The 107,379-nt window shown below is 37.7% G+C and overlaps 7 protein-coding genes and 1 long non-coding RNA gene across 25 annotated transcripts; 4 read left to right on the top strand and 4 right to left on the bottom strand.

The window, feature by feature from the left end:
- Window positions 1–899: 899 nt before the first annotated feature.
- Window positions 900–3,740, bottom strand: LOC139767851 (uncharacterized). 2 transcript variants are annotated; one of them, XM_071697535.1, is made up of 5 exons: window positions 3,546–3,740; window positions 2,009–2,136; window positions 1,748–1,885; window positions 1,454–1,612; window positions 900–1,354 (listed from the first exon to the last, which is right to left on the bottom strand). In XM_071697535.1, the coding sequence occupies exons 1-5, from the start codon at window positions 3,738–3,740 to the stop codon at window positions 1,321–1,323; spliced, it is 654 nt and encodes a 217-aa protein (XP_071553636.1). In that variant the 3' UTR covers window positions 900–1,320. The 2 variants fall into 2 exon arrangements, with proteins under 2 accessions (XP_071553636.1, XP_071553637.1); XM_071697536.1 differs by having other exon boundaries at window positions 1,748–1,873.
- Window positions 3,741–3,986: 246 nt separating this feature from the next.
- LOC139767850 (queuosine 5'-phosphate N-glycosylase/hydrolase-like) lies at window positions 3,987–8,218 on the top strand. Its single transcript, XM_071697533.1, has 7 exons — window positions 3,987–4,126; window positions 4,552–4,741; window positions 4,943–5,173; window positions 5,766–5,928; window positions 6,234–6,344; window positions 6,721–6,891; window positions 7,293–8,218. Exons 2-7 carry the CDS (start codon window positions 4,634–4,636, stop codon window positions 7,538–7,540), a joined length of 1,032 nt encoding a protein of 343 aa, XP_071553634.1. The 5' UTR covers window positions 3,987–4,126; window positions 4,552–4,633; the 3' UTR covers window positions 7,541–8,218.
- Window positions 8,219–8,562: 344 nt separating this feature from the next.
- LOC139767847 (choline/ethanolamine transporter flvcr2a) lies at window positions 8,563–62,558 on the top strand. 7 transcript variants are annotated; one of them, XM_071697526.1, is made up of 10 exons: window positions 8,563–8,849; window positions 9,720–9,849; window positions 54,882–55,086; window positions 55,654–55,869; window positions 56,391–56,615; window positions 58,595–58,733; window positions 59,240–59,457; window positions 59,622–59,725; window positions 60,014–60,127; window positions 60,419–62,558. In XM_071697526.1, the coding sequence occupies exons 3-10, from the start codon at window positions 55,045–55,047 to the stop codon at window positions 60,678–60,680; spliced, it is 1,320 nt and encodes a 439-aa protein (XP_071553627.1). In that variant the 5' UTR covers window positions 8,563–8,849; window positions 9,720–9,849; window positions 54,882–55,044; the 3' UTR covers window positions 60,681–62,558. The 7 variants fall into 7 exon arrangements, with proteins under 7 accessions (XP_071553627.1, XP_071553631.1, XP_071553625.1 ...); XM_071697530.1 differs by lacking the exon at window positions 54,882–55,086; XM_071697529.1 differs by lacking the exons at window positions 8,563–8,849; window positions 9,720–9,849 and adding an exon at window positions 50,410–50,798.
- LOC139767843 (uncharacterized) lies at window positions 10,845–48,183 on the bottom strand. Of its 6 annotated transcripts, XM_071697514.1 has the most exons (18): window positions 47,910–48,183; window positions 46,201–46,623; window positions 36,001–36,195; window positions 35,654–35,766; window positions 34,731–34,889; window positions 34,541–34,624; window positions 24,340–24,420; window positions 22,545–22,738; window positions 22,128–22,215; window positions 21,923–22,047; window positions 21,605–21,734; window positions 20,337–21,294; window positions 19,827–19,930; window positions 19,204–19,333; window positions 19,046–19,123; window positions 18,675–18,831; window positions 13,077–14,093; window positions 10,845–12,522 (listed from the first exon to the last, which is right to left on the bottom strand). In XM_071697514.1, exons 2-18 carry the CDS (start codon window positions 46,272–46,274, stop codon window positions 12,217–12,219), a joined length of 3,993 nt encoding a protein of 1,330 aa, XP_071553615.1. In that variant the 5' UTR covers window positions 46,275–46,623; window positions 47,910–48,183; the 3' UTR covers window positions 10,845–12,216. The 6 variants fall into 6 exon arrangements, with proteins under 6 accessions (XP_071553615.1, XP_071553610.1, XP_071553611.1 ...); XM_071697509.1 differs by lacking the exons at window positions 10,845–12,522; window positions 13,077–14,093 and having other exon boundaries at window positions 16,482–18,831; XM_071697510.1 differs by lacking the exons at window positions 10,845–12,522; window positions 13,077–14,093 and having other exon boundaries at window positions 16,482–18,831; window positions 22,548–22,738; window positions 47,910–48,182.
- Window positions 36,968–43,046, bottom strand: LOC139767855 (uncharacterized). The gene is made up of 2 exons (XR_011717231.1): window positions 39,286–43,046; window positions 36,968–39,199 (listed from the first exon to the last, which is right to left on the bottom strand). It is a non-coding gene; the product is annotated as an uncharacterized lncRNA (long non-coding RNA).
- Window positions 62,559–62,717: 159 nt separating the features above from the next.
- Bai (transmembrane emp24 domain-containing protein bai) lies at window positions 62,718–65,368 on the bottom strand. Its single transcript, XM_071697537.1, has 5 exons — window positions 65,051–65,368; window positions 64,697–64,826; window positions 64,516–64,586; window positions 63,356–63,482; window positions 62,718–63,143 (listed from the first exon to the last, which is right to left on the bottom strand). The coding sequence occupies exons 1-5, from the start codon at window positions 65,228–65,230 to the stop codon at window positions 63,022–63,024; spliced, it is 630 nt and encodes a 209-aa protein (XP_071553638.1). The 5' UTR covers window positions 65,231–65,368; the 3' UTR covers window positions 62,718–63,021.
- Window positions 65,369–65,767: 399 nt separating this feature from the next.
- Window positions 65,768–66,996, top strand: Srp14 (signal recognition particle 14). Its single transcript, XM_071697538.1, has 4 exons — window positions 65,768–65,906; window positions 65,977–66,049; window positions 66,273–66,385; window positions 66,460–66,996. Exons 1-4 carry the CDS (start codon window positions 65,883–65,885, stop codon window positions 66,574–66,576), a joined length of 327 nt encoding a protein of 108 aa, XP_071553639.1. The 5' UTR covers window positions 65,768–65,882; the 3' UTR covers window positions 66,577–66,996.
- A 1,842-nt stretch (window positions 66,997–68,838) lies between these two features.
- On the top strand, window positions 68,839–95,721 carry LOC139767846 (uncharacterized). 6 transcript variants are annotated; one of them, XM_071697517.1, is made up of 12 exons: window positions 68,845–69,169; window positions 83,284–83,328; window positions 85,002–85,226; window positions 85,826–85,935; window positions 86,250–86,539; window positions 90,328–90,366; window positions 90,987–91,028; window positions 91,111–91,539; window positions 92,275–92,344; window positions 93,063–93,278; window positions 93,589–93,826; window positions 94,145–95,721. In XM_071697517.1, exons 1-12 carry the CDS (start codon window positions 69,095–69,097, stop codon window positions 94,319–94,321), a joined length of 1,956 nt encoding a protein of 651 aa, XP_071553618.1. In that variant the 5' UTR covers window positions 68,845–69,094; the 3' UTR covers window positions 94,322–95,721. The 6 variants fall into 6 exon arrangements, with proteins under 6 accessions (XP_071553623.1, XP_071553624.1, XP_071553618.1 ...); XM_071697518.1 differs by having other exon boundaries at window positions 68,849–69,169; window positions 85,826–85,914; XM_071697521.1 differs by lacking the exon at window positions 68,845–69,169 and adding an exon at window positions 80,730–83,040.
- Window positions 95,722–107,379: the final 11,658 nt, after the last annotated feature.

Here is a 107,379-nt window from a genome sequence, read left to right as displayed (position 1 = left end):
GATATTAGAAATAAACCAATAAGCAAGTACAATTATGAGAAACAAGAAAATAGACCATTAATTAATAGTATCCATCAACATGTCAGGCATAACAGAGATAGCAATGGTTTTTCTTATCTTTTTTGAAAATTTGATTTTACTAATCCGCAATATTTTGACAATTTATTCGTAAACCTTGAGAAAGCGAGAATATTTAAAAGTTTAGATTATAAGTCAGACGCGCGGTTTTAATTTATATGACGTTATTATTTCTGTAATCTCTATAATTTTAAGAAATGAGATACTTAGTATTGATCATGAACGATGTGCTACATCGAACGAAAACTGAGAAAAATATTATTAATTCTTTCTCGGACGTTCAAAATCGTTCTTTTTAACACAAAGAATATGAAAACGATATATCCGTCAGTACAGTGTATATACATCTGGATATATATGAATATATTCAGCGAAAATTTAAAACTCTCTTTTATTTATTTATGATTCGAGAATATTTTACAAAAAATCTGCCGATTTAACTTTTCACTGTTTTTATTTAAATGTACATACGATATTTTAAAATATAAATTATCTTGTTATATACAATTTCATAATGTCAACTTTTTATTAGAATTTCACGATTGTAGAAAAAGTACGCCGCTAAATGAGATCTTGTTTTGCATAGGTGATGTCTTTCATGGTTCGTAATTAGGAAAATATAAATTTCGGTGAGGTCACATCTCGTTACGTGCGATTGTCATCCGGATTTCACTCCAAACCGGACGACCTCAGAGCGGCGGACTGGCTATTTGTGTTAAATACATTGAATTTTGCACTCTGGACCTGAAAGGATGAGCAGGAATGGAAAGTTTATGGACTAACTGGCTACATGGCATTGTGCGCTGCTATTAAAAGGGCTATTAACGTGAATATATTTATTCAGCTTTACGTGATGTAAATAATAATTACTGCGATACAATAGAAGGCACTTTTATCATTTTAAACTACTTATTTAGAGCATTGTAACTTAAATAAACCGCGAATAATCTAAATTATCCATAGAATATCTATATATCGTGCGTACAAAAACATATATTCTGAACAAAGTCTTCTGTTCACTTTAATATAAAGTACGCAAAATAAATTTGTTTTGGCGCTCGGTTTTTAAGCATCTACTTTTCACTTCCAACAATATGAAACAAAATAAATTATTTTCGCTTATTGCTAGAAAACAGTTTCATACATAACACATATTTCAATGCGCTTAAACTCAATATCTCACAAACGTGAAAACAAATTATTGAATCAGTAAAAATAAAAAAAACTTCGAATGTTCACTAATTATAAGTTCTTCTCTCCGGTGGTTGTAGGTAATCTAAAAAAGGAAAAAACATGTGTATTCAAAACATTGTAATGTTTCTGAAATTGTTAAATTTGAAAAAATTATATTTTTTCGATAAAAACTTCAACTTACTGATGATTTGTTACACATAAGTAATTCTCGTCAAGATTTTCCGTGTTTACTTCATACTTTTTTTTCAGTTGTCGCCATAATTTATCCATACAGTCAAACCTGTTTTCTATCTCGGGAATCTCGTCTCGTAACTCAGTTAGTGTAGTTTTGATTGCCGATCTGTAAAAGGAGATGTCGAAGAAACGTAAGATATATAAATAAAACAAATAAAAATTAAGAATTCAAACGTGTTTTAAATAATAAAAAAGAATAATTTTGGTTATACATCATGTTACATCATTTTATAATGCTAACCTGGCAGTGTTTATCCTGGGAAATTTTTCTTGTTGACATAATTCATCCAAACAGTCAAACTGGTTTTCTATCTCGGAAATCTTGTCTTGTAACTCAGTTAGTAAAGTTCTGATTTTTTTTGCCGATCTGTAAAAGGAGCTATCGAAGAAACGTAAGATATATAAATAAAACAAATAAAAATTAAGAATTTAAACGTGTTTGAAATAATAAAAAAGAAAAATTTTGGTTATACATCATGTTACATCATTTTATAATGCTAACCTGGTAGTGTTTATCCTGGGATCAGTGGTGGAAACCGGTATATAGTATTTCTTTACCGCTCCCTCTTGTATTTTGAATTCCCTCGTTGCGCGCGGTATGGTGCCAACTTGGCGAATTTCTGTTTGGTCCTGCACAAAGTATACATAAAATATTATTTATTATTCTTATAATTATTAATTATTAATAAAGATTAAGCATTCAACTGTCAATATAAACATACTTTAAGAGAATCAATCGATTTTGTTTAGGATTATTGTAATCTTTTTTAATATATTTGATATTGCGTAAAATTGATTAAATGTTAAGCTTTGAAATATTACATTTTACTTCAATCCTTAAGGAGGATTATTAGGCCTGTTTGTTTTTGTTGCATTTCTGAACTAGTGCAATAAGTTTAGAATGAAACAAATATATTTTCTTTTATTCTAACTTATTACACTAGTTCAGAAGTGCATCGAAAACAAACAGGCCTGTTGTAAGGCTATTAAGGACTAGGCTTGGTATAACCTAGTTTTATACTGGTCCTGTATTTTATGTATTTATGTATGTATGTGTATATACATATATATACCGTGATAATCGATCGGGGGAGCCCGAAAAATATGTACCCTACCTATTTTTACCTCATTTTTTAACCTGTTTTTTCCAACATGGCTTTCCGGATTTTCCGACGTTATAAATATATAGTGGCCCTTAAAAGGACCGATTATCTCTGTTCGTATATTGAGAGAAAGTGTCGGTATATTCTCTATTATCCAAATACAGCAGTCAATGTCTTGGAATGTTGTTTACATGAAGCCGAGTAGGAGCGGGAGGAAAGGAAGACGAGGAATGTACTACGCGACGAACAAAATCATAACAAACGGTCACATAGTCGTAAAGCACGCCACGGACCTATGAAAATCCGGAAAGCCATGTTGGAAAAAACAGGTTAAAAAATAAGGTAAAAATAGGTTTAAAAAATAGGTAGAATACATATTTTTCAGGCTCCCCCGATTATCACGATATATATTCGGTATATATACTTATATACACATACATACATAAATACATAAAATACAGGACCAGTATAAACCTAGGTTATACCAAGCCTAGTCCTTAATAGCCTTACAACAGGCCTGTTTGTTTTCGATGCACTTCTGAACTAGTGTAATAAGTTAGAATAAAAGAAAATATATTTGTTTCATTCTAACTTATCGCACTAGTTCAGAAGTACAACGAAAACGAACAGGCCTAATAATCCTCCAAGGATTGAAGTAAAATTTGATGTTTTAAAGCTTATCATTCAATTGATTTTATGCTATATTAAATATATTCAGAAAGATTACAATAATCCTAAATAAAATTCATTGACTCATTTATACAAAAATTATAAAATGTAAGGTCAGGGTGAATCTAGGTTATACGAAGCCCTTGTAATCTTCGAACAATCCTCCCAAGGATTTAGGTAAAATTTGACGTTTCAAAGTTGAATGTTTAATTGATTTTATCGTTTGTTCGACTAGCTGGGACAATTGTTATTGATGTGACAAGGTACCTCTCCGTTCTGCACCACTTCCTCGCCATCCTCGGTGCGCTTGGAACGTTTGGCCTGGTGTTCATCGACCGTCTCCGGCGCTCTTCTTCGTCGAGCCTTCGTGTCAATCGTGTCGCTTTCCACGCTTTCTGTACCTTCTGCGACGTTGATCGACAGCTCATTTGAACGAAGATCGACCGCACGCAATCCCGCCATTTCAAATCCTATCGCCACGACACCGTTGCCGAGAACCGCTGTTCCTGCGAGATTCCACCGATTCGACCTCCTCGTGGACCCGCCGTTGAACAGAGCACCACGTCTGGCCACGTGAAGCGGCAGACTGTGATCTGTGATCAGTGTGATCACGTCGATCACGATTCACGATACGAGGCAAGAATGGCAACTATGCTATGATTGCTATGGCAAGATAACGCTTCCCTCTTGGGACGACTGGACTGGACTGGACACGGCAAGAGGCGACCAATCGCTCTCCGCTAAGCACCGGCACCATCAGCAACGCGACTGGCTGATTGGTCGACCGCGCGTAGCCGGGGAGAACGCAATGCATGACGGTTAGAGGGCCTCTAGATACATAAATAAAGGTACATAATTTTTTTTTTAATGATTTATACTTTTCATTTTCTTTAAATATATTGTATTCTTGCTTTCTAATTTTTATTTCCTCCTTTTCGCCACATGCATATACACTGTGTATATACACGTATACGTATTTGTACTTTTTATTGTTTTATTTCTCGATCTTAGAAATAAATCAATAAGCAAGTATGTACAATTATGAGAAACAAGAAAATAGACCTGTTTCTTTAAAATGTAATTAAGCATTGGCAAAAAAGGAAGGAAAGATACAAATTTCAATATATGCAACTGAAAAAAGTGTATACATAAGAATAAATTGCAAGCACAATTTTTGAAAACAAATTATATGATGTGAGAAATATAACGCCAATAACGGACTTTTTCTGTACGTCCAAGAACGTTATTACGTCGTGTTTATTTTCTGTCACAGTTGTGATCACAGAGAGGTAATTCACGGTCGAAATAATCGTAGTTAACAGTTCAGAAGAATAGGTTTAATATTATGGAACGTTATGGCCGTGTCTTCTTCTGCAATTCAATGTTCGACGGAGGAAATTGTTGCAAAAAGAACGAGAGATGTAATCATTGACGAAAATGGTGTGAAGAATTTAGCGGAGGAGGTTTGTTTCCCCTTATTGTTTTTTTGAAAGTGTCAATTTGCAACTCAAACAGTGTGAGAAAATTAAATAATTTAATCTTTAAAGCATTTTATACTGTCGAATAATATAAGATTTTAAAAAATATAAATAATTTTAAATAAAATTCAGCAATTAATTAAAGTTTGTATTAAGCGAATTTTATTAAACAATATGTTTTAATAGGTGGTAGATTTTATGCTGTCGAACCAGGATAGTACAATATTGGGTACTACTTTTATACGACAATTGCCAGGACTTTATCCTTCCTTCTTCGACATCAGAAGCGGGGATTGGCTATTTTTATTGCATACATTAAATTTTTCGCTTTACATTCCAAAGAGTACCAGACAATGGACAGTTAATAATTATACAGGGTTCTGGGCATTGTGCTCAGCCATCAAGAGGGCTATTGATGTGAGTCTAACATTTATTTATTTTTATTTTCTTCATTTTTAAATAGCATTCCTGAATATAAACACTTTCTGCCAAATTATAGAGGATTCAAAATGCTTCTGACATGAGATACTTTTAATATAATTTAGCACAAACTAAATTTTTTTTTACCAGGTAGCATTAACACTCTTTTTTATTCTATATTCTGTAATCCATTAACATATAGTCATTGCTGATAATATATTAAATGTTTTTGCTTTAATTGATATAAGTTTTGATATTAATTTATGCTTCTTAATTTTTCTTCTCGTTAATAATTTCTGTTTTCCAATTTATTATTCTTTTTTATTGGCATTTGTGTTAATCATGCCCTTTTCCTTTTTATAATTTCTGGATTACATCCTACTTACATCAAATTGCCATTAGAAATGGTAATTTTTACTATATAAAGTTTGAAACGATAAATAATGATCTTGTGGAAATTATTTCTGACAAATCTAACGTTCATAATTTTGTATTACACTGTATTTTTTAAAATTATATTAAAATTATTTAAAAAAATGGATATCTCTTCAGCATCGATTTAATTGTATAACGTGTATTTTTGAAATAGAACAACACATTATTTTGGCACCCCAATTATTACATGACTATTAGTCAAAGTGAAATGGAATATATTTTTCGAGGTGACGATCCTGAAATAACCCTTCCACATTTAAAAGAAAGACGTATTATTTTAAATTACGTCGGAAAAACTTTAAAGAAAAAATATAAGGGTATGTATAATTGCAAGAATATTGTGAAGAAAAATTTCTTCCACATATTTTGCCCAATTTTATAGCAGTTCTATTTATTCGTTATATATGAATAGTTCAAGATCGATTTTCTTTTATTTGTCAAAGGAAAGAGATGTGAGATATAAAATTTACGTTGTAAATTACTCTACTGTGTGACATAAAGAGAATATCTTTCAAATTTTATTTTTTTCATTATTAAACAACTAATTCATAGTGCATATTTTATACATATAAAATATATATAATAGATGAAATAGTCATGTTACGATTTTTTTGTGTTACAGGTCTATTTCTAAATTGCATAAGAGCATCTGGATATAATGGAAAGAAATTGATGAAAATGCTTTTTAACTTTGAGTCCTATCAAGATGAAGTAACGTATTATGGAGAAAAAAGTAATTATTGCTATTATGTAGTAAGTATGTAATATTACAGAACACTTATAAATCACAGAATACTTTTTTACCTTAGATCATATTAGTATGTATACATGATAGGATATTAGGCTTATAAGATATTTAGTTGTGTTTGGATGTGTTTGAATGCAAGCATTGTCAGAAAAATGATCTACTGTGTCTTGTGTCATTTGAATTACCTTACAAAAGGCTGAAGTTTGCAAGACAAAAATTCTAAATTTCTAACGGAACGTATCTTGAATATATTTGTGAATTAATGATTGCTATATTATAATGTGATGAAATTTGTAATAAAATTTAAATAATATTTTACACAATTTGCTAATGTTACTCTTTTTATTGAACGTCTTTTCAGTTCGTCTCTGTACTAAGGCCAAGATATTAATAAGTGATCTACGAGCTTACTTTCCAATTAGTCAAGAACAGCCAATGACGTCTACATTGTTAGTTGATTACTGTGCTCCTCAAGTTCTTCTTCATTTTAAAGCTATTCGCTATACTCAACATCTCAATCTTCTTATAAGAGGTAAAATATTTACCGTTAAATCACTTTTTATAAACGGTAAATGCTTCGTCCTGCACAAAATTCCATTGTATAAATTTCATAAAAAATTTTCTGATATGCAAAACATTTAAATTGTCGTAATGTAGTGCAGCATTAAATTCAAAGAACAAGCAATGTAACATCTTTTTTAACAAATTCAATTAAATCAACCCTATCTATTTTACGATTTAATAGAAAGAAAGATTTATTGAAATTCTATAGTTTGATTTGAATTTACCGACATATTGGTTATGATATTTTGCATGTTGCATACAAATCTTTGTGGGTGGAGGCAACCTTTCTGGTCTCAATCAATTATTTCTATACAGAGGGTTTGCTGTATTGTTAGCGAGTTATAATAAAACACACTGTTTTTCACGCAGATGGTACATTGCTCGTCGGTGATATAGAAGAATTGGAATTACGCTGTTGCTTTATTTATGCAGTCCAAGTGGTGTGCGAGGAAGTGCGGAAGATGTGCGCGGAATATGTGGGACGCAGGACTGCCCTAGATACATTAATATCTCACATTTCGACAGTGGTCGATAATTTTATATTTCATTATCAATTAACATACAGTGAGGGTTTGTCCACAGTACCATTTCACTATGCTAAAACGACAAATTATTAGAACAATATTATATCGTCGTGAGTTCGCGAGTATTCGACGCATGTAAGACGAAAATTGTTCTTTGTATAAGCATATTTTTCTGAAATGATACAGTTTTTATCTCGTCATAACATTCTTCCGTAATAATCCAAGAACAGATACAATCGATTTGTATGTCATCACACGGCAGATTTTTTCCTTTAGTAAAAAGTTCCTTTTTTATTACAATCGAATATTCGAAATTATTATTTGATCAAAAAGTTATTGCAACTTTTCTTTTCTAATCATTTCTATATTTTTATATATATATATTAATATTGTAAAACTATATATATATTTAAAAATGTATATATTAAAAAAAATATGTATATATTTTTATAATGCATTGTATTCTATAAATATCAAGTATAACAGGTGTTTCGTCTCAAACATGACAATCGCAACATATTTCTTGACTGTCAAGTTTGAAGGAAATCTGTTTTTAATGAAAATATAAGAGATACTTTTGTCTCTTGTATTTTTTTATTAAATCATATTTTGAGAACATCCAACATGACAATCGTAACATGTTTCTTGATTGTCAAGTTTGAGGGAAACCTGTTTTTAATGAAAATACAAGAGATGCTTTTATCTCTGGTATTTTCATTAAATCATATTTGGAGACAATCATATTTTGAGAATAAAATATATACCTATGCATTTTTCTTTTACACTATTTTACAGTTGAATATTAAACAAGTGAAACAAAGAGATGCAAACAGACAATTAGAAAGACTACACTAAAACTGCATAATATCTCTAGTAAAAAGAGAAAAACGATTTCTTCTTTTTAGTTCTCTCTTCCATATTTGTATTTTATCTTAATGTTTATTTCTTCTTTTTCCTGTATATCTATTTGGTACAACTATTTGAACCAAGAAAATAAACCTGTCAGTCCGGTTCCGAGTGCAAAAGGTGTAGGCACGACGGCGCGTGCGGGAAACGATAGGCCGGAGGGGCGGAAGTGCAGAGTGCAGATGGCTCGAGTGTGCCGTCACGTCACGGTGGTGTTCGACGGGCGCGAATGATGGATCCGGGCGAATCGCGATAACGTCATGTCGCGCTCGTTGGCGAGGACCGCCGTTCCCAGGGCGGTCGACATTCCCGAACGCGAGGCGAGAGAGACGACGTAGGTATAGGGTATAGGTGACCGTAACGTAGCGCGTCATGACGGAGGGTTCTGCGGGTCCTGCGCCTACGGCGGCGCCGTGGCTGACGGCAAGGAGCATCGCCAAGCGCGCGCGAGACGCTACCCATCGAGGAGGACGGCGTGAAAAGATCGGCGTTAAACGTGAGTTCTCTCTATTCTCATTCCGAAACGCTCCGGGACGATCCGTGACACTTCGACGCTCTCGCGAATCCCGGGGGAGAAACGTTCGGCGTCGTTTAGGTTAGGTGGAGACGCGCGGCGGAATCGAAAGTCGATTCGAATATTCGAACGTCGCGATTTTCCTCTTGAAAGAAAATTAAATGTCGACGCGGTGGACATAAATTTCTCATTATTTCGCACGTCGGGGATAACGTTGAACGAAGAGACGAACGTGAGGAAAAAAGACGAGGCGTTTAATTTAATTCTCATCCTGTATCGAAAATTAATTTCTTTGAAAGTGTTAATTTTTAAGAAATAATTTCGTGAATAATTTTCTGCTGTTTTACATGTTTTATTTTTTCTTGCGTACGATCTATTTCGGCTGCAAATTCGATCCGGATTTGCTGATATTCGGATAATTAATTATTTGATTAGTTATTAATTATTATTCAAATTTAGTTATTAATTATTAATTATTTATTATCTGGAAGTCAAATCTATATCTGAGTCTGTCTTTTTTTCGTGTTAATTCGAATCCAAATTGTCTACTACGAGAAACGAGACAGAAAACTAATTTGCTGGACAACAAGATAACGTTTATCTATTGTTCCTGCTGAATCTGAGTTTTTTTCTCTAACAGAAAACGTCGTTACAAAAGGAACTATTATCTAAGCGCGTAAATCAATTCTTTTCAATCATTTCTTTTACCAAAATATAAAAATGTCTATAATTAAATTTGCTTTCCTCGTTTCTAAGAAACTTCAACGTTTATCGGTTTTTTTTTCTAATTTTTCGTCCAAGTTTCTGTTGCAAAGAAAGTATTAAATGAGACAATTTAATTGCTTTACATAGGTGAAGCGCTATATAATTTGGAGTTACGAGAATGGCACCGCCTACGATATTTCAAACAAGCTCGTGCGATATATGACAGCACTTCTATGGATTCTACGCATTGAGTATTGCTATCAAAAGGGCCATTAATGTGAGTACCTCAATTTTAAATGACATTTATAAATGTCTACGATATCTTTTGTCATCGTATCGGTATCAACCTGGGATGTTACGAACATAATTTAATACACCTATATCGATTGTTTATTGGTTTTGTACGAAATGGCACTGTCTTTTAACATGAAACGACATTAAATATGCCTCTGTCTCCGTTAACATAATTTTCGCACGTGTCATCGTCGATTTATATTTCTTTTTCTGATTCCTCCTGGCCGATCCTTGCATGCTATTTTAATCACATCACTATTTGCGTTTGTAATATGCAGAATATTTTACAACTATCATACACTTTTCCAAGCGTATTAATCAGAGTCGAAAATTCCATTAGGAAAAATTCCCGATAATTTCTGAATTCAAACGATCGAAATTAATCAACGGTATCTCACGTACAATTTACAATATTTAAACCCGCTATGAACGATCTATATTTATAATTCATATTTCATTAATTCATAATTCAGATTTCACGACAGAGCTCTTAATTAATTTTTTTATATGATATTTTTATGCATGTATGTATGTATTCTAATTTTTTTTAATGCTTTTCATATTCTACGCGACGCATAAAATTATGAACGGAATTTTATTCTGAATTCCAACGCGAAACGTAAGATATAGTCTAAAGTGGGCTTTAGGTTCGTAATTTTGCGACACGTGTGTGCCGATCTGTCATTTATTGGCGATTTCTTGAGACTTTTTATCGTTCAAAATTCGTTCGTTGGTTAAATTTGCAAGAAATGCCGAGTGCAAACAGTAACTTCGTGCAATCGTACCTATTTCGCGTTTCTTTCTCTGTCGCAATGTGCGCGTGTGATTAATGTCGGGAATTTGCAAAATGCCACGAAGTCTCATCAATCATTCCACGGGGTTTGGTCAATCATATCACGAGATTTGGTTAATCATGTCACGAAGAGTAATGTAAGTACATATTTCATATGTGATCAATCACGTAATCAATACGAGAAATTGATTATGAACGACTCCTTTTTATTTGACGATAAATTTATTTAGTTATAATCTCTTTTTTGATAATTTATTTAATTAATTATAATAAACATTTTTAATAATTGTAATAATATACAAAACGCTCGCAAAATCTTAAATTACGTTATGAAATAATTATTACTTTCGATTGGCAACGCGCTGGGTTAACTCTTTTCGACTCTTTGTACCACAACTAGTGATTACTAGTTGTAATAACTGCATTCACTCCAATTTACAGATGGCTTCAATTTTGCAAAAAAATTTGCAAATAAAGTTTAATAATATGTACATATTTTTAGAGAATTTATTCTTATTTCTTGAATCGTCTTCTTTAAACTTAAGAATATTTTTTTGGAAATAACGTTTTTTTTTATAAAACAAATCAGGATAGAAAGGGTTAACCTGGTTTCTCGTCTCGAACACGATATTCGCAATGCTTTCTTTGGCTATCAACGTGTCGTGTCGCGATGCCATTTGGCACGAATTTCATTACATCTCTATGTAAACCTATCTTCTTGTTATCACTCGCGAGAAGTTCATTTACTTCATCATGTTAACGTACAACGTTTCAAAATCAATTTACGCTAAGAAACTATTACCCTTTGATGCAGACATTAACGTATCCTTGTCGTTCGCAAGGATAGCAACGCTGGCGATTTTATAAATGTAAATTAACTAACTTTTAATTAAGTAACAATTTACTTCTTTTATAAATGCCGTCCTTAAAGTAATACATTCGACTCGATTTTGCGTGAAGTCATAGCTGTACATTTCCATTCGGTTCGAAAATGCGCAAAATCCTACGTACACAAAATCATTTACAAATATACAAAATTGATTGGCGACGAATCAACGATACATTCCGTCTTCATTTAAAGCGACTTGTCGCCGTAATATCTAATAACTGCCATTTGCCATTGAACCCCACAATAATTATCATATTTACACTTACTTTTACATTAACTTAACTATTTCTTCCAATTAACTTTTTGGACTTGATTTTATCGTATAAACTCGCACTGAGCCGTGGTTTTCTTGGTGATATATTTTCGATAGCGCAATTTCCAATCTCTGTTTTCCGTATATATACGAAATTGATTTCACGGCCGCAACTTCCCACGCTGTCTATCTCGTAAATACCAGAATACCGCAATGTTTATTACACATTCACGGTTTAAACTCGCGCTGAGCCGTGGTTTTCTTAGCGATACATTTTCGACCGCGCAATTTCCAATCTCTGTTTTTCGTATATGTACAAAATTGATTTCACGGCCGCAACTTGCGCCATGCTGTCTATCTCGCGAATACCAGAATACCGCAACGTTTATTACACATTTACAGGAAGATGTACTATTTAATTTCTTTTCTGCATTTGTTCCCAAAATATAATGTTCGATTTGAGCTTGCCGGGGGAAATCACGGCAGTGTCGTTGCCCTCTTGTTTCGATCGCACGACTTCCGTTCGATTCGTCGGTCGCTCTTCTATTAATGACCGGCTGACCGGCGGCGACGTCAGTTTTCCAGGCATTTGACGCAGCCCTTCGCGAAATTCCCTCGAAAGAGATCTGGCTGTCAAACTGTGCATCTGCCTGGGCGTTTCGACTATCTGTACCTCGGGGGTGAACGATCTGTCCTTGGCGTCATCTATTACTTTTGCCACCTGCGAGACAGAAAATCGATTTGACTCAATATGACGAATTATTGACGTATATGATATGTATGATATTTATTTGAAAAATGCTCTGCATTAATTCTAAAGCTTCCGTGGTTAAAAATGCAAAAATGTTGATAAAAAATTTATTTGAAAGTATTTGTATCATGAATATATTATTCAAATTAATATTATTAATCTGTTTAATATGACATTGTATTTTTTGGAACCGTACTACAATTTAATTTAGTAACGCTTGTTAGTTAAGTAACGTGACCGACAAATTTATATGATAAATGAAACATTCAGAACAAGAGTGAAACCAGAGATCGTAGTTTGAAAAATTTTTTTTACTTATATAGACATTTTTCTACTCTTAAAAATTTTCCTATTTCTAAGATAAATCCGTCTATTTAATTAGTTAGCCATTTACATGTCATCTATTTTTACAAATTATGGACGCATATCAATCTTGCTCCGAACAAATGCACCGAGACTCGATATCAATTCGAGATCTATCTGAAATCTAAACGAAGTAAAATGACTATTTCATCGTTAGTTACCGAAGCTCTGATTATTTTCGCGGGCACGGCAGTCTCTATTTCGGAAGTCTGTCGCCTGCCGAACGTTTCCGCGAGTCTTTTCACCGAGGGCATCGCTCGCGACTCGTCGTCCGTCTCCTCAGACTGAGCCTTAGTCCTGATATATATATCCTCGAAAGATCTGTCGACATCGGACGGAATCTCGTCGTAATCGTTCAGCAACGAAATATCGTCCCCGATGATCGCGTCGCGTTTCTCCGTCATCGCGCTTTCCTCCGCGAGATCCAGCAAATTCTTGGCGGTCAGCTCATCCTGAGTGTCGTTCACGTAAACCGGATTCGCGTAATAGCACACGTCGTCAGCAACGTTCGGCATCGATTTGGCGGATGTCAGCCGCGAGTTCATTTCCTCGACCTCGTCCCGTAGCTCGTTGAGTCCCCTCGAGCTCTTCGCGAAATCCCAGCCGAGTGATCTCGGCGTGTCGTTTAGGTGTCCCTTATACGCGCGTCTCGTTAGGTTCGACTTCGCGTTGTTCCGCAACGGCTGATCCAGCTGATTGTTGGAGCGAGCGCGACGCAAGCCGTCCTGGTAGCCGAAGGAACTCAGGTCCAGTCTGTTCACCATTCTCTGCTGCCGGGTAGGCGTCTTCTGATCCGAGAACTCGTTCGCGAAACCGTACGCTTTCAGATCGATCCTGCGAACTTTTCGCTCCTTATCGTCCTTGCGCTCGGTTTCGACGCTCTGCTCCTGATTGTTGAGCTTGGCGTTAATCTCATTTTTGCTGTTCTTCCTTTGGTTCTCCAGGATGTCGTCCGTGCGTTGATCCTTCCACGTCGTCTTATCGGGCGCGTTTGTCTCGCTTCTGACTTTCTGATGGTCGCCGACGTCGACGGGAGCACGCGAATTCACGGCACGATTATTCGTTTCGGGACTAATTACCTCGGCGTTGTTCCTGTGCCACGACGCCGACGTCTTCGTATCTTTATCACTTTGCAGGACCGAAATACCATCGTTGATTTCCTTGGACGCAGATTCTTCCTAGAACACACGAAGAATCGATTGATGTTAATGATCTAATATAGGATTCGTTCGAAAACTGTATTCCAGTTTACGTTGTCTCTTGAATTTTTATTATTCTTTCTTTCATTTATTCTTGCATGCTGCAAAGAGTCACAGAATTCCTATTTTCTGTTGCCTTTCTTATTCTCCCTCGTAGAACTTTCATACGATTAATATTATTGTCTCATGTAGTAACAATGTTCTGTAAAATAAATTTAATTTTCTAACGCAGTAATAATATTGGTGATATTAATAATATTATACAATGCTTGTGTATATTTCATGATATTGGTAAGAATTTTTTAAATATTGTGGTTAGCGTGATCTTTACATGATCTGTAACTGAATCATCGATTTTAGAAGAAGTGAATGACAATATTATTAATCATATGAAAGCTTTTTTGCTTAATACATACCAGTCGCAATTTTATTAATAGATTTTTTTGTTTTTTTTTTGGTCACGTGCAAGTTTCAGCTCTCAATATTAAATGTGTGAATACCTGATTTTGATAAAAAGATTTTTGAACTTTTTGAGTGTCGTTGAGAAAAGAGTATCATAACACAATTTACCGCGCCACGTTTGAGAATACCAAAGTTTTGGGCGTTACTTATTTACATAAATTTAAATTTTGGAAGAGAAGCGCGGACTAATATGTTTTAAGTTCGCCATGCATATCCGTATTAATATCGTCGTGCGATCAAGAAGCTTTCTTGACAGTGTATTTGTGTAACCTATGTTCCAGATATTAATTGTGCAATATTATTTGTTAATGTGATTACACATAAATATTAACAGTACTATTTGCAATTATTACTGTAAAGCATTATTCTTGGTGAGATGAGGGAATTTGTGAATATCTATAAAACATGTCAGATTTAACGAATCTCCCGATATCAGTTCATTACAGTTAGTACAGGTTTAAAAGAATTATTAAATACACAAAATTTTACAAGTAACACAAGTAATATATATATATATATTAATTGGTGTTTAGTTGAGGGAAATTAGCGGGAAATAGTAACAAACGAGAAATATTAAGGTTTACAGACGAGCGCATAAATATAATTATTTGTTAGTCATCGCATACGCATATAAATAGGTGGTACTTACCGATTAAAATATTCTCTTTCGCAGCTCGTAATTGCGGAATTGATTCCGTTGTGTTAACGCGAACCGAGCAGTATCTCACGAGATACATCGAGAACGTGTAGATGCTAATTAGATTGCATTCTTTGTGCAATTTGTACAAGCGTGATGCGTGCATTTCGAGTGGTAAATAACTCGGATTCTATCGTCTATTGAAGATATATTTTGGATTCACACCTTTACTTTAAGAGAAATAGACAAAAGTGAAATTTACATACTAACACACTCGATCTTTTCCTTAATTTCGAAATGTTTTTATATGGGCATGTCTTTAATTGCGTGAAATTTACGCAGAACTATTTTGTATCGTCTCATCTAATAATTCTAAATTTTATCTTATTAATGTTTTAATACATAATTATCATTTACAACTTCTAGGACAATGAGGCTTCTTTTGTAATACAATTCTCAAAAATAATTTATTCGTGCTCATAGTCGTCATTTTCCATTATACTGAAAAAATGAAAATTAATCTAAAAATCTTGCGTTACTCTTTTAAATATATGCGAGATATGAAAAAATCAAGAATAAGCTATTACACTAATAACATAATATAAATAATATGTAGTTTAAGTACTTTTTGATATTTGATGTCAAAGATGAAGTCTAAAATGGACTCGCACATGGGTTGTAAACTCCTGGGCAATAATTTTTAGAAATTGAAATTAATATCAGGTAGCAACCATCACCTGTAAGTTTCATGCAGAAAATATGATCAATTTTTTGATCGGTCAATTAAATTAGTTGAGATCTTCGTATCAATATAAAATATGTACAGGATTATCCGTGTTAGATAAATGTCTTCTTCGACAGACATTTCGAGAATTTCGACAATTTTAAATCTTTATTGAACAATCAAGTATAATTTACATGAAAAAAATCATCTAGAAAATATATATAAATATATTATAAGTTTTTTCATGCAAATTAATTATCTAATTAAATAAATAATTATATATATTTTTAAATACCTTCTGATGAGATCATTTTGCGTACTTTTTATATTATAATAACGGTAATAAATAACAGTAATAATAAATATTAATTCTGATTATGTAAGTCAATTATTAGAAATTTACATGCAAAAATTTATTTATTAGTTTTGCTTTTTGCGTTTTGTTTTGGATTAAGAACGATCTCGCGTAATAAACGTAACGAAATGCAGATAATTAATCAGAAATCTGTTAAGGAGCGGAAGGTCAGCATTATCGTGATACACATTTTAGATTTTTATGCACCCGTATTTATTTGCCACTTGCAAACCACTTAACGTTGTATAAATATGAACTTTCAATCATTAATCCTGTATATATGACACTTAATATTAGCGCATCGCGTCATGGCACTATTATTTCGAAGAATATGGCCACGGAGTTACGATATTGGCACGAATGCATTCGCATTCTCTCAGGTACATTATTGCACCGGAAAAAAAATACATTAACTATATATTTATATAACAATTATTAAATAATTCTTAATGAATCTCTAACCGTTAACTAAATCCACCAATTATCGCTCGCATTCTGAATTTCTAAGATTCGCGTCGTCTCAGAATATGTAGAATGTCGTTTCCTCTTCACTTCATTTGAAACACAATAGTGATACCCATAATGATCAATTCATTTTGAAGCACGTTATCTCTTACTTTCTCTTATCAATCGTGATAAGAATTTTAGAGAAATAAAACAAGAGAATTTGAGATATAATATGACTGTAAACATCTCTAAAATTATTTCTGTTGAAATATTTCATATTTCTTTTACGATATTACTTCATGGCAATCATGTCACAATTATTAGCATCGTGTACATTCTCTTTTTATTCCATTTTTAAGTCAACCTTTCTCCTTATCATCACCATATCGTGACGTCGGTCAAACTTCTCACATACAACTTCTTGCATCGTCCCTTATCATCGCCTTTCCCTTCTTGCCGAGATTCCTCCGAGCTTTCTAGATTCCTTTCAACATTCCTGGTTACCGATTTTCCTAACTTTCCATTGTTAACGTCTTCAAGGACTTCCCGATGCATTCCAGGTCTTGTTCCTCTTCCTCGCGCTGCGACATTGTCATCGTTGAACGCGCACGCTTTCCGTCTTCGCGAGACATCCTTCAGGAACTTGTTCATTATAATTCCGTCGGAGGCACAATCGATCTCATCCTGCCACTCATTGTTCTCGTTCGGCAAAGACCAGACGGAAGGTGAATTTATGTTCTTCTTACGAATTAGATTCCTGCGTTTCGTCATAGAGCTCATTCTGAAAGCACTCGTTCGATTTCTGTTGCGTCCAATTTGAGCGTATCCCGTAGATAACCGATCATTCGTAACGTCGTTTTTCTCGTCCTGCCAGTCGCTTTCCTCAAAAGTTGAGCTCGTCGAGTGTTCGAAGCTAGCGAATCCTTCGAAACTCGTAGAACGATTCAAGTTTGTCGGCTGATCGCAACTTCCTGAATTGACGTTAGAATGTAGTTCGAGGTTTGCCGATTTTTCCGTTTCGACGAAATCGCGGCCGTCTTCAGTGCCGGGAATAACAGACGCAGCTTCTGGTAGAATCGGTCTCAGTCGGATCCTCCTGTAGTTCGGAATCCTTCTGCTGTCGATCTTCCTACTCCTCTTGATTCCGCCGAAGGTCTGAAACTTCAATCTCGCAAACTCCGGGCTGCGATCGTCGAACGGATCGCGATCATCCTCCAGCGAGGCCGATTCGTCCTCGAAATCATCGTCGAGTTCCTCCGTCTTCCTCGGCCGGAATCTGATGCCACCGAACGTATGGTATTTGTATCCGCTGGTGGTCCAGAACTTCCTGCCACCGACCGACGATATCTGGCCGTTATCGCCCGGACGATCGTTATCCGCCACCCGATACAACCGTCGCCAGCGATCGCGTTCGCTGCTCTCCGAATCGCGAGAGCCGATCGAGCACATCCCGGAGTCGTGGTCGCCCGGATCGCGATCGTCCCCATCGCCTGGTGATGCCGCGCGATTGTCGTACCGCGGTACTATCGGCTCTTCGCCCTCGCGATCCGCGTCCCAAGGCTGATTCCAATCTGTCGGTACTGACTTCCGAACGTCCGTGCCGATCTCCAGGTTTTCCGCCAGGACGTAATTGTCCTCCTCTCTCTCAAAAATAGCTCCTACATTCGACTCCACGGAATTCTTAAATCCTCGATCATCTCTCGCGTCTTCTCTCGTGCTTTCCCTTTCCTCGGGGTACATCATTCGTACGTCGTTTCCTACGAGATTCTCGGCTCGCTCGCCGTCACCGTGGCGCGATCGATCGCTCGCGGACTCCAGATGCAGGAGAGGGTTGATCGCGAAGTGCGGACTGGCGCGGGGGTCGCGGCAGCATCGTCTAGGAAGGCTGCCGCGCAGCGAAGCGGCTTCGAATTGCTCGAGCTCGTCATGACTCACCTGTCGTTCGTGTTGCTCGTCGCCGGCGCAGCTCGATCGCTGGGACAGCGAGCTGCTGGGTCTGCTCGACATCGAGGACATCGCCGAGGATTTAGCCTGTTCCTGCCGTTCTCCACTAGCCACCTTGGATTGGTTGATGTAGTAATCCCTGCCGAATCTATACAGAAAAATCGAGTCATTAACGTCACGGAGCTCTACATTGAAAAATTGTCAGCACTTGTGATTCTTTTTTTATTTCTGCCTTTCTTAGTCAGTTAATATTTCAGGTAAACTTTAGCCAAAAACTTTAGAGAGAAAGTTAAGAGAAATAATTTGTTTAATTTTTTAAATGTATTGTCTTATATTATTTCGAAAAAATTAATGAAAGTTACCGTTTAATGTCCGGTCGACTGGCTGTCAGGAGCGTCTCCAGATTCACTTCGTTCAGCTTCGTTAACTCATAATGGGTTCTAAACAGAATGAAAAATCAAGATAAGAGCTTCGCGACTACAATAAGATGTTCGTGAAATTTCTCATGCGATTCTCTTACCCTGGCATGTCCGAATTTCTCGAATATTGTCTCTCCAAGCATCGCTTTCGTATGCTCTCCTCGCTGTAGGGATTGTTTTCGATCGGCGGCGCATTTTCCCACTTTTTGTGCTCGCGTTCCGCTATTGTGCCTGTCCAATACATTTATTCACCGTCATATCCGCGATATGCTTATCATGATATATGAATATTTCATTATATTCATGAATCTTCACGTATTTTATTGCAGGACATTGAAAATTTTTTTGAAGGAGAATTCATTAAGATTTTGTTTTTTATACTTTAAAGAAACAAATGCAATTAATATACCATCCCTCGCCTTATGTGACTTTTTGAAGTTATAAAATTTTTACTCCTCTTACACATGTTCGATTTTTATTATATATTATTATATTATATAATCATTTTTTCGTGTATGTATGTATATGTTTTATTATTCTCTCTGTATAAAATTTATATTTAATATTAGTAAATTATTTTGTACATAATTTTACATCAGCAAGGTAAAATGGAATTTCTTTTGTCCTTTTATAAAACCAAAAAATACGAAGATATATGAGGAATTTCAGCGCGTGATGTATATTGCGTATGTATAAGTTTTTTATCGTCGACAAATAAAGTTACCTGGTCGTGGAGGGGCGCTTAATGGATCATTTTCACTCATCACGTCGGCGTGATTCTCATCGATCGTTGCATAAGACAATTGGACTTCGGTTTCTGAACGTTCGCTGCATAAAGTCGAAAAAGAATTATGAGAGAGGCATACCGTGTTGCGACGAAACTATGAAAAGAATTATGCAGCAGGATACGGAACTCATGCAATACCGAGTTGCGTAGGAAACTGGAACTATCATTATCGCTTATTACGCGTTTATTTCGAAACCTGAGCGGAGTTTCGCTTCATTCATATTTACTATATATCCTTACAAACATACAAAAACAAAGACTAAAAGAATAGAAATCACAGATAAAGATAAATTTAAAGAATATACATATTTTACATGTATATAAATTTAATTTAAAACAAAAGTTTAAAACATAAGCTATAATTCTATTCTTTTACTTTAAAGTCATAAAATCATAGATAATTGAAAAGGAAAAGTATTAGAAGATAAGATATTTCGAGATTCCTACCTTTTTAGTTCTTCGATCGAATTGTTCTCCAATTTTCCGGGCTGTTCGTCCGTCGTTTTTCTCGTTTCATCGATGGTCTCGCTCTCTCCAGAGCAAACCTCGACTTTCGTCAAACTGTCTAAATGTCTCTGGATTGCCGTGTCGTAATGTTCGGTATATTCGCTCTCTCGTTGCTCTTCGTTTTCGTCGGCAACGTTTTCCCCTCGATCGCTCCTCTCACTCGATTTCTCAGATTGCACCTTTACTTCCTTTTGCGCAGAACTTTCCACCGCGGTCGCAATCGTCCTTTCGCCGCGCTCGGCTGTATCCTTATGCTTCTCTTTGGTTTTGTCTCCTTTTGCCACCGTTGTCAACGCAAATAAACTTTCATTTCGATTGCTTTCATCATCTTTACGTTCGTTTATTTTCTTCTCCGAAATTTCCGAAGACTTCGGGAGTCCTTCGTGATTCTTTCCGCCTCGACACTCGGAAATAGTCACGTTATTTTCAGTTATCGCTTGGCAGGTATCAACCTCATCCTTTTCGAATTGTTGCGTCGTGGTTGCTCCCTCCTGATTGCTTTTTGTTTGATTATTTGTCGCGTCGCATTCGGAGATCCTGGGGGTCCTCGGAATCACGTTGTTGATCGCCTCCATCAGTTCCTTTTCGATCTCTTCGTCAGATTTTGTAGAGGAGCATTCGGATAGGTCGGACGTGTCCTCGGCATCCCGGTCGCCGATCAGAGCCTTGTAATACGCGTTAGAGCTCGGGACCAACATAGCGACCGCGTCCGGTTGCGACCGGGAAGTCTTTTTCTTCTGAAACAACCAATTGTCCTCCCAGGACTCGATGGGCGAGACTATATCTATTGTGCGACCAACGGCGTGACGTTTTGTCCTGACCGGTGAATATTCGTTGCGATTTAAATCCGAAGAATCCGACGATGAAGATGGCGATGGCGAAGGTAATTCCCGTGGAGCTATTACAACAAAATTCAGAATGAATAATTACTGCGTGCGATAAAGTTACAGGTTTTTTTTTTGCTGGAAACAGTCACGAGACATATTATTTTTAACATCTTTTTTTAAAGATAAGGATATCAGAAGGATTTAAACAATTTTGCAAGTATTGAAATATTCTTCTTAAATTGAGAACGATCACATGAGTTAAACAATTTTTATCTTGAAGTATTATTGTATTGTACGAGGCAACACTATTTGACACATAGACGATTCCACATACTTTTTAAATATGTAAATGATATTTGAAGTGAAAGTCGAGATACTCACGGTCAACGATATCCATCCCATACTCTGGAAATGGTACGCGCCGGGTGCATCCGAATGCCAAGGCGTCGTTGTCTCGAAGTTCGTCATCGTCCGACGTGATCGTAGTTACTTCCTCTATCCTTTCTTCCATCTGTTAACAGGAAACGGTCTTCCTTAGTGAGCATACGAGATGCGATTATATTTTATTATATTGACTATTATTATGTTAAAGAATTTAAATTTGATATGCAAATTTCACGTTTATCTTTCGTTGCACTTGGTAGCGCTACGTTTCGCATTGCGAGAATATGCAAATGCGATCGTAATCGGCATCCGTACCGTAAAGGACACCGGTTTCCGACGATCTTCATTCCGCCTGATCGCCGCGCTATGATCGCCGTTGCACGTGAGACGATCGGACGCGTAACTCGTTGCATCTTCCTCAAGGCCATGCTCGTTCTCGTCTGAAAAAGGAACATTATCTTCGTAAATATGACTTTTCCACACTTCATGCGCGATAATACGTTAAGTAAATCCTACGCACTTGCGGTATATTTCGCTTTAGGCGAATCTGTGTCGTGCAGAACGTTGCTATTGCCGTCAACCCGTTCCCTTTGGTATCTTTCGATGACCTAAAATGCGCATAATAAATTCGGTCATATTTAATTTAAGTACAGCGTTTTATTGGCGACGATGAATTTTTAATTGGTAATAAATTAATATAAGAAACATATAGTGCGCATCTTAATTTTGTATAGCCGATTCGAACATGATACAGATTATAAATAATATTTAACGTATATGGAAAATATAAACATTTATCTCATTATAATTAGTTTTAGAATATAATATATTTTTTTATTATTTATTCAAAAAATTTTGAAGATATTGTGTGTTATTCATAGTTAATTGAGGTAGTCTATCGCTGTCTTAGATTTAAAATTGTCTGGTGCATACAAACAACCTTATTAAGTATTGCGGTAGCAAGGAGATCCTCGTAATTATTATCCGCGACGGCGCGTCCTTCTGGAGGATGCTCTGGAGGATCCGCGGACGCGCTCAATCCTGGTAATTTCCGGGCTTCCTCGACGGCTCGCTCGACGATCTCTCTGAGCGCCGCGTGCGCCATAGCTGGCGGATCCGTAGATGGTTTGTCTAGAACATTAAGTCGGAAAATTGTCAAGATCGACATTGTCATCGCGGTGATCGATGATGAGAATATATTTTCTGCTGGTCATAACGTCTGCAATTACTATACGAATGCGACATAGAAGTACTTCTGGGGCCAATTGTACCGTTAAGTTCGATATATTAATTTAATATTACATTTAATATTACTCTCCTCGCGTTTATCAACTTTTCTGTAATTATAAACTAAAATATCTCTAAGAACTTTTTAATTATCAAAAGCTTGTACACCGATTTCGTTGAATTAACCGCAGACTTCGGCCACGAAGCGATGCAGGTAATGTTTTCTCCAATTTAATCTTATCAACTATATTCATTATTAATACAAAAGAGAGAACATATGTAAAGGCACCTCATTCGAGAACACGAAATTCTCGTTTGTTTAAGACATTAATGGTTTTTTAGAACTATTTTGTATCGTTTACTCCCACTGGTCTCCGAATGTCGTGTTAATTCGTTTGGCGGCTCCATGGATCGATCGCGGTTTCCGCGGAGTGACTGTCTGACACTCTATCGTGAACGATCGAGCGCACCTTACGAACAGTTATAGCAAAACGGGGTATAGCAAGCGCGAGTCGCGCTGCACTTTCTTCGGCATGATCGAGTCGCGGCGAGATAACGGCGATACAGCCGGCACTCGCCGTGAATACCGGCCGCTTCTCCGCCGTAATTTCTCCGACGCGACCTTGCCGATGATGCATCCTTATGGCCACTCCTCTCGTCGACGACTCTCACGACTTCATCCCATCCCTCCGTCTTTTTCTCTCTCTCTCTCTTCTCCTTTTGCGTATCTTGTTCGCCGCGGATCGCGGCCGCCAGGTGAAATTCACCGACCTCCTGAACTCTTTCCGCGGGAAACTCCGCGAGGTCCGCAATTTTTGCTCCGTCTACATTTTCACATCAGATTCTGGACAGCCAACGCTGTCCAATAACGATCTCAATTCAATAGGATTCTAAATTATTTGAGTGTGTTTTTAGAATTTTAGATTCTGCATGATGTTTATTTATCAATTTGAATGAATAACTTGCATGAATTTTAACTGGTTGATCTTTAGAAGGATATTTTCATAAATTTTGAAAATTTGAATTAACAGAAAAATGTTTTGTCAATGTCAATATATTCCAAACGGATTTTATCTCGTGGGAACTTAGCAAGTTTTCGTCCGAGAACTGAAAACTCAATTTAAAAGAGTTTTTTATTTTTTGTTCCTGTTATTTCTATAAGTATTAACGATTATTATTGGAACTTTTAAATGACTTATTCAAGTTTCCATGAGATAAAAAAATGAGATAATCTTTTATTTAAAAAAAAGTCAATAAAATATAGTGCAGGAAATTTTTATTGAAAAGATATACGTGTTGTGTTGTTCGCGACATCTTATATAGAAGATTAATAATCCTCAAGCACAACACTGGGCTATTTGCAAATAAACACATCGCGTGTGCGCGAACGTTCCTCCTCTCTTTTTTTCTTCTCTCTCTTTCTTTCTCTTTCTCAGTATAACACTCGTGTCTCGCACTTGTGTTTCACACAACCACTTCTTGCATACATACAGTCGAGGATCTACCTTGTCGAGGACATCCAGCCTTGATCTCGCGCCGTAGAAGGTGAAGGCCGGCTACAGGTATTTTGCGCGCGATCCGGCCGCCTTAAACATTAGTCGTATTATTAGCCGACATGTAGAAGAAGTTTCTTCAGCGGGCAAAATCGTCTTCTCTCTCGACAAGTATTAATGGAGCGATAGAGCCAGTAACACCGCGCCACTGGCCTTCGATCGATCTTTCACTTTCCTCGTACGATTATATCAAACGACGTGTCGCGGGTAGCGTGACGTACAGGAATAATAATTGCGCATAATTAATCCATGATAATCGAGTCTTCCTGCTGTGACCGATTGGCTGGAAGAAATCGAGGAGGTTCGATCGCTTCACGTGATATGTAATTTAACGTACAATTTATATGGAAAGAAACACACGATAAATCAAAATTGCTAACGCAACATAGAAATCTTAATGTAGCTTGAGAATCTGCATAAATTCTCCATCCGAGTGGTTTTCATTTTACCGGCTTGCTGTCGACTCTATGTAGCTTTCCTCGCGTTAGGAATAACAGATTTAACTTTGGCTGGGAATCATTGTAGGATAGCGAACGGCTTCGGAATTTACCGTTCGCTTTATTTTACGAGCATCGAATTTAAGAACACCAACGATGCGTCGGCTTTCTCATGACGCAACGTCAATTACCGCGCTATCGAAACGCTGCTCTGTAAAGTGAAAATTTGGTTTACAAATAAATGCCTTTCCCATTTACACGCGAATAATTCGACAGATAAACTCTGTTTGACGGCGTAACGAGCGTGCTTTATACGTGGGAAACTCATTCCTGTCGGAGAAATTCAACGTTCATTCAATACGACGACACCTCAGTGCGCGCGCGAGAATCTCGTGTTAAAAGTCTGGATAACGGAAGTCGTAAAACCGTTGCGCCAAGGCATTTCCCCTTTTTCGTCTTCTGTCGATCACGACATTATAAATGGTCGATCGCGCTCGGAGATCTTAAGATGAGGTTACTGGACCAGTTTTGCGCGCAGAGAGAACGGCGATATCTCGCGAGAGGATGCGCGTCGCGAGAACGACGGCGTGTTTTCGTGCGAAAGTTCGGGGGGGACTACTGATATACAATGAATGAGAAATAAAAATTCGTACGTTCAGAGGTGCCTCAGTGGGAATAAAACGCAGGTTGGAATGAGAAAGTGGAATATAATATGATATTAAAATAGAATATGTATATGAAGAAGAGTGAAAAGTGTGGAAGTAAATATTAAATATCTCTTTCTCCTGCAATTTTCGTCATTTGCTGTCTATTTGGTAGCAAAATAGAAAATAAAGAATTAAAGAATTAAATATACAGAATAAATGCGGCGTTTCTCTATTTACAAAAATTTATGGAGAAGTAAGGTGTCTCTTGCTTTTCTCTAAATATAGCTTCCAATATATTATATATAGTAATATATAATATACTGGATATATTACTTGTGATAATATTATATGTCAGATTATTACTGTCTTTACTTTGCAACAAGTGATGATCATAGCTGTTATTCGTTTATCTATGTCGGATTGTTCAGAGATAAGAAGATAAGAAATCAGAGTTATTTGCGGCGAAAAGTATACTTGTATGACGTACTTTCAGTGTAACGTTGATAAAACATTATGGCAAAAATGGATGAAATACGTACAGATATATGAGTAATTCTTTTTAACATTGAATGATTCGGTAGAGTTAATTCTGATTTTTTTTGTTAAGATGAAAATTGCAATTAGTTCTATTTGATTCAATTTCGATCATTTTTCGAACATTTTTAATTTTGTGTTGTGTATTGATTTTTTCTCTATTTCTAAACCCGTATTTATGAAAGGGCTGATTAGCACAGATATTTACCATTTTTCCTTGTGATCAGAACGTAGACGAAATAGGCGACGATCAGACCACCGATCAACGTCAACATTTCTTCGGCCGACTGCAGTTGCATTAACTGCACCTTTCACATCGTATCATCGGCTAATGCGATTACTCTGTCCCTCCTTTCTATTCTTTCCGTCTTCCTCTCGCACTTCCTCGCCAAAGTTCAGAACTGACAAGTCGGACACTTAGCACACATGCGTATGTACGTTTATCAGCGAGGTTGAAATTTACTCGTTAGACATCACCATTCTTCGCGAGCGTGATAAGTACCTTCGATAAGACTAACTAGGACTTATCTTACGTAACTCGCAATTTATAGAATTATTTCGAAGTCGGAATGTAAATTGCGCTTTGCCCTAATCCCTTGAAAAATGTGACGATCCTCCTCCTCGTAATGAAAATAGTCTAAATTCTGATGAAATAGCCCACACATTCCACGAATGCGAATTCACAGAGACAATTTTAACGTTGATTATCCGTATGTAATAAAAATGCATTTTTCTTTTTATTTCTATGATTATAGTTTAAAAGATATTGCCGTATATCTCTTGGTTTTAAGATAAAACCATAAAATATATTTCACATCCATTTAGAATCTATATGTCAAGAAAATTTCAATATTTATTATGTCTGTAATTATATTTTTTTCTGACTTGTTTAAAACACCGCTATATTTTTTAGTTTTAAAAAGTTATAACTTTATAAAATAGTTCTCGTATCTATTTAAAAGTTATCGCGTATCTATACGTGAAGATAATTTTAACGTTTATTACCTCTGTAATCGAGATAGCATTTCTATTTATTTCTATAAATAGTTTAAAAAATATCGTCATATTTCTCGGTTTTAGGCCATAAAATAGATCTCGCATCCATTTAAAAGTTATCGTGTATCAGGTATCTATACGTGATATAGCGACAATCTTTTTTCTTTAAAATATGATCATATGATACTTTAATGATACATGTTGTTCATTGCATTATGCATTGAAGATCATAAGCCGGAGTGAATATGGAATCACCGAAGAGTTCGTGGGTCAAGTTTTTATATAGCACGTGCACACGTCTTCGACGAATCTCACGAAATATTCGTACACGTGCGCAATGGCGTCAGTTTTTTCTTTTTTTTTTCTCGAACGAGCGGTTTTTAAGTTCTCATTTGCATAGCAAATGCTGAAGTAATGAAGCGTGGCGACGTCAACATTCGAACTTTAAGACTCCTTCTGAGCACGTTTCTACTTTTTCTAAAGGTGACGCGGTTGAAGGCTATATGACAAACATCCTGATCGAGCGTATCACGTTTTTCAATGTTTCCCGCGTGCATGATTTTATTTCGTATATCAACTAGATGCACCTTGCACGGAAGTATTATGTAAGAACTTTAGTGTATTCCGATTTACAGATTGCTCGGTTTATTTTACGGCCAATATTTACTTATATTTCCCTGTAATATTTAAAATAAAACACGTGAGTTTTACGTCAGGTAGTAATAGGCACTTGGGAAAATATTTTACGCGCGATACAGGTGTATATAAGTGTTACGAATCGATGGGCGGGGCATCATCGCATCTTTCAAAAATATATGTGTCACGAATGGAACGCTCATAAATCGGTTAATTCTGGAATTTTGACATTTCTGCGTAATTTGCATAAAGATTGTTTCGACGGCAAAAACGTTGAAAGCGCTCGAAAGTTGTCATGATCATTTCTCGGTTTAAAAGTATCTCGTTTGTTCAGTTGTGTCATGCGGTTGATAAAAGACCGTCACGCGTGACGATAATGAGAGCTCAATAAGATCGTCCTCTTTTTTTTGACACGCGAGAATCTTTTCGTTCTGTGTAATAGCATTTACTGGAATCTATTCGTTAGATATCATTATTTATATATAAGGGACAAGAATAAAATACTGTATTTCGTAAAGACGTGTTAATTAAACGAGTCATATATCAAGTAAAAAAACGTCTTCTAGAAAAACATAATTCATAATTATGAAATAAATTGTAAACGTAAATTAGCAAAAAGAGAACTTCTAGGAATTTTTTTGATAGTGACCCTTTTGGCAATAAAAGAATTGAAAATGCTGACGCGATTATAATCACGATAAATAATAATTAGAAGAAAATGGAAAAAAAACTGAAATAAAAACGACAGTTTGTGTTGAATAATGTGATTTATCGCTCGATTAGCGATGTGTCTCGCATGAATCTTTGGACTAATGAACAGAATTTATATTTTTCAAACGTCATGTAGATTCCATGTTAAACGACAGAAATCAAAGAAATAACTTTGCTCCTCGAGCTATCAGACTTTTTATAACATTAAAAATATATTTGCTTGAAATATTAAATACAAGACTCGATTAATCGAGGAAAATGATCGGGACTAAACGCAAAAAGACAGCAAATTGTATGCTCTTATTTTAACTTGATCTTGACGTATAAATTTCGAACGTTGTAAGGATTTTTTTGCGTTTGCGGTGCAAAAACAAAGTCATTTATCAGAATAATTGCGTGCGAGACGAGATCAAAAGTGGCGGTGAATGCCCAGACTTCAAGGTCTTTGAATCGATTTCTCGAACGTGAGAAGATCTGTGCTCTTTTGCTTCCGCGGCTGGTATCGCCTCTTATCGCTCCACCGTAATTAGTGTCGACCTTGATATTTTAGTATAACGAGAGAACTCTTCGCGCGAGCTATGAGCGCATTTTTTCGCGAATCATCAAGGAGAGATCAATTTTATCTCTCCCGAGCTTTTCGCGCGATGCAATACAATTACGCGACCGCTAAATATTAGACACCGCAATTACCGTTTTCTTATTTTCATCTACCTTGAAAAAATAGGTAATGGCATGAAAATGAAATAACAGGAATCCATTCTATAAAATTGTACGTTTAATGCCTGAGGCCTTTAAAGATAAATTCGTGAACATTTCTAAATTAAATTAAACTAATTAAAACTTTATATATACATACATTTTTTAATAATTAGATAATATAATAATAATAAAATAATTTCGAATTAATGAAAAGAAGTTAATTGTTCAATACTTGGAATTTTTCAAATTTTATTACGCAATCGGCAGATTTATAGAGAGTTTATTAAAATTTGTGCAGTGAAATTTTAAATTGATTCTATACTATTCAACATATATAGGTTTGTTTCTCTTCTCCCCTCTCTTTCTATTATCTCTCTCTTTCTCTCCTCGTAGAAGTTATTAGGAATGGAAAGGATGTCAAAGTGCTTTCCCTCTTCCCCCGGATTAGAAATTCAATTTCACACAATAGACTCCTGTCATTCTCTGTCAATTCACTTATTTCCTAGAACTCGCGCCAGCATTTTCATTAATCAGAACGTCACCGATGTTTATATCAATCGTGAGCGAAGCCGAACGAACGTAATCATCCGAGGTTAAAGTTCTCCCTATTACGCGTCCGTCAAAGACATCTCACCGTTCCCTTCTCACGTTGTTTCTCGCGGCACATTCCTCACGTTTCGCGCATCCCTGTTTCCTACCGTCGCAGCCTATACCTTCTATTTCGCGGTCGTCCTTTAATCGCGCGCCGCGCGCGGAATTTCACACGCGCGTTCTCGTAACCGCTCGCCCGCACGCTCGTTCGCGACTGAGACACGCGTCACGCACGTCTCGCCGTCGCCGTCGTCGTCGCTCGTCCTCGTCCACCTGTGCACGATGTGTACGACCTATGGCTTCCTCATAGTGGGGAGCCTGGTCGCTTTTGCGAGAGAACGCGCGTCTATCACGATAATCGCGCGCCGCCGGATTGGGTCCCGCTTTGTGGGACCACGGCGGCCCGCATTCGCACGCGCGGCGCGCGCGTTTAACGCCTAATCATAGTCGTTTAGTCTCGAAATTAACCCGGTAGCAATCTTTAATACTTCCGCGGTTTATTCGAATTTGATACGTCGGTGTTATCCCCGGAATACTGTACCGGATGAAGAAAACGTTTGCCCGAAAAATATTGTGTCTTTTATGGTTTTATAATAATAGAATTTTCTAATATGTGCATTTATAATTAATAAATTAGAAAAAGCTAAAAACACCCATCGTCTTGTTAATTTGTTTCTAATAAAATCATTTACTTAAGTGTTTTTACTTATTTCTAATAATAACATAATTCTAAAATTAGCAATATTTCAGGGTTAAGAATTTATATGTGAAAATCATCAACGAATATTCTTTTCACATTAAAATATTGATCGTATGACACTCGCGGTATTCTGAATAATATAGAATTTTAATGTCTGTTTCTTTCGAAATATTTATTCACACTTTTAACTTCTTCGACAAAGCTTTAGCAATGAAAGTTTGCAATTATTACTACGACGTACCGCGCGAACTTAAGTTTGCGAAGCCACACGACTTACCCAGAGAATTGGAGCGATGTGTTGAAGCGATATCGGTCGTTCGCGCTCGCCACGTTATGTGGTCTCGTCTAAGGCGCGTTATCGCGTGCATACGCGGCTCAGTCATGCGAACGGTGTCTTTTTCAGCTCTCTTTCAGGTGGAACCAGAAGAGAGTCTCCGCTCGACCGCGCGACAAGATGTAAAAGTCGCTCGGGTTACGCGAGACTCGATCTCGTACCGTTTCAACCGCGCGGGGCAAGTTGGAATCGATACAAGTTTTGTTACGACATCGACAGTCCAAATTAGCGATTTTAATTCCGTAAATTCCGCGGCGCCGGCTAACCGGCACTATTAGGTGATCGTAGCCTACGTAAATGTCACTTGGATTTGCGGAAGAGTCGCGGAACTCGTTTCCCTTATCCGCGAACGCTCGCCTGGATACTTTTACTTCGCGCACCTGTATGAATTTTCCTACGAATTTATATATCAGATTTACTCCACGATCTGTGCTCTAAAACGACAATGAATAAAATTGTAATAACATTCTTTGTATACATGTATTATATATAATATATAAACTGAGTTAAAGCTGGTCTTCTTTGCAATTATAATGCAAAGGTACTTGATAAAGGTAATTAGGTAATTAGTCATCGCGAAACTACAAGGACTTTTTATAAAACTGGTATGTGAAACATTTTGTGACAATCATGAGTAAGCGATGTGTAGCCAGCTTCGTCGGCGCTATTTATATGTTCTTCAACCGAGTTAGGCACGTCGACTTGATGATTATTATTCGAAGAACATTGCAATTATTCGTCATTTCCTTCATGGCTTCCTTCGACTAGCGAATCGGCTAATCAAAAATCTATCCTTTGTAAGAAATTACGATGATTCATTCGCAGGAAAAAACGTTACGTTGTAAAATTCATTGTGATTTGTTCGCATTTTTTTGATTGCTCATTATCATTCATGTATAATAGGTATATCAATCAGTGATCGAATCTTTTTTGTCACAAATTATATCGATTCAGAAGAATTAGTTGGATATCTCAAAATTTCGCGTTTCATAATCAGTTAAATTCTGAAATCTTAGCAAGTATAATAAATGGGAAGATATATTGTTTTCCAACATAATTCTGCAGCAAGAAAATCTTTTATATGTATAAATGTCTAATTATTTCTTTAAAAAGAAAATGCAATTTTATGTTGCTGTCACAGAATTTTTCATTTAAAACGTAACCAATATCTGTAACAAATTAGGCAATGTATCAAACGTTTTCCTTTTAATTTTAAAATATGAAATGCAGCAAAGAAAGATTTTTCTTTGAAAGTCCGTCTTAGACATATGTTGTGAATCATAAACATATTTTGATTGCTCTCGTGACCAACATCGTTGTTGGCATTAGTATGAAGAACCGAAGAAAGGAAGAGTTGAACGACTCAAAAAGTGGACTTGAAAGCTGCTGATCGCCATTTAACAGCGAGTTCCCAATGGCGAAAGTTGATGCTTCGATTTCGGCGACTTAATTTGAAACTTCGGCAGCAATTTAATTTTCTGTCGAAGAGCCGAAGACTTACAGATAGAAAATATCTACTATACGTTAATTCTTAACTGACTAATATGAAATTTCAGTAGTCATATGGCAATTTATCTTTAAGTTAATAAAGAATTTTCTTGGCCAAGTCGAAGCTAAGATGTCCAAGTTGGAGTTTCAATTTTCGCTATCGAGAATTTGTTGTTAAATGGGGATTAGTTCCTTGATCTAGTTTCTACGTTGTTTCTTCTTTTCTTTAAGTATCCATTAAATGACTATTGACTCTGCGACTGGCCGTAAAAGCTATCGGAATATGTTTATGATTTATAACAAGTAGACTTTTGAAGACTAGTCTTTTTCTTCAAAGTCATATTCGATATGATGCCTTTCAAACCGGAGTGAAGGTTCGTGAAAGCGGCGGAACAGTGTTTTAGTTTGTAGTTAATATATAATTAAGTGTTTATATCTATGTAAAATGTTCCTAAGTATAAAATTATATTGGAAAGATATTTATTAATACGATAAAAATAGACTGATTTATCGATAATTATCTGTGCAAACCGATTTATATATTTAGCCAAAAAATTTACATCGCTTTGATCAAAATACAAAATTAATTGTGTTGTATTAAACAATATTAGATATAAAGAATTATATTATCTGATTGATATATTTAAAAATATTAGATTATATGATACCGCTTGCGAGATTGTGCGCAGGCCAGATGCTTTGAAGAGAACACGACGTCGCGGTACAGCGTGCACAATCTATCGAGTTCTCGCTGAACTACGTATACACATATCACAGTGTCTCAAATTTTTTAAAATGTCATAGATAAATCCCTTTTTCCTAAACAATGTAAAGATACGCGATATCACATCAGTTATTTTTAAATAGCGCATTAGATAGCGACAAAATATCATAAGATATTTTACCGCTAATAATACGTTATTTCTCGAAGGAGATATTATTTTTCCTATTATTGTGACATTTAGCTGCATTATGCAAGAAACTTCCGCAAATTCCAATCTCTAAGTGCGATCGTTACATATTCCTTACTATCATACAAAATAACAAAATCGATTTAATTATATACTTACTTTCTTTACGTTTGTTACGACACACGTAACATTATACAATAGAATTAATAAAATCGAAGAATTTTATTCGAGTAAAAATTTTTTTAACGCGGATACAAAAAAATAGAAAACTTTCTCGCGTACTCAGAAGATTTATCTATTCGCGATGTCGAGATCTTCGATTTTCGAACGCCCGATAATGAATTCGTCGGAATGAATCCACTTTCGCTGCGACGGACGGACGGACTGTCTTCATTTTCGCGTTTGAATACTTTTAACGGGACCGCCTTGCCGTGGGAAAATAAAATTGTGTGGAATGAGCCAAATGAGGACGCTACGATAATTACGAGCGCCGGTAGTGTCTTTTACGTAATCGCGCGCCGTCAAGATGTCGCGAACGCGGGTATAATGATAAAATGCCTGGAGAATGACGACCGGTGGAGCGAAGCGGCGCGCATTGTCTTCGTCGGGAAGGCATTATCACAGGCGGCAGTTAATAACCGGTGTACGTCATCGTGGTAAGATATTACATCGGGTCGATCTCAAGACTCATCCGCGAATTGCACATGCGGTGTCTCACTCTTACCGCGTTGAAAAACCCAATAATTAATACTTCTTGAACCAATTTGAAAATTGAATTGAACTTTACTCAATGAAAATCATCGAGCAGTGATGGTCGTGTAAGTCATGATTTTTAAATTATTTAATTAAACTTATTAAACGTTCGCTTTATATGTTTCTAATTAAAAGATCATGAAAATATTGAAAGTGGAGACATTCGCAGCCTTCAAAAATCTGTTCATATCTACGAGCTTGCAAATAATAGTGCATTTGTGTGATTTATAATAATATGATGAACTTGTGTTTAAGATAATGCAATAATTATTATTATTGGATTATTTTTGGTTAAAAAAAAAACACCGTGTAAAGGAACACGCTCTTTATTTATAAATATGCTGCGAGAAGTTGAAATTGCGCGAGACTCGTCGAGATATTTTCTTTAGCGGTGTTAGCGTGAAATAAGCACCGAAGACAATAATTAACGCGTGTCGGCGAGGTCGGAATGTAAATGCATGTAGAAATACAGGTCATGGTACATATTCATACAGACTGCAAGATTTTGATATTGCACGAAGTTAAATATATATTCTTTCTTTTATAATAACGAGAGAGTGCATCTAAAGCGACTGGTTTTATAAGTCATAAAATAAAAAGAAACGAGAGAGGAAACAAGATTTAGAAAATTGAAAAGTTTTAACAACAGGATAAAGAATTAATTGAAAGAACACCTGTCAAGCTGTATTAGATCAGGTTGCAAATAGGATACTTACTCGTAAGGGACGCTTTCAGGCACGTAGCCAATCGAGTCAGGGCGGCGATTAACGGCGGACGATATTCCTCCAGAAACCTGTCGTCTGGATTAATGGACATTAATTAGAATTTTGATTACAATTTTGATTACAATTTTACACCAACACCGCAGCGATGTCAGTTGCAATTTACACGCAGTAGGTCGCTTACACTCAGAGTCCCCGTACAGTCGATCGATCGGCGTGTCGTCTACGTTTTCAACGAGACCGTCGACTATCTTCTCGACAAAATTTCGGACCGCGTGCACCATGCGCCTCTCTTCTCGGTCCTCCTGAATCTGCTCCACGTTCGAGATCGCGGTCGCATGTCCTGAAAAATTGAAAGCATTGTTAAAAATGTATCTTTTCGATACTCAAAGCGGGAGATTCTATTCAAACGCCGCTACTTTCTCGTTGAAAAATTGGGGCCAAGTAAGGACAAACATCACAGTTAATGAATTAATGTGTTGTTTGCTCTTACCGAATGCACGCGTTCCGACTTGCGTTAATGCTGAGTTTACAGATTACAAAATTGCGACTGTCACGTCCGCACAGTTACGGAATCACGTTTCTTCCGCGTTTAATTTAAATGTCACGTTTCGCGCACTCGTCCCTCGATATCGCGGAACTGCTCGAAACTTCGCGTTGTCACTGCCATCACGTCAAGTCAAATCACACAACCCGTCCGTCGCGGGACGAAGAAAAGTCGCTTTCTAAATCCTGGACCGTACGCCTCGCCGTTAGATCGCTCGCGCTCTTTCCCGATCGAGCGCGTTGATACTATTCACGTGGCGGATCACCCGGCGCGCACCGAACAATGAGCATCACCGTGAGAGACTTTTCGAGCCGTTCTTACTGTTCAAGTCTCCTTCCGTTACGCGGACTTTTCTGCCTTGCAACAAGGACGGACGTTCGCCGATCGGGGGATAGAAAACGGCGCGTGCAAAATCACGTATAGAAAAAAAAAGCAACACGCCGGACGTACGTTCCGGAACACTTGTGACGCCTCACCGTTGCCTTGTCGCGAGCCCCAGAAATATTTTGATTGAATAACGTCATAAGAATTCCGCTACGCTATTTCCTTGCGCGCGTTACCTGCAACGTAGACGCGCGATTTGACGGCGCCGAAGTACCCGTGCAGTTCCTCCTCCTCATTCGCCGTGCCGCCGAAATTGTCGAACCACTTGTCATTCCTCTTTAGCCACGATCTGTGAAATTATAAATTAAATTTCTTTTAAATACGATTTTATTTAAAACATTTGATGATAAACTTGGAAAAATCTTTAATACTATAGGTGCAGATTTAACGTTAAAGCCTTAATGATAGGGACTCTAAAGAGACCTCGATAAAGATTATATGGTTCGTTTATCGAACGGATGGAGGATGCAATTCGAAAATAAATAATATGGTAGGGAGTATGAAAGCGTATTATTGCGGAAACCTTTGTTGATGGCAGAATATGCAGTGCCAGGCATTGTCGGACGTGTCCCAACGCGAACAGGCCTTCCTACAGGATCTAGCGCCGCAATCGCTGCAGCGCACGCCGCGGCCAACTAGAAACGGTGCTAGGCAACAGGCGCAACGTCCGTCATCGACGACCACTCGTTGTTTCGTTTCCCTCGCCTTCGAATTCTTCCTAAAAATTTTTTCTTTCATAAATCAGGATGCAAATATCGAGGGTGCCGGGAAAATAATTATGGTCGCAATCACGCGTACCCGCACTGAGAAAAAAAATTGTTAATCCCAAGAAATAGTTAGTCCGATACGTTCAACTAAACATTTTAGTTAGTTAACTAAACATTAGTTGTTTCAACAATTTATTTAGTTTCTTTAATCAAGAATTAATTAATTTAACTAATGTTTAGTTAACTAACTAAAATGTTTAGTTGAACGTATCGGACTAAATATTTCTTGGGATTAACAATTTTTTTTCTCAGTGCGTGTATCGATCGCACGTTATTAATCTTAGATCTTTAATTAATTTTGTAATTAATTGGATGTTACTGAATATTTATCAATTGACGGGGCAATAAAAATCGATCGATTTCAACTTGATATTGACTTTTTTCAGAATTGATTTTGCTTTTTTAGCTTGTTTATTTAAATGTAATTCATAATGCATAGAAATTATTATATATTAAAATAAAATTAAAATTTATTCATTCTTTGTATTTTGATTGATATAACAAATTGGCACGATGATGAAAGAGACGTATATGTTAGTGTCGCCTTTGTTTTTCGCGAGGCAAATTAAAATTTTCTTTAAATAAAATTATACGGAAATATAGATGCAGAGATGTCGAATTTTGATCAATACACTTTAATATTATTTAATTTCAATTTATGAAATATATCCCAATTATTAAATGTAAATAGGAGGGTTTACTCAAAACATGCAACACACAAACTGTGAATAATACATTTATTTGACTCAAAATTATTCGCAAAATATTCGCAAAATTTACAGCCAAAATATATTTGTCATTTACATACTAAGATGGAATAATAATCTAATATATAGAAGTTCAATATATAGAAATAATGAATCAGCAAGCAGTTTGATAAACGAATCATTGATTAAATTTATTTTTGAATGTGCTGACAGCAAATATTTTTTATGTGAGTATTTATGATGGAAGACAATGTAATTAAAGTTTATATCACATAATGTGCAATAATAAAATAATGATTAAAAAACAAGCATATATAACGCGTGATAAAATTGTTCGAATTTATTATATTATGAAACCACAATGAGAGAGATTGACTCGATGTACATATTCTAGGACACAGTTGTTACATATTTACAACGTCGTAACGGTACAAAATAACCGCGCTTGCAGTATATGCATGCACTGACTATTAACACAATGCGCATTTACTGTACAGGGTGTTCTACAAAAGTGAATACGGGACGAAAATTTTATTCCTTAAGACTATATTAATACTATATAATTGCTTTATAGTAAAAATTAAGAATTTCTTAATTCTTAAATTGATTTAAACTATTTGTTGTTTGACTGGGACGCTTTTATTTATTATTTAACTTAAATCGAGAATTATTTGGAGTTTAAGTAGTCTTTTAATAAATAAATTTTTTTAATTTTATAGCACATCAAATTTTATTAATATACTGTTTAAATTGTAATCACGTTTTAAATTAAAATTTCGAAAAAGAGATTTCTATGAATTATAATCAAAGGATATAATTTTCTGTTTATATATCAGTTACAACTTTATTAATAAAAATTTTAGTTTATCAACGCGTCATCAAAAATAACAATATTTTTGTTGAAGAAAGATTTAGTCGATATTGTTTGGAGGGAAGCCAAATTGACAATACTAAGGCACCCATACATATACATATCGCTACATGAGATCCCATATTATTGAAACCTGTTGGCGCGAGCCAACAATACGAAAGAGAATGTAATAGAAAGTACTTATAAATAGGTACAGCGTGGGTACGGTTTTATGCTACAATAACCCGCATTTCTAGCTATTTTTTTCTCAGTCATCGCGCACACTTAATTAACGGTTTATATTTATTTGGAAAGTGGCAGAAGTCAAACACGTCGTAAATCGATGTTACATCTTTTTACTTCAACGCGCAACACTGCTTAATCTATTTCGAAGCAGTTAAGTGGAATCAGTTAATCAAATTACATGATAATCAAATCATCACGATCTGATTATCATGTGAAACCGGCACTTTTACTTTCTCCTTTTTTTATATTGTATTATTATGTTTTTAAAATAATTATGTAATTTTTGCGGAAGTTTCAATGCATATATAAATATGCGGTTTCTAAAAAGAAATCTTTTTATATGCCATAAAAACGTTATATTAGCGTTGACAAAATTGTTTGGATCGCTCTCTTGTGCCACTTTCGAAATAATTTAAATAATTTAAATATTAATATTCCTAATTTGGCTGATGGCCGTTCGTGTTCAATCTTCGCGATCGAAGAACACCGCGGCCGCGCTTATCGAGTGGCTGTCTTCATCCCGTTCCATATCGGAGGTGACCACCTTCACCACCACAACTTCAATGGTGATCAGCAGGAAGAGGACCACAAAAGTCGCCATATTATACCTCTCCTGACTGGGCACGACTTTATCGCTCTCGATTAGAAGCGTCGAGATCAAGGTGGAAACGTAGATTAGCATGTTGCTGACCGGAGAATAGAAGAAGTGTTCTTTGAAAGAATAAAGGTGACACTCGTCTTCCGCTTTTGTTTAGAAATTTCTTCTTCTTTTCTAGTCTTCTAGAAAAGAACTGTTGCAATTCTTGGCATAATGCAGATCACGGAAAAGAAATCGTGAAATTAAATCGTAAGTTTTATTCAACTTTGATCCAGTCGCGTAACTCCACTCTGACTTTTTAATAGATAATTCTCATTGTTTTTTATATCAAATGGCACTATCAATTACGCGCAAGGATTTAACAACTAATCACGATTAATCCAAGTCAACGTTGATATTTCTGTAAATACTTTTCTGTTTGTATTTCTAAATCATAGCATACTAATTATATCAGTCCGAAAGAAAGATATAGTTTATTGTGAATATTTCTGGCCAGCATCGATCCAACCGGTCTTCGGTGATTCCACTGCAAGATCTCTCGGAAAATTGTCGTCCTGTGAACATTGGGAACATATCTAGATAGACAATGGGCAGACTTCGCAAATTAGTTTGTAACTTATTATGCGAAAGTTCTTTCGACCTTAATCTCTTATTTATGATGTCGGACGCGGTGATTCGGCGATTCCGCATCTGGTCGCGATGATCCTCGCTTTCCCCGTCGACTTCCTCGGCTTATCCATTCCGCGTTTCGGCATCCTCCCGCATCCGCGATCTTGATTCGCGCGGCGATGATTGTTTTTCGCGCTGAACGCGCCGTGCGCTCGCACTCCGATTTAAACGCCGGTTATGCGATCGCAGCAGCGGCTTTCCACCGCACGATCGACGGCAGTTACGTCGTTTTATGTAACGCTGCGCACGACACGCGATCACAATCGAGCTTCGTCTGCACTTTTTATGTGTCTTTTTTATGAAGGTTTTCAATTTTACGTAAGAAGTGAATGATGGCTGGTATAAATTATGCAAACATGAAAATTAGGAAACTAATCTTTGATTCGAGAGAAGCACTGTTTAACCTTTAAGCAAACAGTTCATTAATAATTTTCTCTTTTCTCGTTTTTTTTCCTCAGTATATTCCGTTGTTATTTGTTATGCTAAATTGCTTTCTTTCCTGTTTTGTTTCTGTCACGCATTTTTACATGGAATTAAGTGTGTCGCGTAATTCCGTGCTTTGATTTCTTCAGAAAATATTTCCGATTAAACTCTTTCCTTTTTTTCTTCTTTTTTTTTATAAATTATACTTTTTAATCTGTTTCTTTTTAATCAATCTGTCAATCACATGTCCCAGATTTGTATATTTTAAACTTGCTCGATCTCCTCTTCTTCCTCTTCTTCCTCTTCTTTCTCTTCTTATTCCTTATGCTCCACTTTCTGCAGGCAAATCTTTTGATTAGCCTTCTTGCTGGCCTCCTCTTTTCTATTTTCTTTCTGATACACACGTAACGTTCTCACAAATGATATATATGTATTAATCCTCTTCTCGTTGTTTATGCCTCAATAGGCTTGGACGATCCTCGCGATTCGTCACCTACTTCGCGATCTCCTTTCGGTTCAGTCAACTCTTCTTCTATTTTTAACGTACAGCTGACTTACGACGTTCTGAAGTTCTGATCCTGCAAACATTTGAATGCGAACTGCGTCTTCAATCTCTTCAAGTAATTCCTGCACTCGGATACTTCTTTCCTTTCACTGTGTAACTTCTCCTGCTATCCTTGCTATGCACTTCTCCGGACGACCTCCAAGCTGGTTTTTCTGCTTCTCTTCCCACCTCTCTTCTTTTCGTCCGCCTCTCTTTTCTTCGATTTCCTCTTTCTAACTTGCGGTTTCTCCTGCTGCTATCACATTCCAGCCCGCTGTTTGATTCGACGTTTCATTAATCTAGACTAGGCACTTTTTGCCGGCCCTTAATGGAGAGGGCAAAGTACTCTAATCTCTGAGTTTTGATACCGTCGCAATTTAACTCGTGTCTTTGACGATGTCGACGGCAATGCGAGTTTTTGGCCCGCGGTCAGACCGCAATGTATTAATTCGCTCGGCATGCCATTTCCGCTGGACCATTCGCGCTGTAGAACCGGCACGATCGTATCCTCGTACCGGACTGTCGGCTCGAAAGTGACAGTGAACTGTTGGTAGCCGGGGAAACTCAGGATCGCGCGGTTATGCGCGCCGATGGTAGGAGCCTCCGTCTTCGTTACATTCTTATGACGATGTATTCCTTTCTCTTGCTCTTTCCCTCTTTCCCTCTCTCTCTCTCTCTCTCTCTCTCTCTCTCTCTCTCTCTCTCTTTTTCTCTTTCTTTAGTTGGTTAGGTGACCCATGTTGCTGGCGTTGCAGCGATTAATAGAAACTTTCACTGAATTTCGGTGGTCGCTGTTTGATGATGTCAGGAAGAATTGCCAGTTCTTATACTTTTCATGTTATGCAAAAATTGACACATCAATTTTAACGAGAACACGGTGACGTAATATCAAAAATAATTAGACGAATATTTGTCCGTGTTGATTCGAAGTCACGAGACGATTAATAATTAGCACGGTCATGATCATGTTAGTTCGAGCTACTTTTTTAATGAGATTCATATTTCGTGTGCTCAATTTTTCGATAACTTTTTCGTCTCGTTAAACAGAACGAAACCCGTTTTGTTTTCTATTTAAAGAATCTTTCTCCAGGTTGGAAAGAGGAAGTAAGAGAAAATAAAGAAAGAGAAGGGTAGAAAACAGTAAAAGCACAATTGGAGGATGACATTTCATTTTTGTTCGTTTAATTTTTCTCAAGCGGTTTTTAGTTAGAATAGTATTACATAACGGAAATGTATTTATATATATATATAGAGATCGATTAGAACGTTGCTGACAAGTCGAATATATTTTTGCTAAAATTTAGGTCAAGTCTGTAGAAAGTTGCTTTGTCGTTCACCACGTTTTTCATGATATTTATGACCGTCGAAAAAGCGCTGGTTTTACCGAACATGATTTTAGTGTACTTATGTTTTTACGGTTATATTATCAATCTTCTTATTATATTATTGGGCGCACTTATATTTTTCATTGCGACTGTTAGGATATTTTATGCGAGAAATTAAAAAACGACAAAATTTTATTATCTGTGCTAATAAAATTTACTTCAAATAAAATCAATAATAATGAGAGAACTCTGTATCATCTCTAAAAATTCATTTCTATTACAAAGTTTCGAAAAGTTTATTAATATTTTTTTCGTAATTACTTCGTCCAATGATTACAGGACTGCAGGATAAAGTGATAATAAGTCGTAAATGTAATTATGCATTGAATAGAGCGTGCTTCATATGCACATAAAAACTGTAATTGGTAAAAAAAATGGAAAGTACATGTATAGTTCAACCTTTTATAGATTCAATCATTTTTCTCATTTCTATATATGCATGCGTTATAAATTAAATTTGATTGACAATGTATTATTAAACGCCATAAAAAATATATTTTTAATTTTTAAATTAGAATCGATCACATTTCTCTCTCTCTCTCTCTCTCTCTCGCACTAACAGAATGGTCAATTGTTACAATTAATCGACTTCGATGACCTGCAAAGTCTCACGCTTTGAACATTTCCTCATTTCTTCGTGTATGAGAGACAGGCGATTCGCGTCCGACACGCGTTGCTGTAATTCAATTACATCACCTATCCTCGCTATCGTGCAATTCCTCGCTTCTGTAACCATTTCTTATTATATAATAAATGCCTTTCCCGTCCGAGCGAGCATCACCATATTTATTTACTCGATGAATCCTACGTCTATCTTACTAGTTAGCTCTTTCTTGATGTTTTTTACAATAATATTCAGTCTTTAAGAATAGACAAGAATAAATAAGAAGGTTTATAATATACGTTTTAGATGAAACATGTGAGCAACGGAGAAATAGTGAAAAAAGATGATTTTTGTAACTTATAAAGATATAAATATTAAATCATCTTAACTGCATAAAGTGCACTTTATTAGATACCTACGTAAGTCCGATATTAATTTCATATATTTTTTAGAAACGTAAAAAATTATATTCTGTGAGATTGCATTTTATATTTTTTAGATTTTGGATTTTTTAAATAGATGCCGTTTCTAGTTTAATTATATTATTAGTATTATTTTTTCTCTTTGTCGAAGAAATTAGCGAAAAATTTTTCTTCCACGAGAGAAGGCGTATCGAACGTGGGACGTGAGTGGTACGAGAAGCAGTAATTTACCCATCTCAATAAGAAAGTACCGCCTCCATTTACGACCTAGTGTAATTGAAGAATCTAATATCATCTCATTAGAATAGAGTTTTCAAAGTATGCAGTAATTATCGAGCCGCACCGAGTCACTGTTCGCACTTACCGTTTCTCTCGCTTTCTCCCGCAGATGATCCTTAGAAAGAAATGTTTCATCGGTCGTTCAGCTTCAGCTCGGTCTCACAATGAATGCTAACGCGAACACTTCGCGCTATTGTCATTGGGTAAAAATACAAATGGCAAGTTGGTCTGTTTGGTCCGAAACTGGACGGGCCGAACTTCTTCTTCAATCGAAACTTCCAAATTTTTTATCTTTGTCTTTTCCTCTGCTTTGTTCTAGGTCGTATTTTATGAGCGTCGCACCGTATTTTTTATGTAATTAATTTTTTTCTTTATAGGTTGTTTAATATTAGCCTTATCTTTTTACACCTCCACGTGTGCTCTCTTTTTTAAAATAACACCAATATTTTCCAGAAAAGGATTATTCGTCAAACAATTGATTTCTTCTATTTCGAGACTTTGTCATCCGTCGCGTTATTTGGCGAATCTATAGTACTGAAAATAGAAAATAGAAAATAACCTGGACTTTCAGCTTCATGCGGAAAACTCATTTCCAGCATTGAATAGCAGCTCTGTCGGTCTTAGTCGTCGCAGCGACGTCAAATAATGCGCGTTCAAGTCTCTGTTCTTACGGTGCCGCTTTTATAACAGACAATAAAGCGGAGAATTACTTCCAAGTATAGTCGGACAGGAGTTTCGGCGGTTTCGAAGGACAATGTCGATATAATACGCGCCAGAAACGTTCCAATGCAATTTACGCTTTCCTTGGCGGTGGATCACAACAAGCGACTGCGATCTGATATTCCGCGGAAAATCAGTTTCGAGTCATCAAAGTCGAACAGAGGAACTTTCGCGATTGGCGAACGTCGGAAAAACCGACCGATTTTCGCACGGACGAGAACTAGCGATCTCCTCGACACCTTCGGAAATCGCCTTCGCAGCGAGCAGACCGACTATCCGCGACAGCGAATATCCCGACAATGAGGAGAGCGTCGCTGGTGCGCGCGGATCCCCGGGTGTTCGGCGTTCCTGTACGTGCTTCCGGTTCCCCTACGCGCCGTTGCGTCCATTGTTCGGTACGGCTCGATACGTACATTGTGCAACGCCCGACGTTTTACCATTGACGTATTCCACGCCCCGTGGCCCGCCACGTGCATCATTAATGACGGTCCCCCTTTCTTCTCTCCCCTCCGGCGCCTCCACTCGCTCGCGGGTATCGATACGTCGTCGATGTACGTCTCGTCGCACGCATCACCGCGTCGTGGGCGCTTCCGGTGGCACCGCGAGCCTAAACCGGCTCGTCTGTGAGGTCGCGGACCACGGGTACCTATTATTCACGCGTTCCGTTCAGGAGCATTGCACGCAGTGTTTCTCGCCGCCGCCGTCTCGATCGCGTATGCCGGATTCGCATCGCGGAAGAAAAGTCTACCGTTCGCGCGTAGAGTACAAATGTGCGAAATTAAGGAATGGATATATAAGAAAGATAAGTCGCTGAATGACGATTTAAAAGCGATTAAAAAACTTATTATTTGAAATGTTAGCAGCAAAATGAAATTAAATAATTTGAATTGCTGGGACAATAAATGTGATAATTTGTCGACGATGAAGTTAATTGCTTCAGTAAAAATTTATTAGTAATTTTGTTATGATTTTCTATCGAATGTATATGTATAGCTTTTTTAGTGATCTTATAGCGATTGTTTTATCTTCGAGAAATTACTCATTCCATTTCGCGACAATTTTCATTATCTCCCACGATCTTAATTATTCACATCAGCTCATTTTTTTTATTCCGAGGATAATTTAGGAGAAAAGTAACCTTATTTCGATATGGAAATATAATTTGCCTGGAAAGCGCGGTTTATTTCAATTGAGTACACGTGTGAGTTTTGAACTTCTGAGGGAGAGCTCATCAAAAAATAACTTATATCACTTTCAGAAATAATCCTTTTCCAGATATAAAAGAATATCGACAAATCTGACAAGACTGTACGAAAATATCTATAATACATATGTACGATACAATCTACGAATCTACATGATTTTACTGTACTACTTCTATTATAAGCATTGATACACTGCGAGGGAATGCGAGGGGCGGAATCAATTTTTAATCCGGGTCACATAGCTGACACAATGCTATCTCGTTATCTTGAAATACCAGAAGGCGACAGGTATCGATCCGCTTTGAATTAATAAATCTGTCGCGATTTTAAATCGGCGGTACAACAAACCGTCCCGGCTTTTGTTGCGTCACAAACGATCCCAAATAGTTTCGAGGCGGTAGTCAGGTATTGTTAAACTCCAACGCTTATCTTTACCGATACGCAATTTGCTGATAAGACTGTTCAGTGAGACAAAAAATATAGGTGAAAACCTAATCTTTCTACTTCAAAACAGCGTGACTTAGTTTTTTATTTTGAACGCAAAAAATATAGTTAAAACGTAGGCTTAAACTGTCCCAAACACAATCACAACGACAATATCGGCGAGATTATCGCGATATTCGCGATACAACATAAATTTTTTTTCGAGGAATTGTAAAAAGTATGGATATTGATAAGACCGGCACACGGGCATGATAAGTTCAAATCCTATCATTGATAATTCTGGAATTTCCGGATAGGGCTAGTATTACGTCACTATTAAAAAATGTTTGATATAATAATAACACATGCATGAGAGAATTAAATAAATGTTTGTATAGAAAAGTATAGAGTACTGGAAAAATTATCTTCGGGTTTGGAAAGGTTCTAAACTTTCTGAAAAGTCGAAGACTTTAGATATTCAAACTTCTTGGCATTTCAGGATTAAAAGTGACATATTGGACATATTGAAATTGATATATCGAAAAATTCAAGAATTCAGGAACTCGCGTACTTGTGCATTAGATTGCGTCTCCAAAGTACTTCGGCTACTCGAGTTTCAGAAAAATTCTCGAGAGAGATAGTTCTCGAAATAAATCTCGAGACTCACATAAAGCTGTATAGAATTCGAAGGATCAGAGATTTAGATATATAAAACTCCTTCGCGGTCAGTCTATTCTTATAAATCATTTTTCCCTCCATCAAGAAAGCAATTCAGAACAATTGTCAAATATATCTCGGCAAAAAAAATTTCAAGAGATAATATTTGACAAAATAGTAAAGAATCAATTGACAATCTTTAGAATATATTTTCACGCACTTACCTCGATCGAAAGCCGAAGTAGAGGAAAATCCCAGAAGCCACTCCGACCGCCAGTAAACTCGTAGGCGAAATCATGTTTTTTTTTTTCGTTCAACTTGATAGAACGTAATCTTTAATGAAGATGCAGCGGAAAAAATTTTTCCTCGAACAAGTTTCTCTCCTCGAGCAAGACTGATGATCTTTTTAACACGAGGAAGTACTTATTTCGCGATACGACTGGAAATACGCACTTTAGTCGACTGTTGATCGCGCTTTTTGCGATATGATACGATATTACGTATGTTGATACACAATCGATGCCAATCGTAGCGTGGAGTGCGCGGAATCATTCCGAAGCGATTAGTATTGTTGCGCCAAGCAAGAACGTGCCCCGAAAGATCTTGTTATTTCACTTGAATTACAATTTGTCATGCACAGGTGTTCTCTGAAAATACGTTTTGCAAAGTTTATTCTTTCGCAATTTATTTCTGTCAGATATTAAATATAATTCTTGTATTTAATTTAACCCCTTTTCCTGTGTCGAGCTGGACTCGACATAAATAATGCTTTGCAATAAATTATTCCTATATCATTTTCCAATTAAGCGCTCGAAAATGGCTTAATGGATTATAATCAGCAAGCTTTATTTTTAAAATCTCTGCATTTTTCTAAATAATAAAAATTCTTTGATTTATTCGCTGCTTAGATTGAATTAAGGACATATCTTTTGCTTAGTAGTGAGAAATAATTTGAACCGCAAAGAGTTAATCTAATTTAACATTTATTTATTTGGAAAGAGAATAATGGTGTCGCTTTTATCTTTGTGTAGCAATCCTTGGACGACCGTATCATATAATTTTATTCATATATTTATGTGGAATTTTTTAATATCTGATTAAAATGCATAAGATTTTTTGTCTTTTTTCAACAGTTTAAAAAATATATTAAACTAAATTAACACAGATATTTATTCTATGAAATTAGAGAGCTTTAAATCTTATTTGAAGTTATACCTACATGTTTTGTATAGATAGACATAATTTTATATATAAAAATATTTAAGTATTGATAGATCTGGATTACTCTTCGATTATCATATGTTTAATTTTTAGAACGCGCAAATTTCTGTGTGCAATAAAAAAACATCGCATGGGTAGAACTGAATACAGAGAATAACGCTTCTACTGTCGATAATTAAATGTATACGTCTATTTAAAAAAAACGGTATACCATTCGTATATTCAATTTTTATTGATTTCCCGTGACTTTTAGTACTGAATAGCACTCGTTAAAAATATCTCCTTCCGATATCTTAGCCGAGTTCAAGAATCCAAAGTTATTGGAAAATTACAAAATTAAAATACTTGATAAATTTTGATAAACTTTGATAAATTTTCAAATTAAAAACTCAAGTATTTTATGATTTTGAACTGCTCGACATTTATAAATATTCTAATTTTTTTATTTACAATTATAAATACTAATCAACGAAAAAAGAGTAGGATGAAATCTTTTAGATTATTGCTATAACTGTTCTTTTTACTGTAACTGTATTTATAACAAAATTTCATATTTTTAAATTATTTTTTACATTAAGTTAAGAATACATTTTCTTTACATGGAATTGTATAGCAGAATTAATAATTAGCATTTGTAATTTAAATTTAAGAGATAAAAAAGAATAAAATAAAAATTGTTTGAATATTCATGAAAAATTTTCCCGACTTTTACCATAAATTTGCAACCTCTTCCTCTCTTCCTCTCTTTTCTCTTTTATCCCCGAACCGTACTTCACATCTCCCAATTCAAGTTGTACTTTGCACCTCCACTTTATCCACGCCGCGGGAAGTCTTTCTCGCGCGATTTATCTCTCCCACGAGGAGAAGGCAAGGAGCGTTCTCTATTTCAGAAACACACACGAAAGCGCAGCCGCTTTCTTCTCCGTACGAAAAATTTCGCAAGAATTGCATCCGCGTATCCGTCCCGTATCCGTCCCGTACTCGCGATAAGACCCGACTGAAACCAAGTTCTTATACGGTCCCGCGAACGGTCTCACCACGAGTTGGGAGAGCTCGTTTTTCTCGACTCGCACAATACGCGACAATTGCTTCATCGTGACGCGAGAAGCACGTGAGTCTTAGTGAGTTTCCACCTGCGTCGAGGCCCCTAGACGTCGCCGCGGTTCGGGACCCTAAACATATATCATTTTCGTCGGCGTTGTGATCTTCAGTCCGTCAGTCGCCGATGTGCAGAGACGCATGTTCGTGTACACATGTCTTCTCGTATAAGTGGATAGGAAGAATAATGTAAGAAATAAACGAATAAAAGAACAGATGCTTCTAATTTTTATTATCGATGACCTAATGTGGAATAATATTTTAGTTACTATTATTAATGCATGTGACGCATATTAAGCTCTTGCTGTTAGACGCAGTTGAAAGTCGAATGTTCAGCTATTTGTTATGGAATTCATTATTGAATTAAGCGCCTTGACATTGTACATTGAAGATAGTTTCGCACTTCAATATACTCTGTTACATTTTGAGTAAATGTAAGTTTTTAAACTTTAAATAGTATTTACGTAGTAGCTGTCCGTGATAATGTTAAAAATTCTTATTTTCTTTATCAGATACTTTTAATTACTTTTGCTAAGAGACATTGTTTTATCAAGTATGTTATTAATTTACAGTAATTGTAGATATGGAGCAAAGAATTAGATTTTTGGTTTCTGAAAGTGTTATCATTTCTAAACAAATAAATTGTTTCTTTAATATGTCTTCATCTAAACGCTGTCCAGCGTTGTTTGAAGACAGAGTTGACGCATCTCGAGCTGTTGACATAAAAGTGAGTACATGCATTAGATTCGTTTGCTAATGACTGCCTGAATAATATGTCATTTCACTTTTTTCTATAAATATCTCCGCATGATATTTGTATTGTCGGTTGAATTACTAAAATAAAAATGATATATTCTTGATGATGCTATTATAACGCGAAAATACCGTATTAATCTATTAGCAGATCGTTCGTATAATACGGTTCGAGTTCACGTGACAACAGCATGTTATCTCGAGATGATTATTTGATAGATACCTTATTAATTGTTTATACAATGCTTGATGCAACTCGGTTCTTTGTTAATAAATTTTTATTATGCTCTTGTAAGTAATTAATACTATTTTAATATAATTTTACACACATTTCTCTACTAAGCAATACTATAATCAACATATTCATATAACTATCACTGTGTTTTATCTCTCTATTAATTAAATAATTAATTACACAAAACTTTGCGCGCTCTACTTTGGTAAAAATGCACATTTTAATCGTCAAGAAGAATTCATTAAAAAATTAATCGTAACGAGTATTACACAATCACAAGAATAAATTTTATGTGGCGCAGACAGTTTTCTCATTATCTTCTAATCACTTTTTTCTAATCTTCTTTTCTAATTACTTAAGAATCATCAGAATTAAAGCATCTTAACATAATTATTATACGAATGAAATCTTCACCCTAGGAGGGAAAGAAATGGAAGGAAGAAATGATATTCCATTATCGTATTCACTCTACACACACATACACGTTCGTTTCTTCTCTATACAGTAAACAATGTCTGTCCTTCGAATATATGCACATTTGCATGATCTTATTAATTATCCACGCGCGGGCGCCGTAAGCGAGAGGGAGATGCCCTCCTCCCAATATATACGCAAATATATGATAATTTCGAGTAAATGAAAGTAATATTTACTTGTGTAAATATTACCTGAAAACTCTAACAAGTTAAACTTTAAACTGTACTTTTTTATTTTTTTACTTATGTATTTATTTATTTATGTTCTTTTTTTAGTTTTTTGCAAAGTCCCCCCCCCCTCCAAATTTATAGCCAAAATTGTAGCACCAATATAACGGTGCCAGTTATTATGCGATGGTAACTTATCACGTGTTCTTACCGTCCACGCTCGAAGCGATATCCCCAATCGCTAACTTCATTAGTTATCTAAAGATCCTTGCACAATGCCAGGCAATAGAAACTGGGAATAGGAACAGAATTTCCGACGAATCACTAAAAGCGCCGTATAAAATCAAATCACTATGATAGGTCAGGTACAGGCAACAGAGAATAGAAATCTAATAACATCGGAAATTCTGTTTCTATTCCCTGTTCCTATTGCCTGTTGCCTGGTATTGTGCAAGGGCCTTAACTCTCGCTCAAAGACTTCATTCTGTATCCGCGTGTAACGCCAGAAACGTGACTCTCTGCCTTGCTGATTTTATTGTGCATAACACGTCGAAACGAAGAGAGAGAAGACTTCTTTATCCAGTCGTGGCAGTCGCTTTTCGCGTTCACATCAATTTTTTTTGCTGATTGAAAAGAAAACGATATTCGGAAATCGACAAACGTCTAACGGAATATTATCGGAATCGGCACCGGAATTAGTTCGCTAGATCTTTCAGTTGATATAATCAATCCTGTTTTTAACTAATTAAAACTGAACTTGCATTTTGAGTGAATTTTCGAGTGCTAGTGGTAACGAAAGTTAAAAAGGAAACCGAATCCAGTTCCCATGGCGGAAGCGAGTCATCCTTCCTCGATCGGTTTTCTTCCGCAGGTAAAATGAAAAGCTAGAGGAAACTGAAATCGGTATAGCTTGTAATACGACGAGTTCAGTGCCCGATAATGCAGAAAACTGGATCTCACAGTTATGGTACTTTCTAATTCACTAGAATGGATATAATCAGAATTATAATACATCGCGTGGAATATATTAAATATTAAATCAAATAATCGCACATAGATAATGGATATCAGAAGCGTAAGAGAATTGTGTGTGTGAGATAATTAATTTCTTATAGAAACTCACCTCTCCGGGAAACTCAATTATACCGATTTCACTCTCAGCAACAAAAAGTGTTTGTCTTTCAGACATTCGTATATAATGTTATGCTTCCGAATAGAGTCCCAAGGTATTATCATAAAACAAGGCCTCTTTTTAGACTGTGAAACTCAAAGCGACGACTTTGGCTCGTATCATATATACAGTATATTATATACAGGGTGTTTCCTAAGTGATGTCGATAACTCCAAGAAGTGATTCCTTGGACAATTTGAAAGAAAAAAGTTCCTATGAACATGGATCTGGAAATGCTTTCCTGCAGAGTTATGGGCCTTTAAAGTTAAATAAAAATGAAACTTTCCGGACCCATGTTCATAGGTATTTTCTTTTAAATCGTCCAAGGAATCACTTCCTGGAGTTTTCAATATCACTTAAGAAACACCCTGTATATATAGATATGCTGTTTTTCTGTGCGGTTGCATGCGGCTGATAAGGCAGAAGTTTGCTGATAGTGCTTCTGGTTACTGTTATTTAGTTATCGTCGTGGCTTTTACTAGCGTTTCTTAAAAATGTGTGTGAATACTGAAGTTTCTTGTCTGCGGTATTTAAATATTTAAAAAAATTCCACCACATTAATTGCGCGCGAATATTAATATATAATATTTAATTGCCACAATAAGATACTAAACAGCCAATTATAAATTTCATTGAAACATTCTCATTAATATACATATAAATTAAATTAAATTAAATTAACTTTATTAAATTAACAAGATTAATATAATATAACATAATTAATATTTAAATTAATTGACGTGTGTTCTCGGGTTAGATATCGAATCGATATATCAGTTGCAGCTTTATCTGCTATCGCGTTTATCTATTATTTTATTTTATTTTCTGCAGTTATTTAATTGCACTCAACAAAGTTTCATTAAATAAATTAGCAAAAATGTCTTGATGCAGTTTGCTAAGGCTGTTTGATCGTGATGACTTTAAAATGTCGTTAACGGTAGGTATATCTATGCAAACAGTGCAGAACTCGTATTCCATATGTATCGAAAAGAAATCGGGTCATCGGAAGATAACGGTGAGAGATTGGAAATTTACACCGCGCGTTTCTGTTCCTATATGCTTTTTCGAAGTGATTCATCGTTTATTGACGTATAAAATTAACATTTAACGTCGATGGAATCTCGTATGCCTGATCACGCGGCAACTAATCATATTTCCTCTTTCGATAATAAATTTGGCGATAGCAATTTTTATATAAGGCTCGAGGGCTCATTTGTTAACTCGTGAATAAAAAGGACGCTCGTTTCATCCATTCAATAATTCTTTGACGGTGCAAGATAGGATTATGCAAATACTGTTGCTGCACGCATCGCATAAGAAGTTCATTGTCACGCGATGATTAAAAAAGCATTTATTAAATCTTTTTCATGTATGCAATTTTTAATTGTAGAAAAACAAAAGCTTTAAACATGTGAATCATTTCTGTTATCAAACGTTAATCGCACAGATTCTAAATTCGCCAGGATTTAGATAACTTGGGACTTGGCGCTCTGTCACAATCGGACACAGGTCGGAAAAGGTCTTATGGACCTTAATTTCTCTAACTAGATTCTCGGTTAACGCGTTATTTCTCGCTAACAAAATTGCTTCGCCAGAGAACCGAGACACCGGCGCGCCGCGGCGCACCGAAATTGCGAAATCCTGGCCTGATGCCACACTTCGCGGGGTTTCGCGAGGCGTCTGCGGAGCGTCCGCGGCTGATGGCGATGGGGCATCGGTGACGACGGTCGTCGTCGTCGGCGGCGATTCCGTCGGGCACCCGTGAACGACTAGCATTGCGACGGCGCATTCGTCAAATGATACCATCATTGATAGGCGCGCGCGTAACGTCCGCGTGTACGGACGGCGCGGCGTGTGGCTCTCGGCTGTGTGCGCAAATATTTTCACGTGCGTGACTATGCGCGACGTAGTGGGCGGGCGGGGGACGATGGACAAGGGACGTTTGGCGAGGAACGGTGGAAGGCTGGATGCTCTCGCGAGTCCCGCGATACACTTAGTCCACGTCCGGCACATCACGACAGCGCGAGCCGCTCCGCGTTTTATCGTCCGCTTTATACCGGCGACGAGGTGTGAGAGGCCGATGTAATCTGACACCTGCAGCCGTCTTTGCGAAATTAACAATGTGCGGTGCGACGAAGATACGATTTTGAATCGGCGGGACGTGGGACCGTTTACTCTGGTAAAGTAATTGACAGTTTTGATTTTAATTCATATGTTTGGCAGTTACAAGGAGATGGGATAAACGGTGTAAGATAGTTGAATATTTTAAACTAAATATTTTAAACTAAATACCTTCGATCTTTTCGATTAGAACTTGTTGCATCAAAGTTTATATATTTATTATGCGTACCGAAATTTATATTGTTCGCGTAATCGTAAATAACCGATCGAAGATTTATAAAAATTATCGTAAAAAGAGCTCTATCAACGTTTATTAATAAAAATTCCATTTCTAAAATTTTGTAGACATACCATATATGTATATAGGTAATCCCACGTAAAATCGGACAAGAAGTGACGTCATATTTTTTAAATCAATCGAAACTTTATTTCTCGCGTGAAATATACATAAAATAAGAAGATATTAATATAATCAGAGATATTAATTTTTAAAGTTGCCGGTATCTTCATTTTTCATGAAAATTGTATTGCTTGTAACTTCTGTAAAAAAAAATATTTTAGACGAATATTTTATACGTATCTTCTTATTTTATGTGTATTTGACACGAAAAAAGTTTCGATCGATTGAAAAAATACGAGGGCATGTCTTGTCTGATTTGACGTGGAATTGCCTATATGTATAATTGATTACGCTTTCCTACTTGCTCATTGACTTTTATCATTCTCTTTTTCATGATTTTAACCATCCTTTAATATTGTTCAATTAATCGTTAAGAAAAATTAATATTCATCTATATTGATAGTAATGTAATAGAATATTTTAATATTTAGTTTTACTTCGTGTGATAAATATTAACACGTAAGTGAAAATATTAAATCATACTGCAAATCTAAACATGTGAAAATATTTTAAAACGTAATATTTTAATATTATTTATATAAAGATAACGGAGAAGTAGTTTTTGACTCGACTCAACTATTTACTGGCGAAGAAAAGTTGCTGTTTTATATGAAGATATTAAAAATCTTTAATAATTAGCTAGACAGCTAACATAACTGTCAATCTTATCGCAGTTTGGGATCTCAACGTGATGCGATCAGAATTTCTAACATGGTTAATTCGGAATCAAAGATGTCCAGAAAGACGAGCAACGAAAATTCGATTCAATTTCCAATGTTAATACATTTTGTACTGTACATATTATCGGTGTCCCTAATATTGACTTATTCGAATCTTGATTATTAAATGCGCGTCTAATTAACATACAAAGACCCCCACGCACAAACGCCTACGCAAACGCGCAGCTGCGTTCTCGCGAGATGATTGTTAGATCGAAATAGATTATTAAGTCCTAATTACCAATACTGTGATTCATCGTAATCCATACGGCAAGTTTCTCGCGAATCCACAAATGGAATCCGCAAATGGGCAGATTGATTCCTGATGCAATTTCGCAATGACGCTTTCATGCAGCGCAATTGACGCAATAGACGTTCCTCAGAAATAGAGACGTTTTACAAAACTTCGATCTCCGAATGTCGACATTATTTAGCGCTTGACATTTTAAATGCATTTGGTATTGATACTTCAATTTCGTCTTCATCCGAGATATGAGAGGTAGAAGATGGAAGAAGTGAGATCGATGTTTGCTTGGATTTTAGGAAATAAAACGGCCTCAATAAAAAAAAGGAAGGACTTGGTTCGTCTCTCGATGATACCTCTGCTCGATTTAATCAATCTCCTTGTTACTCGATATTAATGACGTGACGGAGCTTGGCACAAAAGTTTGACCGAAGTTGTAAACGGACACCACTATTAATTAAAATGAGTGGATTCTCCGGTGATTGCAGCATGCAACCGACGCAGGTGAATAATTTTAACGTCGAATGAATAAAAATCATTAACGGTCGCGAAAAGAATAAAGAGGAAAATCAGATATCGAGGAAAGAGTCTTCGCTTTGAGTTAACGCGATATTTTTAGCAATCTTATCCTCTAAATCCTGGATTACCAAAGTAATATAATGACATATCCTTCATATATTTATCTTCAAGGTCTATATTTCAAAAAAATTAATGGACTTTTGTCCCAAAGGGACGAGAACCAGTAGAGAATTAAAGTCAATATAATTCCTACTTTTACGCGAAATTGCATTAAATATGCTTTGATGTCATTTTTGCCGCTAATAGCATATATTAATCCAATATGTAATTTAGCGTCACTTTTAACGTACATATATAGCATATATTAATCCAATATGTAAGTTAGCGTCACTTTTAGTATATAATAATCTATATGAAATTAATTCTCAGTGTCTTCGTTCTTTTAACCGATAAAATATAGAATGAGAGACCGAGGATATTAAAATTGCGCGATATTTAGACGTTTGGTGAGCGAAAAATTGAAAGATCGACAATGGATGCCTCTGATTGCAGGAGATCAGAGTCTATACGAGGCGATGGCAGATCCTCATCCTCTTCGTGGTGTACAGCGCCAGCAACTCCATGCAATGGATTCAATACAGTATTATTTCGAACATTGTAACGAAGTATTACAACGTTTCGGATTATACAGTGGACATGACGAGCATGATATACATGATAACGTACATACCGTTGATATTTCCCGCCAGTTACCTGCTGGATAACTTTGTAAGTCACGACGAGGGTAGAACTTAATAGAAATGTACGATATTTCGGAAAACTATCGTATTCCCTTAGCTACGAATTTCTTTCGCGTATTCCATTTTCGAGATTACAAAAAAGCGGCGATCGAAAAGTTTGATCCTCTTGATTTTCTTAGGTTTTACTTGGCGAGTTGCATCGGCAAGTAGAGATCGCGTGATTTAAGAATTTTTATAGTACATGATGTGTATACATTTTATCTGAATGTCACTGAACGATATAACGCATCCCGTGCTGTTTATGGACGGTTTTACATCTGTCGCCGAACAACTGGAATGCAGAATCGTCTGACGTCGCGAGCGAGATAGTCGGATTTCGCGTAATCTCGCAGATGATGAAGCGTCCCGCGTCAAGGAATCTTCTTTTTGAAAAGTCACTTTTTTCCAAGCGATGCTCGAACAAATAACATTTTACTGCACAATCGCGGATATTCCTGCTCATTGGTAAATGTGCAAACAGAGTGTATGAGAGAACGGGTGGGATTTTAGGGCCTCAGGTGGACGGTGATCATCGGGGCGTTCGGGACCACCATCGGTTCCTGGATAAAAGTGTTCAGCATAGCCCCCGATCGCTTCTGGGTCACGTTCGTCGGACAAACTGTGGTGGCGATCAGCCAAACCTGCATTTTGTCCATTCCAGCTCGACTGGCCGCGGTATGGTTCGGGGACAACGAAGTCAGTCGAGCCTGCGGAATCGGTGTCTTCGGCAATCAGGTAAGGGAATATCTTTGTGTGTCATCAACCTTAACACGGTATATCTAGGATAGAATTTATATTTGGACTTTGAGAGAGGCTTGAGAATTTCCACCTTAGATTTTCTCTCTCGCTCTGTTTCTCTTTCTCTCTTTCTTGACTTGATTTTTTTCATCAGATCGATTAGACACCTTGAATTGTATCAAAAGTCCAAGTAAATTGTTTTATTTTCCAAAAGTTTATAAGGATTTTTTGAAAGAAAATATAAGAAAAATGAAAAGAAAAAATGTAAGCAATGTGAAATTTATATCTTCTGCTTTTTGAATAGTGTAAGAATTTAATTTTGCACTATTATACGTTTTGAATCTACTGTGTTGAATCTAATGTGTTATCTTTGCACAATATCTTCGTGAGGATATAGGAAAGAAACGAGGAGTAGGTATCATCCGTTTGCAACACGCTAAACTTCGCAACGTATGTAAATTATTAATCTATGCAATAAAGTCGCTCTAATTACAGTAATTACCCGGATGAAGGCGCGTGATAATATTAGCATTGTAATTCGATAATAAGTCAAATAAATTCGACGACCGCGGTATATTAATTAAATATCTTGTATCTCTTTCCACATTCGCGCGAATACAGATTAGTAATAATTCGTTATTACGAAATTATTATAACTTGATAATCCCATCTCTTGCTGTAAATTAATAACTTCCGAATTCATTGCATATCTGATGCGTGCAACAATTTTCACTTCCATCGAACGTATAATTCAATCTGATTTAATTTCACATAATTTGGATGGAAAAGTCATGGTGTTAAAAATTCCTGAGAATTTACTGAAAAAAACTGAGTTGATTGAAATTATTTTTATCTAGCTGGTTAATTTAATTTATTTCAATCGAAATGTTATCGTCTTGAAAATTTTTAAGGATCTTTATGCAAGCTTGTCTCTTGAGTTGAATACCCGCTATTATGTGTGAGGCCCGATTTTCCGTGACGTCAAACGTCGATGTGTGACAGCACTTGTTATTTCAAAAACGTAAGAGGAGGCACTCGACAGTGTCACCGGCAACACGTGTCACGTGCGTGCAGACAATGAGAATGGATCCTGCGTGCGGAACAACGGAAGTGACAGTCTGGAGTACCTACTCGCTGATCGACGAGAAGGGTGCCTCGGGGAGATTTAAATTGCGACGTGATTAGGTGGGAAACCGAGTCGAAGTGGGCACCCACGTTTAATTTCGCTACCTCGACAGACGAACGGCCGTGTCTGCTGACTGGCAGGAAGGGGGGGCAGGGGGGACACTCTCTACGTCGCGAGGGATTCAATTGATCCAAGGTGCCGCAGACCGTGCCGTCGCTATCATTTTATCAACCGTCGCGGTCGCACTTTATCAGGGAATCTGTCGCGCCTTAATTGCACCGATTTCGCAATACGATAAAACGGAAGCTCAATCCGATGCATTCTGCACAACCGCGACCGCGTGTTGTAATTGCGAGTCTGTAATTGAAAATCCTATAGCATTTCACGTCGCGCTAAGGATCACGAATTTTCAGAAAAAAAAAGAGATCTAATATACCTCATCCTTCCTGTCTCGGCTGCTTTTAATTTCTGATATAAGTAGAGGTGATGATGATACTGATGATAAGATAGAGGATAGAAGACAAATTTTTGCAATTATTAGAAAGATGTAATGAATACGCGTTTTTTTTTTATAAATATATAATATTGGCCTTTTGAAGTGCGTTGACTTATACGAAAACTATGTGTTTTAACAACTGGTAATAAAAATATCTCGCTTCAATAAGAACGTAAAGATGTATATGAACAATATTAATTTAATTTGTTCGGCAACCACACAATGGTTCCGTTCTGAAGACAGATATTTCGTAATTGGAGAAGATCTATGAATTTGAACGACAAACATTTCTTTCTGCCTTTTTCCTGACTCGATAATTTCTTAGAACGTTCGTCACTCGGATTTCTGTTGCAGCTGGGTATAGCTATCGGTTTCTTATTTCCGCCGATGTTAGTGCCGAACAAGGAGATCTGCGACATCGAGAGGGGGCTTCAACGTATGTTCTATATCGTCGCGGCTTTCACGTCGTTCGTGCTAATCCTCATATTACTCCGTACGTGTATATAATGTTTACCTATTGATTATACAGTTACGCAATCTGGCAATAAGATCCCGAAGTCGAAAGATTTAAAGAATATAATATATGACATACAAATGAAAATAATCGACATTTAACTCAAAATACTTGTCACCGAAAAAAATTATGAAATTCACATAATAACATAATTTTCTAGGTTCCTTATAAAAAGTTTGATTTAAACACAAATCATTTTCTTGACTTAATATTATCGTAAACATCTTATTCAGACTCTGTATTTCCAATTCCTATATTACAAGCTTAAAAATATTAATTTGAATGGAAATGATAAATAGAACCTCCTTTTTTTGAAGTCGGTTAAAACAGCCGAGCGGTCTCACGGACCGGAGTGTGGCGAATTAAGGACTCGAAAATAAGTGTGACTAGGCTAGGATTAATCAGTTCCGGGATTTTATTGTTTTATGTCCAGCGGCGTATATTCTTCCGTTCTTTCGCTCTTAATAGAAACCAATAATTTGCAGTCTTCAAGTCGGCACCGCCTTTGCCACCTAGCTCCGCTCAAGCTGTGCAAAGAGAGAAATCCGAGAGCAACAGGGAGGTGAAGACATTTTTTGAGTCTATCACGAGACTGTTCTTGAATCGCGGCTATCTGCTACTTTTAATTAGCTACGGCATCAACGTTGGCACCTTTTACGCTATAAGCACCCTCCTGAACCGACTTGTCATCAAACAATTCCCGGTAAGTACTTTATCCGAAGGTTGTGCGTACCCTTCTCGATTTCCGCTCGGATTTCCGATTCATTTTAAATAGAGGACGTAATCGAGAAGCTTATTTTCAAATAAGCTTCTCGATTACGTCTCTGTTTAAAGAGAAGAACTAACAAGCCGTGCCCTTCTTTTCAGGACAGTGAGGAGGATGCCGGTCGAATCGGCTTGACAATAGTTTGCGCTGGAATGGTGGGCTCCATTGCGTGCGGTATTTTATTAGATAAAACACACAAATTCTGGTGAGTAGAATGTTATTTTACAGAATCGTGGAATTTTTCTTCAACCTTGATCTTTTATAGTATTATTTTGATAAATTAATTTAATCTTTCTTCAAACTAGCCATCTCAAATCGAACTGATTTATAATACTTAATTATTATAACGGTAAACGTTACGAAACTAACAATAAGAGAGATTTGGATCACGCTAAATCTTTTATCAAATTGTATTGGGTCAAGTTTCATCTCGATTTATTTGATGGGAGCAAATGTATGCGATTGAAATAACGCAGGAAATATGAATTTACAGGTGGACGACGGTAGGAGTGTATATTTGTTCCTTGGTGGGTATGATAATCTTCACTTTCACCCTGGACAAGAACGTGGGGATTTACGCTATATACATCACGGCTGGCATTTTGGGGTAAAGTCCAACGATTATTTTTGTCATACGTAAAACTTTTTAAAATACTTTATTGACTTATGTGATATTGAATTCTGGTTCGATTTATTATTAGATGTTTTACATCTTGGCTGAATTTCGTTGAAGATCTCTCTGTCGTCTTAAAATTTGTTTTATCTCTTCCTTAATAATTCAGAAAGTCTTCGAAAGTGTGACGGATAATTGAGCGGCCGTCTTTGGCTTGAAACTACCTCAAAATTTTATATTTTTTATATGTATTATTTATATTATATCACGTGAATATTTTTATAGCTTCTTTATGACCGGTTACCTACCGGTTGGCTTCGAGCTCGCCGCGGAGCTCACGTTCCCGGAGCCGGAAGGAACATCGACGGGTCTGCTGAACGCGGTCGTGCAGATCTTCGGCATCGCTTTAACCCCACTTTATCGTTACCTGCTTAACGTTTGGGAGGATTTTTGGGCAAACGTCACGCTATGCGGCATCCTCGCAGTTGGCGTTTTGCTCACGACTATAATACCCAACGATCTGAGACGTCAGAAAGCGAAGGCTTGACAATCCGACTTGCAGCAGTCGCCGTAACAAGCGACGAGCTACTGCGGTTGGAACGAATAGTTCTCGACAATACTCCCTGTAACTTATTATCCTAGTCCAATTGGGACTTGACTTATCCCTCGAATGTATGCCGTGTGTCGGAAGTACCACTGCTCCGAGTCACGTGTATATTCATCCAAAGAAGATATATCTTTTTCGAAAAAAGGACTAATAGGGGTCTAAACATAGTTGAATAATATGATACGAAAAGCGTTTACTTTTCGTAGGACTTCCAGATTCTTATTTTAATAGAAAGAGATTTAACACTTAGCGCGCCTAAGTGCCGAGATGCCTAATGTTGAAAGTTAGAGAGAGGTTTCGAATAATAGACCAATATTTTTATGGAAAATTGAGAGTCGGATTTTTATCGAAAAATTCGTAATAGAAAGATAATGGTACAATTGGCTTTAAGAAATGGCGAGAAAGAAAGCTATATATGTATATATATAGATATATGTGTAGATATATATATTTTTGTCGTCATTGTTATTAGATATAGTGGAAACAAAGTGGTCTAACAAATATGTGTACAAACGACGAGGAAAGATCGTCGGAAAATTCTTGATCCTGTTATACTAGTTAAACCTTTAATCTCAGGCAATAGTATTTAGACGGTGTTATGCAGTAACGAATTAACTGTGAAAAATAGCGAATCGAGGATAAATTATCATGAGATAATAATTATAAAAACTGATAGAAGTTCATATTGCGGAATTATAAATTTTTAATCTATGACAATTGACAATACTATTAAATGTTTATTTTTCATTTTTTTTAAATTCCCACATTCTAATTTTGTAGTCAAGAAAATATACATAAATTACTTAGCCCGAGTATGCTAAAATATGCTAAAGCGAATTCATTGTTGCATAATGTCTATTTAGAAAATATGTAGCTGTGAGTATACAAATTGTTATCGGGCAGATACTACGCGAAACGATAGACGTAGTAATTAAAAGTGATAAGCGTAATGACAGTGACGGTTCGAGTTATAGCTTTATTGCGGTAATAAATGAATGTTATAATAATACGTAATAAATAGAAAGAATTATTTCAACGATGAACATGAGAGAAAGAGAGAGAGAGAGAATTCCATCTCTGTTATCGCGGCATTAATTATCTGGTGTCTACTCTAATATAAATCATTGCATTAAATGATAATCATGCATATAACGATCGTAACATTGTAATCGACACGACATGTGATTTTATTACCGCAAGCTTACTCTTGCCTGTGTACTAAATCTACAATGTGCCTAGTTTGAATCAGTGTCATTCACGTGGAACCTGATTTTTAATTGCTTGGTTGTTCATCTTGTGATAAAAAGTTATTTAATTGAAGTTTAGAGATATATATTATTTTCCTACTTCGAATATACGTGTACATATATACACTCCTCTGAATATATATATTTTTGAAAGACAAATGTTTCATTAGGATGTATAGCTATTTATAAAAACCTCGATTAACCGTGACGTCCATACACACAGATGATATACTCACACCCAAATATTAGATGTCTTAAAAACGAAGTTACTATAGCATTAAGAGAACGTAAAATCGCGCTTTAAATTTCTGTGTTCATCTCGTACTATTAATTTAATTTTAAATTCTAAAAGTGAAAGCGCAAGAGTATTTACGTTACGCAATATTAAATATGCTTCTTCAAGACCGTACGAATAGCTATTACACCACAAATCCCGAAGGCGTCCGCCTTCGAATCAGCGACTAATAAATCGTCTTCCAATGTGATGTTTCATCATTATATTTTTTTAGGCCATTTATTGTGTATTCCCACAAAGTTGTTCTATTTTATAAATAAAATGTTAAAACTATAATGCATTATCTTATACAATCATTAAGCTACGTCATAAGAAATGTATTGATTTTTATAAATATGTAAAAGATATATATATTAGATATCTTAATATTAAGACAAATAATTTCATATATATTGATGTAAAATATCGTTTTTAGATAATAACTTTGAAGATCCATTTTATTACAATTGAGGTACTTTTATTTAAGAAATTTTCTATTTTACAATTGCTTAAATATTGTGTTCTCGATAATGTATGCGCAATGTGTGGCGAGATGAGAGCTCACCATATTTTACGATTTGAATGAGGTAATATGATTGTAACGCGTTTTTGCTTATTTATTTAAATAGTACTTTTTGAACATTGCGACGAATATAAAAAGTTTTCCATGATTCAAATACGAAATTACAGATAACAAAGATGAAAACTCAAAAAATAAGTGTATTTTTTTTTACATTTGCATTATTTGTTACAAATGCATTTATTCAATGAGTTTCTTCATCCTGAAGAAGCGTCGGAAGTAGAAGAGTTGCCAGGTGGACAAACCGAAGAGGACGCATATCGAGAATAAACTAAAGTACAATACCCGAGCATTCGTGGCCTCTGAAATAAAGAAAGATGATCGGATCATTGAATAGTGTAAGCTCCAACTACAAATACTTAACTATCAATTGATTATAACATTTAATTATCAATCGCGTTTATAATTTAGAAGTTTAAGTATACAATTCAAAATATTCATTCTTTTTAAGTGTAAAGTTATTTTCTTCCACTATTTAATGAAAGTAACGAAAAGTATTTATTTTTTTTTTTACCGTTTGTGTCTCTCATCTCTTCTTCGTTTTTGCGCATTCTAGCGAAGTCTTGCACTATCGCCTCAGACAAATCCTCCAACCGTTTCAATTCTACTTCTACTGGTTTCAACTTGGCTGCTTCGCCGATCTGTTAACGAAAAAGATAATGATTTTCATCGGAAAATGGCGACATCCTCGACGGAAACCTCAGCGGTCTCATTAGTATTGCGTAACACAATCGATTCAAATCAATAAACTACTATAGAATTAAAGCCAAATAATGGATAATTACTCTGCGTGTATGTGTTTTGCACAGAGTGAAAAAATATATTAGGCCATGTGGTATACAATGTCTGATTGCAATAGTTCTAATTTCTGAGCGGTCCAATACAATAAAATCAGCTAATTACATTGAACGCTCTCACACAGACTTCTTTATTCTTAAAAATCTTATCTCAAACACAAGTAAAAAATTGCACAATTTTCGCTCAAAACATTTAAGTAATACCGAACATTTCAGCTCGCACTTTCTCTTTTAGAAATAAAAAGATATCCCAACTGTAGCAGAGGGAAGCGTTTACGATTTTAAGAATATCACATGATGGAATTAGTATTCCATGTTTTTAGTATTATTATGAAAGAACTGAAACATTCGGTATTTTAAAATGCATCACTGTTATGCTCTGCTGTTATGCTATGTTTAAGGATGTACCATTAACATATTTTAAAGAACTTTAGTGACAGAAAAAATGTTCTATAATGAAAATTTTCAATATATTGTATAATTTTTGTTTTACTAGGAATTCAAGTGGAGTATAATTGAATATAATTAAAAGTTGAATATAATTAAAGCGTTCACGTGGATGAGATAAGCTCTCCCCGTTAACGGAACATCCGCGACAAAAGCATGCACAAATTAATGAAACTGTGTTGCGCTCTAATAGCTTAGTTCTAAAGCTGTTAATGTATGTACAAGTGCCGGTTCGTGAATAAAACGCATGCCAACGAGAACACAATGATCGAAAAAACTCTACTTTACCAACTGCACCGCGGAAACAAGCCACATATAAAAGAAAGTAAACGAAGTAACGTCAGATAGTTTCTCTCGGAATTCCCCGGATATGATAGATCAAACAATATTTTTGTAAAGAAACATTTGTAATGATATACAGTGGACTTACGCCTTCGTAACTCTTTGCCTCAATGCCGCGTTTCGTGATCAGCTTAATTTCTTGCCTGATGCCACGCTGATCTGAAATAATTTTCACGTTTTTTTAAATATCCGTCCCATCGCAATTAAATGATATCACACAACAGAACAATTTAACAAACTAAATTAACAAATTATGTAGGTATACGTACGGCTTGGAACACGTGAAATGAAGCATATCTCAAAAGTATCATAAGTTTCCGTGACAAAGGAGAACTTTAACAGCTTCCCATGGGGAATGTCTTCCTTCTGAGACAATATATGCCCTTTAGAGTCCTGAATCTGTAAGAAACAAAATCATTATTAGAATTTATCTCATTACAACTTACACCATTAAAATTTATTGATATTTATTGTGATTTTAGGAGAGAGGCAAACAGCGAGTTCTGTCACAGCTGTTATTGAACCGCCAAGGGTTAACATAAAATGTTAAGCAGCGCTTAACGCAATTGTAGGAATATCTTGGCAAGGGACGAACGGAAAATCATTGATCAGGATCTACCTACCACGTAATTCGTCTTTTGACCCATCGCCTCGGACACCTCGTACTCCCCTGTGACGAGTACGTTCGCATGGACTTCCTCCTTCAGACACTTGTGACTGTTCGGCTCCAGGTAGAACATGATGCCGCGCACCTGGGCGACCAGGAGAATCGCCAGGAAGGCTTTCACGTGTGCCTGTATCATTTCGCTCCTCGTTCTCGACGATCGTCCTGGAAAAGAGACGTTTTCCCGTGTCACCAAGGAAAAGTTCCGCGCTCACACAACATCCACAGCATCACGATGAACACGATGACGGATGAGGTGGCACTGGTGGCAGCCACATTGGCAATGGCCATTAAATACCAGCAGTAAGTCAGAAAGGGAGACGACTTTGCCGGGGAGACTTCATGATCGGGCAAAATTGTGTTTTTCATCATCCTTTCCTTATTGTGGTAAAGAGAAAACGGAAAACCTTCGGAAAACTAATCAGATTAGAGAGAAATAGGATTTTAAAATTTAATAATTTTAAAAATTAAATAGAATCTAATTTTTTAAATCAAATTTAATAGGATTTTAAAATTTAAACAACTTTCAAAATCCTATTTTTAAAACTTGATGACTTTTAAATTCGATCTCCAGAATCTAATGACTTTTTTCCACTTAATTTGTTATCGCAGAAAATTGATCGTAAATATTAGGTATGCGAGACATCTGAATATTTCGCGTAGTTTATGGTTCTAGTCTACGCCAAGTCTGCGGCTGCATTTCCTAACCTCATCTAACCGATCTAACCTCTCGGAGCAGGTGATTACATTTGAACGTGTTCTGGCGTTTGACATATGCTACCATCGTCAGAATGGTCCTGTTGGAGAATGACGCGGTAACTTGACGTCTCTCATCCCCGATATTGTTCTCTCATGTATGAACAACTAACTGAATTTTCGTTGCAGTTCTTAGCGGAGTTAACCAAACTCTTTGACAAGTCGCGTCTTTCGGGCGCGGTGTCGCTTACCATTAAGAGATGTGAGTACCCTTCGTTTTTTTTTAATTCAAAATATCTGTTGCTAGATAAAAGAACAAAAATAACAATTCTCCAAAATAGATTAAATTATTTAGAAGACTCTAACAGCCCTTAACTTTCTGAATTGTAGCTTTGACAAGAAACATACTTTTCTTATGGCACAAACTTTTATGTCTTGTTTTCTTTCCTTTCCTTGTATTTGTATTAAGGAGCTTTTTATTTCAGTTAATGGACACAACAAACCGGTGCCTAGGAAAGGCAGACCTCCCCTACCGACTCCTACAGAGTATCTTTGCCTAGTTCGAGCATCGCTTCGCAATAAGAAGATTTCCACTGTTGTACGTATCTTTCGTCGGCGGATGACAGTCAGCGATCGTTTGCACCACTCTGAGACGTGATTTTCATCTTTCAGATCCATTCCAGGGATGTAAACAAATTCCAGCAGGCGTATTGGAATCTCCTGAAGACGAACATAAGCGGACTGAAGAAGCTGAAGAAGACGAAGTCGGCGAAGCCAAAGGTTCACTGACCCAGCGAGGGCTAACCGCGTGCCAGTTGTTTATTTCTTTGTTATTAAAACTTTCGTACTGTGTTCGTCACATATTTACCGACACCTGTCTACTGTATAAGCCGTCGAGTGAAGGCGCGTTTTATGCAACATTTTGTATAGACTGATGTACAAAAGGTTAATAATACTGTTATGAAAGTATATACACAAGTATATATGCGGCCGCTAATATATGATCGAGCACACTTTCGCAAATTTGATGCAATGATGACAAAAAACGCGATAAGGGATAGTTATTAAGAATCCAAGACAGATAATTGGGATAAACTGTTTAATGATCAGCAGGATAAAATTTTTTAAAATAGAGTTTACATTGATTTGTACTATTCTGTTACTCAGATACGTAAATCCGTAATATATAGCATTTTTTATAATTCATTATATCTTTTTCTTGTTTTTTAATTGTGTCATTTGGATATGATATGATAATTTCTTATGCAAAGCTTGTGCTGCAGATATAAGAACTCGTCGATCTCTTGAAAATACCTTTAAATTCTATTGCCGTTTCTCTATTGTTTTTTTCCGCGAAGAATAGAATCATAAATGAATCCGAGATATATTATTCTTCTAATCGACCGTCGCAGAAATGTTTGTTGTCTCAGGTGACGCGAAGTCTTTGTCCCCGTTCCGCGAGATTTATGATGGACTCTCAGACGTCACAAAAGTATCTGATCGATTTATTGCTCGTCTACATATACCGGTCGGCCGAATAAATCTTTTTCGCGAATGACAATCCTCGCGTATATGTATATATATACGAGCGGTTTATTTTAACGCTCGGCGTTATATTTTGCGGATTTCTTAAAATTGCAGCCGTTCGCGCGCTCGTATCTTATATACGTTTATTGCGTCTCGGAATTTAGCTTGCGTTATTCTCGGCCCGAGTGTCTCATCGCGAATTCTGCAATCGTGTACCTTCAAGATTAATAGTTGGAGTCCCAACGCCGACACGTTATTTTGTCATTTGATAATATTGTCGAATGAGAATAACGGAAGGATTCGCAGGATCGGTATATTGTTCCAGTATGTCACGCAATTCGACTTTATTTCTCGCGAATCCGCGCTTTCCTCATCTCCAAATAACCCGACGATCCGCGCGTGGCATTACACATTGTGCGAGTATTCTTTGGCACTGGACCCGAACGTGGACCATTGTGCAAAGTCCTGGGAGGCTGCCAATGTAATACCTGATGTAACGTGAATTTATCATTGTATACATTACGGTCGTGAATAAACAAACGCGGGTGAATCGTCACTCCTCGCGAGTTCTCCATTGTGCTCGTTTCGTCGTCGAGGAATGACGTGAATTAGATGACAGAAAATTGATCCTAAGAGACAGTTGAGGAATTTATTTTTCTTCTGAATACTCAATAACGTTGCATACTTTCAGTTTGGAGAGCAAACCACTAAGTTAATGTTGAAAGGGATTGAAAAATATATGCTTTTTTTTAGAACTTGCAATTTTCGCGATAGATATTGAAGATCTCATACACTTGTTATTTGTAGCAACACAATTTTTTATAAAATATTACGAATAACGGAGTGCCGGGATAAATTGACATGACAGGTAGAAATAAACACCGATCTATATTCGAGAAGAATTCGGGATGTCCGATGATTACCTTGACACGATTGTCCAGCTCCAGAATGCACGAGCTGTATTTCATTCTAAGAATATCGTTCTTAAAAATATACATTTTTCTGGCCGCGAATCAGGTCTCAAAGCAGGGTTTCGGATGATAAACAGAACAGGCGTAAATTGAACATCAATCGAAGAAGAAAATTGGTGGTTCGATGCGAAAGAAAAAAAGGCAACTCAAAGTAAGGTTTCCAATCAGCAAAATGGTATCTGTTTTAGCTCTCAGCTTTCAAAATCATCCTCCTCGACTTTGTAGGTCTTGTTGTTAATTTGATTACATTTTAATAATCTTCCGACTTTATTCTTAATTGTTGTTCTTTTATTTTTCGCTTCTATTGTATATTTCACTCTTTTTATATATATTAAAAAATCTACTTTTTGACGTGATCTCGCCTCCTAAAGTTCGGACGTCGCTCTTGGGAGCTACGTCGACGAGGGTGGCTACGTCCTTAACACGAATCTATTTTTTTCGCGGGTGCATCGGCTCGGGGAGCGGCGCGCGGGGGCCGCGGAGTGACGCAATTCTCGTTTCGTTCCCGCGAGTCATACGTGCGTCGTAGACGAGGTGAAGGCGGTCGCGGCGAAGAGGGGCACACGCCGAGGAGAGGAGAGTCCGGACGAAGAAGAAGAAGAAGAAGAAGAAGAAGCGGTGCCGACGGTCGGGGAAGCAGAATCGTACGAACCTCCATCGCGGCCGCATCGTCGTCGCGTGTCCTACCCCTTTCGCACGCGTGCACGAAAAGAAAAAAAGAAGAAAACGACCCGTTAGCGCGCCCGATTTTTCGATCGACGAATTTAACGGTACCCTTGAGAGCGAATCCGTAAAGGCCAGGAGCGACCATGGTTTACGAGAGCGACTTCTACACGACCCGGCGACCCTACTCGCGGCCGCTCGTCTCTTCCTACACCGTCACGGTCAGTATCCTGAGACTCTGGAGTTGTTTTTTCTTGCGCCAAGCGAAAGAGCGGGCTGGAAGTATGTCTTAATAATGTTTTTGCTACACGTGGCAAACTAACGTCGAGAAAGAGAGAGAGCCCCGTTTGCGACAGGAAGTGTACCATCCCCTGTAACCGCCAGACTCACTCAGCACCCCCGTATGATCTCGCTGGACCGCGCCGACGTCTCACTGGTATCTCTCACAATCAGCGCATTGACGCTTTCTCTCGCGAGGATTAATCCGTTTTTAATCGGTGTTCAATATTGGGAATGCTTTGTTGATCTGAAAACGTGGATCTGTGAAAGAGTAGATGTCATACACGTATGTCGTGATTTTCAGTGACAAAGCAAGGATCACGTTCGAATATGTTGAAGTGTGCTGTTTTAACGTCACGAGAAAAATCGGTCCAGAGAGAAATAATCGATTCGGGTCACAACGGGTTAAATAATTAATCGATGATTGACGGGGTAATTATTGCGCGCGATCGCTGGATGGGATCAGCGTTTTATTTATGACACGCGATATGACGACGATGATTTGCCCGCGGCGTAAATTAAATAGTTGAATCAGATTTCCTTCGAAGAGATGTAGATTGCGAATTTAAAAAAATTTATCTTTGGAGCAATCATTAAAAAAGATTTAATAAAAAATATTTTTGGCAATATTTTTGATACATTTCTTACTTATATATATATTTTATTTCTCTGATCAATATTAATCTCTCGGTATATCTATTAAAAGTAGCACCTCAATAGAAGAAAATTAAAATGAATGTCATTGAATGACTTACAATTTTGAATATTTTAATACTTGTCAAAATATCAAAATTTGTGTGAACAACGGTCATCAGTTTCTTAATAAATATTAATTCTAAAGCTTGTTAACCCTTTCCTCGCGATGTCGGTGAATAAGATTTTTTATTTTCCATTTTCACAATTATTGAATATTATTTTCATATTCATTTAGTATTCATTTAGTTCCAAAGTTAGTTTTAAGAGATGTAATCTAATTTAAAATTTAATCTCACTTAAGATCTTTAATCTTAAATGATAAAGAACGTTAATAACGCTCTTCGTCTGAGGAGGATGCGCGTCTCAAAAAAGAAGACGAGAATCGCGAGTGAAGGGTTGATTCCGTCCGCGAGGTAGAATCTTGCCGGGGAGATAAATAAGAGTGACCCGTTGACCCGCATTCGGCCGGTCGCGATTTCGCTGCTGTCGGTCACGACCGAACAATCTCCCGTGAGACGTCGAAGGTGCGCGCGAAGCGACGAGTGAGGACTTGGCACTTGATTCCCTTATCCCCCCATCCGCGGTTCGTCGACGAGGTCGATCGACGACGGAGAGCGAGCGGCGCGACCGGAAACACCTCGACATTTACTTGTTCTCTCCGACTTGTTCTCCGTCCTCGAGGGCCTCGCGTCCTCGTCGCTGCTTGTTCGTCGTCGAGCTCGACGCCGCGACTCACCGAAAAAAAAAAAAAAAAAAAAAATCACCGCCGAGACAGATCTCGACTTCCACACTTCACTCCGACCACTGTGTTCACCACTATTACTACTATACTAGCACTGTACTACCAAATTTACTACTACTATTACTGTCACTACTATATTACCACTACTACTATACTACCGCTCCTGTGCTCGAGAGCGCGTGCACTCGGTGTCCCGGAGAACGGTCACCCTTCAGTCGGGAAGATCGGAAGGGTGTAGGGAGGTATGTCGGGGAAGCTTTCGGAAACTTCAGAGGCCATATATTCTTACAAAATTACATAGCGTTAAAAATCGTACCCACGTGTGAGCTCGGAAATCAATCCCGCGAAACAAATCCCTCACAGTCCTTGCTTTTCTTTTCAAATTTTTTATTGTTCTTTCAAACGGTATACTTATACTCGTAGGGAGGGTTGTAAGTAGGCGTGAATCCAATGGATTCGTATAAGGGCCCTTCTCGCACTTGTGATTTATTTTTGTGTCTCTTTTTGTACGTGTTTAGTACGGCTACTCCTGGCGCTACTCTTGAGTTCAAGAGATAGCATTAGTTCTTGTTCCATGGTTAACGTTGTTCATGTCCATGACCCCGCAACAATCGGGGGAATTATCGTGTGCGTGCGACAGGACTCGCCGCATACCGTTTGTGCTAATCGCAACTCGAGCCGTTGTGACGAGAAAAACCATTGTCCGACACGAATTTCTAACAAACGGTAGATATTTGATGTTGATTGAATGATGTTGGTAGACAATACTTCGGTGATTATCATCGAATGAATTCAATAACGCTAATTAAATGCGGTGAAAGTAGAGAGTACTGCGACAACATGGTACCTTATAAAATTGATATTGTCATTTTGTGATAGATTCTTAATCAGTTTGGAAATATTATGTACATAAAGATATCTTTCATAAATTGCTGACTCCAAATTGAAGATAAAGGTTTTAAAAAATTTACTTTTTAAATATAACATTTACTGATTTATAGCTTTTTTATAAATAACATCGCGAGGAATTGCTTTTATATTCAAGCCTTAAGAAACATTCTGCAGATATACTATATATTCACATTTTTTTCTTTATAAATGGACGTTATTAATTTTACTCATCAGAGGTTCGACTCCGTTACTATTTGGCGAGAGGCTTTGTCTAGGCATAGCTAGAATCGTCGAGGGATCGGAAATCTGGGTTAGCTTTAGGGATTGCCATTGATCATCAGTCCGACGATAAAAACACAGCTGAAAGTAGCGAGATAAATGGCACAAGGTTGATTGGAAATTGTTCTTATGAAGAAAATCGTCCATCCGAAAATTATGTTTAGTTTTCGGCTCATGACAGCTGAACGTAAATTCTTCGCCTCCGAGTCGCCGTTAATAACGTTAAAATGACAGTCACAATTTGTCAATAATCTGCTTAAAAGTTAAAAGATTGCTAATACTGCTAATAGATGTTTAAAAAATCATGAAATGTTATTGCGAAGTTTTTATTTAAAAACTGGAAAAAACAGATTCCGTTATAAAAAGCAATGACTTTAAGAGCAGAAAGTTTTTCAATTTGAGATAAAATGATTATCAATTAAAAACGAGATTTTCCACAAATACCCATAACAATTACGAGCCTTAATCATCATTTATCCGCGTAATTTTATTCCATATATTTTCGTCCGTCGAAAATATCAAGGAAAATAAATCTCGCGATTTGAAAAATGCAAATCTGCATCGTCGATATCGTGATATCGCAGACATTTTGGCGACTAAAAGCGAACCTGCCGCGTTTCGAACTGCGACGCAAACTCCGTCACGAACATCATTTTTCGATGTAAAGTCTCTAATAAACGTATTCTGCCGAATGCTGCTCAGAGCCCGATTCGGATCGTCGGCCAAATACATTTTTCTGTCGACGCGGATTTGAGATTCGCTGGGTCGCGCGGTCGTCTAAGTTTAACACGACCAAGTCCCGGAAAATGGCTGCAACGCTATGAATAGCTTCCGTTCTGTAATTCCCTGCTCTCCGGCAGCTCTATTTATAATAGTTTTGGATTTTCTGATGTTAGACGGCTTCTACCGGTTTTATCCTGCGCTTTTTGCCCGGGGCGCGAATCTCCAAGGCGCGAAAATCTTCAGGTTTTCTCATTTAGATCACGCGTTCCGAGAGTTTGACAAGATATCGAGCCGCCATACGACGATCCGCGTTGTCTGATACTGGCACGAGTCGCTCGTGCTTAATACGTGTCTATTTATAAAGATTAAAATCGCGCTCCGCAGAATGGATGAGCCATCCGCCATCATCCGCAAAGAAATTAAAGGGACGGGTATAACTTCGCATACAACTCAACAGTATTTTTCAAATGAATGGCGTAGCGTTTTCGATTAGTAGAGTAATTTGCACAATATTGCTACATACGCACAATGTAACACTAATTTGTTGATTTCCTGGTTTGGAAAGTAGATTACAGCAATAACACAGCAATTGCAATTGCAATAACGTTGTAACTATTTTAAATCACAATTAAGCCTATGATTATGTACAATCGTGTATTTATAGCGACGACCGTAACGTAGTAATTGTGCGATTGCGGTAGTATTATGATTACGATTATGACGACAATGCAAACATAAAATTTTGGCATTAGATTTGGCACTCGAAATCCCCCCCCCCCCCCCCCCGATATCGACGCGCTGCAAAATTAGGTGCTACTCAGCTACGAGGAATCGCGCGCGTAGGACGCCTTCCAGATTATCGTCCGTGACGATTATTAAGACGTTGCCCGCCGCTCCGCGTTCTCGCGACTCGAGGGGAGAATCGGTGTTGCGTTACTCTGCCCTAATTTAGACGCACCGACGGCACGACGCCGACGCCCACCGTCGGATTTTCGTCGACGCGAGAATTCATATACGCCCGCCCGCCAGCACGCGGATACATCTGTGCAAGGCGTCATCTCCTTGCCGATCCGTATCAAATCCCCGTGGAGTGTTGAGTCAATAATGATCTGCCTCCGAAATTTCTGATATAGAAAATTATCTATAATATGGAAAACTGTTTCAATTCGGTAATCCAGAAATATCTAGACATATAAAAAAAATGCATAGTCATGATATAAATGATCATCTACGTAAATGGTTAAAAAAATTCCCAAACGGACAGCGAGAGAGAGGTCATATTTAAGTATTTTAGTTTCCGCGAACTCGCTCGTATATTATATATAATCTCGGTCTCTGACATGAAGAATGTATCTATCTTATTTTGGAAATATTCTTCCGCCCAATTTCACGCACATCATATATTCATACATATATAATCTTTATAATATGTATAATCCTTTATTTTACTCTCTACTTTATTTCTTTATTTAAATCGGATATGTTTATAAATATATAAAGTGCGCGAAATTGGGCGGAAGGGTATTTTTAAGGCAAGATACATTCTTTATGTCAGAGACCGAGACTGCTTCGAATGGTTTAATATCTTACATCGATGCACGTCTTTAAAACATCTCGCAAGTCTATATCGGGATCTACGGGGATAAATGATATCTGCCGCTCCGGCTACGTCGCGCCGTTTTACGACGACGTCTTTACGACCCGCCAGGAAAACGGAATGATGACGAATGTTATGGGAATTTGGGCTTTTCTTACGCGCGAGACGAGCTTTGGCTGTCCGACAAGTGTAGTTTATTACTACTTTAAAAGATACGCCACTTCTCCACCCTTATGGTAGACTGAGAAAATAAAGAGGGTCGGCAAAAAGTTTCGATATCAGCTCTCTTTTATTAGGGTAGGATAAGTCACAAAAAATTATACTTGGAAGATGCGATCTCCTTGATTTTATATTATTTCCAATGGTGTATATCTACAACGAATTTTCTCCATGCTATTTTCTATATAGTATAAAAATAGAGAATTTTTTATTCTGCTGCCAAACGAAATAATTTGTAATATACATTACGGTGTTTTACAAGTCCACAAATAATATGTCAATGCCTGGTTAATGACCTAAAAACAGAATAGAATATAACATTTATTTATATATTATTTAATAAACACGCTGTGTGTCTAGTATATTTCATATATTTCTCTCTCTGCAAATTTCCCAATCAATTAATTATCTTTTTATATGTAAACTTAATAACGGCATTGAGTTTTAGATACAATCTGGCAAATCTAAATAAACATGTATGTTTGCGTCGTCATTGCAAAGTAGGTACTATAATAGAAGGGAGCTATTTTTAAGAATGCGCAAGATTATAACGATGACGTATTTCTGTTGTTTTTGTTAACCGTGCGTAAGCGCGTCTAACATTCTAAAGATGATCGGCACTTAGGAATTCGCGGGGGCGATCATGAGTGCTTGACTGTCAAACTCTTGGAGCACCATTCTTCGATATTACGCGTGCCTTTGGCACGTTTTTTAAAGACGTCTTCAGGATTTTAAGTAAAAGACATTTTAAAGACGTTTTCAAGGCTTTCTGAAGATTTTCTTTCAAATATTGTTTGGAGCATAACTATTTATATTACCGATTGTAGTATTTATTCATTCAAATATATGTGATACGACCAATCTGGATGTACCATAGGTTATTAAAACCTGATCCAATCTGATCGAATCTCTAAAATCATCCCGATATTTTTTATTATTTCGGTTCACAATGACACGAAAGTGACATTTTGCGAGAATGAGTTATAAGAAGAACAGAAGACAGAAGTTGGAATTATGTGATAAATCAATATGTCAATGACTTAATTTTAATATTTACATACTTTGTTAATGACAATTGATTTTTACTTATTATAATATATGTATATGTATACATGTAAATACATAATATAAATGAAAGAAAAAACAATAAAGTTCTGGTTTCTTTGAATTAAAATGCTTGGGCTTATGATTTGTTTCACCTTAATCCTAATTATATCTTAAATTAATATCTATTTTCAAGAACTTTGATTTTCGCGGTTTGAATGGAATTTGCCGATTATGTTTTCCTGATACTTCGTCAATTTTCGAAATTTCAAGTTTTCTTGAAACTTAAAATTCTAAGATTCTCGGAATCGCGACTCGTAGAATTTTCATTAATTCAACGAGAATAGGAAAGATATGCTTATTCACAAAACAAATATTTTCTATTAATACAGAGAGACTATTAAATTTTTAAAAATTACAAAATATTATACATTATTAATTTCCTTAACCCATTCGACCGGTACTTGTTTTAGTTCGAGTCATTGACCACGAGCCTAGCTCGTTCTGTCAAATGGGCTAAGATTACGTCGCTTTCGCATTTACATTTATGCTTATTTCATATAAGTAACGAACGGTACCATGACGACGGTCGCGGTTTAACAAAGAGAACAGACGCGGCAGTAGTAGGAGGGTAGTGTGGAAGCTCGAAGACGTCGGTGAGCAACTGCTTGGCGAACTTGGAAAATCTTGTCACACACGGATAAACTCCAAGAGTCTGCGTGCGATACGAGTGGAATCACTCTGCGGATCGCGAGAGGCTCGAGAACTGAGCGGTGGCTAATCGCCCTTGATTGATCACTAACGGGCAACGGCTCGAGAACTAGTGATCCTGACCGGGACCCTTTGCCGGGCTCGAATTTGCAGAATACGGAAGTTAAGAAGCAGGACTATTTCCCGTGGGAGAAGGTGCCGCTTGTGCCGCGACCGTCGCTGGTGCCGGAGCCGTTCACCGTGTGGGGCCGCAAGAAGCAGGACCCGCGCGAGGAATTCTATCAGTACGCCACCCTGCCGGACAAGGAGGGCGTAGTGCGCGGCAAGGACGTCGCCAGGGAGGATCACGTTCGGCAGCTGGTCGACGGCGGTGCCGTTTCGAAGGTCGGCCTAGACGCCGCCGCCGAGCTGGCCACTCGCGGCCACGTCTTCGAAAAGGGCGTGCTCGCACGGCCGCCCAGCAAGGTCAGGCACGCCACTACGCCTGCCACTGGCCGCACCAAGATCTTGCTGGCTCTGCAGACGCCGTCTTGGTACCGATTCTAACGACGAGAACCGAGAAGAAAGAAAGACAGATGACGAGGATGTTGCATGTTTCGTGGACACTCTTCGGGAGGATAAAATTAATATCGACGTTTTTATGGGACATACATTTTTAGCATGAATCGCCTCCGCGATAAAGATACAAAGCGAGAATTATTACATTATAGTTCGATGTCTTAACGTTAACTGATTTCCTCGGATGATCATTACGTACGTAACATTGTATTTGCTATTTCTATTGTGCTCGTATCTTCGATAGCGAATTAGCGTCAGGCTTAGCTAGTCAGGCCTTAGCTGGTCAGTTTTTACACGGAAATATTTATACTCCGGAATGTTAAATTTACTTGTAGGAGTTTGTCAGATTAGTATTTTATTTTAATGACGATTAGATTTTCTGGATGTAGCTAGAAGGGTGTCTTCACATTTAAACACCGGTCGTCACACTTCCAAGGCGATTGGTAGCGATTTTTTCTCACCGATTGTTTGTGAAGAGAGTAAAATGAGAATAACGTGAGAATATGAAAAAGCCTCGACATTTACTGATCATCTCCGATTTACGATTTCTGACGCGAGTTCACGGCGCGAGAATTCTTGTATAGTCACGCTTTTTCATAGAAGAACTGGCGCGCCGGAAAAAGCGTTCAACGCATCTTTCAATCTGCTCGTGATAAATTTCGAAAATGACGATCCCGCTTCTCGGGAAATCACAGCCCAAACGACCACGTTAATAACAATTACGTAAAACGCCCGTGGGACTCCGCATCGCGAATGCATTTCCGCGGGTATCGTAATGACTCACAATTACTTGTTCGACTCATCAAACGGATTATTCGAACTTATTCTTTGTTAGCGTGAGCGGATACATAATTCATGCATGTATACAAGACGAATAAAGCTATAATGTCACTCTACAGAGAGTTTATCAAGCCTGTTTGTCGCGAGACTGTGCAAACGAAATACCCCAGATTAATTAAATTCTCGTTTAATTAATCCCTTCGCATCTAGCGTAATCACGCGCGGTTGTAATCATCGGTCTTGATTAAACCTTCTCCTCTTTCTTCTCCCATTATCATCAGCTCTGAGCTCCAGATATAACAAATATATACTTACTTATTAAAAATGCTTAAACGTTGATAAGCATCGTTTAATGGTTTATTAAGATTTCGTGATCGCGAAAAAACATATTGACTCTCTAATATCTTGATTATATGTTTGAACGGCGCTCTGACTTTTGACCCTTGCCGAGAGCAGTAACTTTTAATTGCCTTGTATGACCACACTAAGTTGTTTGACATTAATTTACATAGTTGGGTCGCAAACTGCGCGACTGAAGCGGCGGTCTTACTTGCGAAAAGAATCCGCAGGAGGACGACATTCCGCGATTATACGAGTGCAAAGAACTTACCTCGCTATTCATATTTCATCATAAAATATAAAAGAATCTCGCGAGTCCTCTCAAACTTTAGCGAAGAAAAAAAACCGATTCGCAGCTGAATTTGCAATTAAATTCTATTTAGTCCCTCGTTCGTCGTCGAATTCGTATCGAAGCTTCGTATCGGCGTTAAATTCCTTCTCCGTGTCGAATTACAATCGCGAGAACGTGCCCGACTAATCGAGCGACTTCGATTAAACCGTAATTAAGTTCAACGAAGCGTTAACGCAATCCGCCACGAAGTTTCACGCTCGTAGAAGGTCGAAGAAGTTTCGACACGGGACACCGAACGCACACGTGGCGGGACAGACACGTGGAACATATTCTCACCCACGTACACACGTACACCTGTCACGCCAATGCACACATGTACCGCAAATGTTACCTACGCGTTTCTTGGCGAGGGCCGCGTATCGTTGCCCAACGCTCGGAGTGTCCTGAATATTTCGGCAAGGAGACATTATTAATGCATATGTTACATACCGCTCCGCGTTTATAATTGGCCCGCACGTTGTGTGTCTACAGATAGATCGATACATGTTATTACCGCGGAACATGTCGCCGAGATCCATCATACTTCCGCCTCTGTGTATGAGTGACGAGAAAAAAATCCCTCACGTCATGTGTCCTTCATTTTCAACTTCCACCTCTCATGCGTCTCTTAACCCTTTGCACCGTAATTCGTCGTCGTTCACCATTAATACGTTGACCGTTATCTAAATCACGCGAATGATGAAATTAATTAATGCGAGGTGTAAAAGTATAATAGATCTGCGTCTCAGAAAGACAAAGATATTTTTCGTTTTGCGTCATTTTACTGATTTAAAAATAAAAATAAAAATCAGAAAACTAAAATTAAAATTAAAATAAGAACTCTTTGCGCCCTCGTCCTACAGACGTGATAGTTGTACGTTTCATTTGTATGATCGAAAATAAATATAGTTAGTAATTATAGTTAGAATTATTCCGGGAGTTCAAACTACGAACGGTGGATGTTTATCTTATTGGCGCGAAATAATACGGCAAAGGGTTAATCGCGCTCGTATAAAGCCCAACGGGTTCCAGTGTCGTCTGGATCCCGCCAACTTTCTCCTTATCTGGCCGCGAGCCCAGCCGGCCATCTGGCCGGCATTACCGGCCAAACTTCGTCCACGGAGATGAGAAACGACTTCGCGAATCTCTCCCTCTCAGAATAGATGAACTGGCAGCGCGCGAGTACGTTACTCCCCGCGCGGCGACGCGGGTTAATTATTCGCGAGTAGCGCGAGTAGTTACGGACACCGTCGAGCCAGACGACGACGCAGCGATGCACCTGTTCGCCCACCTTCCACCTTCCACGTCTCTCGCCTCCGCATGTCGCGCGTCTCTCTCGACCGGAGAACAGGGCCAAATGATATTTTAGGAAGACGAGGATGTGATATTGTCGTGAAACACGTGAGAAAGAGGAAAATAACAGAAGGGAAGAAAAGTTTGTAAAACCAAAAAAGGTGAAGTTTATACGGCTGAAAAAAATTGTACGTTCTACATGATATAACGTGTTCCAGACTTATTGTTTTAGTGGACAATTTTTCATCCATAGATCCTTTAATTGATTTAATTTAATTTTTGTTCCGCAAGTTTTCAAGTTTCAATATTAAATATTTTTTCCACAGTAAAGTTCAGACTACAGGTCTATTAAAATAAATCAGAGATAAAGTCTGAAAATTAAATCAAAGATAAAATTTTAAAAGTTTGATTATATTATCGAAGAGAGAGTCCTATATCTTCGCTTAAAAATTATAATGTCTTAATATCAACCTGTTCTCCGATCAGATAAATCGATCATGAGACCTCACATTATGAATAGATTCTGTACATTTCTTTGATGCAACCCTATCTCCCGATCCGATAATCCACTTGCGGCCCGCGGATGGAGAACCGCGAGGATCGTCCTGAGACGAGAATAATGTGTCCGGCATATAATTTTTATACGATATTCACGCCCTGTACGGCTTAAATAAACGAAAAAAAATCTGTAGAAATTTACATCATAAAATCAAAGTCATTTTATAAAATTTCACTAATTGTAAATGTAATTTTTCAACATTAATTTCTATCAACATAATTTCCTCATATCTAATAATTTTTCTTTTAATCATTGATAATCTGGGCGATCCGCGAACGATTCCTAGACAATACTTTGTCGACAATGTCGCGTGCCGGGTGCAAAAATCAAGTCGCCGTTACTCGTCGACGGGCGCCGCTCCCGTTTTTCCGGAGGCGAGCCTGTTCTCCTCCATGTCGTTGACCTTGATCTAACCCCGAATCCGTAGACGCCTCGCCACTACGTGGTCCGTGACTATCCGGAGACCGGGCTGAGGTCCGCCCAAGAGCAGTACAACTATTCGTACACCAACACCAGCTCGAGCAGCTCCACGGACCCGTATAGCGGCCGTCCTCAGAGGACCACCCAGAGCCAGGAGAGCGTCGTCAAGAGGGAGAGCGGCCCGTACGGCTCGTACTCGACCGAGAGGTCGTCCAGGACATCGTCCGGCGGCGGCCCCGGGAGCTATCGCTCCTCCTACGAGTCCACCGCTTCCGGTCGTTTGCCCGGCGGCACCAGCTATCGCCATTACTCCTACCGCGTCTAAATCCCCGGCATATCCCCCTCACGCCGATCGCGCTTCTTCCGCTCTCATCGATCTCGACGACTTTCCAGATTCTCCGCACCGCACACCGGGCGAATTTTCGACGATACCGAAACGAAACGAAACAGCGCGGGTCTGCGATATCTCAACGCACGAGACGTGAATGATACATCATTTCCGACTTGAAACGCCGCAGACTCCGCTATTCGCGGCACATCCGTTCGTCGTATCGCGTTGAAGAACACGTAGTCGCAAACACGTCTTGCGGTATTAGTAAAGACCTGATACGCGAAAAATACGCGGAAATCGAATCGCGCCATTTGGAGAACGCTTTAAAGGAGATATCCATCGATGACGGAGACTTCCCCTTTCGACGAAAATTACTAAGTTCGATCTTACGAGTCGTCGACGGAGATTTCCTCTCGGTAGAGATTGCGAAGTTAAATCTAGTGGCAGTAACGACAAGAGCGCGTAAAGTGTATTGAATAAATGTACTTTCTTCTTCGCAGCAAGATCGCTTCGCTATATAAATTTGTTTATTGAACTGAAAATGAATCATTATTGAATTTCAAATGAATATTGATTTGGTCGTCGAGATCGATAAAAGCGGAATATCGTCTTTTTGTCGCATGCCAATCCAGAATTCCTTTTTGTTTCTCTCCTCGTGTCAGTTTTGTACGCTTGATTTTCTTAAAAATGTCTGATGAAAAAACAGAGGAGGATTTTCGCGCTTTGAATGTGCACCAGCGGATCGGCAGAAAAACCCCTGATATTCTTGATGTTATCACCCTGTTGTAATTACCGTTGTAATTACCGCTGTTGCCGTAGCCCGAGCTGGAGATAGAGCATCCCGCAGTTGCATTTAGAGATAAATTATGAGCTAGTCGCGCTAATATAGCGAAAGCAATAGGCAGAGCTATCGCGTTGGTATTTTTATCGAGTTTTAGTAATTCGCGCGATAATCGGCGCGCTGGCGATATGGAGCAGGCGGTTTTCGATCTCCTAAAAATATATCATGTATGTACATCCGAACTTTGTAAATAATGAATTTCGGACGAGCTCTCCGGAATTTCGCGCTTGGCGCGCAGCGCGAAAGTTGTAAACAACCACGGCAATAAATCGCAAATAAAACAGCACTGTAAAGATTTGTATCCATCCTATGCGAATTGACGTCGACGCTTTAAATTGCGAATCGAACGCTGCCTTGCGCAAATTGTTTGTGTGTTGAATGTCCGCCCTCTAATATCTGCTCCATCCTAACTCGCGATATGCCAGATATGCCTTCCCTTTCCCTCTTGGGGATGTTTTTATTTTTTTTTCGTACAGCCGAGTGAGCGTTTTTCGTGAATCATATTTCTAGAGTAGAGTGTCGATCGGGCAGCTTGTGTCGTCCCGATATTTCTATAGAAATGCGCCGTTCTGCGAGATGTTTATCGCATTATTTACACCAGGCAATCATAATCTCAGAAAATGGAAAAAGCAATACAACGTGGATAAAGAAATAGTTTTTGTGGGACAGATCGCTTCTTATTTGAGAGCGACGCGCGCGATATCAACTCTTGAGATAACATGAAGATTTAATTATAAAGAAATATATATGGAATAATAATAGAAAGCTTTATTCAATTCTTTACGAATTGACCTGACGTGATACAATAACATCACGTTATTTATTAATATTAAATTTAAAAGGTCCTCAATTAAATTGTTTTAAAATTGATATCTGAACTTTTCTAAAATAGTATGGAGAAAGAGGAATAACTTAATTTTCGCTGATAGTTATTTAAATGTATATTGTATAGTGATTTATATGCTGCAATATTTTTGGAGAGTTAAGATCGGATTATATTATCTTGTCTCTTGAAATTATGGTTATTCTGTGTGACGTCGTAGCAGGATATGAAGAAGAATTGCTTTCCATCCGGCAGTCTTATTGCGAAGTAAGCTCCATTAACCGTAACTAACAACATTCATCGTCATTATCATCGTCAACGTCAACGTCATCGTCATCATCATCATCATCATCATCATTATCATCATCATCATTATCATCATCATCATCATCATCGCCGTCATCAGCGTCGTCGCCGTCGTCATCTCGATAGACACACAACGCGACAATTGGCCAAGTCGGTTATCTCGGGCGTCAGTCACGAAAAGAAATCCGTCGCGGCATACGAGCCTTCATGTGACCTTTTCTCTCTTTTTCACTTCCTCCGGTGACCCTTTTCTCATCCCTCCTAATCTATCCCCACTCGAGACTCCGCGAAAAAGCGTAAAGCGAGGGCGAGGCAAACGGGATAGCGAGGGTAAAACGAGAACGAAGAAGAAAGAACGATACGCAGATGTCAGCCGAGAGTCACTAACCGAGTTGTTCTTCTTTCTATTTACTCTGCCCTTCACATGTGACTCCTCGTTCCTCGTCGCCGCCGCTTCCGCCATCACTGCTGCCGCCATCGGTGCCGCCATCGTTGGAAATCTCGACGGATAAAATAAAAAAAAAATATATATATATATAAAATACTCTCCCCGTGTCTGTAAACGCGGTGCAGTATCGACCCATTATCGACGTCATACCGCTCTCCGGCGTCATCCAGGTAGGTACTTCCATCTGCTGATGGTATACGATCGTAGTGCGCGGCAAATGCGACGACTTTCGTCACCGGAAGCGCAACAAGTGCGATCGTCGATTCTGATTTTTCGCGTCGCAGATTTTCTAGATCTCGTACTTCCATCTCGATTTAGGGTTCCGTTTACGCGAGATGTAGAACCCAGCGAAACATAAAACTTAGTTTCCAACTTTTTGTTGTTGAAAAAACAAGTAAAAAACTTGCGCTTGATTTTGAATTATTGAATTCTAATTGTCTCGCTGAAGAGATTATTTCTTAATCGAACAATACAATTCGATTTTAAGAGAACTAAAAAAAATGCTTTCACAGGAATTTTTGAATCCCAAAAGATTAATATTGCTTAATATTCTCGACGCAAATCAGAATCGACTGATACCTCTTTGCGTGATTTAAAAACTGGATCGACATTGTCTTTCGCAAATAACTGCATTCGCAAAAAATATAACTAAAATATAAAATATAAGTGAATCAGTGTGAAAATAATACGAATAAAATTTGATAAATACAATTAGTAAAGTTCAAGTAATTTTATACGTAAATTAACTTAAATTAAAAATATGACATAAATTATCCAAATGGAACTTTTCAGTTTAAGTTTAGATTTTTGAAATTTAATAATTTATGAGAATTTTAAAACTTAAAAAGAAGTTATATGTGTACATATATGTCTGTAATCGAAAGGAACGTCGATCACTCATTTGATTTGCCTGCGTTCGATAGCAATAACATCTCGCGATGATATTAAATATATAATTTGTTTCATGTTCGAGTTTTATGATTTTTCTATATGTATAATCTATGTTTAACTTTTCTATATTGCATATTATGGCATCAACAGGATGTTACGCAAAGTTTGTCAATAATTCTAGAAAAAGCACTTGTGAAATAGATGTAACGACGCTTTGCCGCTCTCACGCTAATTAATTTCATACGTCTCGCATTAATTAATTTCAGATCTCGATGTTTACTAATTCTAAAGCGCTACCCCATCGCAGTAATATTCATCTTCACGGTATCGTGCGTGATTCAAGGTAATGTAACGCATTGCTTAATCCCCGTTACCGTCATTGACAGACCGTGCCCATATATATGTTTAAAAAGCTTCCTAATATAATTACGCGTTGAAACCTTTCGTTTGCGTATCGATCATTTGGTATGTCGCTACTCATCGCTGGAACGCATCGAATGCTTCGCTTTGCTATTTCTAATCTTTTGGTGACGGCGTTTTATTAATACAGAAAATATTAATAATAATTATAAATATTAATAAAATATCTATTTAAAATAAAAAGTCCCGCAGAATTTTTCATTTACGTAATGCACAGATTTAATTTCTAAATACTCGGATTACTGGATCCACAGATATTTTTTCTTTCGAGAAAATAATTTTTTCTTTCTCCAATAATTGCCTTAAATAAGTTTCCAAGCAAAATTTCCAAGCAAAAGCTTAAGGAAATTTATCATTCCGACTTCTTAACTGCTTCAAATTAGACAATTTTCTTCTACTTTACACGCACAATTTAACCGTCACCGAAAGAGTAAACCGCTTGGCATCTTGGCTCGCAGCGAGATATCCGCTTCGCAGCTCGCCGCTGCCAGGCTAGCGCGATTAGTAAAAACGAGACGTTCGTTGCCTCCAGTTGAGGAGCGTTCCTCATATGCCATACGTGGCACACAAGAGGCTCGTCACCATAGTTCACTCGCCGATCCATCATGTGTACTACTCTGGCGCGATGGTACCGATAAGGGTGCGATCGCGCGTGCGGCCCAGCATCCTCGCAGCTGAGCTCAACAGGATACGCTACCTGCCGAGGCTGTCATCCCGATCCTACACTGAAGAATACCTAAATTCCCGAGACAACATAGTAAGTCCGGCAGCTAGTCTAATATCACTCTCCCTCTCTCTCTCTCTCTCTTTCTCTCTGATCTAAATCATCATAAAAACATATGGTAAGATTTGTATATCATCGCCATTGCTCACGAGGATCATCGTCGTCATTCCCATCGTCATCGATATCGTCATCGTCGTTATTTTTCATCAACGTTCGTTTGCGTCGAACACCACGGGCGGAATCGCGTCGTTGCTACGGATATGTTCATCGTCTTTCACAACAGATCCGAAGTTGCGGCTAATAATTTTGAATCGTTTTCCACTTATCTTTTTTCTTATCTTTTTTGTCCAATAAGCATATTGGATTTAAAAAAATAAAAGATCTAATATTATTTTTGTCGCAATTTATCAATATGATTAAATCCGATTCCTCATTTAATGTAATTAATAGCATATTTAAAAATCGGAGTTAAGACATCAGACGATCATTATCAAGTACCTACCCTTAAATTGGTGGTGAAAAGGCTTGAAAAATAATTCGCTTTAGTTTACGATGATCAAGCTCTCTAAGTGCATGCGAGAGATTGATCGACTCGTTCATACAAGTAACGTTTCACATATGTCTCTTCGCAGCTTTTCGACGATGAGACAAGGGAGATTCGTGCGAAAGTGGATTCTCTTCTTCGACGTGTCCACGTGTTCGTGCCAAGGGCAGTGGCAAGGTATCCGACGAAAATGGAATGGTGTGCAACTAATTACTTAATAAAATTGATCGATTTCTGGCATTAAAATCATTTGAATCAGCTTTTAGTCGTTAAAAAAAGGAAATTTAACGCATTCTCCTCTTTATGCTAAATAAATCAATTAATATTTCAGAATAAGAATAATCAAAATAATTCTGCGACTCGGAGATAAAAGTACAAAAATATCCCAAAGCATAATTAAAGCTTTATTATTTATATTCTTCATGGTTTTCGATAATTTACGCTTTCAAGTGACAGAATAGCGTTCGTCATTTTCGCATTGAGATAATCAGCGATCTTTTCGCGATTTCCAGCGACTTCCTCGAGCAGATCGTGCCGGAACGTATGCGCAACCACGATTACGTTCGCCGGCTGCTCAGCGGCCGCAGCAACGCGAAGAAGCAGGTCGATCATCTGAACTGGTACGATGTGCCTGAGCGAGGCAACTTCGGCACTCTGGCGTGCATCAAGTACGTCGCCGGCAATCCGCAGTCCGTCAGAAGACCGTACTACAAAGTCGCGGACCTTCGGCCGGCCGACATCCGCAACGACGTCAACTTCCTCAGCTACTACAGCAAGAACCGTCAGGCGGCCGCGACTGCCTGTGAGTAATCCGTCACGGTGACGAGGACGACGATGACGATGACGACAACGAGGACGGGGATCGTATCGCGATGCGCGCTTCACCCTCGAAGAGATATTGCTCTTCGAGAATGAAACGCTGTGCGAGAACGGTCCCGAAAACGATCTTGACGATGTTATACATGGTGATCCGCACACGAAGCACGTAGTTAGAGGCGCGAGACTGACGAGAACGGAGCAAAGAATTCTTCAAAGAAAAGTTACATGTACGATAAATTTTAATTTTTATTTGTAATTATGATTTAATTTATCTAAAATTTGAATAACGCATTAAAATTGATTTCGATAAAATTGCAACTCGTGATAATATGATGTGATTATATTTTTGTAAATCCCGGTATTGTGATATCTTCATTGGGAAAACAGATGATTATTTTCGTAGAAATTTACTTGTAGAGAAATAATATTTTAATTAAAGAAAAAAATAGCTACGCTACGTTCTCGCAGCTCAAGACACGATTTTTAATAGATTTGGAAAAATAAAAGACGGCCCCACGACGCCGTTGTGTGCAACTCTCTTTTTGTCTATTTTTTTTTCTCGTTCCACCACCGCCCTCGCCCCACGCCCTCTCGTTTCTCTATTTTTTTCATCCCTTTTCTTGGATTGGCTGGCACCTCTGATTTACACTGTCTGAAAACTTTTGTTTGTGCTAGCGAGCACGTGTGTTTCTCTGGTATTTTTTGCTGTTTTATTGTTGGTCACACAACAATTGGTCTTTCTTTTTTGTACGTCTTTTTTTGTCGTGGCTGCATTACTGTTCGATAGTATTGTGTCTAATCGTACAACAGCAACGTACACACTTACCCCCCACGTACCCCGCATCCGTTTTTGATAACCACCCCGTCATGCGATATCCGATATGATGACACAGCGCGTTTTTATTATTATTATTATTATTATTATTCTGAGGAAAGAACACGCGATTGAATTGATCTTTGCGGTAAGAGCATAAATGTTAATTTCGGTTTTAATTATCATTAAATCTTTTCTTTCCCTATGCAATCTGTGTGACAAAATCTAAATAAATCATATATTTTCAAAATATAAATTAATTGTAAGTAATTATTTTTCTTATTTATTCACAAAAAGATCAAGTTATGTATGCTCTTTTCCGGGACGATTGACTCAATCATCGGCTATACCGGTGAGATCGATCCATCGATTCGGCGGCGGTTCGCATCCTTTTTTTACGAACCAACGGACCTATCGCTATTTTTTGTTGCGGTGACCGGAAAACACAGGGAAAACGACATAGTGACCAAAAAGAAAATCGTGAGCCAAATCAAAAGAAACGAAGGAACGAGAGAGAGCAAGACATTTACACGACGGGGACTCCAGGCGGAACATCACAGACTGGGATCACACGCCAAAAAGCAGAATTTTGCGGCGTTCGCGGATAAGAGCAAAAATGAGAGAGAGGAAGCAGTGCGGCTTTTTTGAACGTTTCAGGCAAGGGTTGGAGGGAGAAGGTGCCGGAGCTGTACCAGAAGCCGAGCAAGAAAAGCGAAGAGGAGGAAGAGGAGGAGGCCGCCGCCGAGGAGTGACTTCGACTTCGTCGTTCATCATCACACGAACTGTGGCCGATACCGTCCGCTTTAACGTTCCGGAAGTTACGTATTCGCGCGCGAAAAGATACAGCAGGCATCTTACGATATGCGGAAGCTGCAGGATTGCAAACCGAAAGCGAACTCTTTATCTTTTTATGAATTTATCCTTCGAATTTTTAAGTAAGCCTTACGTCAACGAGTTCTAAATTATTAAAATGTAAAAAAAAAGTTACAGATAACATGGTGTCGATAAAATTTATGTTAAAAATAATAACGAATTCGAAATTAGCAACAAAATCTGCAGAGAAATAGTGATAAAGAGAAGAATAAATTTTTCGGAACCAAACTAGATTATACGAACACAAATACGATCTCATGAAATTGAATTAAATTGTATAAACTTTCATTTCAATAATAAAATATCTCAATTCTGAAATAAAATTATTGCAAAAACTGTGCAAGAATTGCTAAGATTTTCGCCGCTATGGTATAACTTTATACAAATTTAATATCAATCAGCGTTTTATTTTTATTTTTAATTTTATTATGGCAATTGAACGACAGGAAGAGTTTGCATATTTCACTTTTAAAATTTTATCTCTTTCAGTTTTTTAAACACAGTTTTATATTCGGTTCGCAAGCTGGGCAAAAAAAACCCTCTTTAAACGGAATTATTTTACTGCGCGCGACTATCGGAGATAGTCATGATCGAAAAAATCTAATATCCGTCTCCGCTTATTTATTTTTCCTTTCTTCTATTCCGGTCGTGTGCTCGTCGTCCAGCTTCATTAAAGTCCAATACGCCGATATTCGCAATAATCATAGAACGTGCTGTATTTTCCGAACATTCTTCATTCAATTTTTACTCGGTGGACTTTAATGAAATTGCGACGGGCGTGTAAAATTGTCGTGACTATCGAAATAATCGTGCTCAATCGATGCGATCTACGGAGTGAAACAAACACGAAAGAAAAAAAACAGAGTGCGATAAAGAGACAAGAGCAAATTGATTGAATTAATGCGACAAAAAAAATCGCGAGACCTGCGCGCGTTCATTAGAGAAAATAAAACATACGAAGAGATAAAAATGTAGACACTAATCCAATGTTGCACGTATTGCATTATGATGTTACTGTTTCAATTTTGTAAATCTTGTTTTGTTCGTGCTTGAGAGATAGCAACAAAAAAAAACATACGAATAAAATAATAATGTCCGATGGAAGCGAGAGTCTCCAAGTCAATTACTTTACTTTGCACGAGAGAATAATGGAAACGTAGGTGAGCTGCGTAACGAATAAAGTACACTGTTTCCGAGGTAAGCTTCTTCATATGTGCTTCGTAGTTTAACAACCAACGACGTCTCGTTTTGTCTCTGAAATCCACTATTTGTGGAATTCATTAAGATTAACGCTCTTGAAAAAACAAATTATCCTGAATAATTCTTTCTCAATATATTTAAAAAATTTTGTTTAAAAAATATATTTTCTTTGGACAGAAAAATTTGAATTTTAATGAAAGCTTTCAATCAGAATGCATTTAATAATTACTTTCTTAAAGCTCCTTGCTCTATATAATTTCTGACGCAATGTATAATTTAATGGCTTAAATCGACGTTAGAATATGAAGAGTTACTTAACTTGATTTAATTTGATTGTAAAATATATGATTATAAGTATCTGATTTCAGAGATAAAAATCCGACAAATCAATCGCTAGATGTGACCGAGTGTGATCTCTAATCGGACGTCACGCTAAACGAATCGTGACGAGCAATGAATCATCTTCACGAGAAAAGACGAAAATTGTGATCTCATTAATTGCCGACTTCATTGACGATAAGACATCGACGTATGCGATATTTTCGCGTCATCGAAAATGCGCTCGATAATTCATCCTTAATCCTCAGAATGCTTTCATCGTTAATAGCTCATATTAGTATAATTAATTTCTCTTTTTTATTCATTCGTCGCATATATCGCCGCATATATGTACATAAAATCGTGCACTTTTGTCTTAGATGATCTGTAATTAACTAACGAACATGCCTCATCAACTGCTTTTCACATGTTGTATGTAATCACAGTAATAGCTTTCTAATATCACGTTCTCTGTGAAGTCTTTATCGCTTCGTTGGATTTATGTCGCGAGCTTTAAAAGGATCCTTTGTCGCTAATCGATCCTTTATGTTTCATGTACCCCACAGCTCCCGGTCAACCAATGACAGAACGAGAGATGCGAAAGGGTCAGTAAGCACACACGAAGTAATCCTTTTTGAGATAACAAAAGAGTAAAGTCCAGTAGAAAAGGTCGCGATCGTGGGGACGTTTTTACAAAAAAATAACTTTTAATGTCATATGAATCACGTAAATAGCGAATAAAATTACCTTCATATGCCATACCTTCATATTTTATACATATTATATTTCTATTATAAAAACTGACGAGAGAATACAAGAATATACAAAAATATTCGATAAAATATAAGGTTACATTATTAATTTTTATAACAAAATTATTTAACATTTATACAAATATTATTGCAGAAACATAAATGTATCTGAATTATATATAACGTCTTTTATTATTTTATAAATATTCGTGAAACAGCATATTATAAATAATTTATTTCTTTTGTATATTAAAGTTGCGTATTAAATTATATGTATATTAAAATTTCAAGTTAGTTAATTCAATAACTTTATGATAAATTCGTCAATAAAATGAAGTTATTCTTGAAATGAGTCACTCTCGCCTAGCAACTCGAATTTTAATCATCATTTTTGTATGTTTTCATAATTGAGTGATGTTTTACTGTTCCCTTTCATTTGTATCCCACGTCTAACGTCTTCTCACAATTTTTAGTACGCGCATTAGGCTACGACTCAACAAGCCACGAACAAAAAAGTAAGTCTCCATATAAAATGGCAAAATCCAGATCGATTTACTTGTGTCATTTGTCGTTCATGTTTATCCCTACACATCGTAGCTCCTGCTCCGGAATCGGAAGCGAAACCAGAGAAGAAAGCGAAAAAGAAACCGGAGCCGGAAAAAGAGCCGATAAGAGAACCCGAATCAATGCCTGAACTTGTACCCGAACCTGTGAAAGAACCGGAATCAGTTGCGGAACCTGTGAAAGAACCGGATTTAGTTGCGGAACCTGTGAAACCTTCGAAACCGACGAAGGGATCGAAAGCGGCAAAATCGGCCAAATCCGCGAAGGCGGCCGAACCTAAAGCGGAACCTGCGCCGGAACCCGTGAAAGAACCAGAAATCGTAAAGGAACCGGAACCCGTGCAGGAATCACAGCCTGTTTCAGAGCCGATAGCAGAGCCAGAAGCGCCGACAGAATCGGTCGCGGAGGAAGCGCCGACCGAAAGTGCGGAGGTCGTAAGTGACGAAGCTAAGGAAGAGAAGGGTACGTTGATATATCGATCGATACCGCGGGCCGGAAATATTCCACACCGGAAACGAGCCTGTCACGCAAACGGTAGATACCTTTTGGTATCGGTCAGGGTAGGCAGAGAGTCGATCGTTGGTCTGCGTCGTTGTTAACAGCATCTCCCGTATCGATCGCACGAGAATGAATGTGTCTAGTCTAGATAGCGTCCAGTGTCTCTCTCTCTCGCCCGTTTTCGTGATAAATGTCTTCCTCGTAAAAATGACGTCAAGATTGCCCCGTAAAGTGTCTTCTGTTTTCGTGACAATCCTATTCAAAATTATTGTATTTCACGCAAGATAATGTATTAGAAGTAGATATAATCGCGGTAAATAAACATCTGTATTCACGATGCATTTTTAACGCACTTTTGAATGTAAAGGTTCTAATTTCGGAGCTGTATCTGAAGGCTATCTCTCTAATAGCATCAATTTTAATTCATTAAACGAAGGCTGCGAAATTAATATGAATATTAATATTAATAGCACTTCGATATAATCCAAGTATTTAATTAATAAAATGGCAAAATTGATTTTATATCGATATTTGAATATTCTTTAAGATATTCTTAATTTTGTGTTTACTCATCGGTAGATCAAAATTGACAAATATAAGAATAAAATTTCAGCATCACTTTTAGCATTAAACACGCGTCGTGAATTTTCGCCATGAAATAGTATCTCCATCATCGATATTAATGAAACTATGTTGCAGTGAAACAAGATAAGGAAGATGCCGTAAGGAGGGCCGAGGCGTACCTTGCTAAAGCAGCTCGAGAAGCGCAGTAAGTGATCTTCGTCTAAGAACGATACGCGCCAACAGAACGAGCCAATCGCTTGATATATAAATGCGATCGTTTTGCATAACATTAGCATTGTACTCAGCCAAATAATCTGCTATATGACCCGCGGTAATCGACAATCGACTCGCCAAATATCTGACCTTCGCTCGATGTTCGAAAAATGTCATTCGGTTCAAAAACGTACTGACTTGATGTAATAATCAATTGTAAAAAATATTCAATTTTTATATAATAAATCCTGTAAATTTTAAACATAAAGAATTATAAAATACCTATTATTATATTTCTAAGATAATTGAAATTAATGTACAGTGACAGCAGCTGTCCTAATTTCAAGTTTGCATTAGTATGTCGGTGATATTAATAATTTTAAATGCAACAAAAATATTTCAGATAAATTTTCAACACGAAACTTTCCTGTAAAAAGTATTCGCATTCACGCGGTTTATAGTTTTATCTTGCAAAATATGGGAGAAACGCGCATCGAAAAATATGGAATGCAAGCTTCATTAAAAAACTTGATGGATAGCTTTTCCTACACGCAAGCACATACATACACGCACACCGGCATGTTTTTCGAATTAGCGATTCCAAATAGTATAATTCGTGACTTTATTACACGTTATTCTCATTATAATTCATATAAATTTTATTCAAATGTCGGACAATTTTGCCAATTGCGAATAACTTTGTTTTGAAGATCGGAAGAGGAGAGGCGGAAGGCCGCGGAGGAGGAACGGCTGCAGCTCGAGATGGAGGAGAAGAAAGCGTGGGAGGCACTGCAACTTGCGCAGGAACGGAAAGCCGAGCTTAGCCAGATACTAGAAATCGAACAGCAGGAAGCCGAGAGAAAGGCGGAAGAGGCAAAGTTACAAGCTGAACACGAGGAAGTGGAGAGAATAGAAGAGGAGGAAAGGTAAGCTCGTTATTTAGAAGAAAGCTCCCGATAAGTGATTCACGAATTGCCCTTAAAAAAGAATCTCTGTGCATAAAGTAAGTTTTTTTTTGGATTGTCGATTGAGAATAATTAAAACGAAGATAGAAAATACTTATAAAAACAATTAACGATTAATAACCAATACATAATGATTAAAATTATACAACTTTTAAGAAGCGGTCTAAACTGACAAAACATATACACATGGCTTTATATTTATCTGGAAATTAATATTTATATCATATTTTTTGTACGTCATTTTGGAATCTAATTAATTCTCTGTTAATAGATTAATCAACCAGGCGAATCTCGAATCACTCATACAGGAGCAAGAACGATTGATAGTCGAGGAGCATCTCGAAGAAATTCAAAATCAAAAGCAAGAGCAAGAAGAGACGGACGTCACGCAGCTTGAAGCTAGTGAAAATAAAGACATCTGCACCGAGGAGCCGGTGGATCTTGGCGAAATAACCGATCAAGAGAAGGAAGAGAAACCTTGCGATGTTACAACGGATGACGAAACACGGGTAAGCAGTCACTTAAGCATCGTGAAAAGCTGTACCTAATTCTTTTTCAACTTTGTCGACTTTTATTCAATGTGAACAATTCTAAATCAATCTAAACAGTAACTGCACAAAAATGTTAAGATTAGATCATTCTAAGCTTTGTTATTTTAAAATCAGATATATATTTAGTAACTTCGTGTCCAAATAACTTACTGAATTTCTGTGGAGAAAGGAGAAAGGAGTTCGAGTTCGAACTCATTCAAGAACCAATAGTTGAAGAGAGAAGATTTTCCCGAAATACCGCTGAACGAGTTGAATCACAAGAAATTTGCCTTTCAGGTCGAGGAAGAGAATGTCCACGAAGAGGAGCCCGAGATGACCGAAGATCCGTTCGTCGAGGAGCCAGAAGGGGCCGAAAGTAAGCCGCAAACGGGACCGACGGCGGCCGAGGATGGACCGCAAATCGAAGAGGTTACTTCCGGCGAGGAATTCGAATGGGGTGATCAGGACTCGTAATTGGTTCAGTCCGACCGGTTCGGACCGTTTCGCGGCATCGATGGACCACGTTCCTTTTATCGTCATCGTTAACGCTAGGATTTAACGCGTCTTCGTCCTATCATCCTGTTCGCGAATATCATTTAGTCCGTCATCATTGCAAATAATCGTCGCGACCGGTGATACGACGAAGAGATCTTAATTAATTTACCTTAATCCAACCTCCCTATTTATTTAATCGTAAAATGCACATTTCGCGTAGAGTTTCACGTTTCATCAGCACACATTTCGCAATCAATTTCACGCGTCACATTGCGTTGATCATATTAGGCGAACTCGCGCGGATCGATGTATAAGTATAAAACCGTGGGATTTCTGGTGGCTATATTTTTATTAGCTTATTTCAGAAGGACCGACCGGAGACTCTCGTGCGATCTGCGCGTATTTATTTCATTACTGACCGCGCACACCCTTTTCACATTATATCCCCACGTCGGAGAACGGCAACCCGTAGATCGAGTCTGACACGAGTATCGATTTCCGTTGGTCTGCCGGTGGTGGTGATTCGTTTATAGTCTCGGATAGTAATCGGGTAGAAATATCGCGACGTATTTTAGCCGTCCATTCGGCAGTCGTGCAATCGAGCTGGTTTTGTCGTCGTCTATTTTTACAGTAACAGTTTCGAGTTTCAGCCATGAAATTGGTTTGACTGCGATTGTCCGAGCGATCGATCGGAAGGACGAGGATTCCGGAAATAATCGCGAGTATACGATTTGAGAATTAGCGGCCATCTTATGACTCTCTCGTCGCTCGGAAAGTGGCAGCCTTCTGATACTTATGTTAGTATTACTTATTATTAAAGAGGTACTATATACGCATATATTATAAGAGTGTGGTAATAAGAATAATTCAATATGAAATCTCTCTCCGTGATTTAACAAACAGGCCGAAAAAGCTCGTCTTTCCCGCAAACAACGTCGTGAAAATACATTGCGGAGCTGGGGATGAAACGGTCACAAGTGCAATTTTGTTAATTAACTAAACCCGAGATATAAATTTTTAATGTTTTATAAAATTGTCATGAGATTCTCTGGCATAATAGAACAAAACGGATACGAATATATGTAAAACATGCTTATTACCCTTTCATTTCGGAAAAGCTCTTGCCGTTTTTGCGCGAGTCCAGATTAAAATTAGACGTAAGAAAAGCTGCACAATCTGTAAGATAATCGACGTTGTGCGCTGTGTATGAATAAAACAGGAAGGTACTTAACATGGTACGTAAATGAATAACGAATTTATTCATATTCTATTTATATGTTCCAGTATTTAATGCATACTGAAATTCGTAGCACGCAATATGTACCCATGCAACGCCTATTTTGTTTATGATTCAAGACAATAAATATTATAAATTGTAATATTAAGCTATGTTTATTTTACCCCGCACATAATGCATCGCATACTTAATGAAGGGTAGCATAGAGGAAAATTTGACATTATACGCAATCGACATATATAATATAATCTCCGATGTCTTTTACGGTAATTTTTTTACTTTTTGCAATATCGTCTTTCTGAATTATACAGATACGTTCACCGTCTAAATTCACATTATCGGTCGAAAGGCGAAACTGCACATCGTTCACCGTAACGCTATTCAGATAACATCCCATGTTATTTTTAAGAAAATAAGGTTCGCGATTACCATGAGTACCAACGCCTATACCAACGTTCGCGAATACCATCATCAAAGTCATGATTACCGTAACAAAATTCCTAATGTGAATTTAGACGGTGAACGTATCTACACGGAGAGAATTTTCTCTTAAAATTTACCCTGAAATCATGGTAGTTGTGGGACAACATGTACCACCAAGAATTTTATGCGAGCTATTCTGATTAATATCCACCATAATAAAAAATATTAATATCTATTACATTAAAATATAAAATATGTTTGATTAATTTTATTAAAATATATCTAGGAAATTTCAATAATTTTTCAAAATTTACCAATTTGCTTGGTAATTTTTATCACGTTGTTTGTAAAATGTCTTTTGTATATTTTAAAAATTCCTTGGTTGCCAACTTGTCCTAAGTTTGTAATGAATTTAAGGGTAAAATATAACAAAAAATTCTCTCCGTGTATATATAATTCAGATACGTTTACCGTATCTGAAAAAACAGTATTGCAAAAACTCCCTATTTATCATTGTCATTACGGTACTTTCTAAGTTTTTTACATTTTTAATTATTTTAATCGTAAACATTTCAATAATTACCAATGTTAAAATAAATGAAGGAAGAATTGTGATTTCAAGTTCAAAATATAGACTATGTGAGAAACAAAATCGTTGTATAAAATCCCTGAAGTAGCAAAAAAGAATCTTCTTTTCTCGAATATATATGTTGATTCATCCAAGTTTAACATCCCCTTGGGACATCTCGCAATCGTTCACCCGCCAAATCTCGCCATCGACCTCGCGGTGGGGTGTCTCGCGAGGAAAAGACGCGCTTGGAAGTAGTAAATCCCGGGCTCGTAAACTTATCGTCTCATATCAGACGCCCCGCATTTTCGTGACGCGACTTGTCTCGTGGATATTTCTCGCGGTATAAACACGCGGGGAGCATTTCGGTCGTTGGTCGAGGGTGATCAACTGAAGTGGGCCAAGCCGCGTTTGACTCAAAGAGAGACCCCGAACGACGGGCGGCTTCAAAGCAAAAACGAGGTTAAATATGTGTGCCAACGTGCCCGCCCGATGCTAAGCCCAAACATCGAGCGCGCGGCTATAGGTGTGTGTAAGCTGTGCGTCTACTGTCACTGCACAGAACCGCGCCAGTAATATTGCGGTTCTTACGTCGACACGGTTCTTCACATGTGTGTGTGTGTGTGTGTGTGTGTGTGTGGGTGCGCGATATATGCACACGTACAAATCGAGCGAGGCAAAACGCGCCACTGGAACGAAATTATTTATAATCGAGACGCTTCTATCGCGTGACACGCTTAATCAATGCGCGCAAAAAGCCCCCCCGCTAAATTAACGGACTCTAAAACCAGCGTTGCGTCAACCGGCAAACCGCCCGCAGCTTTTTGCGAACCATATTCGCGTCGCGAAAGACACGGTGATATTTATTAGGTCATTGCGTATCTACCCCGGGATTTCGGAAGATTGTGTTTTGCGGTTTTCAACGGGCCGATTATGTCAAAAGTTAAGTCATATATCTTGCCGTTCTAAAATTTTCTTTTTTATTCCTATCATCTCTTGCCATTTAGTTTTAATTTCTTTTAGCAATGGAAATATCCCGACACTATACGGATTCTCATATCAAAATATAGATTCGTGAGCGAACTGATTAATAAAATCTTCGGCAAATAATTCGAAACACCAAGCTGACCTAATTCGCATACTTAATAACTCAGCGGTCGTTTCTAAAAGTCATTCAGCTGAGAAACAGCAATAATAAGACGAATTTCGTTGCCATGCTAATCCTTTGACGCGATTAAGCTAGAGTCGTAGCTCTCGAGAGATAATTCTCCTTCTTTTTGTATCTCTCCATATAACGGCCTTGATGTCTGATATCGTTAAGCTTAGACTCATTAATCTGGATGAAACGTCGTGGGCGTGTAGAATGACCCACGTGGCGGGCGCGCGTGAATCACTTTCGCTCTTTAGAGATATGACATTAGATTCGAAAAGTGAAAAGTGATATTATTACAAACTACAATTTATGTATCGTTATACTCCTTTTTTCGTGTACGCATTTTTGTTATTACGAAACAGGCCTCGAATACCTAACACATCGATCAAATTGCAGCTACTTTCTTGAAGTCATTTATTGCATCCTTCAACCTTAGGGTTTGCGCAACTTTGACATCTTTGGGAGTCGATAACACGAGAAACAATGACGACGGCGACGACGATAACGACGAGGTCGTGCGTCATTACCCCGAGGATCGAACGTGCGGTTTCCTTTGGAAGTTGAGGAGTAAAGGGGAAGAGAAGGAAAAGCATGGGCGGGAAAACCGACGGCTGCCATAACCGTGCGATTCACAGCTGTACAGTTCGCCGGCAAACGAGCGATTGTCTCTCTTCCGTCGGGGAAAACACGACGATTGCCGTCGACAATTGCCGTGTTTTGCGATCAGCGGTGACGGCCAAGGGTAATGATAGCGGCCTCCTATCAAACCACGACGATTTATACGCGACCGAGAAATCCTTGCCGATTATATCTGAGTTTCTGCCAGAGTTTCTGATAAAGAATCGCCAGAGAGAGAATCCGTAAGACCAGTGCGAGCAGTCGATATTTCAGTCGGAAATTTGCTCTGATTTATGTAGGCCGTGTTCTTACATCTGCATTATTACGTCTATGGTAGACGATCTTATTTAAGCTTCGCGTGGTGTGTATTTTTTCGCGATCGATATTATGCTTAGATTCTATAAATTCGGCAAGCATATTAATATTCAATTTTGTTAACAATTATTAATAATATTTTAACCTTATTACATAAAGAACGATCCTGTCAACCAAATGAGATTAATTTATTTTGTATATGAAATTTTTTAAAAGTAATATTTAAATGAAAACTGATCTATAATTTTGTCTAAACTTTAAACAGTAAAAGTAAATACATAAAACTTTAAAAGAAGTTTTTATAAATTACATATAAAATTAATTGTATTTTATTTAAATTTAAAACATTTCAATTTCAATTAATTTTATTTTATTTAAATAAAGTATGTTTGAAAAAGATATTTTTGATAAATATATAATTATTTAACGTTCAAATTTCGTAAAAGTAAATATATTATTTTAATTAAATATTAAAAATTAAATATATTCCGTGTTATTGAGATTAATTTTCCATATTCCATAATTGTAAATCATTTACGTAACAAAAAGCATTGTGTAATGCGCCGAATGAAAAAAAGTAGGAGACAGCCGTATGTCATTGTCAAGCGAATAATCGCCCTAAACGTCCGCGCTCTGCGAGCGTCATAATTTTCGGAAGTGAGCTCCAAGATTAGCGGCTATTGACGTCACTCGTCGCGACAATAAAAAGAGGGACTAGCGCGAGTTTCGCGAGCTTCGTGTACATATCACTGACAACGAGTCGCCGCGATAGCGAACTGCGGATGTAAGTAAACTGCTAGTACGCGGGATGCCCGAAAACCTCCAATCTCTTTTCATTCATTTAGAATTTTAGTAACAGACTGGGTAAAGTTGTCGCTTTGATTCCAACAACGTTTGCATATAATATAATTTTCTTCTCGTATGCTAAATATTTTTTACTGTAAAGAAAAACCCACATATTTATACATATCCCGTTCCCTTGGGTCTCGAGAGCTAAAATGTAACGAAATATTCACGTCTCAACATGATTTAACATAGTAATACACATAACTAATTAATTTAATTTCTATCTACGGTGTGACCAGCTTTCAGCGTTATAATAGAGTTCATTAAGTGCGGATTTGCGGTTATGAAAGGACCCTAAAGCTCGGTTCGTAAAGTGACAAGGATACCTCATCGTTCTATAGGTTGATAATGATCCTACTCAGCGAAGTATTTACGCAAGTATTGTACGACAACAAGTGACTTATTCTCGCTTGAGAAGATAAAAGAGATCATCGATGTTACCATTAGTATTTCGCATTGTTTCTTTCATAATTTATAGATCGTCCGATTCTCGCACTCAATCGATACTCAAAGTGCCAAAAAATAATGTCTATCGTAAGACTCTTATGAATTTTCCCGTGAAAGAACAAGACAGAATAAATAATTAAATGGCAATCCGTATTAAAAATATTTTATATCGTCAAACGTTAAGTGAAGAGAGAGAAAGTCAAACATAGATGCTTTCTATACTCCTGTCAGTTCTCAGCTTGACGTAAATATATATTTATATTTATTGTATCATTTTTTCTGCCGCTTCGAAGCGATTTATCTGCACTTTATAAATTTCAGTCGATTATGTATTCCTCTACGAGTTCCTTCACGTAATATTCACGTTGCGCCGGACTGCCGTTTATCTCTCTAGCTTCCAGTAAATTTTTCAACATTTTCTTCGACAGGCTACGACTTTCGATTCGAACGTATATTTCATTCCTCCACATGCGCCGCCAATATAACTTCTCTTGCGTCACATCCATTATTATTATATGCCAAAACCTATATCTCTCCGCGATGCTGTTTGTAAGTTCGGACACACTCGCGCGGGCTAAACGGTTAAGAACTAATTTATACCGATCGTACTTTTTTTATGTCTCGAAGGTTATTCTTATATCGTTTTATTGTTAATAAGTTACAGACGCTACTCGTGTGCGAACCAATTAAAATTTCGAAATCATTTTTCCCCATCGAGTAAGCTATTTCTGACTCGTCGAACACGCGTACATCTTTTTCTTAACGAGCTCATTTCTGAAAGATTCCCCCGTGCCGTATCTGTCGCAGTTAAATCGTCTAGACCGACGGGATCCTCGACGTCGGCGGTCGACGAATTTAACGACGGGGGACGATCCGGCGACGAAAGACGGCGACGGATGTGGATAGGTCGTAAAATTACTAATCCCTGGATATATGGGTCACGAATTTTTCGGTAGCCGCTTATCCATTCTCACGAGAATCACTCGTGTCGCGAAGAGAAGAACTTTACCTCGCGAACGTAGGAATATCTTGGCGGAATATCTCTTCACGGGGGGAATATATCTCCGGTTCCGGATTACACGTGGGCGCACGTGCCATGCCGGTCGCAGCGCGGCGCCGCGGATCCGCGGTTTATTACGGCCACGATGCGTCGATTATCGAAAATAGCAATAGCGTGCAAGCTATGACTTCGCCGGAGACGGAAGACGGGGACGATGCTGCGCTCGTAATTTTCGCGATTCCGGTCGAAAGTCGTCGTCTGGCGCCGGTAAATTGCCGCGCGTGTATCTCCGATTGCCGACGTACACGTGTACCCCGGTATTTTTATTCGCGCAGTCGGCGATAAGGGTGCGATTAAATTTAATAATGAGATATTTCTACGCTACGTAAGTGCGTCATCGAAACTTCTCAAAAAATAGAACGTAATTGTCGTAATTGATGAGAGACGAGAAGAAATGGGAAAATGATTGCCAACGAGGACACGTGCATAATTAAGATACAAATCTTGCGCTTTTGTTTTGATTCAAAGTTTGCCAGTATAGTTGAATTATATCCCGCGACTTTAGACGTGGATTAACTTGGTAATATCATTGTAACGAGGTAATGATGACGAAAAGTCGTAGAATAAAATCGCTTGCTCTCGTTTCAAAATGGTAATTTGTTTCAATTTCATGAAGAGAGAACGGATTGTATATTATATAAAGTAACCATTAATTATGCAATACTTTCTGAATTATCTTAGAAATAATAATTTTAATAAGACACTGCAGCTCGGAAACAGTACAATATTCATTCAATTTACAGAGAGATTATTCCTAAATTTAAAACATACTATCGACAACTGTTCGCGATAGAATATCAAGTTTCATACGAGCCTCAAGGCAAATTTCATTCAAGTTTCAAAGGAAACCGTGTTTCTATATTACATCTGAAATTCTAAAACCAATTACATTTTCGCACCCCTGATATATTATCCTGTCGCTTTAAGGGACAGCCAATAACCAATGCCGTTGGGTCCCCGACGAGGAGCAGAGCGGACCGGTCCTTTTTTCCGTCATCAATTCCATTGACGGCGCCACGCACCCCCGGGGACCGGGGGAAAAAATTTATGCCGTAGGCGAGCGGAATTTTTCCCGACCCGCCAAGAGGGTGCAGGATGTAAATTCCCACGAGCGATTCGTTTGAAATCAGATTAGTGACAGTAGCTACAAATCGCCGTTCCTCAAATATCGCGCATTGTCGGACCTTGTGGAAGGACGATTTACATGCCTCTCAAAAAGGTCAATCCGGATTCGGCGATCTCACGTTCTATCCTCTTTACTGGTCTACACCAAGGATAATAGTTGCAAGAGGGTTGCTAACGAGGGCTAGGAACGTTCGCTCTAATTTTGTATACTGAACGTTATAAGCTGCGAGATGCTGCAGAATAACCCTAAGGACCAAGGACGGATTAAAGGGCCTCCTATTATATTCGCGTTTATTAAGTTACCTGTCGTAATACTAGTAAAATCTCTGTCATAACATGTAAATAAGATTATTCTCTGTTTGTAACTATCTTCACAAATTTGAGGAAAAAGCTTTTAAAAGTGTAGCTAAATGTTTGATCTACTTTTAGAGAAGAAAAGTTTAATATCAAATTTAATAAACATATATACCTTTTAATATTTAATATTTAATATTTAAATGAGAATTAATACTTATACGTGATAGATCGGTATATCTCCTTGAAAATTTTGCGGCGCAAGAACTTCATAATTTGCAATTCGTATAAGATCTCTTCCATCACGGAGGTTCTCTAATATGGAACTGTTGCAAGCTTCGGAACTTTCGTGACGTTGAATACTTCTCGAACGGATTTTTATAGTTCATAATCGCTTATAAAGCGGACATTTTTCTGTCAAAAAATTTTCAATACGGATAGAATGCAATTTTGATAATATAACGGATTCGCCGCCCCGTGTGGAACGTTTGCAACAAGAGATTGTACAACATCGGAATGCTCGCGACGTGGAATTCTTCCGCTATGGCATTTCAATTATCCAAACGAGTTTAGCCGTGTCTTTGCAAGATAAATAATTAACAAGAGTAAATTATCGATAAGATCGATCAATAAGAGTACTAATGTTCGACGATGCGTTCCAAGAAAGGAACATTTAATTATTTTATTACATAATGTCGGAGCAAAATTATTGCCATCGAATATATTATCACGTCAAATTTTCGCTATCAAGATAAATCGAATCCAAATTCATCTAGAATCTGTATAATTATCGAATCTAACTGTCAATAAATTTGCACTTTATATAATTAGAGAATTACAGAATTAATCGTGCAGAATTACAACGTGTAAAACTGCAAATGATCTTGACTTTTTGTCTTGATTCCTGGAACCTTTGGTCCCTATAAATTCAGAGCTGCACCTGTGTATTCCCGCTCATTTAGGACGCAATTCCGTGACGAGGTCGTTGAGCGAACCGGCATATCCTCTTCAAGCGACTCTTCAACCACCCTCTGTCGCTCGCAAACAATCCTACTCGCCGTGCATCACGCGAATTCACCGTGGGCTGCTGCCAGGTGATACTCACACCTGGCATGAGGACGGCCAATGACGAAGGTGATCGTCAGCAACGTCGTCATGGTGAATCGATGACGCTGCTCACCGTTATTCCCGCTCGGAAAAGGTCGGGAACCGACCGATTGCGTGCTGCACGCTTATGCAACGAAATGTTCGGCGCGAGTAAATACGCGCGAGTAGGATTTTGCAAAAGTTAAACAAATCGCGATTCGTCGACTTTGAAGCTGGACATGCATTTTTTACAAAAAGAGAATATAAAAAGTATCCGATAGTTGACAAGTACAATATTCAGTTGCAAATTATAACGTTCGTTGCAAGAATTGCAAATTGCATTTATAAATAATATTGTTATTATTGTTAGAATAAAATATAGTATACTTATATGTGCAAAATTTAATTATCTTATAAAAGTATTGATAAAATATTAATAAAATATTGGTACGATAAGATTGTGGCAAAATTGTAAGCTTTGCAGTAACTGGAATTTTTCGCACCCAATCTTTCTATATCGAGGAATTTCTGACGATTGCTTAATCTCGAATATTGAGATTCTATTGAAAAAAATTCTCTTTAATTTAGGTAAATGATTTTCTGAATATCTCCACTCTTGTTAATCCATTAAATTTATAACAGAGAGCCGCATATATATATTGATTCCTCAACGCTGAAGCTATCTTGTAGTATCTAGTTCATAGACCCTCTTTTTCCAGCCTCATACTTCACACTGCCATCCCCTAACGTTTGCAACTGACGGAAGCAGATAATTCCGCGATATTCCGCACGTTGTTTATGTGCCTCGAAAAATAACGAACCGGAAAAAGCTGTGCGATAACATAAAGGTTAACAACATTGGGTGGCAGTTGGCGTGCTGACGTCAGAATTCGAAGTAACATTCGCGCCGCAGCCTGTGCTATGACGTCATTGACCGGGAGAGGGTTGCACAGGGTGATTGCGGCGGCGTTGGCAGTGTTAGTAGTGGTGGTGGTGACGGTTGAGCCCGGCACAGAGGCGTAGGGATGAGAGAAAGCACTGATAAGAATTCCGCCGACAGAGTTTTCCTCTCCGGGAAATATTTCTTCCATGATCAAATAGACGTGGCCGAGCCGAGTTATATCTGTGACGCGAGGTTGTTCCTAGTCGTTCTTTTTGCGAAGGTGAGGAAGAACTTCTGTCTGGAAGAGAAGTCCTTCCTCACCCTTTTCGCTCTTCCTTGGCAGGAGGAAAAAACTGTCAGCCGGAAAGTTCGCCGACGCTTCATTGCTCCTCGCGGCAAAAAAGCTGCGAACCGCCCCGCGCGCCAACGGGATGGACGACGAAATAATTGAAGCTCTTTCCAAGTTGGACGTACCATTTTAGCCCCTTCATCTCTGCTATATTTGATAAAATTAAATAAGAATACTGTGTTTCTCTCCCCCTTTCTCTCCCCCTTTTCCTAGACTTTCTTTATATAGTTTATATCAGATATAGAGGATGGAAAATAAATCCGTTATTAAGTTTAATCAAGTATCATCTACGAACATAATTTATTTCGCTAGTATATTTAACCGATATCAAGAATTCTGAGTGCCATAATTATGTTAATATCTTCCGAGTGTGTTTTATTCTTTCATTTTCAGCTAATGTTCCTTCAAATATTGGCCTGCAGCTCCAACAGGCTCAACCATGACTCATCAACTTCAGTTTCATACTTCTTTGGAACCCTCTAGCAGCTTCGTAGCTCTTTTATTGAGAGAAATAACAGACCGATTTTAAATAATCGTCCATCCAGCTTCACTGTCGCGCGGTATCCATTTTCTCGCGTAAAAATGAAACACGATCGTGTATCCTCGACGTAATACCCGTGCGTTATCCCCCTTCTAAAAGCTTCTCCACATTCACTCGACACAAATTTACCTCCCCCGAGCGAGCGATTTAACGGGGGAGCGGTAAAGCCGAGTTACAACTCCTGTAATAGCAACGCAAATCCGGGGCGCCCGTTACGCTACTGCCCCGAGGCTGTCAAACACGTGTGCCACCACCTCCAACCCTCCAGGTCTCTCCGCCATTTTGGTGGCGCGGAGAGTTTAGGTTGGGCGGTCTTCCTTCACGTCCTCTCCTCGCCCATGTAATCTCGCTCTTCGTGCCACCCCCGACCTGCCGCCAACCCGGCCGGTCCGCGCGTTATTTTACCAATTCCTCTTACCGGGGGAGGCCTGCAGTGGCGTAATCTCCAATAAAGGCTTCGCATAAAGGCAACGGTGAAAACGCGACGGATCTTCCGTACGATTGAACGACGAATCCGGCGTGAAAACCCATACGAATATCCCCTCGCATTTTCACGACTCATTGCGTTTCACTCGCGCAAATCTTGAAACATTTCTTTTAAACGCCGCGTTAAATGCTTGAGGGTGCAAAATGAGCATCGATAACATAAATCTGTTAACTGCACCAGCGGGAGATTGATTGAGGAACGTTGCTAGACGATTTCAAGAATATTTCCTGTCAAATAAGGATATTATGCATTCAAAATCAAAATCTTTAAAAGCTAGATTTAATATTATTTAAAATAAATAACAAAACAACAATTTGTTAATAATGTAACATAAAATACACCACGAATAAACAACCAGCGTTTTCTGTGATCGAGCTTATTTGAAAAAGGTTTTATAACGTAATTTATCAAACATTTAATAATATAGTATAATAACAATAAAAGTGGCAAAATAGAGACAAAAAAGAGAAAATTCAAATTTCCTTCAAAGGAAAGTATGCTGAAAATTGGCTATTTTATAGCTGAAAGAAAAAATGGTAATTTCTAGGACGCTTTGTGCCATAACAGACACATTATCTTTTATCGGAGATATTTTTTATAATTTTCTGAACATTTTCTTCTCTCGGGATTTTCAGCGTTTCTTTTTCAAAGAAATCGATCCGATTGCTGTCGACATGACGTTTACGAGCTTAAAATTTCGGGATGGGGCTCAACTGGCTCGCGGCGGCGGCGCGTCATTGAATTATCTCACCGGCCGTTAAGAAGAGATCGGCAACGCGTAAAGTGGAAAGCTTTTAAAGCGCGTCGAACGATCGCCGGCCGGGTTTTCATTGACTCGAGACAAGTTTATGAGTCGTTGCTTTATGACTTCCTCGACGCGTTTCGCGGGAACAATAGATGGTTAGCGAGAAAAGGGGCGAGCCGCGCCAGCTTCCGGAATCGAGAAGCTTGCGACCGGCCGCTCGTAAATCGCCGCCGGATGTATTTACGCGCGAAGCCGCGCGGTTTTCGTGTACTACATTTTCATTCGGTGTTAAAAACGTCTGCCCCGAGCGCGTCTCTTTCTCACGGCCATGAATTCTCGGCGAATCTGGAGTCGATTTTTCTCTAACGAAAATTTATCTCTCGCCAGGAAAGAATTGCTAACAAATACACTCAGTAACGTGGTTGCCAGTAAAATTGCTGAGAAAAGATCTCTAGAAGTTAGATGAAAAATTCTTTTAGCTTTAGTCTTTATTGTCTGTTTGTAATCGCTCGATTTGATAAAGTTCTCTTAAATTTTTATTCTCTTTATTTCATTACGTGCGCGAAAATTCGATCTTTGACGTGTCTATGCAAAATCAACGGGTTATCAAAATATTTGAGAAAAGATTCCAGAAAGTTTGTTGGAATTTCGGCGGTTCGGTGGTACTTGACCGCATCGGCGACTATAAATAGTTGCAATAATCACGTGACGGCCGTATGCCGGCATGCACACGTGGATGTAAATAAATAGCGTGTATGTAAACGTGACGTCGCATCGCACCGTCAAATCGCAATCGATCGAACCGCGAAATTATCTGGCCGCTGCATTTTAAACTGCATTCAAGCATCGTACCCCGTCCA

This window comes from Temnothorax nylanderi, unplaced genomic scaffold, assembly GCF_030848795.1.
Source record: "Temnothorax nylanderi isolate EJ_2023f unplaced genomic scaffold, tnyl_v1.0 TNYL_tig0012_pilon, whole genome shotgun sequence".
Classification (NCBI taxonomy): Eukaryota; Metazoa; Arthropoda; class Insecta; order Hymenoptera; family Formicidae; genus Temnothorax; species Temnothorax nylanderi.
The sequence above is the reverse complement of the archived record's forward strand: the minus strand, read 5'-3'. Positions and strand labels throughout refer to the sequence as shown.

What these genes read in the sequence shown, in the direction of transcription:
- Srp14 (XM_071697538.1), top strand. Translation starts at nt 65,883, where the DNA reads ATGGTCCTGTTGGAGAATGACGCG. An exon ending in GTCGCTTACCATTAAGAGAT is followed by an intron (nt 66,050 to 66,272) that starts GTGAGTACCCTT and finishes TTTTTATTTCAG; the next exon opens with TTAATGGACACAACAAACCG. An exon ending in ATAAGAAGATTTCCACTGTT is followed by an intron (nt 66,386 to 66,459) that starts GTACGTATCTTT and finishes TTCATCTTTCAG; the next exon opens with ATCCATTCCAGGGATGTAAA.
- Bai (XM_071697537.1), bottom strand. Translation starts at nt 65,230, where the DNA reads ATGATACAGGCACACGTGAAAGCCTTCCTGGCGATTCTCCTGGTCGCC. An exon ending in CATTTCACGTGTTCCAAGCC is followed by an intron (nt 64,587 to 64,696) that starts GTACGTATACCT and finishes AAATTATTTCAG; the next exon opens with ATCAGCGTGGCATCAGGCAA. An exon ending in AGAGATGAGAGACACAAACG is followed by an intron (nt 63,144 to 63,355) that starts GTAAAAAAAAAA and finishes TCTTTATTTCAG; the next exon opens with AGGCCACGAATGCTCGGGTA.
- LOC139767851 (XM_071697535.1), bottom strand. Translation starts at nt 3,740, where the DNA reads ATGGCGGGATTGCGTGCGGTCGATCTTCGTTCAAATGAGCTGTCGATC. An exon ending in CCCAGGATAAACACTACCAG is followed by an intron (nt 1,886 to 2,008) that starts GTTAGCATTATA and finishes TTTCTTCGATAG; the next exon opens with CTCCTTTTACAGATCGGCAA. An exon ending in TTATGTGTAACAAATCATCA is followed by an intron (nt 1,355 to 1,453) that starts GTAAGTTGAAGT and finishes TTCCTTTTTTAG; the next exon opens with ATTACCTACAACCACCGGAG.
- LOC139767847 (XM_071697524.1), top strand. Translation starts at nt 50,754, where the DNA reads ATGGCGGAAGCGAGTCATCCTTCCTCGATCGGTTTTCTTCCGCAG. An exon ending in TCGGTGTCTTCGGCAATCAG is followed by an intron (nt 56,616 to 58,594) that starts GTAAGGGAATAT and finishes TTTCTGTTGCAG; the next exon opens with CTGGGTATAGCTATCGGTTT. An exon ending in TTGTCATCAAACAATTCCCG is followed by an intron (nt 59,458 to 59,621) that starts GTAAGTACTTTA and finishes CCTTCTTTTCAG; the next exon opens with GACAGTGAGGAGGATGCCGG.
- LOC139767843 (XM_071697509.1), bottom strand. Translation starts at nt 46,274, where the DNA reads ATGATTTCGCCTACGAGTTTACTGGCGGTCGGAGTGGCTTCTGGGATT. An exon ending in GGCTGGATGTCCTCGACAAG is followed by an intron (nt 22,739 to 24,339) that starts GTAGATCCTCGA and finishes TTAATGTTCTAG; the next exon opens with ACAAACCATCTACGGATCCG. An exon ending in GGAAACCGGTGTCCTTTACG is followed by an intron (nt 21,735 to 21,922) that starts GTACGGATGCCG and finishes TCCTGTTAACAG; the next exon opens with ATGGAAGAAAGGATAGAGGA.
- LOC139767846 (XM_071697517.1), top strand. Translation starts at nt 69,095, where the DNA reads ATGGTTTACGAGAGCGACTTCTACACGACCCGGCGACCCTACTCGCGG. An exon ending in TCAGGCGGCCGCGACTGCCT is followed by an intron (nt 86,540 to 90,327) that starts GTGAGTAATCCG and finishes TGTACCCCACAG; the next exon opens with CTCCCGGTCAACCAATGACA. An exon ending in CGAAGCTAAGGAAGAGAAGG is followed by an intron (nt 91,540 to 92,274) that starts GTACGTTGATAT and finishes ACTATGTTGCAG; the next exon opens with TGAAACAAGATAAGGAAGAT.
- LOC139767850 (XM_071697533.1), top strand. Translation starts at nt 4,634, where the DNA reads ATGGCCGTGTCTTCTTCTGCAATTCAATGTTCGACGGAGGAAATTGTT. An exon ending in CCATCAAGAGGGCTATTGAT is followed by an intron (nt 5,174 to 5,765) that starts GTGAGTCTAACA and finishes TTTTTGAAATAG; the next exon opens with AACAACACATTATTTTGGCA. An exon ending in AACGTATTATGGAGAAAAAA is followed by an intron (nt 6,345 to 6,720) that starts GTAATTATTGCT and finishes ACGTCTTTTCAG; the next exon opens with TTCGTCTCTGTACTAAGGCC.